Source organism: Staurois parvus, unplaced genomic scaffold (assembly GCF_062004578.1).
Source record: "Staurois parvus isolate SC_StPar_1 unplaced genomic scaffold, SC_StPar_1.0 ptg003360l, whole genome shotgun sequence".
NCBI lineage: Eukaryota > Metazoa > Chordata > Amphibia > Anura > Ranidae > Staurois > Staurois parvus.
Window position 1 is genome coordinate 1 of NW_028321156.1, and position 144,179 is coordinate 144,179.

Consider the following 144,179-nt stretch of genomic DNA (forward strand, 5'->3'; position numbering starts at 1 on the left):
GGGGGTCAGTGTTATGGGGGGAGGGGGTCAGTGTTATGGGGGGAGGGGGTCAGTGTTATGGGGGAAGGGGGGTCAGTGTTATGGGGGGGTAGGGGGTCAGTGTTATGGGGGAAGGGGGTCAGTGTTATGGGGGGGAGGGGGTCAGTGTTATGGGGGGGAGGGGTCAGTGTTATGGGGGAGGGTCTGTGTTATGGGGGGGGTCTGTGTTATGGGGGGGGTCTGTGTTATGGGGGGGGTCTGTGTTATGGGGGGAGAGGGGGTCTGTGTTACGGGGGGGGTCTGTGTTGTGGGGGGGGTCTGTGTTATGGGGGGGGGTCTGTTACGGGGGGGTGTCAGTGTTGTGGGTGGGTCTGTGTTACGGGGGGGTGTCAGTGTTGTGGGGGGGGGTCTGTGTTGTGGGGGGGGTCTGTGTTACGGGGGGGTGTCAGTGTTGTGGGGGGGGGTCAGTGTTATGGGGGAGGGGTCAGTGTTGTGGGGGAGGGGGTCAGTGTTGTGGGGGAGGGGGTCAGTGTTGTGGGGGAGGGGGTCAGTGTTATGGGGGGTAGGGGGTCAGTGTTATGGGGGGAGGGGGTCAGTGTTATGGGGGGAGGGGTCAGTGTTATGGGGGGTAGGGGGTCAGTGTTATGGGGGGAGGGGTCAGTGTTATGGGGGGAGGGGGTCAGTGTTATGGGGGGAGGGGGTCAGTGTTATGGGGGGAAGGGGGTCAGTGTTATGGGGGAAGGGGGTCAGTGTTATGGGGGGAGGGGGTCAGTGTTATGGGGGGGAGGGGGTTAGTGTTATGGGGGGAGGGGTCAGTGTTATGGGGGGAGGGGGTCAGTGTTATGGGGGGGAGGGGGTTAGTGTTATGGGGGGAGGGGGTCAGTGTTATGGGGGGAAGGGGGTCAGTGTTATGGGGGGAGGGGGTCAGTGTTATGGGGGGAGGGGGTCAGTGTTATGGGGGGGAGGGGGTTAGTGTTATGGGGGGAGGGGGTCAGTGTTATGGGGGGGTAGGGGGTCAGTGTTATGGGGGGAGGGGGTCAGTGTTATGGGGGGAGGGGTCAGTGTTATGGGGGGAGGGGGTCAGTGTTATGGGGGGAGGGGTCAGTGTTATGGGGGGAGGGGGTCAGTGTTATGGAGGAAGGGGGTCAGTGTTATGGGGGGAAGGGGGTCAGTGTTATGGGGGGAGGGGTCAGTGTTATGGGGGGAGGGGGTCAGTGTTATGGGGGGGTCTGTGGTATGGGGGGGGTCTGTGGTATGGGGGGGGTCTGTGGTATGGGGGAGGGTCTGTGTTATGGGGGGGGTCTGTGTTATGGGGGGGGTCTGTGTTATGGGGGGGGTCTGTGTTATGGGGGGAGAGGGGGTCTGTGTTACGGGGGGGGTCTGTGTTGTGGGGGGGGGGGTCTGTGTTATGGGGGGGGTCTGTTACGGGGGGGTGTCAGTGTTGTGGGTGGGTCTGTGTTACGGGGGGGTGTCAGTGTTGTGGGGGGGGGGTCTGTGTTGTGGGGGGGGTCTGTGTTACGGGGGGGTGTCAGTGTTGTGGGGGGGGGTCAGTGTTATGGGGGGGAGGGGGGTCAGTGTTATGGGGGGGTCACTGTTATGGGGGGTCTGTGTATTGGGGGGGTCTGTGTTACGGGGGGGGTCTGTGTATTGGGGGGGTCTGTGTATGGGGGGGGTCTGTGTTATGGGGGGGGTCTGTGTTATGGGGGGCGGTCTGTGTTATGGGGGGGGTCAGTGTTGTGGGGGGGGTCTGTGTATTGGGGGGGGTCTGTGTTACGGGGGGGGTCAGTGTTATGGGGGGGTCAGTGTTGTGGGGGGGTCTGTGTTACGGGGGGGGTCAGTGTTATGGGGGGGTCAGTGTTGTGGGGGGGGGTCTGTGTATTGGGGGGGGTCTGTGTATTGGGGGGGGGTCTGTGTATTGGGGGGGGTCTGTGTTACGGGGGGGGGGTCAGTGTTGTGGGGGGGGTCAGTGTTGTGGGGGGGTCAGTGTTGTGGGGGGGTCTGTGTTGTGGGGGGGGTCAGTGTTATGGGGGGGTCAGTGTTGTGGGGGGGGGTCAGTGTTGTGGGGGAGGGTCTGTGTTATGGGGGGGGGTCTGTGTTATGGGGGGGTCAGTGTTGTGGGGGGGGGTCAGTGTTGTGGGGGGGGTCTGTGTTATGGGGGGGTCAGTGTTGTGGGGGGGTCAGTGTTGTGGGGGGGGGTCAGTGTTGTGGGGGGGGGTCTGTGTGTGGGGGGGGGTCTGTGTTGGGGGGGGTCTGTGTTATGGGGGGGGGTCAGTGTTATGGGGGGGGGGTCAGTGTTGTGGGGGGGGTCAGTGTTGTGGGGGGGGGTCTGTGTTATGGGGGGTCTGTGTTATGGGGGGGGGTCTGTGTTGTGGGGGGGGTCAGTGTTGTGGGGGGGTCTGTGTTATGGGGGGGGGGTCTGTGTTATGGGGGGGGTCTGTGTTGTGGGGGGGGGTCTGTGTTGTGGGGGGGGGTCTGTGTTATGGGGGGGGGTCTGTGTTATGGGGGGGGTCTGTGTTATGGGGGGGGGTCTGTGTTATGGGGGGGGTCAGTGTTGTGGGGGGGGGTCTGTGTATTGGGGGGGGTCTGTGTTACGGGGGGGGTCAGTGTTGTGGGGGGGTCTGTGTATTGGGGGGGTCTGTGTATTGGGGGGTCAGTGTTATGGGGGGGTCAGTGTTGTGGGGGGGGGTCTGTGTATTGGGGGGGGTCTGTGTATTGGGGGGGGTCTGTGTATTGGGGGGGTCTGTGTTACGGGGGGGGATCAGTGTTGTGGGGGGGGTCAGTGTTGTGGGGGGGTCTGTGTTGTGGGGGGGGTCAGTGTTATGGGGGGGGCCATCATAGCCGGACTTGTTTCCTAAGAGAAGAGCGGTGAAGCACTCATTTGTTACGGGGGGGGGGGGGTCTGTGTTATGGGGGGGGGTCTGTGTTATGGGGGGGGTCTGTGTTATGGGGGGGGTCAGTGTTGTGGGGGGGGGGTCTGTGTTATGGGGGGGTCAGTGTTGTGGGGGGGGGGTCAGTGTTGTGGGGGGGGTCAGTGTTGTGGGGGGGGGTCTGTGTTGTGGGGGGGGGGTCTGTGTTGGGGGGGGGGGTCTGTGTTATGGGGGGGGTCAGTGTTATGGGGGGGGTCAGTGTTATGGGGGGGGGGTCAGTGTTGTGGGGGGGGTCAGTGTTGTGGGGGGTCTGTGTTATGGGGGGTCTGTGTTATGGGGGGGGGTCTGTGTTGTGGGGGGGTCTGTGTTATGGGGGGGGGGTCTGTGTTATGGGGGGGGGTCTGTGTTATGGGGGGGGTCTGTGTTGTGGGGGGGGGTCTGTGTTGTGGGGGGGGGTCTGTGTTATGGGGGGGGTCAGTGTTATGGGGGGGGGGTCTGTGTTATGGGGGGGGGTCTGTGTTATGGGGGGGGTCAGTGTTATGGGGGGGGTCAGTGTTATGGGGGGGGTCAGTGTTGTGGGGGGGGTCTGTGTTGTGGGGGGGGGTCTGTGTTGTGGGGGGGGTCAGTGTGTGGGGGGGTGAGTGTTATGGGGGGGGTCTGTGTTGTGGGGGGGGTCTGTGTTATGGGGGGGGGTCTGTGTTATGGGGGGGGTCAGTGTTGTGGGGGGGTCAGTGTTATGGGGGGGGTCAGTGTTGTGGGGGGGTCAGTGTTGTGGGGGGGGTCAGTGTTGTGGGGGGGTCAGTGTTATGGGGGGGTCTGTGTTGTGGGGGGGGTCAGTGTTGTGGGGGGGGTCAGTGTTGTGGGGGGGGTCTGTGTTGTGGGGGGGGTCAGTGTTGTGGGGGGGTCAGTGTTGTGGGGGGTCAGTGTTGTGGGGGGGTCAGTGTTATGGGGGGGGTCAGTGTTGTGGGGGGGGTCAGTGTTGTGGGGGGGGTCTGTGTTATGGGGGGGGTCTGTGTTATGGGGGGGTCTGTGTTATGGGGGGGGGTCTGTGTTGTGGGGGGGTCTGTGTTATGGGGGGGGGGTCTGTGTTATGGGGGGGGGGTCTGTGTTATGGGGGGGTCTGTGTTGTGGGGGGGGTCTGTGTTATGGGGGGGGGTCTGTGTTATGGGGGGGGTCAGTGTTATGGGGGGGGGGTCTGTGTTATGGGGGGGGGTCTGTGTTGTGGGGGGGGTCAGTGTTGTGGGGGGGGGTCTGTGTTGTGGGGGGGGGTCTGTGTTGTGGGGGGGGTGAGTGTTGTGGGGGGGTGAGTGTTGTGGGGGGGGTCTGTGTTGTGGGGGGGGGTCTGTGTTATGGGGGGGGTCAGTGTTGTGGGGGGTCAGTGTTATGGGGGGGGTCAGTGTTATGGGGGGGGTCAGTGTTGTGGGGGGGTCAGTGTTGTGGGGGGGGTCAGTGTTGTGGGGGGGGGTCAGTGTTATTTGGGGGGGGTCAGTGTTATGGGGGGGGTCTGTGTTATGGGGGGGCCATCATAGCCGGACTTGTTTCCTGGGAGAAGAGCGGTGAAGCACTCATTTGTCCTTCTCTCCCCTCCAGAGAACACCAAGTCCCGGAGTCACGAGTTTGCGGAGAAGAGCTCCCTAGAGAAGTATGAATACGTCCTCCACCCCAGGACCACCGGCTTCACCTTCATCGTGGACCGCCTGAGGGAAGGTAGGAGGAGCAATCCCCCCCCCCCCCAATGTCCCACCACAGAGATGACATGAAAAGCAACTTTATTATAAATGACAAAGACAGACGAAACCCACAGAGTAAAATCATACCCCCCCAACTTCCCCAACTTCCCCTCCCCCCTCCCCCTCCCCCTCCCCCTCCCCCTCCCCCTCCCCCCTCCCCCTCCCCCTCCCCCTCCCCCCTCCCCCCTCCCCCCAGCTTCCCCCTCCCCCCAGCTTCCCCTCCCCTATGGAGTGTGTGCCTCCAATCCTTGTCTTCTACCTCAATATATTCACCCCGACACCCTGACACCCCGACACCCCGACACCCCATCTCTGCAGTCTGTGTGGGTTTGTCTGTCAGATTTGGTTTTGTTGCATGGTTGTGTCGTTGTTGTGCAGGCGGGGATTGCAGTTCGTTGGGGGGGGGGGTTATAACTATGATATCTTGAAATATGTAATGTGGACATTGTATCTGGTGAATGACAACCCCCGCACTATGTATGGGGGTCACTGATCCAGGTTGGGGCCATCCAGGACTCTACAACACCCCAACCTACAGCTGGCCTGTGCAGCATGGTGCATGTGGAAGGGTGACGCACGTCGCAGACAGATTTCCCAGCTCCTGTAGCAGCCAGCCTGCAGAACGACCCAACTGGCCCTCTAACAATTCAGATTCCAGGCAGAGGGATTTGTTTGCACACTTTTGGGAATATATGTGGAAGCCGCAGTGCTGACGTCATCCCGCACACTCTGAGTTCTCCAATGGATGACGTCATATGGGAAGTAGTAGTCGTGTAGTGCAGGTGATAAGCACCCAGGCGTTGTAGCTCACGTGTAAAACCACAGATTTATTAATCACATGACAGGGAAAAAGAGTGATATCTGTGAACATGGGATTAATATGTGGCTTTACACGTGAGCTACACGGCCTGGGTGCTTGTCACCTGCTCTGGTAGTATGTGCTATGCAACCACTACTCTCTGCTTGGTGTCCCTCCGGTCACACCCACACCTTTGTCATTGGATGAGTCTGTGAGGTTACCCCGCCCCTCTGGTGGCATGCTCTCTCTTTTTGTGTGATGACGTCATATGGGGCTGGTGTGCTGATTCTCTTTGTTGGGGGGGAGTTCTGTATGTGGGGTACATCTGTACAGTGTCATATATACAGTCATGGCCGAAATTGTTGGCACCCTTGATATTTTTCCTGAAAATCAAGTATTTCACACAAAAAAGGTATTGCATTAACACATGTTTTGCTATACACATGTTTATTCCCTTTGTATGTATTGGAACAAATATAAAACAGAGGCAGAAAAGCAAATATGACATAATGTCACACAAAACCCCAAAAATGGGCTGGACAAAAGTATTGGCACCCTTAACTTAATATTTGGTTGCACACCCTTTGGAAAACATAACTGAAATCAGTCGCTTCCTATAACCATCAATAAGCTTCTGACACCTCTCACCCGGAATTTTGGACCACTCTTCCTTTGCAAACAGCTCCAGGTCTCTCTTATTGGAAGGACACCTTTTCCCAACAGCAATTTTAAGATCTCTCCACAGGTGTTCAATGGGATTTAGATCTGGGCTCATTGCTGGCCACTTCAGAACTCTCCAGCGCTTCTTTGCCATCCATTTCTGAGTGCTTTTTGACGTATGTTTGGGGTCATTGTCCTGCTGGAAGACCCAGGATCTTGGACGCAAACCCAGCTTTCTGACACTGGGCCCTACAGTGCGACCCAAAATCCTTTGGTAATCCTCAGATTTCATGATGCCTTGCACACAGTCAAGGCACCCAGTGCCAGAGGCAGCAAAACAACCCCAAAACATCATTGAACCTCCACCATATTTTACCGTAGGTACTGTGTTTTGTTCTTTGTAGGCCTCATTCCGTTTTCGGTAAACAGTAGAATGATGTGCTTTACCGAAAAGCTCTATCTTGGTCTCATCTGTCCACAAGACGTTTTCCCAGAAGGCTTTTGGCTTACTCAAGTACATTTTGGCAAACTGTAGTCTTGCTTTTTTATGTCTCTGTGTCAGCAGTGGGGTCCTCCTGGGTCTCCTGCCATAGCGTTTCATTTCATTTAAATGTCGACGGATAGTTCGCGCTGACACTGATGCTCCCTGAGCCTGCAGGACAGCTTGAATGTCTTTGGAACATGTTTGGGGCTGCTTATCCACCATCCGGACTATTCTGCGTTGCAATCTTTCATCAATTTTCCTCATCCGTCCACGACCAGGGAGATTAGCTACAGTGCCATGGGTTGCAAACTTCTTGATAATGTTGCGCACTGTGGACAAAGGCAAATCTAGTTCTCTGGAGATGGACTTGTAACCTTGAGATTGTTGATATTTTGCCACAATTTTGGTTCTCAGGTCCTCAGACAGTTCTCGTCTCCTCTTTCTGTTGTCCATGCTTAGTGTGGCACAGACAGACACACAATGCAAAGGTTAAGTGAACGTCTCTCCTTTTTATCTGCTTTCAGGTGTGATTTCTATATTGCCCACACCTGTTACTTGCCCCAGGTGAGTTTACAGGAGCATCACATGCTTGTAACATTCTTATTTATCCGCAGTTGTGAAAGGGTGCCAATACTTTTGTCCAGCCCATTTTTGGAGGTTTGTGTGACATTATGTCGAATTTGCTTTCTTTCCTCCCTTTTTTTGTTTTGTCCCAATACACACAAAGGGAATAAACATGTGTATAGCAAAACATGTGTTAATGCAATACGTTTCGTGAGAAATACATGATTTCCTGGAGAAATATCAAGGGTGCCAACAATTTCGGCCATGACTGTATATATATATACTGTGTGTAATGATGTAATGTCTCTATTTCTCGCACGTGCGGTTTGGACTTTTGCTGTATTTTCCCCGCTGGGTTTTGCGCTCTGTTGGGGTCTCCTTGTCTGCTGGTCAGATATTTCATGACGTCTCCAGCATTCTGTTGTCTCTGATGGCGATGTCTGCATTCCATCTCCATAACGGCTCCATGTACGCGGGGCGCTTGGAAACCTCTTCTGAACGATGGAGGCTGACTGCTGGAAAATGTAGGTTAGAAAACGTCAGTTTAGCTGCGTTTACAGACCGCGTTTGTGTGCGTTTTATGTGCGTTTGTGTGCGTTTAGAAGCGTTTTTAAACGATAACCTCAGGAGACCTTCCAGAATGCCCAGAATGCACGGAAAATGAGTAAATAATTAACTATTTCAGACATTTTGAGAGAAGCAGAGAGAGCGGAAGTGGGGAGAGCGGAAGTGGGGAGAGGAGAAACAGAGAGAGGGGAAGTGGGGAGAGGAGAAGCAGAGAGAGCGGAAGCGGGGGAGAGCGGAAGTGGGGAGAGCAGAAGCAGAGAGAGCGGAAGTGGGGAGAGGAGAAGCAGAGAGAGCGGAAGCGGGGGAGAGCGGAAGTGGGGAGAGCAGAAGTGGGGAGAGGAGAAACAGAGAGAGCGGAAGTGGGGAGAGCGGAAGTGGGGAGAGCGGAAGTGGGGAGAGGAGAAACAGAGAGAGGGGAAGTGGGGAGAGGAGAAACAGAGAGAGGGGAAGTGGGGAGAGCGGAAGTGGGGAGAGGAGAAGCAGAGAGAGCGGAAGTGGGGAGAGGAGAAGCAGAGAGAGCGGAAGCGGGGGAGAGCGGAAGTGGGGAGAGCAGAAGTGGGGAGAGGAGAAACAGAGAGAGCGGAAGCGGGGGAGAGCAGAAGTGGGGAGAGGAGAAACAGAGAGAGCGGAAGTGGGGAGAGGGGAAGTGGGGAGAGGGGAAGCGGGGAGAGGGGAAGCGGGGAGAGGAGAAGCGGGGAGAGGGGAAGCGGGGAGAGCGGAAATGGGGAGAGGAGAAGCAGAGAGAGCGGAAGTGGGGGAGAGTGGAAGTGGGGAGAGGAGAAGCAGAGAGAGCGGAAGTGGGGGAGAGTGGAAGTGGGGAGAGGAGAAGCAGAGAGAGCGGAAGTGGGGAGAGCGGAAGTGGGGAGAGCGGAAGTGGGGAGAGCGGAAGTGGGGAGAGCAGAAGCGGGGAGAGCGGAAGCAGGGAGAGCGGAAGTGGGGAGAGCGGAAGTGGGGAGAGGAGAAGCAGAGAGAGCGGAAGCGGGGAGAGGAGAAGCAGAGAGAGCGGAAGTGGGGAGAGGAGAAGCAGAGAGAGCGGAAGTGGGGGAGAGCGGAAGTGGGGAGAGGAGAAGCAGAGAGAGCGGAAGTGGGGAGAGGAGAAGCAGAGAGAGCGGAAGTGGGGAGAGGAGAAGCAGAGAGAGCGGAAGTGGGGGAGAGCGGAAGTGGGGAGAGGAGAAGCAGAGAGAGCGGAAGTGGGGGAGAGCGGAAGTGGGGAGAGGAGAAGCAGAGAGAGCGGAAGTGGGGAGAGTGGAGCATTTTTGGATCAGCGTTTAGCAGCATTTTGCCACGTTTCCTTTTTTTAGCAATTTTTTTTTACCCCAAAAATTTTTTTCAAGTCAAAAAACATCCAAAAGCACCAGTTTGCAGCATTTGACCGCCTTTTGCCGCATTTTTCAGTGTTAGAGCATTTTTACAGCTGAAAAACTCCTCTAGAAGCCCGCTAGTTCTGTTTTTTCTTTTCCAGCCAAACAAATCGTTGATTCCAGTCTGTGTGTGAATGGACACCGAGGAGAACATGCCAGGGGGGGGGGGGGTTTAATGACTGTAGAAAAAACCATCAAACACCCAAAACAGCCGCTGCCAAACCATCAAGTGTGCATGAGGGCTAAAATATCCTACATAAAATTTACTGACACTGACCTTTCACCCCAACACTAACCCTGGCACTGACCTTTCACCCTGGCACTGACCTTTCACCCCGACACTAACCCTGGCACTGACCTTTCACCCCGACACTAACCCTGGCACTGACCTTTCACCCTGACCTGTGGCCCCGACACTAACCCTGGCACTGACCTTTCACCCCAACCTGTGACCCCGACACTAACCCTGGCACTGACCTTTCACCCCGACCTGTGGCCCCGACACTGACTTAGATCACACGGCTCCAGCTTTTGTTTGTCCTGCAAGGAGAGAAGTATAAATGTCTTCTGTGTTGGATCCTCTGTATGTATATGATGTATATTTCCGTTCAGAAGAGACGGGGGGTGGGCTGCACAGTGTCTGATCACTGATAGGGGCCGTCACAGAGACCAGGAAGCGGGAGTCCTGGGGCCCAACCCAAAACCCGGGTCCTCTCGGTGAAGGCCAGGTCTGTGTGCTGGGCCCCTCCCCCCCCTTTTCGTATTGTCATCATGAAGGGGTTAAGTAGATTGTTCAGCTGTTACTGTGAAGTCAAAGAAGAGTGATGGGCGGACCTTTCAGTTGCCTTCTATTTGGAACTAGAAGTTTGGGTTCTTTTGATTGGTTCCCAGAGTGCGGACACCAACAGTATGAAGCCCCCTGATATATGAAATCTGAAGACACGGGTTCAGGGGAGGGGCACAGGTATAGGATAGGGGTGCTCTAACCTATAGGGATCCTAATTTAGTGTCACACTGACATTGGGGGTTCCAGCAAAATCACACCCTGATACCCGGGGTCCCAGTACTGTTGCACATAGAAGGGGTGCCTCACCCCTAAAGGTGGGAGTATCTCTCTGGGTCCCAGACCTGAGAGTTCAGTCAGTGGTTTCAAAAAGGTACAATATAGGGTTCATAATTCTACTGAACTGAAGGTTCTGAACTACCTCCTTGTTTCGGGGAGTTCCTATACCGGAACCTCCACAAGAAAGGTTCAACGGATTGTAGTCCAACCTGTTCACAGTACCAGAGGTACCAGTCCTGTCCCTCAACAAATCCTTCACATTCATATGTTGTATGGAAAACACAATGTCATGTCCATGGACAACCAGGACTCTTCTCTGCATGTTCCCCTTTGCCCACTTCATCACTTCTGTGCCTTCCACTGGTAGACAACCACCTCCAGTCTGTCGCGTTGCCTTCTGGCCTGTCTTCTGCTTCCAGGGTGTTCACCAAAATCTTACCACCTTTCCTCACCCTTCTCAGGACTTCCAGGGGCCAGGCTATCCACGCAGCCTTTTCCTGAAGGATTCACCTCCCGTACAGCTCTCAGAACATCTCCGAATCAGCTGCTCCAGGCCTTTGGGTCATCAAGAACTCTGCTCTCCAACCTTCCACCTCTGTTCCATCCTTCAGTCCCTGGTTTTGGTAGCATGACTGTTGAATTCCAGGTCTTTCAGGATAGAGGGGTTTCTGAGTTCGTGATTCGGAACTTGCTGAAAGAAAAGCCACAGCCAGGAAGCTTTCTCTTCAGACCTGTAAATCTTCCATTGGCTGGTGCAGTAAATTCAGAGATTACTCTGTGCCTCACGTCCTGGCCTTCCTGTGAAGCCCTCAACCAGAATCACCTCATAGCGCCCTTCAGGGGGGCTTTGACCTTCTCCATCATTTCCAAAGGACTTTGGCATCCCTTAATAAAAACCTTTTTTCAAGGTGTTTCTCGCATTGGTCACCCCTTTGCAGCACCCTGCACTTCCCTGGGACCTTCATTTGGTCCTCTCTACCTTGCAGAGACCGTCCTTTGAATCATCAGGGATTTCCCTTAGAAATTCTTGCCAGCAAAATAGCCTTTCCTGTGGCCATCATGTCTCTGACCTGGCGACCCTTTCCTGTAAAGAGCCCTTCCTCTACAATAACAAGGTTGTCTTACCCCATATACCAGGGGGTTCAAACCTTCTAAACAAAGGGCCACTTTACTGTCCTTCAGACTTTAGGGTTGCCGGCCATTGGGAGTAGAAAAGGTCTCGACTTCAGTGGGGAACAAAAGAAGGCCCCATCGTTGGTGTCAGTGGGAGGAACTGTGCCCATTATTGATGTCAGTGGGAGGAATTGTGCCCCATCATTGGTGTCAGTGGGAGGAATTGTGCCCCATCATTGGTGTCAGTGGGAGGAATTGTGCCCCATCATTGGGGGGGGGAATTGTGCCCCCTCGTTGGTGTCATTGGGAGGAATTGTGCCCCATCGTTGCCATTGGGAGGAATTGTGCCCCATTGTTGGTGTCATTGGGGGGAATTGTGCCTCATCGTTGGTGTCATTGGGGGGAATTGTGCCCCATCGTTGGTGTCATTGGGGGGAATTGTGCCCCATCGTTGGTGTCATTGGGGGGAATTGTGCCCCATCGTTGGTGTCATTGGGGGGAATTGTGCCCCATCGTTGGTGTCATTGGGGGGAATTGTGCCCCATTGTTGGTGTCATTGGGGGGAATTGTGCCCCATCGTTGGTGTCATAGGTGGGAATTGTGCCCCATCATTGGGGGTGGAATTGTGCCCCATCGTTGGTGTCATAGGGGGAATTGCGCCCCATCGTTGGTGTCATTGGGGGGAATTGTGCCTCATCGTTGGTGTCATTGGGGGGAATTGTGCCCCATCGTTGGTGTCATTGGGGGGAATTGTGCCCCATCATTGGTGTCATTGGGGGCAATTGTGCCCCATCATTGGTGTCATAAGTGGGAATTGTGCCCCATCATTGGGGGTGGAATTGTGCCCCATCGTTGGTGTCATTGGGTGGAATTGTGCCCCATTGTTGGTGTCATGGGGGGAATTGTGCCCCATCGTTGGTGTCATTGGGTGGAATTGTGCCCCATCGTTGGTGTCATAGGGGGAATTGTGCCCCCTTGTTGGTGTCATTGGGGGGAATTGTGCCCCATCGTTGGTGTCGGTAGGAAGTATTATGCCCATTTTGGTGTCAGTGGGAGGAACTGTGCCGCGTCTTTGGTGTCATTGTTGGTATCAGTGGATGAAATAGTGTCCCAAAGGTCAGATAAAAGCACGCAAAACACCGCAGTTTGGAGACCACGGCCCCAGACCATTCTTTCTTTCACAGGTGGGTTAAGTATTCCTCCTCAGTGAGGACATTGTTCTGCCATCCATGCGTCCTGCTGCTAAGCATTCAAGGGAAGTCTCTGTACATTACCTGGATGTAGTCAGAACCATTAGTACCTAAAGGCTACTGCCTCCATTGGGCAGATTCCCGGTTATTCTTTCCTCGGGTCCTCGCATGACACCCTGGACTTCAGATCCACCATTACTGTTACACACCACCAGATCTGTCGGAGCTTCCTGGGCTTCTAGGCACCAAGCCGTCTCCCAACTCTGTGAGGCCCCCACCTGGTCTTCTGTTTTACCAATTGGATGTCCATTCTTAGCGGTTGCAGCTTTCAGCCTCGAGCTCCTTGGAGCAGCACTCTGACTCTGGGGTTTCCCCTCTTGTTGTTGGGCCTGTTGGAGCACTTTTGTTGCCTTGTTGCTGCCCACTCTTGTGTTCATTGCGTGGGGATGTCCCATGGTGCATGGGAGTATGATTGGGAGTGGAGGAATCGTGACTGGAAATTCCAAGTCTTGAAGTACAGGACACATACCGCCCTCTCCAGACTCTCCTAGATAGAGTGGCATGGAGTTATAGGGGAGGCACCCCGGGGGAATGTGACCTCAAGGGCTTGCCAGTGTCCAGTCACCTGAAGGTGCGGCCTATAACCCAGATCTATTAATATTCAGCCTGTCCTGACCTGTACATTCCATATCTTGGAGTTCAGTAACCTCACAATTCCTGTTTGGGGCTCAGAACATCGACACCCTGAGATGTAAGGTGACAGAAACAACATTTCATGCTCAAAACATTTCCTTATAAAAAGAACTCTACAAGGCCTGAGCCCTCCATTCTCAGCCTGGACTTTGAAATTCATTGTTCCCCACATTGTTCTCCATGACCTCCACGTTGTTCCCCACATTGTTCTCCATGACCTCCATATTCCCCACATTGTTCTCCATGACCTCCACATTGTTCCCCACATTGTTCTCCGTGACCTCCACATTGTTCCCCACATTGTTCTCCATGACCTCCACATTGTTCTCCATGACCTCCACATTGTTCTCCATGACCTCCACATTGTTCTCCATGACCTCCACATTGTTCTCCATGACCTCCACATTGTTCCCCACATTGTTCTCCGTGACCTCCACATTGTTCTCCGTGACCTCCACATTGTGCTCTGTGACCTCCACATTGTTTTCCGTGACCTCCACATTGTTTTCCGTGACCTCCACATTGTTTTCCGTGACCTCCACATTGTTCTCCGTGACCTCCACATTGTTCTCCGTGACCTCCACATTGTTCTCCGTGACCTCCACATTGTTCTTCGTGACCTCCACATTGTTCTCCGTGACCTCCACATGGTTCCCCACATTGTTCTCCATGACCTCCACGTTGTTCCCCACATTGTTCTCCATGACCTCCATATTCCCCACATTGTTCTCCGTGACCTCCACATTGTTCCCCACGTTGTTCTCCGTGACCTCCACATTGTTCCCCACATTGTTCTCCATGACCTCCACATTGTTCTCCATGACCTCCACATTGTTCTCCATGACCTCCACATTGTTCTCCATGACCTCCACATTGTTCCCCACATTGTTCTCCGTGACCTCCACATTGTTCTCTGTGACCTCCACATTGTTCTCTGTGACCTCCACATTGTTCTCTGTGACCTCCACATTGTTCTTCGTGACCTCCACATTGTTCTTCGTGACCTCCACATTGTTCTCCGTGACCTCCACATGGTTCCCCACATTGTTCTCCGTGACCTCCACATGGTTCCCCACATTGTTCTCCGTGACCTCCACATGGTTCCCCACATTGTTCTCCGTGACCTCCACATGGTTCCCCACATTGTTCTCCATGACCTCCACGTTGTTCCCCACATTGTTCTCCATGACCTCCATATTCCCCACATTGTTCTCCATGACCTCCACATTGTTCCCCACATTGTTCTCTGTGACCTCCACATTGTTCTCTGTGACCTCCACATTGTTCTCTGTGACCTCCACATTGTTCTCTGTGACCTCCACATTGTTCTCTGTGACCTCCACATTGTTCTCCGTGACCTCCACATTGTTCTTCGTGACCTCCACATTGTTCTTCGTGACCTCCACATTGTTCTCCGTGACCTCCACATGGTTCCCCACATTGTTCTCCGTGACCTCCACATGGTTCCCCACATTGTTCTCCGTGACCTCCACATGGTTCCCCACATTGTTCTCCGTGACCTCCACATCATTCACCACGTCCTCCACATTGTTCCCCACATCCTTCATATTGTTCCCCACATGGTTCACCACACCCTCCACATCGTTCGTTCTCTACGACCTCCACATCATTAACCACACCCTCCACATCGTTCTCCACGACCTCCACATCGTTCTCCACGACCTCCACATCGTTCTCCACGACCTCCACATCGTTCTCCACGACCTCCACATCGTTCTCCACGACCTCCACATCGTTCTCCACGACCTCCACATCGTTCTCCACGACCTCCACATCGTTCTCCACGACCTCCACATCGTTCTCCACGACCTCCACATCGTTCTCCACGACCTCCACATCGTTCTCCACGACCTCCACATCGTTCTCCACGACCTCCACATCGTTCTCCACGACCTCCACATCGTTCTCCACGACCTCCACATCGTTCTCCACGACCTCCACATCGTTCTCCACGACCTCCACATCGTTCTCCACGACCTCCACATCGTTCTCCACGACCTCCACATCGTTCTCCACGACCTCCACATCGTTCTCCACGACCTCCACATTGTTCACCACACCCTCCACCTCCTTTACCACACCCTCCACCTCGTTCTTCACACCCTCCACCTCCTTTACCACACCCTCCACCTCCTTTACCACACCCTCCACCTCCTTCACCACACCCTCCACCTCGTTCTTCACACCCTCCACCTCGTTCACCACACCCTCCACCTCGTTCACCACACCCTCCACCTCGTTCACCACACCCTCCACCTCGTTCACCACACCCTCCACCTCGTTCACCACACCCTCCACCTCGTTCACCACACCCTCCACATTGTTCACCACACCCTCCACCTCGTTCACCACACCCTCCACCTCGTTCACCACACCCTCCACATTGTTCACCACACCCTCCACCTCGTTCACCACACCCTCCACCTCGTTCACCACACCCTCCACATTGTTCACCACACCCTCCACCTCGTTCACCACACCCTCCACCTCGTTCACTACACCCTCCACCTCGTTCACCACACCCTCCACCTCGTTCACCACACCCTCCACCTCGTTCACCACACCCTCCACCTCGTTCACCACACCCTCCACCTCGTTCACCACACCCTCCACCTCGTTCACCACACCCTCCACCTCGTTCACCACACCCTCCACCTCGTTCATCACACCCTCCACCTCGTTCACCACACCCTCCACCTCGTTCACCACACCCTCCACCTCGTTCACCACACCCTCCACCTCGTTCACCACACCCTCCACCTCGTTCACCACACCCTCCACATTGTTCACCACACCCTCCACCTCGTTCACCACACCCTCCACCTCGTTCACTACACCCTCCACCTCGTTCACCACACCCTCCACCTCGTTCACCACACCCTCCACCTCGTTCACCACACCCTCCACCTCGTTCACCACACCCTCCACCTCGTTCACCACACCCTCCACCTCGTTCACCACACCCTCCACATTGTTCTTCACATCATTCTCCATGACCTCCTCACAACTTTTCTCTGGGGAAAACAGAGCCAGGAGGTCACATTGATGAGCCGTAAATTTCCATCTCAGCTAGAGAAAGGGACACAATGCCGCGGGGTCACTGAGACGCAGAAGACTCATCAATAGTCTCCTCGTCTTCCAAGAACCACCAGAAACCTCTAGAAAGAAGAATTGTCGTGCTTGTGCCCTCACCCCGGGATCGGGTTCACATTGCTCAGCATAATCTGGCCTTCAATGACAACTCTCCTCCCCGGTGGCTGCCGTGTGAATGTGTTTTGGTTGCTGGCAGTCGGAGATCCTGGGGGAGAGCGGCCAGAGAACATCAATTCACTCTAAAAATAGGACGGCGGCTATTCCAGAAAATCACATTCACTTTCTGAGTCTGCTGGAGAAAATGCAGCTGTGAGATCCAGGGACGGGTCCAAACCGATGATCCGGGTGAGAGCCGCGTTCTGCCAACGTATGTGACGGCGGAGTGCACTCACTACACATGGGGTCATGGAGCGCCAAGTCGCTGGGATTGTATGTTTGAGGAGCAACTTCATCCAAAGCAGCAACCTTCATTCCTCAATAGATCCACTCTGTGTGCACCACATGCCTTACAAACCCAGGTATCGCCTTGTAAAAGTAGAAGTGACATCATCACTGTGCTGCAGGGAGCACAGCTGTGGGAGGGGCCCAGCAAGCTCCACCCACTGCAAGCAGAAAAGTATAGGAGGGGCGGAGACCAGACCAGTCACTCTGCACAAGGAGAGAGCAGACCTGTGGGAGGGGCCCAGCAGGCTCCACCCACTGCAAGCAGAAAGTATAGGAGGGGCGGAGACCAGACCAGTCACTCTGCACAAGGAGAGAGCAGACCTGTGGGAGGGGCCCAGCAAGCTCCACCCACTGCAAGCAGAAAAGTATAGGAGGGATGGAGACAAGATCAGTGACTTTGCACAAGGAGAGAGCATAGCTGTGGGAGGGGCCCAGCAAGCTCCACCCACTGCAAGCAGAAAAGTATAGGAGGGGCGGAGACCAGACCAGTCACTCTGCACAAGGAGAGAGCATAGCTGTGGGAGGGGCCCAGCAAGCTCCACCCACTGCAAGCAGAAAAGTATAGGAGGGGCGGACACCAGACCAGTCACTCTGCACAAGGAGAGAGCAGACCTGTGGGAGGGGCCCAGCAAGCTCCACCCACTGCAAGCAGAAAAGTATAGGAGGGATGGAGACAAGATCAGTCACTCTGCACAAGGAGAGAGCAGACCTGTGGGAGGGGCCCAGCAAGCTCCACCCACTGCAAGCAGAAAAGTATAGGAGGGGCAGAGACCAGACCAGTCACTCTGCACAAGGAGAGAGCAGACCTGTGGGAGGGGCCCAGCAGGCTCCACCCACTGCAAGCAGAAAAGTATAGGAGGGGCAGAGACCAGACCAGTCACTCTGCACAAGGAGAGAGCAGAGCTGTGGGAGGGGCCCAGCAAGCTCCACCCACTACAGGAGGGGGCAGAGATCAGAGCAGGAGGGCGAGCAGCAGTAAGCGGGGTTTATGACCGGAATTCCCAGGATAAGGGATGGAGATGTTTCTTGCTGGATGGGGGTAAGTGGGAGTCGTGCCCAACAAAAACATTAAAGTGGAACTCCCCCTTTAACTACCTATAAATGGCCTCCAGTGTTGTTCCTGTTTCTTCTTGCCGGAGGCGGCCATTTTGCAGAAGCCTAGAGCCCCTGAGCAGCAGCAAATCTTTAGGCTGTCATTAGATCGACCTCTACATTTTAAGCACAGTGCCAAAAAACAGACAGCAACTGAGCACGTGCAGAACAGGGTGAGCCCGGGTATTACTGGACTGTACACAGTATAGGCACTTATTTGGAATGTTTTCCATAGCTAGACCTGCAAAAAGGGGCCGGCCTGACATCATCGAGGAGGGTTCTCTGACTAACATTCCACTTTTAGTAGGGGCCTAGGACTACTCAGCAGTATTGCCTGTGGCCCCCCTGCACCTAATATTTTCCCCATTATTGACTTCCGATCTGTTGTCCTGCATTGGGTCTCTGTGTGGTGGTGGCCATCTTGGTGGACATTTCCTCCACATGTCAGAGATGTCTCTGTGATGACTGATGAAGTAATTTTTAAGCAGCAGGAGGGGAGTAGGAGGAAGTGCAGATCCACAGAATGGATGAAGCAGAAGCAGGGAGATCCTTCCATTGCACCTCCTCAGGTATAGCTTACCCTCCAGCAAGGTGAACAGTGGTCATCACAGATCCACAGAATGGGTGAAGCAAAAGCAGGGAGATCCTTCCATTGCACCTCCTCAGCTACAGCTTACCCTCCAGCAAGGAGAACAGTAGTACTCACAGATTCACAGAATGGATGAGGGTGAATCCTTCCATTGCACCTCTTCAGGTATAGCTTCCCCTCCAGCAAGGAAAACAGTGGTCATCACAGATCCACAGAATGTATGAGGCAGAAGTAGGGAGATCGTTCCACTGCAGCTCCTCAGGTACAGCTTCCCCTGTAGCAAGGAGAACAGTAGTCATCACAGATTCACAGAATGGATGAGGGTGAAGCAGGGAGATTCTTCCACTGCAGTTCCTCAGGTACAGCTTCCCCTCTAGCAAGGAGAACAGTAGTCATCACAGATTCACAGAATGGATGAGGCAGAAGTAGGGAGATCGTTCCACTGCAGCTCCTCAGGTACAGCTTCCCCTGTATCAAGGAGAACAGTAGTCATCACAGATTCACAGAATGGATGAGGGTGAAGCAGGGAGATTCTTCCACTGCAGTTCCTCAGGTACAGCTTCCCCTCTAGCAAGGAGAACAGTAGTCATCACAGATTCACAGAATGGATGAGGCAGAAGTAGGGAGATCGTTCCACTGCAGCTCCTCAGGTACAGCTTCCCCTGTATCAAGGAGAACAGTAGTCATCACAGATCCACAGAATGGATGAGGGTGAAGCAGGGAGATCCTTGAACAGTAATTTCAAACATCTCACACTTCAGATATACAACTCTGAGGCTCAAGGCCCAGCATTGCCCCGGCACAGGAAGTGCACTGAATGGCAGGAGTAACTCCAGACAAAGAGGCGGGCTTTTCAGCTCAGGGACCATTAACACTCCTATAAGAAAGCAGATCTTTATTTGTAGAGTTTAGTTACATGGTGGCTTCTTATATCCTCATGAGACTCCAGGGGTCAGAAATTCCCAGCCCCACCCACCTCCTGTGGCTGATGATGTCATTGTTACGTGAGGCGCCTGGACAGTGCAGCGGCGTAACAGTGATGCCTTCGGCCTTGTGTGAGGAAGCCAAAAAAATCCTTCACTGCAAAAAGCTGCTGAGCAATTCAGCCTGCTGCCAGCATAGTCATGGTGCCATTTATACGGCCAAAAAACTTCCTCAGGCCCGCTCCTCTATGGAGGGCTTAGTCGTTCCTCAGGCCCGCTCCTCTATGGAGGGCTTAGTCGTTCCTCAGGCCCGCCCCTCTATGGAGGGCTTAGTCGTTCCTCAGGCCCGCCCCTCTATGGAGGGCTTAGTCGTTCCTCAGGCCCGTCCCTCTATGGAGGGCTTAGTCGTTCCTCAGGCCCGCCCCTCTATGGAGGGCTTAGTCGTTCCTTAGGCCCGCCCCTCTATGGAGGGCTTAGTCGTTCCTCAGGCCCGCCCCTCTATGGAGGGCTTAGTCGTTCCTTAGGCCCGCTCCTCTGTGGAGGGCTTAGTCGTTCCTTAGGCCCGCTCCTCTGTGGAGGGCTTAGTCGTTCCTCAGGCCCAGTCCACTATGGAGGGCTTAGTCGTTCCTCAGGCCCGCTCCTCTACGGAGGGCTTAGTCGTTCTTCAGGCCCGCTCCTCTACGGAGGGCTTAGTCGTTCCTCAGGCCCGCTCCTCTGTGGAGGGCTTAGTCGTTCCTCAGGCCCAGTCCACTATGGAGGGCTTGGTCGTTCCTCAGGCCCGCCCCTCTATGGAGGGCTTAGTCGTTCCTCAGGCCCGCCCCTCTATGGAGGGCTTAGTCGTTCCTCAGGCCCGCCCCTCTATGGAGGGCTTAGTCGTTCCTCAGGCCCGCCCCTCTATGGAGGGCTTAGTCGTTCCTCAGGCCCGCCCCTCTATGGAGGGCTTAGTCGTTCCTCAGGCCCGCTCCTCTATGGAGGGCTTAGTCGTTCCTCAGGCCCGCCCCTCTATGGAGGGCTTAGTCGTTCCTCAGGCCCGCCCCTCTATGGAGGGCTTAGTCGTTCCTCAGGCCCGCCCCTCTATGGAGGGCTTAGTCGTTCCTCAGGCCCGCCCCTCTATGGAGGGCTTAGTCGTTCCTCAGGCCCGCCCCTCTATGGAGGGCTTAGTCATTCCTTAGGCCCGCCCCTCTATGGAGGGCTTAGTCGTTCCTCAGGCCCGCCCCTCTATGGAGGGCTTAGTCGTTCCTTAGGCCCGCTCCTCTGTGGAGGGCTTAGTCGTTCCTCAGGCCCAGTCCACTATGGAGGGCTTGGTCGTTCTTCAAGCCTGCTCCTCTATGGAGGGCTTAGTCGTTTCTCAGGCCCGCCCCTCTATGGAGGGCTTAGTCGTTCCTCAGGCCCGCTCCTCTATGGAGGGCTTAGTCATTTCTCAGGCCCGCCCCTCTATGGAGGGCTTAGTCGTTCCTCAGGCACGCTCCCCTATGGAGGGCTTAGTCGTTCCTCAGGCCGCTCCTCTACGGAGGGCTTAGTCGTTCCTCAGGCCGCTCCTCTACGGAGGGCTTAGTCGTTCGTCAGGCCCGCCGCTCTATGGAGGGCTTAGTCATTCGTCAGGCCCGCTCCTCTATGGAGGGCTTGGTCGTTCTTCAAGCCCGCTCCTCTATGGAGGGCTTAGTTGTTTCTCAGGCCCGCCCCTCTATGGAGGGCTTAGTCGTTCCTCAGGCCCGCTCCTCTATGGAGGGCTTAGTCATTTCTCAGGCCCGCCCCTCTGTGGAGGGCTTAGTCGTTCCTCAGGCACGCTCCCCTATGGAGGGCTTAGTCGTTCCTCAGGCCGCTCCTCTATGGAGGGCTTAGTCGTTCCTCAGGCCGCTCCTCTACGGAGGGCTTAGTCGTTCGTCAGGCCCGCCGCTCTATGGAGGGCTTAGTCGTTCGTCAGGCCCGCCGCTCTATGGAGGGCTTGGTCGTTCCTCAGGCCCGCTCCTCTGTGGAGGGCTTAGTTGTTCCTCAGGCCCGCTCCTCTATGGAGGGCTTAGTCGTTCCTCAGGCCCGCTCCTCTATGGAGGGCTTGGTCGTTCCTCAGGCCCGCCCCTCTGTGGAGGGCTTAGTCGTTCCTCAGGCCCGCTCCTCTGTGGAGGGCTTAGTTGTTTCTCAGGCCCGCCCCTCTATGGAGGGCTTAGTCGTTCCTCAGGCCCGCTCCTCTATGGAGGGCTTAGTCGTTCCTCAGGCCCGCTCCTCTGTGGAGGGCTTGGTCGTTCCTCAGGCCCAGTCCACTATGGAGGGCTTAGTCGTTCCTCAGGCCCGCTCCTCTGTGGAGGGCTAAGTCGTTCCTCAGGCCCGCTCCTCTGTGGAGGGCTTAGTCGTTCCTCAGGCCCGCTCCTCTCGGGCTGATCACAGCCGGCAGTTTAATCTCAGCTGATTGCACCATTTATGTATGAAATGTCCTCCGGCCGTACTTAACTCCAGAATGAGAGGCTGTCCGTTCTCTACCCGCCAATCAGATCTGTCATCTCGAGGCCTTCTCCCCTCCCCCACAATAAAGAGGGATAGGGACAGTCCTTATATACAGTATGGTATATACCCGGTCTTGGGATACGCTCATACCGTCTTGTGTGATGGTGAGAATAGATCCGGCAGGAGACCAGATACAAGATAAAAGGTGATTGGACCGATTCTGCCTTGATTGGTTCCTGCGTTTTCTAAATCATCTTATCTCCAAATTATTAAAAATACCACTAAAGTCACTCAAAACCAGATCAGAATTCAGACGGTTCCCCAGGACCAGTCCAACATTCACTCCATGGCTGATTCAGACCAGTGATTGGGCAGCAAATAGGAACCTCTGAACTCCGGTGATTCACCGATAAACTGATGAAGTGGCAGATGAGCCACAAAACGCGTCTTTTGCTGTAATAAATAAATTGATGGTCATTACTTTACCAACACGATTTTGACCCGTACAGTGAAGGAAATGCGTATTCACCCCCCTGATGATGGTGAATGTTGGCCCCTCACACAAACGATCGGTCTAACAATGGAATGTTCGCCCCTCACACAGAAACGATCGGTCTAACAATGGAACGTTCGCCCCTCACACAGAAACGATCGGTCTAACAATGGAACGTTCGCCCCTCACACAGAAACGATCGGTCTAACAATGGAACGTTCGCCCCTCACACAGAAACGATCGGTCTAACAATGGAATGTTCGGTGTAACACTGAGAGACAGAATACAACAACAAATTCAGCAGAAATGTGTCTAACAAATGATGACGGATCTGCATGTTCATGAGGGAAAGAAGGATTGGATCCCCGATCATTCAGCAGGATTTCTGGCTCCCAGGTGTCTCTCATACAGGTAACAAGCTGAGATTAGAAGCAGTCTCTTAAAGGGAGTGCTGCTAATCTCATTGTGTTACCTGTATAAAAGACACCTGTCCACAGGAGCCATCAAACCATCAGATTCCAAACTCTCCACCATGGCAAAGAGCAAAGAGCTGTCCAAGGATGTCAGGGACAAGATGGTAGACCTACACAAGGCTGGACTGGGCTACCAAACTATGGCCAAGCAGCTTGGTGAGAAGGTGACAACAGTTGGTGCAATCATTCACAAATGGAAGAAACACAAAACAAGTGTCAGTCTCCCTAGGTCTGGTGCACCATGCAAGATCTCACCTCGTGGGGTGTCAATGATCATGAGAACAGTGAGGAACCATCCCAGAACTACACGTGAGGATCTTGTCAATGATCTCCAGGCAGCTGGGACCACAGTCACCAAGAAAACAATTGGTAACACACTACGCCGACAAGGACTGAAATCCTGCAGTGCCCGCACGGTCCCTCTGCTCAAGAAAGCCCATGTCCAGCCCGTCTGAAGTCTGCCACTGAACATCTGAATGATGCCGAGGAGGACTGGTGGGAAGTGTTGTGGTCAGAGGAGACCAAAATCCAGCTCTTTGGCATCAACTCAACTCGCCATGTTTGGAGGAGGAGGAATGCTGCCTATGACCCCAAGAACACCATCCCAACTGTGAAACATGGTGGTGGAAACATTCTGCTTTGGGGGGGTTTTTCTGCTAAGGGGACAGGACAACTGCACCGCATCAAAGGGACGATGGACGGGGCAATGTACCCTCAAATCTTGGGTGAGAACCTTCTTCCCTCAGCCAGGGCATTGAAAATGGGTGGTGGATGGGTGTTCCAGCATGACAAGGACCCAAAACACACGGCCAAGGCAACAAAGGAGCGGCTCAAGAAGAAGCACATTGAGGTCCTGACTTCGACCCATTTGTACCTACCTACAACTACCCATCTATAACCAACAGCACATGAAGACCATGGACATCTCTGCCGAACAAGTATTTGATGTTTTATTTGTGTTGCTCCTGCGTTCTCCAACCATCCTGATACCTCCTGGTAGGATCTAGGACTGTGTTCCTGAGCCATGAAGAACACGCAAAGATCAGTGCTGGCTGTGGATCCCACGGGTGCTCCATGTATGCAATGTAGGATCTGGCAGGGGTCTTGTACAGAAGATATGATGGATCTTTGTTTACAAGGCTCTTCTCGCCTGCTCCTGTGCTGTACAATGTGATCTCCTTGTAATATCAGATCCTCACTAAGCCTCGTAATGTGATTACCAAAGTCATATATTCATCTGATTACAATGGTGCCATCTGCTGGCCACACCCCCTGCGCTCAGCCGAATAATCCGGGAACAAAGAGGCCGGATATGAAGACCACCAATTACCACGTTCTCTATAGAAGGGCTGAGCGGACAAAGTGTTGTGTCCACCTGGGAGTGAGGAGAATCTGCACCCCCAGAGGTCATTGTGCCGGGGATCGTCCGTATACAGACTGGGGACGGAACACCGGAACCTCTACCAACGCAGCTCTTCTATCCTGGAAGACATGATGGCAGCAGATTTGTAACATCGCATTATCTCCAGTGTCCGTGACACCAGCGAGCTCTGCACCCCATGATGTCTACACTATACTGCCCGATGTATTGTCCCCGTCCTCTGTATCATGTGCTTCAGGTGCTCCAATCCCCTCCATATCATGTGATTCAGGTGCTCCAATCCCCTCCATATCATGTGATTCAGGTGTTCCAATCTCCTCCATATCGTGTGATTCAGGTGCTCCAATCCCCTCCATATCATGTGATTCAGGTGTTCCAATCCCCTCCATATCATTTGATTCAGGTGTTCCAATCCCCTCCATATCATTTGATTCAGGTGTTCCAATCCCCTCCATATCATGTGATTCAGGTGCTCCAATCCCCTCCATATCATGTGATTCAGGTGCTCCAATCCCTTCCCAATCATGTGATTCAGGTGCACCAATCCCCTCCATATCATGTGATTCAGGTGCTCCAATCCCCTCCATATCATGTGATTCAGGTGCTCCAATCCCCTCCATATCATGTGATTCAGGTGTTCCAATCCCCTCCATATCATGTGATTCAGGTGTTCCAATCTCCTCCATATCGTGTGATTCAGGTGCTCCAATCCCCTCCATATCGTGTGATTCAGGTGTTCCAATCCCCTCCATATCATGTGATTCAGGTGTTCCAATCCCCTCCATATCATGTGATTCAGGTGTTCCAATCCCCTCCATATCATGTGATTCAGGTGCTCCAATCCCCTCCATATCATGTGATTCAGGTGCTCCAATCCCTTCCCAATCATGTGATTCAGGTGCACCAATCCCCTCCATACCAAGTGTGGTCCCGTGATAGGTGGCCACCTGGGCAATAAGCCCATTCGTGACATTTCCTGGCTACTAAATATTCCACGCTCAACTGTTAGTGGGATTATAACAAAGTGGAAGCAACTGGGAACAACAGCCACTCAGCCACCAAGTGGTAGGCCACGTCACATGACAGGGCGGGGTCAGCGCATGCTGAAGCGCACAGTGCGCAGAAGTCACCAACTGTCTGCAGAGTCAATAGCTAAAGACCTCCAAACTTGGTGTGGCCTTCAGATGAGCCCAACAACAGAGCGTAGAGAGCTTCATGGAATGGGTTTCCATGGCCGAGCAGCTGCATCCAAGCCTTTCATCACCAAGTGCAATGCAAAGCGCCGGATGCCGTGGTGTAAAGCACGCTGCCACTGGACTCTAGAGCAGCGGAGGCGTGTTCTCTGGAGGGACCAATCATGCTTCTCTGTCTTGCAATCCGATGGACGTGTCTGGGTTTGGTGGTGGCCAGGAGAATGATACTTGCCTGACTGCATGGTGCCAAGTGTAAGGTTTGGTGGAGGGAGGATTATGGTGAGGGGTTGGGCTTGGCCCCCTAGTTCCAGTGAAGGGAACTCTTAAGGCAACATTTTGGACAATTTCATGTTCCAACATGACTGCCCCCCAGTGCACAAAGCAAGGTCCATAAAGACATGGAGGAGCCAGTTTGGGGTGGAGGAACTTGACTGTCCTGCACAGAGTCCTGACCTCAACCCCATAGAACACCTTTGGGATGAATTAGAGCGGAGACTGCGAGCCAGGCCCCTCCCCCGACATCAGTGCCTGACCTGACAAATGTGCTTCTGGAAGAATGGTCCAACCTTCCCATAGACACCCTCCTAAACCTTGTGGGGGGCCTTCCCAGAAGACTTGAAGCTGTTATAGGTGGAAAGGGCGGAGCCAACTCAATATTGAACCCTACGGACTAAGACTGGGGGGCCATTAAAGGTCATGTGTGTGGAAAGGGCGGGGCCAACTCAATATTGAACCCTACGGACTAAGACTGGGGGGCCATTAAAGGTCATGTGTGTGGAAAGGGCGGCGGCCCAATACTGCGGGAAATATAGCGTAGCTCCCCACCCCCCCACCCCAGTATCCATGACACCAGTGAGATTATCATTCATACGTCGGTATTACATGCAGGCCCTGATGCCTATTACACAACGTGCTTCATGCAGCTATTACACTTGGAGTATTTCTTAAACCTCTCTATTCTATGCAGTGCCTCATACCTCTCTATTCTATGCAGTGCCTCATACCTCTCTATTCTATGCAGTGCCTCATGCCTCTCTATTCTATGCAGTGCCTCATACCTCTCTATTCTATGCAGTGCCTCATACCTCTCTATTCTATGCAGTGCCTCATGCCTCTCTATTCTATGCAGTGCCTCATACCTCTCTATTCTATGCAGTGCCTCATGCCTCTCTATTCTATGCAGTGCCTCATACCTCTCTATTCTATGCAGTGCCTCATACCTCTCTATTCTATGCAGTGCCTCATACCTCTCTATTCTATGCAGTGCCTCATACCTCTCTATTCTGAGCAGTGCCTCATACCTCTCTATTCTATGCAGTGCCTCATACCGCTCTATTCCGTGCAGTGCCTCATACCTCTCTATTCCGTGCAGTGCCTCATACCTCTCTATTCCGTGCAGTGCCTCATACCTCTCTATTCTATGCAGTGCCTCATGCCTCTCTATTCCGTGCAGTGCCTCATGCCTCTCTATTCCGTGCAGTGCCTCATGCCTCTCTATTCCGTGCAGTGCCTCATGCCTCTGTATTCCGTGCAGTGCCTCATGCCTCTGTATTCCGTGCAGTGCCTCATGCCTCTGTATTCCGTGCAGTGCCTCATGCCTCTGTATTCCGTGCAGTGCCTCATGCCTCTGTATTCCGTGCAGTGCCTCTGTGCTCTTATTACATACTGTTTTTCATGCGATGCCTCATCATTTCTGTTACACAAGGTACCCCATGATTCTTATTAGACGGTGCCTCATGCCTCTATAAGGACTGATACCTCTGTCACACACAGTGCCTCATACCTCTCTTATATACAGAGTACCGCATACCTTTCTATTGCTCACAATGCTGTTCTCCTGTGTTGCTCAGGCTGTGATCACAATCCGGGTGATAAAAATGTGGGAGACTTCAGAAATGTTTACTCCTACATGCAGCAGACTGGTGATGTCATCTCAACCTGAAGGAGGAGAGACTGAGGAAATGCTTCCTCCTGCCTGCAGCAGACTGATGACATCATCTTGGCCTGGGGGGAGGGACGACTGAGGAAATGCTTCCTCCTGCCTGCAGCAGACTGGTGACATTGTCTCGGCCTGAAGGAGGAGAGACTGAGGAAATGCTTCCTCCTGCCTGCAGCAGACTGATGACATCATCTTGGCCTGGGGGAAGGGACGACTGAGGAAATGGTTCCTCCTGCCTGCAGCAGACTGGTGACATTGTCTTGGCCCGGGGGAAGGGACGACTGAGGAAATGCTTCCTCCTGCCTGCAGCAGACTGATGACATCATCTTGGCCTGGGGGAAGGGACGACTGAGGAAATGCTTCCTCCTGCCTGCAGCAGACTGATGACATCATCTTGGCCTGGGGGGAGGGACGACTGAGGAAATGCTTCCTCCTGCCTGCAGCAGACTGATGACATCATCTTGGCCTGGGGGAAGGGACGACTGAGGAAATGCTTCCTCCTGCCTGCAGCAGACTGATGACATCATCTTGGCCTGGGGGGAGGGACGACTGAGGAAATGCTTCCTCCTGTCTGCAGCAGACTGATGAGGTCAGCCTAGGCGCAGTCTCTTTATGAAAGGTGGAGTAAAGCCGCTCTCTCTGTATATTGTGACATGTCGGGAAGATCCTCTGTCCTCCAGGCGCAGCAGATTCCATAGTGCGATGACAGATGGCTGTGACCCCATCCAATGTTCTTCGCTGCAGTTGATTGTCGGGTAATTTGTGTTTGTGGAGGTGGCAGCTGGCCCAGCACGGCCGTCACTAATCATATTGGCATCTCGGAGGTGTCTGCGCTCCAGACGGCTAATTATAGAAAACAATGGCGGACGAGCCGTCTGCATCCTTCAGCTCACATTCTCCTCGTTGTGCGATCCCAAATGTCGATGGATGTTCACCATACATAGGTGGGAGCCGTGTGACCCGCTGAGCTGTCATTCCGTCCAGCCAGTCCTGCCATTTACACAGCTCTGCCCTACAGAACAACCCTGGAGACCTGGCGCAGTTCAGTACGTTGTCAGGTCTTGTCCCTCCCCCAGCCTGTGATTGGACAGGGAAGGAGAAGCAGCACAATGGTGAGTCACTCTGTTCTCTCCTCCTATCAGCATGCTTCTTATGTGCTGCTTCTCCCTGTCCCTGTCTGAGCTCTGCTGTACAGGGAGTGTAAGAGGCTGACACCAAGTCACATTCAGATGTGACAAAAATCCATCTTCACCCGCTCTTCCTTCCGGGGTGCTAAGCCAATCATTGGTCAGATCATCACTGACATGCGGGGGAGGGGACTAGAGCAGACCAATGGGGTCTGGGGTGCGTCCAGGGAGGGGCGTGTGTACGGTGCGCCTTCTGGTGCCATCCTCCAGCATTGGGTAGGACCCACGCCTGTCCCAGAACTGGCTCCACCCCCGGGCTAGGTGATGGCCTCCTCCAGCATTGGGTAGGACCCACGCCTGTCCCAGAACTGGCTCCACCCCCGGGCTAGGTGATGGTCTCCTCCATCATCAGACAGAACCCATGGCTAGTTAATCCTCTGACAGGTTCTCTTTGCAGTCCACAATCTGCCTGCAGCGAGGGAATGTACGAGTCGCAGTAACTTCTGGCCTATATGGGAGCTCTGTACTCTGTGGTTGATGTTCTCGCTGCTCTCGGCATTCATCACTCTATTGGTCTCCAGCTTTGAACCTCCAGATCTGCTGAATATTTGCAGCATAAGCAAAAAAGGAGAGAAAACCTACTGAGCGCACTAAGCAGCCTTGAGAGGAGGTGCGGACGGGCCATTGGTGGAGGCTGCGAGGCGGGCGGGCCATTGGTGGAGGCTGCGAGGCCGGCGTGCCATTGGTGGAGGCTGCGAGGCCGGCGTGCCATTGGTGGAGGCTGCGAGGCCGGCAGGCCATTGGTGGAGGCTGCGAGGCGTGCCATTGGTGGAGGCTGCGAGGCGGACGGGCCATTGGTGGAGGCTGCGAGGCGGACGGGCCATTGGTGGAGGCTGCGAGGCCGGCGGGCCATTGGTGGAGGCTGCGAGGCCGGCGTGCCATTGGTGGAGGCTGCGAGGCGGGCGGGCCATTGGTGGAGGCTGCGAGGCGGGCGGGCCATTGGTGGAGGCTGCGAGGCGGGCGGGCCATTGGTGGAGGCTGCGAGGCGGGCGGGCCATTGGTGGAGGCTGCGAGGCCAGCGGGCCATTGGTGGAGGCTGCGAGGCCAGCGGGCCATTGGTGGAGGCTGCGAGGCGTGCCATTGGTGGAGGCTGCGAGGCCGGCGGGCCATTGGTGGAGGCTGCGAGGCCGGCGTGCCATTGGTGGAGGCTGCGAGGCGGGCGGGCCATTGGTGGAGGCTGCGAGGCCGGCATGCCATTGGTGGAGGCTGCGAGGCCGGCGTGCCATTGGTGGAGGCTGCGAGGCGTGCCATTGGTGGAGGCTGCGAGGCTGGCGTGCCATTGGTGGAGGCTGCGAGGCCGGCGTGCCATTGGTGGAGGCTGCGAGGCGTGCCATTGGTGGAGGCTGCGAGGCCGGCGGGCCATTGGTGGAGGCTGCGAGGCCAGCGTGCCATTGGTGGAGGCTGCGAGGCCGGCGTGCCATTGGTGGAGGCTGCGGGGCCGGCGTGCCATTGGTGGAGGCTGCGAGGCGTGCCATTGGTGGAGGCTGCGAGGCCGGCGTGCCATTGGTGGAGGCTGCGAGGCGTGCCATTGGTGGAGGCTGCGAGGCCGGCGTGCCATTGGTGGAGGCTGCGAGGCCGGCGTGCATTTAATGAGTGGTCACTAAGCTGCTTACAGCTCTAAGGAGTTCTGAGTTCAGCTATTATTAAATGTTCCCTCGAAGAAAAGAAACCGCAGGATGATGATGAGGCGGCCCGGCTGCCATGACAGATGACAGACCATAGAAGGCAGCCCTTCCACCAATGGCATTTCAGTTATAGGTGGGGTGTGGAGGGCACCCCCGGCTCCACAATTACAACACACATTTATACACTGATCAGCCATAACATTATGACCACCCACCTAATACCACGCGGGCCCCTCATTCCTGACCGGTCTCAGCATGGACTCCACTAGACCTCTGGGGGGATGTGGGGGTCTCTGGCACCAAGCCGCCTGTAGCTGATCCTTTAAGTCATGTAAGTTAGGAGGTGGGGCCCATGGATCGGACTTGTTTTTCGAGCACATCCCACAGATGCTCGATTGGATTGAGGTCATGAGAATTTGGAGGCCAAGTCAACACCTCAAACTCGTTTTTGTGTTCCTCAAACCATTCTTGAATGAATAGACCGGGCCCCCTTCTTCCATTGTTCTGTGGTCCAGTTCTGCCCATTGTAAGTTCTTTTGGCTGTAGGCACGGAGCAGCATGGGCACCCTGACCGGTCTGTGGCTCTACAGCCCCCATACACAACAATCTGCGATGCTCTGCGTGTTCTGACACCTTTCCATCACAAACAGTATTCACGTTTTCAGTAGCTCTTTTATTGGATCAGACTACACAGACCAGCCTTCCCTTCCCATCTCCATCAATGAGCTTTCCCTCCCCACCTCCATCAATGAGCCTTCCCTCCCCATCTCCATCAATGAGCCTCGACCCCCTCCACACCTCCATCAATGAGCCTTCCCTCACCACCTCCATCAATGAGCCTTCCCTCACCACCTCCATCAATGAGCCTTCCCTCGCCACCTCCATAAATGAGCCTTCTCTCCCCATCTCCATCAATGAGCCTTCCCTTCCCATCTCCATCAATGAGCTTTCCCTCCCCACCTCCATCAATGAGCCTTCCCTCCCCATCTCCATCAATGAGCCTCGACCCCCTCCACACCTCCATCAATGAGCCTTCCCTCGCCACCTCCATCAATGAGCCTTCCCTCGCCACCTCCATAAATGAGCCTTCCCTCGCCACCTCCATAAATGAGCCTTCTCTCCCCATCTCCATCAATGAGCCTTCCCTCCCCACCTCCATCAATGAGCCTTCCCTCCCCACCTCCATCAATGAGCCTCGACCCCCTCCACACCTCCATCAATGAGCCTTCCCTCACCACCTCCATCAATGAGCCTTCCCTCGCCACCTCCATAAATGAGCCTTCTCTCCCCATCTCCATCAATGAGCCTTCCCTTCCCATCTCCATCAATTAGCTTTCCCTCCACACCTCCATCAATGAGCCTTCCCTCCCCACCTCCATCAATGAGCCTTCCCTCCCCACCTCCATCAATGAGCCTTCCCTCCCCACCTCCATCAATGAGCCTTCCCTCCCACCTCCATCAATGAGCCTTCCCTCCCCACCTCCATCAATGAACCTTTCCTTTCCACTTCCATCAATCAGCCTTTCCTCCCCACCTCCATCAATGAACCTTCCCCTCCCTCACCTCCATCAATGAGCCTTCCCCTCCCTCACCTCCATCAATGAGCCTTCCCCTCCCTCACCTCCATCAATGAGCCTTCCCCTCCCTCACCTCCATCAATGAGCCTTCCCCTCCCTCACCTCCATCAATGAGCCTTCCCCTCCCTCACCTCCATCAATGAGCCTTCCCCTCCCTCACCTCCATCAATGAGCCTTCCCCTCCCTCATCTCCATCAATGAGCCTTCCGCTCCCTCACCTCCATCAATGAGCCTTCCCCTCCCTCACCTCCATCAATGAGCCTTCCGCTCCCTCACCTCCATCAATGAGCCTTCCCCTCCCTCACCTCCATCAATGAGCCTTCCCTCCCCATCTCCATCAATGAGCTTCGACCCCCTCCACACCTCCATCAATGAGCCTTCCCTCACCACCTCCATCAATGAGCCTTCCCTCGCCACCTCCATCAATGAGCCTTCCCTCGCCACCTCCATCAATGAGCCTTCCCTCCACACCTCCATCAATGAGCCTTCCCTCACCACCTCCATCAATGAGCCTTCCCTCACCACCTCCATCAATGAGCCTTCCATCCCCACCTCCATCAATGAGCCTTTCCTCCCCACCTCCATCAATGAGCCTTCCCCTCCCTCACCTCCATCAATGAGCCTTCCCCTCCCTCACCTCCATCAATGAGCCTTCCCCTCCCTCACCTCCATCAATGAGCCTTCCCCTCCCTCACCTCCATCAATGAGCCTTCCCCTCCCTCACCTCCATCAATGAGCCTTCCGCTCCCTCACCTCCATCAATGAGCCTTCCCTCCCCATCTCCATCAATGAGCTTCGACCCCCTCCACACCTCCATCAATGAGCCTTCCCTCACCACCTCCATCAATGAGCCTTCCCTCACCACCTCCATCAATGAGCCTTCCCTCACCACCTCCATCAATGAGCCTTCCCTCACCACCTCCATCAATGAGCCTTCCCTCACCACCTCCATCAATGAGCCTTCCCTCACCACCTCCATCAATGAGCCTTCCCTCACCACCTCCATCAATGAGCCTTCCATCCCCACCTCCATCAATGAGCCTTCCATCCCCACCTCCATCAATGAGCCTTCTCTCCCCATCTCCATCAATGAGCCTTCCCTTCCCATCTCCATCAATGAGCCTTCCCTTCCCATCTCCATCAATGAACCTTGACCCCCTCCACTCCTCCATCAATGAGCCTTCCCCTCCCTCACCTCCATCAATGAGCCTTCCCTCCCCACCTCCAAAAATGAGCCTTTCCTCCCCACCTCCAACAATGAGCCTTCCATCCCCACCTCCATCAATGAGCCTTCCATCCCCACCTCCATCAATGAGCCTTTCCTCCCCACCTCCATCAATGTGCCTTGGCCCCCCCATGATCCTGTCAGCGGTTCTCCGGTTTTCCTTCCTTGGACCACTTTTGGTTGGTCTTGACCACTGCAGGCCAGGGACATCCCACGGGAGCTGCAGGTTTGGAGTTGCGGTGACCGGTCTAGACATTACAATTTGGTCCTTGGCAGAGTCCCTCCAGTCCTTACACTAGTCCATTTTTTTCTGCTCTCACCAACCTCAGGGCCAACATGTTCACTTTCTGCCTAATATATCCCGCCCACTTTCGGGTGCCATTGTCACCAGATAATCGATGGTTTTCTCTTCCCCTGTCAGTGGTCAGAATGTTGTGGCTGGTCGGTGTCTCATCACCCCGGGTGCCCTGAACACATAACAGGGTGGAGTCAGGGATTGTGATTGGCACACGAAACCCCCAGAACACGGCTGAGCAAATATGTCCACCAACAGAAAGTTGTGTTTCTGGAAAGGTTTGTCTGCGTACATTTCCCAGAGAGCATTGCTCAGGTGTGCAGCGCCTCCTGATGGTTGAAGGGGGAGAGGCAGGAAATGCACTCTGAATAACCTACCGCCAGAGTCCATCAGAGACGGAACACAGCCAGCTGGACTGATCCCTACCCCCATCCTCTGTAGTGGTTCCTGGACAGTATAGGGAGTGTCTGAGCTCCTATTGGACAACAAAGGGGCGGGGTGATCGCAACCTCATTGACCTAATACAGTCACATGGCCATGTTAGGTCAGTGGCCATGTTGGGTCAGTGGCCATGTTGGGTCAGTGGCCATGTTGGGTCAGTGGTCATGTTGGGTCAGTGGTCATGTTGGGTCAGTGGCCATGTTGGGTCAGTGGCCATGTTGGGTCAGTGGCCATGTTGGGTCAGTGGCCATGTTGGGTCAGTGGCCATGTTGGGTCAGTGGCCATGTTGGGTCAGTGGCCATGTTGGGTCAGTGGCCATGTTGGGTCAGTGGCCATGTTGGGTCAGTGGCCATGTTGGGTCAGTGGCCATGTTGGGTCAGTGGCCATGTTGGGTCAGTGGCCATGTTGGGTCAGTGGCCATGTTGGGTCAGTGGCCATGTTGGGTCAGTGGCCATGTTGGGTCAGTGGCCATGTTGGGTCAGTGGTCATGTTGGGTCAGTGGCCATGTTGGGTCAGTGGCCATGTTGGGTCAGTGGTCATGTGGCTAGTTTAGGTCCGTGGCATTCGTGTATGTGTAGCTGTGGGGAGCGGGAATATCCTGTCACAGATGATTGAGCTCCAGGGGCAGGAGTGAACGATATCTTGTGGGTTCAATCCAAACCCAAGACCACCCTTACTGGTAACCAATGTCACCGAGAGAGAAAGTGATGGGAAATCCAAAGTGTCTTCAGAACGGGGATAAATCTTCTACCGAGGACACCTCTTCTGGTGACAATCACTTTTATTTAGCCCGTATTAAAAACTGAGGAGATATTCCCGCTGACTTCCTAATGTGCCTTCAGGGCAGGAAGTGAAGGGAAATTTCCTTAACAGGAAGCAGACGGCAAAAAAAGAAATATAAACTCCCCGGCCACTTTATTAGGTCCACCTTGCTACTACCGGGCTGGGCCCCCTTATGCCTTCAGAACGGCCTTCATTCTCCGTGGCAGAGATCCAACAAGGTGTTGGAAACGTTCCTCTTGGATTTTGGTCCATATTGACATGATGGCGTCACGCAGTTGCTGCAGGTTTGTCGGCTGCACATCCATGATGGGAATCTCCCGTTCCAGCACATCCCGAAGGTGTTCTATTGGATGGAGATCTGGTGACTGTGGAGGCCATTGGAGTCCAGTGACCTCATTGTTATGTTCCAGAAACCAGCTGGAGATGATTGGAGCTTTGTGACATGGAGCATTATCCTGCTGGAAGGAGCCATCAGAAGAAGGGGACACTGGAGTCATAGGGATGGACATGGTGAGCAACAATACTCAGGGAGGCCATGGCGTTTAAATGATCCCCAATTGGTACTAAGGGGCCCAAAGTGTGCCAAGAAAATCTCCCCCACACCATGACACCACCACCACCAGCCTGAACCATTGATACAAGGCAGGATGGATGCCCCACACCATGACACCACCACCACCAGCCTGAACCATTGATACAAGGCAGGATGGATCCACCACACCATGACACCACCACCACCAGCCTGAACCATTGATACAAGGCAGGATGGATCCCCCACACCATGACACCACCAGCCTGAACCATTGATACAAGGCAGGATGGATCCCCCACACCATGACACCACCACCACCAGCCTGAACCGTTGATACAAGGCAGGATAGATCCACCACACCATGACACCACCACCAGCCTGAACCATTGATACAAGGCAGGATGGATCCCCCACACCATGACACCACCACCACCAGCCTGAACCATTGATACAAGGCAGGATGGATCCCCCACACCATGACACCACCAGCCTGAACCATTGATACAAGGCAGGATGCTTTTATGTTCTTTACGCCAAATTCTGACCCTACCATTTGAATGTCACAGCAACCAGTCTGCCCATTCTCCTCTGACACCAACAAGGCATTTTCCTCCACTCAACTGCCACTCACTGGATATTTTCTATTTTTTGGACCATTCTCTGTAAACCCCTAGAGATGGTTGTGCAGGAAAATCCCAGGAGATCAGCAGTTTATGAAATACTCAGACCAGCCCATCTGGGACCAACAACCATGCCACATTCAAAGCCCCCTTTCTTCCCCATTCTGATGCTCGGTTTGAACTTTAGCAAGTCGTCTTCACCATGTCTAGATGCCTAAATGCATTGAGCTGCTGCCCTGTGATTGGCTGATTAGCAATTTGTGTTTACTAAGCAATTGAACAGGTGGGCCTAATAAAGAGACCGGTGAGCATATTGACAGTGAAAGGAGTAAGACCTCCACAGACAGACGAATACAGCATGGCTTCTATCTGGGTGAGGAAACATGTCTGCTCTCACTATATGTATACAGGTACACTTTATATATCACTGTATACAGACAGGTACTCTTTATATATCACTGTATATACAGACAGGTACTCTTTATATATCGCTGTATACAGACAGGTACTCTTTATATATCCCTGTATACAGACAGGTACTCTTTATATATCCCTGTATACAGACAGGTACTCTTTATATATCCCTGTATACAGACAGGTACTCTTTATATATCCCTGTATACAGACAGGTACTCTTTATATATCGCTGTATACAGACAGGTACTCTTTATATATCCCTGTATACAGACAGGTACTCTTTATATATCGCTGTATACAGACAGGTACTCTTTATATATCGCTGTATACAGACAGGTACTCTTTATATATCGCTGTATACAGACAGGTACTCTTTATATATCGCTGTATACAGACAGGTACTCTTTATATATCGCTGTATACAGACAGGTACTCTTTATATATCCCTGTATACAGACAGGTACTCTTTGTACATAGACCGGTACTGTGAAGGTATCAGTGAGGTTCTCACAACCTGAAATGATGATTCTGGCGGCTTCTCTGACATTTGTCCAGAAGCGGCTCTCAGACTGGAGCATTACCGGCCCCCATACCAGAGGAGGGGCCCCCATACCAGAGGAGGGACCCCCATACCAGAGGATGGGCTCTCATACCAGAGGAGGGGCCCCCATACCAGAGGAGGGGCCCTCATACCAGAGGAGGGGCCCTCATACCAGAGGAGGGGCCCTCATACCAGAGGAGGGGCCCTCATGGCAGAGTCGGTCTCGGCCGACGTTGGAACCGTAGCACTAATGTGCACTTTAATCCCCTCTTAATGATTCCGTTGATCTCATTGGAGGATATTCCGACCTGCTGCCAATTCATTTAAAAATGGATTTTCTGGAAAGTTCATTAGGAACCGTTCTGAGATAACCCAACCCCCAATCACCGATCTTCGATAACCCAACCCCCAATCACCGATCTTCGATAACCCAACCCCCAATCACCGATCTTCGATAACCCAACCCCCAATCACCGATCTTCGATAACCCAACCCCCAATCACCGATCTTCGATAACCCAACCCCCAATCACCGATCTTCGATAACCCAACCCCCAATCACCGATCTTCGATAACCCAACCCCCAATCACCGATCTTCGATAACCCAACCCCCAATCACCGATCTTCGATAACCCAACCCCCAATCACCGATCTTCGATAACCCAACCCCCAATCACCGTTCTGAGATAACCCAACCCCCAATCACCGTTCTGAGATAACCCAACCCCCAATCACCGTTCTGAGATAACCCAACCCCCAATCACCGTTCTGAGATAACCCAACCCCCAATCACCGTTCTGAGATAACCCAACCCCCAATCACCGATCTTCGATAACCCAACCCCCAATCACCGATCTTCGATAACCCAACCCCCAATCACCGATCTTCGATAACCCAACCCCCAATCACCGATCTTCGATAACCCAACCCGCAATCACCGATCTTCGATAACCCAACCCCCAATCACCGATCTTCGATAACCCAACCCCCAATCACCGATCTTCGATAACCCAACCCCCAATCACCGATCTTCGATAACCCAACCCCCAATCACCGATCTTCGATAACCCAACCCCCAATCACCGATCTTCGATAACCCAACCCCCAATCACCGATCTTCGATAACCCAACCCCCAATCACCGATCTTCGATAACCCAACCCCCAATCACCGATCTTCGATAACCCAACCCCCAATCACCGATCTTCGATAACCCAACCCCCAATCACCGATCTTCGATAACCCAACCCCCAATCACCGATCTTAGATAACCCAACCCCCAATCACCGTTCTGAGATAACCCAACCCCCAATCACCGTTCTGAGATAACCCAACCCCCAATCACCGTTCTGAGATAACCCAACCCCCAATCACCGTTCTGAGATAACCCAACCCCCAATCACCGTTCTGAGATAACCCAACCCCCAATCACCGATCTTCGATAACCCAACCCCCAATCACCGATCTTCGATAACCCAACCCCCAATCACCGATCTTCGATAACCCAACCCCCAATCACCGATCTTCGATAACCCAACCCCCAATCACCGATCTTCGATAACCCAACCCCCAATCACCGATCTTCGATAACCCAACCCCCAATCACCGATCTTCGATAACCCAACCCCCAATCACCGATCTTCGATAACCCAACCCCCAATCACCGATCTTCGATAACCCAACCCCCAATCACCGATCTTAGATAACCCAACCCCAATCACCGTTCTGAGATAACCCAACCCCCAATCACCGATCTTAGATAACCCAACCCCCAATCACCGTTCTGAGATAACCCAACCCCCAATCACCGATCTTCGATAACCCAACCCCCAATCACCGATCTTCGATAACCCAACCCCCAATCACCGATCTTGTCCTTAGCCCGGCTCCTACTGGAGGGGGAATCCATCTTTCAGAGCGGGGAGTCTCATTACTGTCTGGGAAGAACTTACTGGGAGTTCATGACCTACAAGACAACGTTCAGGCGTGGCCATTGGCTGCCCCGGCCCCAGCACTGCATTCTATTATTTTACTTCTGAATAGAGAAGGGAAGGGTTCAATCTCCTGCTGCCTGTGTCCCATTTCAGATTTCCCTTCACTTCCTCTTCTGGAGACACAACAGGTCCTAAGAGGAAATATCTCCGACGTCTCCTCTTAGTTGTCACCACTCGGGTGGAAGATTTCCCCTCTATTCCTGTGACTACTCAGAATTCTGAATTTTCATATTTAAGTAGTTGGTACAGTTGAATAACTGAGCTCCTCCGCCCCCCATAGTCTAGCTCCTCTACACCCCCATAGCCGAGCTCCTCTACACCCCCATAGCCGAGCTCCTCTACACCCCCATAGCCGAGCTTCTCCATCTCCCATAGCCAAGCTCCCCTGTCCCCCATAGCCGAGCTCCTCTACACCCCCATAGCCGAGCTCCTCTACACCCCCATAGCCGAGCTCCTCTACACCCCCATAGCCGAGCTCCTCTACACCCCCATAGCCGAGCTTCTCCATCTCCCATAGCCAAGCTCCCCTGTCCCCCATAGCCGAGCTCCTCTACACCCCCATAGCCAAGCTCCTCTACACCCCCATAGCCGAACTCCTCTACACCCCCATAGCCGAGCTCCCCTGTCCCCCATAGCCGAGCTCCTCTACACCCTCATAGCCGAGCTTCTCCATCTCCCATAGCCAAGCTCTCCTGTCCCCCATAGCCGAGCTCCTCTACACCCCCATAGCCGAGCTTCTCCATCTCCCATAGCCAAGCTCTCCTGTCCCCCTTAGCCAAGCTTCTCCATCTCCCATAGCCAAGCTCCCCTGTCCCCCATAGCCAAGCTTCTCCATCTCCCATATCCAAGCTCCTCTGCCCCCCATAGCCAAGCCTGTCTTGGTGGTGATCAGGACAATTGGAATGAATATCTCCAGCAGGGACACAGCAATGACGAAGGTTCCAACCCTTCCACACTCCATTCCAGAACAAAGTGCATAGACTTTAGAGGTCCCCCTTGCTAACTTCATTATGGGGGGTCGGCTCATTAACCGGCCCATTGAAATGTAGCCATAGCTGCTCACTCCTTACACAGTGGATTAGCCGCAGAGTCAAGAGGCCCCAATGTAAATTTTGGTTTGGCCCTCTCCCCACGTTTCTCGCATAGCTGGATCATACCAGGTCCATTGAGTGAGTAATATTGGGTCAAAGTCATGCAAAGTCACGTAGAAAACCATTGATCTGTATGATCCTTGTTCACACATGTGCAGCTCATTACATATTGGATTGTGATGCAGTCCATGGAGTTGAATGCGGTGTCATTATGTGACGTTTCAATAAAGTTTTAAAAGAAAAATTTCAGCAGTACAACTGGACAGCACTTTATCCTGAGCGCTCTGCAGTAAATATCAGTTATTTCAGGGTAGAAGTCATGGCTGACCTTTACACCTTGAAGGTACTCTGGGGGGGGGGGGCCCACTGGGGGGGGGGGGGTCCTGTGTTCCTACTCGGTTGGGAATATTGGGGGTCCTGTGTTCCTACTCGGTTGGGAATATTGGGGGTCCTGTGTTCCTACTCTGTTGGGAATATTGGGGGTCCTGTGTTCCTACTCTGTTGGGAATATTGAACCGGCAAAGATTCCGCCTTTTGACTAAGATCAGGTGTATTATCTGTTCCCATCAGTGCCCAGTAGGGGCCCTTTGCTGTCATTCTGGCCCTGTGACTGGGATGCCTGCTGGTATGATGGGGTCCTGAGGGATCTTCCCCGTGGGTAAGAATCTGAATAACGCGTCTACTGGATAAGGTGGGAATCGGCAGTATTCCTGTGGGGTGGAGGATTCCATGGGGCCCAGTGGCTCCTGATTCAAGCAGCGCTGCCTGATCTGGCCAGGGGTTGGGGAAGCAGTGAATCTGTGGTGTTAGTCGCCCCCTAGGAGTTGCTCTGAGTATCACTGCGGGTTTAGGAGCTCATTGTGTAAAGGGGCCCTACGCCACAACACCACTTGTTTTTCTGTAAGGCGCCTCATGGGCTAGGCCTTCTGGCCAAGGTCGGGGCAATATTTGCTACCAGGCCACAAGGCCCAACCATTGTATACATACTTTCACTCAGGATGGAGGGTGTGGGTTTCTCGCCTGCCCTGAAGTCTGAGGGGAGGATGTGTGGCCCTTAGGTTCCTTCCTCTCCTGCCTTGGAGGGGGTCTCTGTTTGAGAGAGCCCCCCACCCAGTACGCCTTGATTCGTCTGAGGATTGCGGTCTACTGGGCCCTTTGCCTAGATGGACCTAAGTGTGCATTACCCCTGTCAGCAGTCTTGCACCCTGGGGGACCAGAGAGGGGGTCCTTCCTCTTCAGGAGGGGACTGTGACACACCCTAGTGCACTTTTTTGGTTCACTTTTGGTGTTTTTCTTATGTGCACCACGCCGCATGCTGAGAAAAGCCGGATTGAACAAACAGACGTAGAATTCCATTCCCGGTGCGCTGTGCCGAGAATGCCGACTCGGCTTTATCTGGGATTCATTTTTCATTTTGGTCACAAAGTGGTCATTAGCAGATATGAGTAGCTCTGCTGGCACCGTTCCACTTGAGTCATCAAACCCAGACGTGTCCGGAGTCCCCAGACGGACCAATGTTCACAACAAAGCCTCGAATTCTCTGACCTGAATCTTTCATCGCTCGGTCACACTCGCCTCAGCCGCTAAGCAGCGGGAAACCCGAGAGCGGCTCCATGAAGTATTCTCCTGTTGTTTCCATGTAGACAAAGCCCCCCCCCAATCCAATCCCGGTGAATAAAGCCCGGCTTTGCTGCCATTAACAATTCATGCTCGGCCCATTATTTATTTGTAATATTTTTCCATGTAGCTGCCCATTGAGGGCTAATTAGTTCCCGGAACACTGGCAGCGGCTCCGAGGGTGAAATGGAAGATGATCTTATTTAATGTCGAGGCTCCACTTGACGGCAGATTAAACGGTGCTGTTCAGCAGCTGCAAAATCACCGAAATATGGGGCTTCGGCAAATGTCTGCTAGGCCTGTGGCTACAAGCACCATGTGGGACAAGTCTCAGCCACACATGCCCAGGACATCTCCCCATACAGAACCACTGTCACCATTCCCCTCTGGGGCAAAGTAACCAGCACCTCCTGTGATCCTCTCCCCTCACCCCCGGCTGGTGCCTACAGTGGGGATGGAACGTTTGGGCCCCCCAGCTACAAATGTGTATTAATGTGCATAAAGAAGCCAAGGAAAGATGGAAAAATCTCCAAAAGGCATCAAATTCCAGATTAGACATTCTTATAATATGCCAACAAAAGTTAGATTTTATTTCCATCATTTACACTTTCAAAATAACAGAAAACAAAAAAATGGCGTCTGCAAAAGTTTGGGCCCCCTGCAGAGTTAATATCTTGTACTGCCCCCTTTGGCAAGTATCACGGCTTGTAAACGCTTTTTGTAGCCAGCCAAGAGTCTTTCAGTTCTTGTTTGAGGTATCTTTGCCCATTCTTCCTTACAAAAGTCTTCCAGTTCTTTGAGATTTCTGGGCTGTCTGTCACGCACGGCTCTTTTAAGGTCTATCCATAGATTTTCAATGATGTTGAGGTCAGGAGATTGTGAAGGCCATGGCAAAACCTTCAGTTTACGCCTCTTGATGTAATCCCCCGTGGATTTCGAGGTGTGTTTAGGATCATTATCCATTTGTAGAAGCCATCCTCTCTTTAACTTCAGCTTTTTCACAGATGGCATCAAGTTACCATCCAAAATTTGCTGAAATGTTATTGAATCCATTTTTCCTTCTACTGGTGAGATGTTCCCTGTGCCACTGGCTGCAACACAACCCCAAAGTATGATTGATCCAACCCCATGCTTCACAGTTGGACAGAGGTTCTTTTCATTAAATTCTGTGCCCCTTCTTCTCCAAACGTACCTTTGCTCATTCCGGCCAAAAAGTTCAATTTTAACCTCATCGGTCCACAGAACTTGTTTCCAAAATGCATCAGGCTTGTCTATATGTTCATTTGCAAAGTTCAAACGATGATTTTTGTGGTGAGGACGTAGAAGAGGTTTTCTTCTGATGACTCTTCCATGAAGACCATATTTGTACAAGTATCTCTTTATAGTGGAATAGTGACCACAACTCCAGTGTCTGCCAGATCTTTCTGGAGGGATCGTGCCGTCAAACATGGGTTTTGGATTGTTTTTCTCACAATCCTGCGAGCTGTTCTGTCTGATATTTTTCTTGGTCTTCCAGATCTTGCTTTAACTTCCACTGTTCCTGATGACTGCCATTTCTTAATGACATTCCGAACAGAGGATATTGACATCTGAAAACGCTTTGCTATCTTCTTATAGCCTTCTCCAGCTTTGTGAGCGTCAACTATTTTCAGTTTCAGTTTTCTAGACAACTGCTTAGAAGAACCCATGGTGCTGATTGTTGGGGTCAGATGAGTCGGGGCATTTAAAACCTTTGAGATTGACATCACCTGGTCTTCCCAGACGATGAATGAGAACAATCCATGACACTGGCAGGTCTCAGCTTGGCAAAGGGGGCGGTGCATGCTATAAATTCTGCAGGGGGCCCAAACTTTTGCAGACGGCATTTTTTGGTTTTCTGTTATCTTGAAAGTGTAAATGATGGAAATAAAATCTAACTTTTGTTGACATATTATAAGAATGTCTAATCTGGAATTTGATGCCTTTTGGAGATTTTTCCATCTTTCCTTGGCTTCTTTATGCACATTAATACACATTTTTAGCTGGGGGGCCCAAACTTTCCATCCCCACTGTACATCTTCACCCGTTCTTCTCGGTTCAGGGGTTTCTGCCATCTGATTGGCCAGGCTGGGATGATGTAACTCCCATGTATGACCATTGGACTTCATTCTGGCACTGAGGTGTCTGTCTACAGAGCTGGGTAGGTGCAGAAAACAGGCAGGTAGGTTGATTCTAGACTAGACCTAGCACACCTCTTCTGCAGCAGAGAGCCTTCCTGCCCGCAGGTTTTGCCGTTATGAGGCTTTCATTGGGCACACGGTTTGAATAAAACCAAAGAAGATAACATTTCTTCTACTATTCTTGGGTCAGATAATTGCAGTATTAGACTCCTCGCCATTTACGGCCCGCAGTGCCGGACTATAATCCCTTTCCTCAAAATCATCTTCCTGTGCATTTCCAGTGCAAGACTCCGACTGCCGGAACCCTGAGACTGCCATGAAATAATCATTCTGTTCCAAATGGTTACCCGGATGCCAGCCTTACCCTGGGGCTCTGCCTGATTTATGACAAGCAGTCATTGAAGACCCAGCTTTCTGTCCCCATTGGTACTCTAACCCTTCTTGGGTCTCCTCCCCTTCCCCTCAAGTCATGCAGCCCCCCCAACCCAAAGCTTCACATTGTTCTTCAAGCTTCACTTGTATTTTCTTTTGTACTTCTTTAGGGGCTACAGAACCAATACTGGGGAAGAGATGATGCAGCATAGCAGAGCCCCTACTGAGGGGGAGATGATATAACATAGCAGAGCTCATACTGAAGAAGGGAGGATGTAGCATAGCAGAGCTCATACTGAGGAAGGGAGGATGTAGCATAGCAGAGCCCCTACTGAGGGAGAGATGATATAGCATATCAGAGCTCATACTGAGGAAGGGAGGATGCAGCATAGCAGAGCTCATACTGAGGAAGGGAGGATGTAGCATAGCAGAGCCCCTACTGAGGGAGAGATGATATAACATAGCAGAGCTCATATTGAGGAAGGGAGGATGTAGCATAGCAGAGCTCATACTGAGGAAGGGAGGATGTAGCATAGCAGAGCTCATACTGAGGAAGGGAGGATGTAGCATAGCAGAACCCATACTGAGGAAAGGAGGATGTAGCATAGCAGAACCCATACTGAGGGAGAGATGATATAGCATATCAGAGCTCATACTGAGGAAGAGAGGATGTAGCATAGCAGAACCCCTACTGAGGAAGGGAGGATGTAGCATAGCAGAGCTCATACTAAGGAAGGGAGGATGTAGCATAGCAGAGCCTATACTGAGGGAGAGATGATTTAGCATAGCAAAGCTCATACTGAGGAAGGGAGGATGTAGCATAGCAAAGCTCATACTGAGGAAGGGAGGATGTAGCATAGCAGAGCTCATACTAAGGAAGAGAGGATGTAGCATAGCAGAACCCCTACTGAAGAAGGGAGGATGTAGCATAGCAGAGCTCATACTGAGGAAGGGAGGATGTAGCATAGCAGCGCTCATACTGAGGGAGAGACAATGTAGCATAGCAGAGCTCATACTGAGGAAGGGAGGATGTAGCATAACAGAACCTATACTGAGGGAGAGACAATGTAGCATAGCAGAACCCCTACTGAGGGGGAGATGATATAGCATAGTAGAGCCCATACTGAGGAAGGGAGGATGTAGCATATCAGAGCTCATACTGAGGAAGGGAGGATTTAGCATAGCAAAGCTCATACTGAGGAAGGGAAGATGTAGCACAGCAGTGCTCATACTGAGGAAGGGAGGATGTAGCATAGCAGAGCTCATACTGAGGAAGGGAGGATGTAGCATAGCAGAGCTCATACTGAGGAAGGGAGGATGTAGCATAGCAGAACCCATACTGAGGAAAGGAGGATGTAGCATAGCAGAATCCATACTGAGGAAAAGAGGATGTAGCATAGCAGAGCTCATACTGAGGAAGAGAGGATTTAGCATAGCAGAACCCATACTGAGGAAGAGACTGTAGCATAGCAGAGCTCATACTGAGGAAGGGAGGATGTAGCATTGCAGAGCTTATACTGAGGAAGGGAGGATGTAGCATAGCAGAGCTTATACTGAGGAAGGGAGGATGTAGCATAGCAGAGCCTATACTGAGGAAGGGAGGATGTAGCATGGCAGAACCCGTACTGAAGAAGGAGGATGTAACATGGCAGAGCCCATACTGAGGAAGGGAGGATGTAGCATAGCAGAACCCATACTGAGGAAGGGAGGATGTAGCATAGCAGAACCCATACTGAGGAAGGGAGGATGTAGCATAGCAGAACCCATACTGAGGAAGGGAGGATGTAGCATAGCAGAGGTCATACTGTGGAAGGGAGGATGTAGCATAGCAGAACTTATACTGAGGAAGAGACGATGTAGCATAGCAGAACCTCTATTGATGGAGAGATGATATAGTATAGCAGAGCCTATACTGAGGAAGGGAGGATGTAGCATAGCAGAGCCTATACTGAGGAACGGAGGATGTAGCATAGCAGAACCCATACTGAGGAGGGGAGGATGTAGCATAGCAGAACCCATACTGAGGAAGGGAGGATGTAGCATAGCAGAACCCATACTGAGGAAGGGAGGATGTAGCATAGCAGAACCCATACTCACGGAGAGATGATATAGCATAGCAGAACCCATATTGAGGAAGGGAGGATGTAGCATAGCAGAGCTCATACTGTGGAAGGGAGGATGTAGCATAGCAGAACCTCTACTGACGGAGAGACGATATAGCATAGCAGAGCTTATACTGAGGAAGGGAGGCTGTAGCATAGCAGAGCCCATACTGAGGAAGGGAGGCTGTAGCATAGCAGAGCCCATACTGAGGAAGGGAGGATGTAGCATAGCAGAGCTTATACTGAGAAAGGGAGAATGTAGAATAGCAGAGCCCATACTGAGGTCTCAGTCTATGAGGACAGGTTTTGGTAGAGATCTTGGTCTATAAGGACAGGTTGCGATGGAGGCCTTGGTCTGTGAGGGCAGGTTGTGGTGGAGGTCTTGGTTTGTGAGCAGAGGTTGTAGTGGAGGTCTTGGTCTGTGAGCAGAGGTTGTGGTGGAGGTCTTGGTCTGTGAGCAGAGGTTGTGGTGGAGGTCTTGGTCTGTGAGGGCAGGTTGTGGTGGAGGTCTCGGTCTGTGAGTACAGGTTGTGGTGGAGGTCTTGGTCTGTGAGGGCAGTTTGTGGTGGAGGTCTTGGTCTGTGAGGGCAGTTTGTGGTGGAGGTCTTGTTCTGTGAGGGCAGGTTGTGGTGGAGGTCTCGGTCTGTGAGCAGAGGTTGTGGTGGAGGTCTTGGTCTGTGAGCAGAGGTTGTGGTGGAGGTCTTGGTCTGTGAGGGCAGGTTGCGGTGGAGGTCTTAGTCTGTGAGTACAGGTTGTGGTGGAGGTCTCGGTCTGTGAGGCAGGTTGTGGTGGAGGTCTCGGTCTGTGAGGCAGGTTGTGGTGGAGGTCTCGGTCTGTGAGGCAGGTTGTGGTGGAGGTCTCGGTCTGTGAGGACAGGTTGTGGTGGAGGTCTCGGTCTGTGAGGACAGGTTGCGGTGGAGGTCTTAGTCTGTGAGGACAGGTTGTGGTGGAGGTCTTGGTCTTTGATGGCAGGTTGTGGTGGAGGTCTTGGTCTGTGAGGGCAGGTTGCGGTGGAGGTCTTGGTCTGTGAGCAGAGGTTGTGGTGGAGGTCTTGGTCTGTGAGGGCAGGTTGTGGTGGAGGTCTCGGTCTGTGAGGACAGGTTGTGGTGGAGGTCTCGGTCTGTGGGGACAGGTTGCGGTGGAGGTCTTGGTCTGTGAGGGCAGGTTGCGGTGGAGGTCTTGGTCTGTGAGCAGAGGTTGTGGTGGAGGTCTTGGTCTGTGAGGGCAGGTTGTGGTGGAGGTCCTGGTCTGTGAGGACAGGTTGTGGTGGAGGTCTCGGTCTGTGGGGACAGGTTGTGGTGGAGGTCTTGGTCTTTGATGGCAGGTTGTGGTGGAGGTCTTGGTCTGTGAGGGCAGGTTGCGGTGGAGGTCTTGGTCTGTGAGCAGAGGTTGTGGTGGAGGTCTTGGTCTGTGAGGGCAGGTTGTGGTGGAGGTCTCGGTCTGTGAGGACAGGTTGTGGTGGAGGTCTTGGTCTGTGGGGACAGGTTGTGGTGGAGGTCTCGGTCTGTGAGGACAGGTTGTGGTGGAGGTCTCGGTCTGTGGGGACAGGTTGTGGTGGAGGTCTCCCCTGTACACTGGATAATCTTCGCACTCCTATCCCGGCTCTGATCCTGTATTTCGGGTCTCGTGTCGGTATCTGTCGGCGATATCTGCACACACTTCACATGTAATGTATTTTTCCGGCGCTTACTTTTATTTGCAGAAAATGATCCAATTACCGGCTTTCTGCACTCAGCAATTTTCATGATATTAGTGTAGAATTGGTGATTTGGATGGAAGTCGGGAGTTTCAGCCCATCTCATGTTTATGCCTCATTAAATCTCATTGAATCTCGTCATTTTCCCTGAACCTCTCTGAGCGCGCCCGGCCGCTGAGTCATGTGATACGACAACGCATGTCCCATTAAACACATTATGCTAATGGCCCAGATACACCTCATACATTTTCATCACTGCAGAGTTCTGAGACCCCACTAAACCCTGGGCCGCCATTGCTGACGGGAACCTGTAGAGTGATACCTACAGCCAGAACTTTGGTCTTTTGGATGGAGTGGGGGAGGTTGGGGGGGTTATAGTCTCATTCACAGGAGCGGATGATGGTGGACAGGCTGAACGTTGCCGCTGGACTCCGCAGCACTCTGTACTATGGCTTTATACATTGTCTGATTGGCTGCAGCCACAAATGTTGTCCCTGCGTGTCCCAACCCAGAGCTGGTCAGAGACCCTTATCACATGTAACCGCTCAGCACCGCCAGCCATTCATACAGGTGGCCTCACCACAGTTGTCCCCATCAGACCAAGTCACCTTCCATTGCTCCGTGGTCCAGTTCTGATGCCCACATACCCATCATAGGCACTTCTGGCTGAGGACACGGGTCACCATGGGCACCATGACCAGTCTGCAGCTACGTAGCTCCATACACAGCAAACTGCGATGCTCTACGTGTTCTGACACCTTCCTATCAGAACCAGCATTCACTTTCTCAGTAACTTGAGTTCCAGTAGCTCTTCTTCTGGATCGGACTACACGGGTGAGCCTTCCCTCTTCAGCTTCATCAATGAGCCTTCCCTCCCCACCTCCATCAATGAGCCTTCCCTCCCCACCTCCATCAATGAGCCTTCCCTCCCCACCTCCATCAATGAGCCTTCCCTCCCCACCTCCATCAATGAGCCTTCCCTTCCCACCTCCAGTAATGAGCCTTCCCTCTTCAGCTTCATCAATGAGCCTTCCCTCCCCACCTCCATCAATGAGCCTTCCCTCCCCACCTCCATCAATGAGCCTTCCCTTCCCACCTCCAGTAATGAGCCTTCCCTCTTCAGCTTCATCAATGAGCCTTCCCTCCCCACCTCCATCAATGAGCCTTCCCTCCCACCTCCATCAATGAGCCTTCCCTCCCCACCTCCATCAATGAGCCTTCCCTCCCCACCTCCATCAATGAGCCTTCCCTCCCCACCTCCATCAATGAGCCTTCCCTCCCCACCTCCATCAATGAGCCTTCCCTCCCCACCTCCATCAATGAGCCTTCCCTCCTCACCTCCATCAATGAGCCTTCCTCCTCCATCAATGAGCCTCCCCCCACCTCCATCAATGAGCCTTCCCTCCCCACCTCCATCAATGAGCCTTCCCTCCCCACCTCCATCAATGAGCCTTCCCTCCCCACCTCCATCAATGAGCCTTCCCTCCCCACCTCCAGTAATGAGCCTTCCCTCTTCAGCTTCATCAATGAGCCTTCCCTCCCCACCTCCATCAATGAGCCTTCCCTCCCACCTCCATCAATGAGCCTTCCCTCCCCACCTCCATCAATGAGCCTTCCCTCCCCACCTCCATCAATGAGCCTTCCCTTCCCACCTCCATCAATGAGCCTTCCCTCCCCACCTCCATCAATGAGCCTTCCCTCCCACCTCCATCATTGAGCCTTCCCTCCCCGCCTCCATCAATGAGCCTTGCCCCCCCCCATGTCCCTTTCACTGCTTGGCTGGTTCTCCTTCGTTGGACCACTTTTGGTTGGTCCTGACCACTGCAGGCCAGGAACATCCCATGTGAGCGGCAGGTTTGGAGTTGCTCTGACCCATCCAGACACTACAATTTGGTCCTTGGTCCCTCCAGTCCTTACAATTGTCCTTTTTTCTGCTTTCACCAACCTCAGGGCCAACATGTTCGCTTGCTGCCATCTATCCCGCCCACTTCCAGATGCCATTGTCACCATTGATCGATGTTCATGTCCCGTCTGATGGAGGAGAAGACGCGTGTTCATCTTCCATGTGAGATCTGGTGCCTCGTTCAGGGACTCGGTCACTCAGCGTCTCTATGATCTCACGTCTCAGATTCGTCTCAATCACAATAGACACATTGTAATAATAATTGTCATAATTAAGACATCAGACGGGGAGTGGTAATAACTCGGCACATTTCCCGGAAATGATTCCACTTCCTCTGGAGGATGAATGAGGTGATGTATATAGTTGGGGTATATCTTCTGTGATCGAAGAACATGATATATCATACAGAACACCTCATTCTGGGGTCCCCTTCTGGTGCCGTGTGCTCCTCCCCTCCTGGGGTCCCCTTCTGGTGCCGTGTGCTCCTCCTCTCCTGGGGTCCCCTTCTGGTGCCGTGTGCTCCTCCCCTCCTGGGGTCCCCTTCTGGTGCCGTGTGCTCCTCCCCTCCTGGGGTCCCCTTCTGGTGCCGTGTGCTCCTCCCCTCCTGGGGTCCCCTTCTGGTGCCGTGTGCTCCTCCCCTCCTGGGGTCCCCTTCTGGTGCCGTGTGCTCCTCCTCTCCTGGGGTCCCCTTCTGGTGCCGTGTGCTCCTCCTCTCCTGGGGTCCCCTTCTGGTGCCGTGTGCTCCTCCCCTCCTGGGGTCCCCTTCTGGTGCCGTGTGCTCCTCCCCTCCTGGGGTCCCCTTCTGGTGCCGTGTGCTCCTCCCCTCCTGGGGTCCCCTTCTGGTGCCGTGTGCTCCTCCCCTCCTGGGGTCCCCTTCTGGTGCCGTGTGCTCCTCCTCTCCTGGGGTCCCCTTCTGGTGCCGTGTGCTCCTCCCCTCCTGGGGTCCCCTTCTGGTGCCGTGTGCTCCTCCCCTCCTGGGGTCCCCTTCTGGTGCCGTGTGCTCCTCCTCTCCTGGGGTCCCCTTCTGGTGCCGTGTGCTCCTCCCCTCCTGGGGTCCCCTTCTGGTGCCGTGTGCTCCTCCCCTCCTGGGGTCCCCTTCTGGTGCCGTGTGCTCCTCCTCTCCTGGGGTCCCCTTCTGGTGGCGTCTGCTCCTCCCCTCCTGGGGTCCCCTTCTGGTGCCGTGTGCTCCTCCCCTCCTGGGGTCCCCTTCTGGTGCCGTGTGCTCCTCCTCTCCTGGGGTCCCCTTCTGGTGCCGTGTGCTCCTCCCCTCCTGGGGTCCCCTTCTGGTGCCGTGTGCTCCTCCCCTCCTGGGGTCCCCTTCTGGTGCCGTGTGCTCCTCCCCTCCTGGGGTCCCCTTCTGGTGCCGTGTGCTCCTCCCCTCCTGGGGTCCACCATTGGCACTCTGTGTTCCTCCTTTATCTGAGGCTGAGACAAGGGATTCTATGGGTGACGTCACCTCTCCAGGCATTGCCAGCCGTTGTCGGAGCGTCAGAGGGATGGCAGAGTGAAGGTTGTAATGGCGGGGGAGCGGGGTGACGTCAGAGGGATGGCAGAGCGAAGGTTGTAATGGCGGGGGAGCGGGGTGACGTCAGAGGGATGGCAGAGCGAAGGTTGTAATGGCGGGGGGAGCGGGGTGACGTCAGAGGGATGGCAGAGCGAAGGTTGTAATGGCGGGGGAGCGGGGTGACGTCAGAGGGATGGCAGAGCGAAGGTTGTAATGGCGGGGGAGCGGGGTGACGTCAGAGGGATGGCAGAGCGAAGGTTGTAATGGCGGGGGAGCGGGGTGACGTCAGAGGGATGGCAGAGCGAAGGTTGTAATGGCGGGGGAGCGGGGTGACGTCAGAGGGATGGCAGAGCGAAGGTTGTAATGGCGGGGGAGCGGGGTGACGTCAGAGGGATGGCAGAGCGAAGGTTGTAATGGCGGGGGAGCGGGGTGACGTCAGAGGGATGGCAGAGCGAAGGTTGTAATGGCGGGGGAGCGGGGTGACGTCAGAGGGATGGCAGAGCGAAGGTTGTAATGGCGGGGGAGCGGGGTGACGTCAGAGGGATGGCAGAGCGAAGGTTGTAATGGCGGGGGAGCGGGGTGACGTCAGAGGGATGGCAGAGCGAAGGTTGTAATGGCGGGGGAGCGGGGTGACGTCAGAGGGATGGCAGAGCGAAGGTTGTAATGGCGGGGGAGCGGGGTGACGTCAGAGGGATGGCAGAGCGAAGGTTGTAATGGCGGGGGAGCGGGGTGACGTCAGAGGGATGGCAGAGCGAAGGTTGTAATGGCGGGGGAGCGGGGTGACGTCAGAGGGATGGCAGAGTGAAGGTTGTAATGGTGGGGGAGCGGGGTGACGTCAGAGGGATGGCAGAGCGAAGGTTGTAATGGCGGGGGAGCGGGGTGACGTCAGAGGGATGGCAGAGTGAAGGTTGTAATGGTGGGGGAGCGGGGTGACGTCAGAGGGATGGCAGATGGCCCCTTCCAGGTGATGAAGTTTCTGCCCTCGGAGATTGGAAGCCCCGGATTGGTTGCTGTCAGTGATTGGATGTTAATGAGTGGACTCTGCTGTGTGCCGACATGTCCGGACTGGCAGATCGATCGTTAGTGCCGATGATTCACCTCCAGCGCCGGCTGTACATCCATCTTCTGGCTGATAATAGAGAGATGCTATTTATAGTTCCCGCAGAACGCCGCTATCTATAGAACCGCCGCCGCCGCTCACATCAGACCTCCTGCGCTGTGTCTTCTCCCACCACGTAGGAGGAACACTCGCTGCTCCGCGCCCCAAACCCACTGTTATCTGTGGAGAGCAGAGCGGGCGATCGCTTCCCATCCCAATCCTCCGACAAACTTCCATCTACACAGAATAATATATAATGCAACAAAAACCATCCGAACCAATCAGATGTCACCGAAACAGCCCATCCCCCACCCGGACACAGCCCATCCCCCACCCGAACACAGCCCATCCCCCACCCGGACACAGCCCATCCCCCCCACCTGACAGCCCATCCCCCACCCGGACACAGCCCATCCCCCCCACTCGGACACAACCCATCCCCCACCCGGACACAGCCCATCCCCCCCACCCGGACACAGCCCATCCCCCACCCGGACACAGCCCACCCCCCACCCGAACACAGCCCATCCCCCACCCGGACACAGCCCATCCCCCACTCGAACACAGCCCATCCCCCACTCGGACACAGCCCATCCCCCACTCGGACACAGCCCATCCCCCCCACCTGACACAGCCCATCCCCCACCCGGACACAGCCCATCCCCCACCCGAACACAGCCCATCCCCCACCCGGACACAGCCCATCCCCCCCACCTGACACAGCCCATCCCCCACTCGGACACAGCCCATCCCCCACCCGGACACAGCCCATCCCCCACCCGGACACAGCCCATCCCCCCCACCTGACACAGCCCATCCCCCCCACCTGACACAGCCCATCCCCCACCCGGACACAGCCCATCCCCCACCCGGACACAGCCCATCCCCCCCACCTGACACAGCCCACCCCCCACCCGAACACAGCCCATCCCCCACCCGGACACAGCCCATCCCCCACCCGGACACAGCCCATCCCCCCCACCTGACAGCCCATCCCCCACCCGGACACAGCCCATCCCCCCACCTGACAGCCCATCGGGGAGAGACATAAAATGTTGGATTTCCTGTCATGTTCTCTCACAGTAACAGTGATCTTCAGGACACATCGATGACAAATCTCCCCGGGATCTGCTGGAGGCCCGGGTTCTAGTGTAGTTCCGGGTCATCTATCCAGTGAGTAGTGTGGAAGGTTTACAACCATGAATGTCATCTTCAGCCCATCCCCCACTGACTGACTGTCCCTGGATTAGATGGTACTTTCCTACACCTTGGACAAGCCTGACACATGTGGGTATTTCCATAGTTCTTCAGGTAGTGAGGATCCTTTGGTGGTGGACCTTTGCTGGATTAGGAGGATCTCCTAGGGATAGACCTTTGCTGGATTAGGAGGATCTCCTAGGGATAGACCTTTGCTGGATTAGGAGGATCTCCTAGGGATAGACCTTTGCTGGATTAGGAGGATCTCCTAGGGATAGACCTTTGCTGGATTAGGAGGATCTCCTAGGGATAGACCTTTGCTGGATTAGGAGGATCTCCTAGGGATAGACCTTTGCTGGATTAGGAAGATCTCTTGATGATGGACCTTTGCTGGATTAGGAGGATCTCCTAGGGGTGGACCTTTGCTGGATTAGGAGGATCTCCTAGGGATAGACCTTTGCTGGATTAGGAGGATCTCCTAGGGATAGACCTTTGCTGGATTAGGAGGATCTCCTAGGGATAGACCTTTGCTGGATTAGGAGGATCTCCTAGGGATAGACCTTTGCTGGATTAGGAGGATCTCCTAGGGATAGACCTTTGCTGGATTAGGAGGATCTCCTAGGGATAGACCTTTGCTGGATTAGGAGGATCTCCTAGGGATAGACCTTTGCTGGATTAGGAAGATCTCTTGATGATGGACCTTTGCTGGATTAGGAGGATTTTTTGGTGGTGGACCTTTGCTGGATTAGGAGGATCTTTTTATGGTGGATATTTGCTGGATTAGGAGGATCTTTTAGTGGTGGACCTTTGTTGGATAAGGTGGACTTTTGTTGGATAAGGTTGATCTCTTGGTGGTGGACCTTTTTGTTGGTTAAGGTGGATCTCTTGGTGGTGGACCTGTGCTGGATTAGGAGGATCTTTTGGTGGACTTTTGTTGGATAAGGTGGATCTCTTGGTGGTGGACCTTTGCTGGATTTGGAGGATCTTTTTATGGTGGATATTTGCTGGATTTGGAGGATCTTTTTATGGTGGATATTTGCTGGATCAGGAGGATCTTTTAGTGGTGGACCTTTGTTGGATAAGGTGGACCTTTGTTGAATAAGGTGGATCTCTTGGTGGTGGACCTTTGCTGGATTAGGAGGATCTTTTGGTGGTGGACCTTTGTTGGATAAGGTGGATCTCTTGGTGGTGGACTTTTGTTGGATAATGTGGATCTCTTGGTGGTGGACCTTTGCTGGATTAGGAGGATCTTTTGGTGGACCTTTGCTGGATTAGGAGGATCTCTTGGTGGTGTCTTTTAAATCTTTTGCATCCCAGCAAGACTGAAGATGAAATTAGTTGGGGCCTCCATGTGGTCTCGGGTTATAGGATTTATTTTTCTTCCTCCACCACATTGTGTAAATGTCTCTTTGAAGACGAATTCCAGCTTCTTCAGAACATATATTTGCATGACTGTGTAAACATGTTTGTTGATTTTGTACCTGCTGAGGTCTTCTCCAATTGTGTGGATAGGATTCTCTGGTAAACCCAACAGTCCAATTAGGACAATAGTCAGAGAGCCGCATCAGGGGGTGCCCCCATCCCTGCACAATGCTCCCAGATTGTGGCTTTGCACCCCGGCAGAGACGGCCTTTCTTGGAATGAACCTTAGAAGGACAATCGGGTGGTCTGCATGTTTCCGGCACACGTTCTGCAGCCTCTGTATAGCGGAGGATTGTCTGTATGAAGGGTTGTGTAGTAGAAAAGTATAAATATTCTCAAGGACAGAGGAATTCATGCTCGGCGGAAGCTGTAGGCTCACAATATTCTGACATCTTTTGATGTCTCCACAATGGAGATTCCTGCTACAAAGGAAACTGTACATGGCGGGGAAATCACACAATTCTCTGACGTGGTGTGGTCGGTGATCGGGACGTGATGACGTGCTGGAAGAGCAGATGTCAGCCCTGACTGTGCTGGTCTAGGAGTGGTCACTTTGGCAGCATTGGGGTCCGGGGTTCAGTTCTCACCAGGGGCACCAACAATTAGAAGTTTCTGTGATCTCTGTTTGTTGTTTTTTTTATATTTTCAGCATTTTGTAGTTAGAGAAGACTCCGTATTGGTAGTGCAGTCAGCATCATTGCTGAAGGACTGCTGAGATAAAACAAGTCAAGCAGAGAGTATATTGGATCCAGTCTGCTTCAGTAGACCGATAGAGATGGCTAGAGAAGTCCAATCCAAACTCCGTTCCCCTGAAGGTTTAAACTAGGGGTCTCCAAACTTTCCAAAGGGACAGTTTATTGTCCTTTGGGGGGGTCAGACTGGGGCCAGTGGAAGTAGAAAATGCCCCGGTATCAGTGCCCCATCATTGATATCAATGAGAAGAATTGTGCCCCATTCATTGTATTAGTAAGGGGAATGGTGCCGCGTCATTGATGGCCCCAAGGGCTAGGTGAAAGCAAGAAAAGGGCCACATCTGACCCCCAGAGCCCCAGTTTGGGGACCACTGGTTTAAACCAATCACTGACCCCTCTTCTCTACTTCAAGAGGTCTTCAGTCTTCTGGGGGTGAATGACACAATAGTGAGGTCATGCTGTAAGTTCAGAATGTCATGGACCCGCCCCTTTTGGGGGTGTTACCACAGCGCCCTGCACCCTCAGTGTATTGATGCAGAATGTCATGACATCAGTGCTGCTCTCTACATCATGGAGGACTGTCCAACCTAGGGAAGAGGACCTGGCGTGTCACGTGACCTGCCTGAAGACGTCCAGACGGGGGAAGTATAATGTAAAGTAAATAATACACACGGGGTATCGGAGGGGGGGGGGGGTCCTCCGGAGGGAGGAGAACAGAATCTGAAGTGGTTGTCAAGGCTCATTCAATGCAAGAAGCTAAAAATAAAAAGCCTTCTGTGTGCAGCAGCCCCCCTAATACTTACCTGAGCCCAAAGCTCCACCCAGCGATGTGCATGAGAGCCTCGGCTCTCCAGGTACTCTCCCTCCTCACTGGCTGAGAAAGCAGTGGGAGCCATTGTCAATCACAGCCAGTGAGCCAATGAGGAGAGAGAGGTGGGGTTGAGACACGGCTCTGGGTGTGAATGGACATGCAGAGCAGTAGCACGGGAGTGAGTCTGCTTGGGTGCCCCCATAGCCAGCTGCTTGCTGTGGGGGTACTTGGCAGGAGGGAGGGGCCAGGAGTGCCAGTGGAGGACCTGAGACGAGGAGGATTACAGAGCCGGGAAGTAGAGACATGTTTACTAGGTAATAAAAAGCAGAATTACTGTACGACCGTAGGAAGTACAACATGTACATGTGAGCAGCAAATATACTCAGGACTACCAATAGGAACACGTTCTACAAACCATCATGAAAATAGATTATTGGTGAGCGAATCTCCAGAAATGTGTAACCTAGGTTTGGGTGAGAAGGGTTGGGACCCGTGTCATATGACTACACCGGTCACAGGAGCCCCCGTGTACCAGTCATGATCATCCAAATACATCATCTTACAGAGTATTCTATGAAAGCCGTCCCTCGTATTGTGATCTGAAGGATGTCCCTGAGGCGTCATATCCCGGCAAGCATGAAATACTTCCCTGGAGGATTCTCGAAAAGATCGAAATATTCAAAAGTGCACTAAAGCCGCATAGAGTCGGTTCCGGCATGGAATTCCTCAGCAGAAGGCAAGGTGCCATGTTCCTGTGCAGGCCGCATCAATAGTGGATGGTCAGAGTTCATCATAGAAAGGATAGGAATGTTACAAATGAAAATCTCAGCTTTGAGTTTCTTCTGGAGGATAACGTGAGAGGACATCCCAGGGAAGGTTGTCTATCTTTCCTATTGTAGATCTAGATCTGTGACCATCGGTGCTGAACTGGCCATCCATGATTGATGCGTCCTGTATGGGGGGTGAAGAGCGTGCCTTGCCTTCTGCTGAAAGGTGCATTTCTGGATATTATCTATACCAGCCATTCTCACCCAAGCTCCTCCCAGAGGGTGCTGCTTGACCCCACTTCTGATGGTGGCTGCATAGATTTGGGGCCAAGGCCACTTGAAAGAGCCAACAGCATGTCACTAATGATATTTTTATCTGTCTATAGGGGGGTGTTCTGACCACCTCTGTTTGGTGGTTGGTGGGAAGAATGCTCCCCAATGTAAGGGACGCCCTTCCCACCAAAGTAAAGGTCATCCTTCCCACCAAACACCAATGTAAAGGTCATCCTTCCCACTGACCCCCAATGTAAGGGTCATCCTTCCCACCAACCACCAATGTAAGGGACATCCTTCCCACTGACCCCCAATGTAAGGGTCATCCTTCCCACCAACCACCAATGTAAGGAACATTCTTCCCACCAATGTAAAGGTCATCCTTCCCACTGACCCCCAATGTAAGGGACATTCTTCCCACTGACCCCCAATGTAAGGGACATTCTTCCCACTGACCCCCAATGTAAGGGACATTCTTCCCACTGACCCCCAATGTAAGGGACATTCTTCCCACTGACCCCCAATGTAAGGGACATTCTTCCCCCTGACCCCCAATGTAAGGGACATTCTTCCCACTGACCCCCAATGTAAGGGACATTCTTCCCACTGACCCCCAATGTAAGGAACATTCTTCCCACTGACCCTCAATGTAAGGGACATTCTTCCCACTGACCCCCAATGTAAGGGACATTCTTCCCACTGACCCCCAATGTAAGGGACATTCTTCCCACTGACCCCCAATGTAAGGGACATTCTTCCCACTGATCCCCAATGTAAGGGACATTCTTCCCACTGACCCCCCAATGTAAGGGACATTCTTCCCACTGACCCCCAATGTAAGGGACATTCCTCTTACTGACCCCCCCAATGTAAGGGACATTCTTCCCACTGACCCCCAATGTAAGGGACATTCTTCCCACTGACCCCCAATGTAAGGGACATTCTTCCCACTGACCCCCCAATGTAAGGGACATTCTTCCCACTGACCACCAATGTAAGGGACATTCTTCCCACTGACCCCCAATGTAAGGCACATTCTTCCCACTGACCCCCAATGTAAGGGGCATCCTTCCCACTGATCACCAATGTAAGGCACATTCTTCCCACTGACCCCCAATGTAAGGGGCATTCTTCCCACCGACCTCCAATGTAAGGGACATTCTTCCCACTGACCCCCAATGTAAGGGACATTCTTCCCACTGACCCCCAATGTAAGGGACATTCTTCCCACTGACCCCCAATGTAAGGGACATTCTTCCCACTGATCCCCAATGTAAGGGACATTCTTCCCACTGACCCCCAATGTAAGGGACATTCTTCCCACTGACCCCCAATGTAAGGGACATTCTTCCCACTGACCCCCAATGTAAGGGACATTCTTCCCACTGACCCCCAATGTAAGGGACATTCTTCCCACTGACCCCCAATGTAAGGGACATTCTTCCCACTGACCCGCAATGTAAGGGACATTCTTCCCACTGACCCCCAATGTAAGGGACATTCTTCCCACTGACCCCCAATGTAAGGAACATTCTTCCCACTGACCCCCAATGTAAGGGACATTCTTCCCACTGACCCCCCAATGTGAACAGCATTCTTCCCACCAAGCTCATCTACTCAGTGGAGCCCTTCTTCTCATTGTAGCCTGTCTCCTCGTTGGAACCCATTTCCTCACTGTAGCACATCTGATTGTAACCCATCTCAACAGAAGAGAGGCTACAACAAGGAGAGGGGCTACAACAAGGAGAGGGGCTACAACAAGGAGAGGGGCTCTGTCTTCTCGTAGTAGCCGTCTCCTCTCTGTAGCCCAAATCCTCATTGAAGGCCGTTTCCTCTTAGTGGTCTCATCCTTGTATCCCGTCTCATCCTTGTATCCCGTCTCATCCTTGTATCCCGTCTCATCCTTGTATCCCGTCTCATCCTTGTATCCCGTCTCATCCTTGTATCCCGTCTCATCCTTGTATCCCGTCTCATCCTTGTATCCCGTCTCATCCTTGTATCCCGTCTCATCCTTGTATCCCGTCTCATCCTTGTATCCCGTCTCCTCCTAGCTTTGTGTCTTCCATGGGACTTGTCCTCTTTGCCTCCCAGGCTGATGTTCTCTCTGCTGATTCCTCCTTCTTAGTAACCCTGAACTGACAGAGGATCTCAGCACCCGCTCTTCACCCGCTCTTCACCCGCTCTTCACCCGCTCTTCACCCCTCATTAAATCAAACTGACCCCATCGGGAATTCCTCCCCAGGCTGTCACCAGCGGCTTCAGGTGTTCATCATCTTCTCACTGGGGGGGGGGGGGATTGTTTATTCCATCATATCATTGTAATCTGTATTGATCCTGGTCTTCTATCGCTGTATTCTGTAATATATTCCTGGCAGAATCCTCGCAGGATATGAGACACAGAGGCGAAATGGCTTCATAATGAAGACATAACCCTGCAGCCAAGAAGAGTGCATGTATAGCCAAAGCCTATCCCTTCCCGACTCCACCCAAAACTAAGAGGCTTTATATACAGGTAAAGGGCCAGTTGACAGTATGCGGTGCGTTCTTGTACTAAGAGTGCATCTGTAGCCCGTGTCTGTGTTCTGCCATGCGGGGGATCGCCAGCTCCTGGACCAGTGCGCTGCAGTTTATCGGATTATCGTACATTGCTGCGAGGCCAGAGAAGTGAAGAACAGGACTGGGCTTCTGGAAGAAGCTGAATATTTGGCCTCAGATTATTCTACAAACGTATCTTTGCTCCTTTTTAAGCTTTTCTTACATCTTGACTCCAATATCAGTACCTGGCCTCACAAATTCCAACACCATCCAAAATCTTGTGGAAAGCCTTCCTAGGAGAGTGGAGAATGTAATAGCCCCGCATAATAGAGATTTATGTTTTTGGTTGTAACATGGCAAAATGTGGGAGGGTGCAAGGGGTATGAATACTTTTGAACGGCTCTGTGTCGGTATGCTGGTCAGGATTCACAAACCTTTGGCCTTCTAGTTGGGTGTCTGTGATTTGTGATTTTTTTGTTCTTCATTTTTATGGTGTCAGGCTTACATTGCCAATATAAATGCAAATCTTGCACAGCGGGTCTCTAAATCGACAGTTGACAGCCCTCATCTGAGGCCTCTGCAATGGTGAGTACATACCTGGAACACCTGATACACAGAAATATGTCTTCCTGAAGATCTGCTGCCTCAGCAAAATCCCTTGAAAGATCATCATGGAGGCTGCAAACGTTGGAGGCTTCATTGCCGCACTGCCACCAGGCAGCATTAATCAAGGTGCTCATCTTCAGCTGACGCAAGTCCTCCACGGCCTACGTGACTGGAATTGTGAAGGCGCTCTACTGATGTCAATGCTGCGAGGGTCCGCTTCTCCCCTCGGAGACCATCGCTGGGAAGAAGAGTCGGGCTGTAATGGAATTTCTGTTAAACAGCAAAAAAAGAAAAAAAAAAAACCTGTAATTTTCAGCCTGCAGTTTGTAGACGGTGAGACCTTCTGGCCCACCGACGCTGAAGGAAATTACAGGCGAATCTTCAAAGCAGCAACTCAGCGGATCTGAAGGTAAAAAAAAAGAAAAATTGGCTTTGTTAAGTCGTTTGGCAATTGATGTAAATGGAGTCTATAAGTGCCAAGAGTGGCCGGGGCCCCAACCATTTGTGTTTTCTATAAATAGCCCGGGAGCCAGGGACCTGCAGAGAAAGCAGATTGTCTCAAGGAGAAATCTAATCTGTGATTGGCTCCTGTGCTGATGCTATTCTGCATATACAATGCCTGTGTGTCCCCCGAGAGCCCGGGGCCATTTCTGCAACAGAACGAGAAATAAAGTGCCTGTGCTGGAGAAACCTGCGGGGTACCTGGACCCTTCCGTTAAAGCAGAACTAGGGTCCGCCATGCTGACCTTTCCCTCAACGTTTTGACATCCCTCACCGACATCTTCTACCCAGCTTCCTCCAGATGTCCCATCCCCAAACCAGGAGCATTTATTGGGGGTTGACCCCTCATCTGTGACTATCCCATCCTCTACTCTTTTGGGAATTCTTTCCACAAGATTTTGAAGGCCACCAGACCCGTGATTGCTGTATCAGTGGCCAGCTGTAAACAGATCGTCGGGTTACCTCCAATCCATCACGTTTAGGTCTGGAAAATGGAGGAGAACAGCCGTTTTCTGTTTGTTTTCTGAATCTGAACAGTCTGAGTGGTAGGAGGATGGAAATGGATATACGTTCGTTTACATTCAGCTGCCCACCCATAGAGCTGCCTGGAGCTTCCAATCAGGTCCACCTAAAGATCTGACAACCCACGTGAAAGTCCGTTTACATTCAGCTGCCCACCCATAGAGCTGCCTGGAGCTTCCAATCAGATCCACCTGAAGAACTGACAACCCACGTGAAAGTCCGTTTACATTCAGCTGCCCACCCATGGAGCTGCCTGAAGCTTCCAATCAGGTCCACCTGTAGAACTGACAACCCACGTGAAAGTCCGTTTACATTCAGCTGCCCACCCATGGAGCTGCCTGAAGCTTCCAATCAGATCCACCTGTAGAACTGACAACCCACGTGAAAGTCCGTTTACATTCAGCTGCCCACCCATAGAGCTGCCTGGAGCTTCCAATCAGATCCACCTGAAGATCTGACAACCCACGTGAAAGTCAGTTTACATTCAGCTGCCCACCCATGGAGCTGCCTGGAGCTTCCAATCAGGTCCACCTAAAGATCTGACAACCCACGTGAAAGTCCGTTTACATTCAGCTGCCCACCCATAGAGCTGCCTGAAGCTTCCAATCAGGTCCACCTGTAGAACTGACAACCCACGTGAAAGTCCGTTTACATTCAGCTGCCCACCCATGGAGCTGCCTGAAGCTTCCAATCAGGTCCACCTGTAGAACTGACAACCCACGTGAAAGTCCGTTTACATTCAGCTGCCCACCCATAGAGCTGCCTGGAGCTTCCAATCAGATCCACCTGAAGATCTGACAACCCACGTGAAAGTCCGTTTACATTCAGTTGCCCACCCATAGAGCTGCCTGGAGCTTCCAATCAGATCCACCTGAAGAACTGACAACCCACGTGAAAGTCCGTTTACATTCAGCTGCCCACCCATAGAGCTGCCTGAAGCTTCCAATCAGGTCCACCTGTAGAACTGACAACCCACGTGAAAGTCCGTTTACATTCAGCTGCCCACCCATGGAGCTGCCTGAAGCTTCCAATCAGGTCCACCTGTAGAACTGACAACCCACGTGAAAGTCCGTTTACATTCAGCTGCCCACCCATAGAGCTGCCTGAAGCTTCCAATCAGGTCCACCTGAAGAACTGACAACCCACGTGAAAGTCCGTTTACATTCAGCTGCCCACCCATAGAGCTGCCTGGAGCTTCCAATCAGATCCACCTGAAGATCTGACAACCCACGTGAAAGTCCGTTTACATTCAGCTGCCCACCCATAGAGCTGCCTGGAGCTTCCAATCAGATCCACCTGAAGAACTGACAACCCACGTGAAAGTCCGTTTACATTCAGCTGCCCACCCATAGAGCTGCCTGGAGCTTCCAATCAGGTCCACCTAAAGATCTGACAACTCACGTGAAAGTCTGTCTTTCCTTAATTCTTGACCCATCTACAGCACATAATAGGCTCTCCTCTTCCTATTCACTGTGAGGAGCAAAGAAAAGTTCCCGGTACTTCCAGTATGGTGAATCATGTGACTATAGTTTCTGCTCACATTGGTGGTTACCTGCAAAGCATCATCTGGGCCGGGCTCAAGGCTACCATACACAGCGTGAATTTCGGCTGATTCCTACGGGAGCCGCTGACATTGCCAGCCATGGTTGCCACCATCAGTACCACCTGTTTAGTAAAAAGTAGATTTTTCAGCAGACTTGTCAAAGGATCTGGGTGGAAAATTGTCAGCTGAACAGTGATTCCGTCCAATCACATGCAGTCATGGTTGCGGTAGTCTGACAACAGTGATTCCGTCCAATCACATGCAGCCATGGTTCCGGTAGTCTGACAACAGTGATTCCGTCCAATCACATGCAGCCATGGTTCCGGTAGTCTGACAACAGTGATTCCATCCAATCACATGCAGCCATGGTTCCGGTAGTCTGACAACAGTGATTCCATCCAATCACATGCAGCCATGGTTCCGGTAGTCTGACAACAGTGATTCCATCCAATCACATGCAGCCATGGTTGCGGTAGTCTGACAACAGTGATTCCGTCCAATCACATGCAGTCATGGTTGCGGTAGTCTGACAACAGTGATTCCATCCAATCACATGCAGCCATGGTTCCGGTAGTCTGACAACAGTGATTCCGTCCAATCACATGCAGTCATGGTTCCGGTAGTCTGACAACAGTGATTCCATCCAATCACATGCAGTCATGGTTCCGGTAGTCTGACAACAGTGATTCCGTCCAATCACATGCAGTCATGGTTCCGGTAGTCTGACAACAGTGATTCCGTCCAATCACATGCAGTCATGGTTCCGGTAGTCTGACAACAGTGATTCCATCCAATCACATGCAGCCATGGTTGCGGTAGTCTGACAGCCGCAGATGAAGCTGTCGGAATACTTTAGGGCACATTTAGTGTGGAGGATCCTGTTAGATTTCTTTCTTTCTGCCCTCAGGAAACCTATAGGGACTTGTTTACACTGGCAGCAGACCTTGGCGAGTCCTCTGCAGTGGATTGCTTTTCAGAGGGAGGTTGACAGGTGACTGGGAGGTGATATGTCACCTCTTTACCTTCTGTTTTAATCCTGAAAAGACGGCTCCGCAACTGGCTGCATTGCATGCGGATGTGGCACGTCTATTCACTTGAATGGGTTGCATTCGGCAGTACTGGCCACCAAATGCATCAGGGCGACGTTGGTGTGCCCTCAAGGTGGGCGCTCAAGGCGGAGTCAAACTGCCTTTCAACTGCCTATTGTTACCGCCTCCCTGGCTGCATATGTGAAGGAGCCCTAAAAGATAAAATAAAACCAACGTTTGCTGCAAAATTCACCTTCAATCCAGAGGATTCCCCCGCGGTGCTTCGTTCTATCGCTGCGTGTCCTGCCTAGGATATCACAGATGTGGGGGGGAGGCGTAACGTTCAGAGAGAAGGTCGGCATCTTCCCCTTGCAGAGCTACATAGCAGGAGAGAACTTTACTTACAGCTTTGCCGTCACGAACATTCCAAACGACATGACATTTATTTCTAAAAAACAAAACGGGTCACTAATAGAATCAGCCAGAAATAGATCACTAATGGAATCAGCCGGAAATAGATCATTGATGGAATCAGCCGGAAATAGATCATTGATAGAATCAGCCGGAAATAGATCATTGATGGAATCAGCCGGAAATAGATCACTGATAGAATCAGCCAGAAATAGATCACTAATAGAATCAGCCAGAAATAGATCACTAATAGAATCAGCCAGAAATAGATCACTAATAGAATCAGCCAGAAATAGATCACTAATAGAATCAGCCAGAAATAGATCACTGATAGAATCAGCCGGAAATAGATCACTAATAGAATCAGCCAGAAATAGATCACTAATAGAATCAGCCGGAAATAGATCACTAATAGAATCAGCCGGAAATAGATCACTGATAGAATCAGCCGGAAATAGATCATTGATAGAATCAGCCGGAAATAGATCATTGATGGAATCAGCCGGAAATAGATCATTGATGGAATCAGCCGGAAATAGATCACTGATGGAATCAGCCAGAAATAGATCACTAATGGAATCAGCCAGAAATAGATCACTAATAGAATCAGCCGGAAATAGATCACTGATGGAATCAGCCGGAAATAGATCACTAATGGAATCAGCCAGAAATAGATCACTAATGGAATCAGCCAGAAATAGATCACTGATGGAATCAGCCAGAAATAGATCATTGATGGAATCAGCCGGAAATAGATCACTGATGGAATCATCCAGAAATAGATCACTGATGGAATCAGCCAGAAATAGATCATTGATGGAATCAGCCGGAAATAGATCACTGATGGAATCAGCCGGAAATAGATCATTGATGGAATCAGCCGGAAATAGATCACTGATAGAATCAGCCAGAAATAGATCACTAATAGAATCAGCCAGAAATAGATCACGAAGTGTATGGCCGGCTACATTCGGGTCGTCTTATGTTTGCTCTCAATGCTGAATGCGGCAGCCAGAGGTTCCATAGAACAATACTCCAGTCTCTTCCTCCTCCTCTGTGCCCAGCATCCTCCGGTCTCCTCCTCTGTGCCCAGCATCCTCCGGTCTCCTCCTCTGTGCCCAGCGTCCTCCGGTCTCCTCCTCTGTGCCCAGCGTCCTCCGGTCTCCTTCTCTGTGCCCAGTGTCCTCCGGTCTCCTCCTCTGTGCCCAGCGTCTTCCAGTCTCCTCCTCTGTGCCCAGCGTCCTCCAGTCTCCTTCTCTGTGCCCAGCGTCTTCCAGTCTTCTCCTCTGTGCCCAGCGTCCTCCAGTCTCCTCCTCTGTGCCCAGCGTCCTCCAGTCTCCTCCTCTGTGCCCAGCGTCCTCCAGTCTCCTCCTCTGTGCCCAGCGTCCTTCAGTCTCCTCCTCTGTGCCCAGCGTCCTCCAGTCTCCTCCTCTGTGCCCAGCGTCCTCCGGTCTTCTCCTCTGTGCCCAGCGTCCTTCGGTCTCCTCCTCTGTGCCCAGCGTCCTCCGGTCTTCTCCTCTGTGCCCAGCATCCTTCGGTCTCCTCCTCTGTGCCCAGCGTCCTTTGGTCTCCTCCTCTGTGCCTAGCATCCTCCGGTCTCCTCCTCTGTGCCCAGCGTCCTCCGGTCTCCTTCTCTGTGCCCAGCGTCCTCCGGTCTCCTTCTCTGTGCCCAGTGTCCTCCGGTCTCCTTCTCTGTGCCCAGTGTCCTCCGGTCTCCTTCTCTGTGCCCAGTGTCCTCTGGTCTCCTCCTCTGTGCCCAGCGTCCTCTGGTCTCCTCCTCTGTGCCCAGCGTCCTTCGGTCTCCTCCTCTGTGCCCAGCGTCCTCCAGTCTCCTCCTCTGGGCCCAGCGTCCTCCGGCCTCCTCCTCTGTGCCCAGCGTCCTCCGGCCTCCTCCTCTGTGCCCAGCGTCCTCCGGTCTCCTCCTCTGTGCCCAGCGTCCTTCGGTCTCCTCCTCTGTGCCCAGCGTCCTCCGGTCTCCTCCTCTGTGCCCAGCGTCCTTCGGTCTCCTCCTCTGTGCCCAGCGTCCTTCGGTCTCCTCCTCTGTGCCCAGCGTCCTTCGGTCTCCTCCTCTGTGCCCAGCGTCCTCCAGTCTCCTCCTCTGTGCCCAGCGTCCTCCTCCTCTGTGCCCAGCGTCCTCCGGTCTCCTCCTCTGTGCCCAGCGTCCTTCGGTCTCCTCCTCTGTGCCCATTGTCCTCCGGTCTCCTTCTCTGTGCCCAGTGTCCTCCGGTCTCCTCCTCTGTGCCCAGCGTCCTCCGGTCTCCTTCTCTGTGCCCAGCGTCCTCCGGTCTCCTTCTCTGTGCCCAGCGTCCTCCGGTCTCCTCCTCTGTGCCCTGCGTCCTCCGGTCTCCTCCTCTGTGCCCTGCGTCCTCCGGTCTCCTCCTCTGTGCCCAGCGTCCTCCAGTCTCCTCCTCTGTGCCCAGTGTCCTCCAGTCCTGTTGTGACTTCTTCCCTCTCTGCACTCAGTATCTTCTCTTCTCACGCTGCCCCTGTACAGTTCTCTGTTGCCCTCCTCCCTATAGTTTACCTCTCGTTTCCTGACTGCATGGGGTGTGTTTGTACAGCAATCATAGTGACATGGCTCCTGGCATGGAACCATTAGATCAGGAAGCTCTGTTGAGCGATATGACGTGTCCTCTTTATTTTTGTCACTTGTCCTCTGATCGGTGACACCCGGCTGTTCGGTGACAGTAATGGGGTTATTAATGGGCATCATTGGATATAATGGCAGAAGCTCGGTCCCACGAATCCACGTTTGCGGCTTTCATGGAACACATGGCGGTAAGTACAATTGAAGGATATATTATGCCTCTCAGCAGCGATTATATAGCCGGCTAATGATGGCCTTGTGTGCGTCCTGACTGTATATGGTGGAAGGAGAGGAGAATTATCGGGACGAATATTTACGATGGCTCCAGGCTGTTTGATGACACTAAACGCTTGTGATGGCGGCTTTCATTCGTTGCGGGTTTTTATTATCCGCCACAGAACAATGGAGCTGGTTGGATGGTGCTGGGTTGTCTGATACTTACACAGATCCCGCCCGGGGAAGCGAGAAACACGGAGAATATATCACTGAAAGACCTCTAAAGAGGAACTCTGACCAGAAATAAGAGGAGGATTCCCCCGCGGTGCTTCGTTCTATCGCTGCCTGTCCTGACTAGGATATCACAGATGTGGGGGGAAGGGGTAACGTTCAGAGAGAAGGTCGGCAGCTTCCCCTTGCAGAGCTACATAGCAGGAGAGAACTTTACTTACAGCTTTGCCGTCACTAACATGACGTTTATTTCTGCTTTGTTCCCTCCATGGGAGGTCCGGATGTGATCGGTGGAGACCTGGTCTGGACCTTCAATGCAGCTGAGCAGAAACAGATCACTTCTTTAGAAATCAGCCAGCAATAGATCACTAATAGAATCAGCCAGCAATAGATCACTGATAGAATCAGCCAGCAATAGATCACTAATAGAGTCAGCCAGCAATAGATCACTGATAGAATCAGCCAGCAATAGATCACTAATAGAGTCAGCCAGCAATAGATCACTGATAGAATCAGCCAGCAATAGATCACTAATAGAGTCAGCCAGCAATAGATCACTGATAGAATCAGTCGGAAATAGATCACTGATGGAATCAGCCGGCAATAGATCACTAATAGAGTCAGCCAGCAATAGATCACTGATAGAATCAGCCGGCAATAGATCACTGATAGAGTCAGCCGGCAATAGATCACTAATAGAGTCAGCCAGCAATAGATCACTGATAGAATCAGCCGGCAATAGATCACTGATAGAATCAGCCGGCAATAGATCACTGATAGAGTCAGCCGGCAATAGATCACTGATAGAGTCAGCCGGCAATAGATCACTGATAGAGTCAGCCGGCAATAGATCACTGATGGAATCAGCCGGCAATAGATCACTGATGGAATCAGCCGGCAATAGATCACTGATGGAATCAGCCGGCAATAGATCACTGATGGAATCAGCCGGCAATAGATCACTGATGGAATCAGCCGGCAATAGATCACTGATGGAATCAGCCGATAAATAGATCACTGATGGAATCAGCCGGCAATAGATCATAGAATCAGCCAGCAATAGATCACTGATGGAATCAGCCAGCAATAGATCATTGATGGAATCAGCCGGCAATAGATCACTGATAGATTCAGCCGGCAATAGATCACTGATGGAATCAGCCGGCAATAGATCACTGATGGAATCAGCCGGCAATAGATCACTGATGGAATCAGCCGGCAATAGATCACTGATGGAATCAGCCGGCAATAGATCACTGATGGAATCAGCCGGCAATAGATCACTGATGGAATCCGCCGGCAATAGATCACTAGTAGAATCATCCAGCAATAGATCACTAGTAGAATCAGCCAGCAATAGATCATTGATAGAATCAGCCAGCAATAGATCATTGATAGAATCAGCCAGCAATAGATCATTGATAGAATCAGCCAGCAATAGATCACTAGTAGAATCAGCCAGCAATAGATCATTGATAGAATCAGCCAGCAATAGATCACTAGTAGAATCAGCCGGCAATAGATCACTAGTAGAATCAGCCGGCAATAGATCGCTAGTAGAATCAGCCGGCAATAGATCGCTAGTAGAATCAGCCAGCAATAGATCACTGATAGAATCAGCCAGCAATAGATCACTAGTAGAATCAGCCGGCAATAGATCACTAGTAGAATCAGCCAGCAATAGATCGCTAGTAGAATCAGCCAGCAATAGATCGCTAGTAGAATCAGCCAGCAATAGATCACTAGTAGAATCATCCAGCAATAGATCGCTAGTAGAATCAGCCAGCAATAGATCACTAGTAGAATCAGCCAGCAATAGATCATTGATAGAATCAGCCAGCAATAGATCACTAATAGAGTCATCCAGCAATAGATCACTAGTAGAATCATCCAGCAATAGATCACTAGTAGAATCATCCAGCAATAGATCATTGATAGAATCAGCCAGCAATAGATCATTGATAGAATCAGCCGGCAATAGATCACTGATAGAATCAGCCAGCAATAGATCGCTAGTAGAATCAGCCAGCAATAGATCATTGATAGAATCACCCAGCAATAGATCGCTAGTAGAATCACCCAGCAATAGATCACTCTTGCAGTGATCTGGTGCTCCAGGAAGATGGAGGTGGAGTTTATTCTGCTGGATCCTCCCTACAAGGAGTAAATGATGTCATTTTGCTTTAGATGTACATAACGAGGAATCTTGTGATCTACTACCAGAGCTCCTATTGGAAGCCTAAGATCTGAGTGTCCTAGGAGCCATTGACTCCCAATGCCATTTTTTCACTGCTCCCTGGGGCCCCTCGCTGACTGTCCATGGTTTTCTTTGCTCTCTTGGCCCCCTACTGACTGTCGGTTTTCACTGCCCCCTGGGGCCCTCGATGTCTGTTGGTGGTTTTCACTGTTTCTTAGGGCCCCCACTGACTTGTTGGTGGTTTTCACTACTCCCTGGGGCCCCTCACTGACTGTCGGTGATTTTCACTGCCCCCTGGGGCCCCTTGCTGACTGGTTTTCACTACTCCCTGGGGCCCCTCGCTGACTGTTGGTGGTTTTTACTGCCCACTGGGGCCCTCGATGTCTGTTGGTGGTTTTCACTGCTCCTTAGGGCGCCCACTGACTGTTGGTGGTTTTCACTGCTCCCTGGGGCCCCTGGCTGACTGTCTGTGGTTTTCACTGCTTCCTGGGGCCCCTCGCTGACTGTGGTTTTCACTGCTTCCTGGGGCCCTCGCTGATTGTCGGTGGTTTTCACTGCCCCCTGGGGCCCCTTGCTGACTGTCGGTGGTTTTCACTGACCCCTGGGGCCCCTCATGATCTACTATGGTTCATTCTCCTTCCTGGCAGATGATGGACATGGCGGTCCATAGACTGACCCTCTCTGATAAATGTGAGAGGGCAGAGCACCGGCAGAGCATTGGCAGAGAACCGGCAGACAGCAGAGCACCGGCAGACGGCAGAGCACCGGCAGACGGCAGAGCACCGGCAGATGGCAGAGCATTGTCAGACCACTGGCAGAGCATTGTCAGAGCACCGGCAGACAGCAGAGCATTGGCAGAGCACCGGCAGACAGCAGAGCATTGGCAGAGCACCGGCAGACAGCAGAGCATTGGCAGAGCACCGGCAGACGGCAGAGCACCGGCAGACGGCAGAGCACCGGCAGACGGCAGAACACCGGCAGAGCACCGGCAGACGGCAGAGCATTGGCAGACAGCAGAGCATTGACAGAGCACCGGCAGACTGCAGAGCACCGGCAGACAGCAGAGCATTGACAGAGCACCGGCAGACTGCAGAGCACCGGCAGACAGCAGAGCATTGGCAGAGCACCGGCAGACGGCAGAGCATTGTCAGAGCACCGGCAGACAGCAGAGCATTGTCAGAGCACCGGCAGACAGCAGAGCACCGGCAGACGGCAGAGCATTGGCAGAGCAGACAGCAGAGCACCAGCAGAGCATTGGCAGAGCACCGGCAGACGGCAGAGCATTGTCAGAGCACCGGCAGAGAATCGCAGAGCACCGGCAGATGGCAGAGCACCGGCAGACAGCAGAGCATTGGCAGAGCACCGGCAGATGGCAGAGCACCGGCAGACAGCAGAGCATTGGCAGAGCACCGGCAGAGCGAAGCATTTCATGGAACAAGTTCCTGGAACGTTGGATAATGACCGTGTATATTGGAGACTGTTGAGGCCGGAATTATCCGTCTCCACTCATCTATAACAGAGATTTCAGGTGGTCACCGGTCGCCCTGCACAGCGGCAATAATGCCCCACACTTCCACGTCGCTCTCATTCCCAGATGCTGGCTTTTTGGGGCCCTTCTCTGTGATGAGCGGAGCCCAGTAACATGAAATCTAATTTGGTGGCACTAACGCTCAGATGTGGTCCAGCTGAGGTGACCAAATCAGTTCAGAGCCGAGCGCCTGGACTACAGAACTCAAATGAAGTGGCTGGAACTGAAATGAACGTCTTGTCTGGGCCAAGGCTGCCATCTTCCTCTCGGCTTTGATGTATGTAGAATGAATGTGTTGGGGAGAAGGTCTCAGCTGGTGATTACGGTGCCAGATACCGAGGCTGAGCTCCAGTCAAACGTGAAAATTGTTCATTCAGAATCAGTCAGTGGACACAGGCGTCCTGCCGGGTGTTTGGTCTTCTTCATGGCATTGTCCATGAGCAGCTGGTTGTCCTGCTTACTGCATCCCTGCGGGTGTCAGCGCTATGGCCGTTGTTTTGGGTGTGAGAAGAGCTGGAGCAAAAATGTCATCACCTGGAAATGTGGCCGATCACTTGTGTTGTGTAAGCGAATATTGTCGTTGTCAATGAGTATTTTACGGTGAAGCATTCGGTCACAATGTATCACACAATTCAGATACCTTCACCTCAACCCAACCCCAACTCCTAAAATGTTCCCAGCCCTCAACCCAACCCCAGCTCCTAAAATGTTCCCGGCCCTCAGCCCAACCCCAACTCCTAAAATGTTCCCGACCCTCAACATAACCCCAACTCCTAAAATGTTCCCAGCCCTCAACCCAACCCCAACTCCTAAAATGTTCCCAGCCCTCAACCCAACCCCAACTCCTAAAATGTTCCCAGCCCTCAACCCAACCCCAACTCCTAAAATGTTCCCAGCCCTCAACCCAACCCCAACTCCTAAAATGTTCCCAGCCCTCAACCCAACCCCAACTCATAAAATGTTCCCAGCCCTCAACCCAACCCCAACTCATAAAATGTTCCCGACCCTCAGCCCAACCCCAACTTATAAAATGTTCCCAGACCTCAACCCAACCCCAACTCCTAAAATGTTCCCAGCCCTCAACCCAACCCCAACTCCTAAAATGTTCCCGGCCCTCAACATAACCCCAACTCCTAAAATGTTCCCGGCCCTCAACCCAACTCCTAAAATGTTCCCGGCCCTCAACCCAACCCCAACTCATAAAATGTTCCCGGCCCTCAACCCAACCCCAACTCATAAAATGTTCCCTGCCCTCAGCCTAACCTCTAGCTCAGTTACTAAGCCTGACCCTAAACCTCAGTGTACCCCAATGTACCCCTTTCTCTTAAACTTAAGGTTCAGTCCTTTTCCTTGCTTCAGATTTGGCGAGTCTTTTATGTGGAAAAGGTTTTCAGTCAGTTAATTCAAAATTGTAAAACTGATAAATTATATTCAGAAACTTTCCGAAGAATGGAGAATGACCACTTAACCAGGACTTGTAAGTCCTGTCCTCGATGTGACCAGCTGTGACCCTAAACTGCACATATTCCAATGTCTCCCCCACTTCTGATAAACTTCTTCTGACCTGGGCTCTGATAATAGGACTGTGCTCGGGTAGATCTGTCTGGGGGTCCAACCTGGGCTCTGATAATTTGACTGTACTCGGGTATATCTGTCTGGGGGTCCAACCTGGGCTCTGATAATTGGACTGTACTCAGGTATGTCTATCTGGGGGTCCAACCTGGGCTCTGATAATAGGACTGTGCTCGGGTATATCTGTCTGGGGGTCCAACCTGGGCTCTGATAATAGGACTGTACTCGGGTATGTCTGTCTGGGGGTCCAACCTGGGCTCTGATAATAGGACTGTACTCTGGTATGTCTGTCTGGGGGTCCAACCTGAGCCCTGATAATAGGACTGTACTCGGGTATGTCTGTCTGGGGGTCCAACCTGGGCTCTGATAATAGGACTGTACTCTGGTATGTCTGTCTGGGGGTCCAACCTGAGCCCTGATAATAGGACTGTACTCTGGTATGTCTGTCTGGGGGTCCAACCTGAGCCCTGATAATTGGACTGTACTCGGGTATGTCTGTCTGGTGTCCAACCTGGGCTCTGATAATAGGACTGTACTCGGGTATGTCTGTCTGTCGGTCCAACCTGGGCTCTGATAATTGGTCTGTGCTCGGGTATGTCTATCTGGGGGTCCAACCTGGGCTCTGATAATTGGACTGTACTCGGGTATGTCTGTCTGGTGTCCAACCTGGGCTCTGATAATAGGACTGTACTCGGGTATGTCTGTCTGTCGGTCCAACCTGGGCTCTGATAATTGGTCTGTGCTCGGGTATGTCTATCTGGGGGTCCAACCTGGGCTCTGATAATTGGACTGTACTCGGGTATGTCTGTCCGGGGGTCCAACCTGGGCTCTGATAATAGGACTGTACTCGGGTAAGTCTGTCTGGTGTCCAACCTGGGCTCTGATAATTGGACTGTACTCGGGTATGTCTGTCTGGGGGTCCAGCCTGGGCTCTGATAATAGGACTGTACTCTGGTAGGTCTATCTGGGGGTCCAACCTGGGCTCTGATAATAGGACTGTACTCTGGTATGTCTGTCTGGGGGTCCAACCTGGGCTCTGATAATAGGACTGTACTCTGGTATGTCTGTCTGGGGGTCCAACCTGGGCTCTGATAATAGGACTGTACTCGGGTATGTCTGTCTGGGGGTCCAACCTGGGCCTGGTAATTGGTCTGTACTCTGGTATGTCTGTCTGGGGGTCCAACCTGGGCTCTGATAATAGGACTGTACTCGGGTATGTCTGTCTGGGGGTCCAACCTGGGCTCTGATAATTGGTCTGTACTCGGGTAGGTCTATCTGGGGGTCCAACCTGGGCTCTGATAATAGGACTGTACTCTGGTATGTCTGTCTGGGGGTCCAACCTGGGCCTGGTAATTGGTCTGTACTCTGGTATGTCTGTCTGGGGGTCCAACCTGGGCTCTGATAATAGGACTGTACTCAGGTATGTCTATCTGGGGGTCCAACCTGGGCTCTGATAATTGGTCTGTAATCGGGTAGGTCTATCTGGGGGTCCAATCTGGGCTCTGATAATTGGTCTGTACTCGGGTAGGTCTATCTGGGGGTCCAACCTGGCAAGAAAACGCCATGCAATATTTTCCAGCCGAGCTCGTGTTCTTCAGCTCCACCAGCTGATCCTGGCACGGCTCTCAACTTCCTAATGTATCTAATTCTCCGACCAATATTGTGTTCAGAGCTCATTTCTCATGAACAAAACATTCTATTTATCCCCTTCGAACACTAATCTAGAAGAACGATCGTTGTTGGAGCGATCACAGAGCAGCAATGAGTTCCAGCGTCTCCGGAATGCGTCGTACGCAAGGCCTTCTGTTTATAACCCCCCAGCAGCAGCTGTACAATTTCATTTTTCCAGGAAATTAGTTTTGCCTCTGAAATGTGGCTTTTGTTGCGCTCTTGGAACGTTCCTCTGATCGGTGGAGCTCGATGGCGGGTTATTCGCTTTATTACGGCTCCCTGATTTCGAATCTGCTCTCATTCCTGTCCTGGGAAGCTGCGTGCGTGTGGAAATGCTGCTGCGATGGCGCGGCGTGTGCTGCATATTCATCGACTCTGCGGAACGGAACGCGGCTGACTGTAATAATCTAGAGATGATGCCTCTGGCTTGGCTTCTGATCCGGAGCCGTGTCGGCTTTCTTTACTGAGTTCTGATATCCGTGAGTTAAGGCGGTCCCCGGGAATGTCCCAGTGTTTCTATCGCCCCCCCACCCCCTATATCGATCCAGCACTGTGCCCGCCTGGAGCAGCTCTCTCCTCTCTCTCTACTCACAGAGGCAGCAATGGGAGCCATTGGTTTCAGCTGCTGTCAATCACATACTGTGAGCAGAGTGGTGGGTTGGGCTGAGCCAACTGTGTGTGTCTATAGATGCACACAGCCCAGCTCAGGATCGAGCCCGCAGGTTCACCCCCATAGGAAGCAGCTTCCTATGGTAGCACACAGAGAAGAGGAGGAGCTTGGAGCACCTGCATGGGGACCCCAGAAGAAGAGGATTGGGGCCACTCTGTGCAAAACCATTACAGAGCAGGCAAGTATAAAATGTTTGTTATTAAAAAAAAAAAAAAACCTTCACAAACACTTGGATGATACCCAACACTTTTGGTTTACCAGTGAATGGAGCCGTGTCCATATTCAGCACCAGGAGCCAATCAGGCTGCAGATGAGGGTCATGCTGAGGGTGAGAAGAAATATGACCTCATCAGTCTGCTGCTTCTTTACTGTCCAGTCAACAGGCTGGGGGCAAGGAGGTGACAGTCCTGCATTTCGTAAGTCGGGTCCCCTGGCTGGCTTTCAGGCATTCCTTGGTCTCTCCAACCACCATCCACTTCAGTGCAGGGCCACCACTTGCAGCACATGTATTAGGACCCTTTTCCCTGATCCACTTCATGGGAGTGCATTACTGCCTGTGCATCCTGCCGAGACAGGCCTTTCACTTTGATATTAGGCACCAACACACAACAGGGACTTCCACTGTTCTTGTGAGTATGCCAGGAGTGGTGAAACGCGTCGGGAAAGGCTGCTTCCCAGGTGGAGGCATTGCCGTCATTTTGGAATAAATACAGCCAGAGGGGATGGGGAGTGGAGATGGACTGCAGTGCCGGCACCCAGGTTCTCCATACAAAGGAGGGGCGAGTCTTGAGGTGGACTTTTCTGCACCATTTTTGTAATACAGTGTACCCAGCACATGGCATGTGCCTCATGGCGTGCTGCAGCATTGGGGTGCCATTCTAAATGAGTGCGGGGACAGCAATGGGACACATTTTGTTACAATTGCTGATTTCTTTTTTTATTTAAATTTTGAAGGACAGCAAATATTTTGTTTAGTATTCCTAAACCCAACTACGAACTCCGGGCTGGTCCCCATACTTGTCCCCATCCTTCTCCCCATACTTGTCCCCATCCTTCTCCCCATACTTGTCCCCATCCTTCTCCCCATACTTGTCCCCATACTTGTCCCCATCCTTCTCCCCTTACTTGTCCCCATCCTTCTCCCCTTATTTGTCCCCATCCTTCTCCCCATACTTGTCCCCATCCTTCTCCCCATACTTGTCCCCATCCTTCTCCCCATACTTGTCCCCATCCTTCTCCCCATACTTGTCCCCATCCTTCTCCCCTTACTTGTCCCCATCCTTCTCCCCATCCTTCTCCCCTTACTTGTCCCCATCGTTCTCCCCATACTTGTCCCCATATACTTGTCTCCATACTTGTCCCCATCCTTCTCCCCATCCTTCTCCCCATCCTTCTCCCCTTACTTGTCCCCATACTTGTCCCCATACTTGTTCCCGTACTTGTCCCCGTACTTGTCCCCATCCTTCTCCCCATCCTTCTCTCCATACTTCTCCCCATACTTGTCCCCTTACTTGTCCCCATCCTTGTCCCCGTACTTCTCCCCTTACTTGTCCCCATCCTTCTCCCCTTACTTGTCCTCATCCTTCTCCCCTTAATTGTCCCCTTATTTGTCCCCATCCTTCTCCCCTTATTTGTCCCCATCCTTCTCCCCTTACTTGTCCCCATCCTTCTCCCCTTACTTGTCCCCATCCTTCTCCCCTTACTTGTCCCCATCCTTCTCCCCATTCTTGTCCCCATCCTTCTCCCCATTCTTGTCCCCATCCTTCTCTCCATACTTGTCCCCATCCTTCTCCCCATACTTGTCCCCATCCTTCTCTCCATACTTGTCCCCATCCTTCTCCCCTTACTTGTCCCCATCCTTCTCCCCTTACTTGTCCCCATCCTTCTCCCCTTACTTGTCCCCATCTTTCTCCCCATACTTGTCCCCATCCTTCTCCCCATACTTGTCCCCATCCTTCTCCCCTTACTTGTCCCCATCCTTCTCCCCTTACTTGTCCCCATACTTGTCCCCACCCTTCTTCCCTTACTTGTCTCCATCCTTCTCCCCTTACTTGTCCCCATCCTTCTTCCCTTACTTGTCACCATCCTTCTCCCCTTACTTGTCCCTATACTTGTCCCCATCCTTCTCCCCTTACTTGTCTCCATCCTTCTCCCCTTACTTGTCCCCATCCTTCTCCCCATTCTTCTCCCCATACTTGTCCCCATTCTTCTTCCCTTACTTGTCCCCATCCTTCTCCCCTTACTTGTCCCTATACTTGTCCCCATCCTTCTCCCCTTACTTGTCCCCATACTTGTCCCCATCCTTCTCCCCTTACTTGTCCCCATACTTGTCCCCATCCTTCTCCCCTTACTTGTCCCCATACTTGTCTCCATCCTTCTCCCCTTACTTGTCCCCATATACTTGTCCCCATCCTTCTCCCCTTACTTGTCCCCATACTTGTCCCCATCCTTCTCCCCTTACTTGTCCCCATACTTGTCTCCATCCTTCTCCCCTTACTTGTCCCCATATACTTGTCCCCATCCTTCTCCCCATTCTTCTCCCCATCCTTCTCCCCATACTTGTCCCCATCCTTCTCCCCTTACTTGTCCCCATACTTCTCCCCATACTTGTCTTCAGGCTGATTGTATGTTACACAATCCTTCTTCTCTTCTGATCTTCTCCGGCATTGGCTGGTCCTAAATTAGAGAGGTTCTGATTTGAAGTCAGCACCTTTCTCTGCAGGATACTGTGGTGATGCCCCCTCAGGGGTGGGTCCATGACACCCTGCGCCCCCAGGATTTTCTCATTTTTCTGGCTTGAATTATGCCAGGTGTCATCTAACCCAAGGCTGAGGATATCAATCAGCGGAATGCTCTGGAGAGGAGGTGAGTATTGCAGCTAGAGCTTACTTTTAGTTTTAAACACTTGATGGGGCCCCGATAAAAATGCCCAAAGTTTGGCTTTAACGGTAAAGTCGGAAGTAATTTCCAATTCATTTGGAGACAGCTAAAGTTATGAGCTCACCTCAACCCTTCCTGTGAAAGCCAGGCTTGAGTCTAACCCTTCCCGTGAAAGCCAGGCTTTAGTCTAACCCTTCCCGTGAAAGCCAGGCTTGAGTCTAACCCTTCCCGTGAAAGCCAGGCTTGAATCTAACCCTTCCCGTGAAAGCCAGGCTTGAGTCTAACCCTTCCCGTGAAAGCCAGGCTTGAGTCTAACCCTTCCCGTGAAAGCCAGGCTTGAGTCTAACCCTTCCCGTGAAAGCCAGGCTTGAGTCTAACCCTTCCCGTGAAAGCCAGGCTTGAGTCTAACCCTTCCCGTGAAAGCCAGGCTTGAGTCTAACCCTTCCCGTGAGAGCCAGGCTTGGGTCTAACCCTTCCCGTGAGAGCCAGGCTTGGGTCTAACCCTTCCCGTGAGAGCCAGGCTTGGGTCTAACCCTTCCCGTGAGAGCCAGGCTTGGGTCTAACCCTTCCCGTGAGAGCCAGGCTTGGGTCTAACCCTTCCCGTGAAAGCCAGGCTTGGGTCTAACCCTTCCCGTGAAAGCCAGGCTTGAGTCTAACCCTTCCCGTGAAAGCCAGGCTTGAGTCTAACCCTTCCTGCCTCTCCAGCCATCCTGCTGATCAGCACACAGTTAGTCCAATGGGGAAGCTTAGGAAGATAAGCAGGGGCGGGGCCTACTGGAGAAGTCTGCTTAGCTGCCCATATCTCTGGTTGCGATGATCATTGTGAAATGTGTTTGTGACGGTAACATTATGTCCCGGGGGGGGGGGGGGGGTTGTGGAATTCCCCGGATTGTACACGTTGTCCCCACACTCTGGAATTGGCCGTGTCTGGGACACATTTATTTAGGAGGAACCTTATGTCTTATTTCTCTCTCGCTGCCATATGTACAGTCATGGCCAACAATCTTGCCCCCCCTCCCCCAGCATTTCTGTCCGATAACACCCTTCACCCAGAAAATCGTTGCAGTGACAAATGTTTCGGCATTGTCAGGTTTATTTCTTTGGTTTGTATCGGCGACACGAAAAAGTGGAGAAACAAAAATCCAAATCTGACCCATTCCACGCCAAACCCCAAACATGGACCGGACAAAATTATTGGCACCTTCTCAAAATTGTAAGAAATAATTGCATTCCAAGTTTGTGACGCTCCTGAAATCTGTCATTAAACTCCCCCGTATCAATTAACAGATCTTAATGTTCCTGTGGCCACTGTGTGCAACATTGTCAAGAAGTTTCCAGCCCATGACACTATAGCTGATCTCCCTGAACGTGGACGAAAGAGGAGAACTGATCAAAGATTGCTAAGTGATTGTTGGAATGGTGGCCAAAGAACCTCGCTCAGCAAATCCAAGCCAACCTTCAGGCCCCGGGTACAACTGTGTCACCTCCCACTATACGTCACCATCTGAATGAAAAGGGGCACTATGGGAGGAGACCCAGGAGGACCCCACCGCTGACACAGAAATATGGGAGGAGACCCAGGAGGACCCCACTGCTGACACAGAAATATGGGAGGAGACCCAGGAGGACCCCACCGCTGACACAGAAATATGGGAGGAGACCCAGGAGGACCCCACCGCTGACACAGAAATATGGGAGGAGACCCAGGAGGACCCCACCGCTGACACAGAAATATGGGAGGAGACCCAGGAGGACCCCACCGCTGACACAGAAATATGGGAGGAGACCCAGGAGGACCCCACCGCTGACACAGAAATATGGGAGGAGACCCAGGAGGACCCCACCTCTGACACAGAAATATGGGAGGAGACCCAGGAGGACCCCACCGCTGACACAGAAATATGGGAGGAGACCCAGGAGGACCCCACCGCTGACACAGAAATATGGGAGGAGACCCAGGAGGACCCCACCGCTGACACAGAAATATGGGAGGAGACCCAGGAGGACCCCACCGCTGACACAGAAATATGGGAGGAGACCCAGGAGGACCCCACCGCTGACACAGAAATATGGGAGGAGACCCAGGAGGACCCCACCGCTGACACAGAAATATGGGAGGAGACCCAGGAGGACCCCACCGCTGACACAGAAATATGGGAGGAGACCCAGGAGGACCCCACCGCTGACACAGAAATATGGGAGGAGACCCAGGAGGACCCCACCGCTGACACAGAAATATGGGAGGAGACCCAGGAGGACCCCACCGCTGACACAGAAATATGGGAGGAGACCCAGGAGGACCCCACCGCTGACACAGAAATATGGGAGGAGACCCAGGAGGACCCCACCGCTGACTCAGAAATATGGGAGGAGACCCAGGAGGACCCCACCGCTGACACAGAAATATGGGAGGAGACCCAGGAGGACCCCACCGCTGACACAGAAATATGGGAGGAGACCCAGGAGGACCCCACCGCTGACACAGAAATATGGGAGGAGACCCAGGAGGACCCCACCGCTGATACAGAAATATGGGAGGAGACCCAGGAGGACCCCACCGCTGATACAGAAATATGGGAGGAGACCCAGGAGGACCCCACCGCTGACACAGAAATATGGGAGAAGACCCAGGAGGACCCCACCGCTGATACAGAAATATGGGAGGAGACCCAGGAGGACCCCACTGTTGATATAGAAACAGATTGGAAGCCAGATTGGAGTTTGCCAAAATCCTTCTGGGAGATGTTCTGGGGACAGACAGAACAAAATGGCAGCTTTTTGGTAATTCCATCATTCTACTGTTTTCAGAAAAAGCAATGAGACCTTTACAGAGAAGAATCCACGCTCTCCAGTCACACATGGTGGGGGGGGGGGGGGGAGTCACAGTCCCTCCAGGCACACATGGTGGGGGGGTCACAGTCCCTCCAGGCACACATGGTGGGGGGTCACAGTCCCTCCAGTCACACATGGTGGGGGGTCACAGTCCCTCCAGTCACACATGGTGGGGGGGGGGGTCACAGTCCCTCCAGTCACACATGGTGGGGGGTCACTGATGGTTTGGGGTTGCTTTGCTGCTTCAGGCACTGGATGTCTTGGCCGTGTACATTGTATTATGAAATCTGAAGACTACCAAAAAATTCTGGGGTGCAATGTAGGACCCGGTGTCAGAAAGTTGGGTCTCCATCAGAGGTCATGGATCTTCCAGCAGGACAATGACCCAAAGCACACGTCACAAAGCCCCCAGAGATGGTGTCAGACAAAGCGCTGGAGAGGACTGAACTGGCCAGCAATGAGTCCAGATCTCCATCCCATAGAGCTCCTGTGGAGAGATCTCAGACCAGCAGTCGGGGAAATGAACCCTTCCAATCTGAGTACCCGGAGCAGTTGGGAAAGGAACCTTCCAATCTCAGAGAGCCGGAGCAGTTGGGAAACGGAACCTTCCAATCTGAGAGACCCGGAGCAGTTGGGAAACAGAACCTTCCAATCTGAGAGACCCGGAGCAGTTGGGAAACGGAACCTTCCAATCTGAGGGACCCAGAGCAGTTGGGAAAAGGAACCTTCCAATCTGAGGGACCCGGAGCAGTTGGTGGAAGAAGAGCGTTCCACAATTCCAGGACAGAGGTGGAGGAAACTCATTGATGGTTCCAGGAAGACATTGATTTCAGTTATTTTTTCCAAGGGGCGTGCTACCAAATATTACATGGAGGGTGCCAATAATTCTGTCCAGGCCGTTTTTTGGGTTTTGCATTAAATGTGTCATATTTGGCTAAGAGGTGCGTTACCTGACAGAAATGCTGGGGGGGGGCAATGATTTTTGGCCATGACTGTAACTTCTGATACATGACACCGGTGACCCCAATCATTAATTCTTCTTTTTTTTTCCTTCTGTTTTTTAGGCAACAACCTTGACGCCATCCATGACATCACCGTGGCCTACCCTCGCAACATTCCTCAAACAGAGAAACACATTCTCAGTGGCAACTTTCCTCGGGAAATCCATTTCCACGTCCGCAGATACCCCATCGATAGCCTGCCCGTTCACAAAGAGGATCTCCAGCGCTGGTGCCAGGAGCGCTGGAAGGAGAAGGAGGAGCGGCTGCGTGCCTTCTACCAAGGGGAGAGATACTTTGACCTCACTGGACGCAGTAAAATTCCTCCCTGCAAATCGGAATTGCGGGTTCATTTAATTAAGTTTGCGTCCCTGCTGTACTGGACCGCCTTCACCGCGGCGTCCTTCTTCTCCATCTACATGTACAGCTTTGCCCGATGGTATGCACTAACCATGATTGTCTTCTATGTCCTCCAGGAGAAGATATCTGGGGGACTTGAGCTGATGGAGCTGGCGTGTCATCAATATCACGCCAAGAGGCAAAGTTCAGCCAGTAAAAGGGCATAGTGCAGGGCTGGAGTCTTTAAGGGGCTCTCCGGTTCTAACAATCATACCTGCCACACACTGCAGCAGATACTCAATGACGTCTTTATCTCCTAATCCCAGTCAAGGTCAGAGCTGCTGTGGGCAGACAATCCTCCAATCAGGAGCCTTTTGGTGCAGTGGGGGTGACCTCCCCTTAAGGATTACAGTGCCCATCTATGAATTGCAGTAGCATCTGACTTAAGTTGTCTCTTGAAACCGGTATATTTGAAAGACCTCCTTACTGTATTGCGATTGGCAGTCAGCCAGCAAGCAGCGAAACCACCCAATTACAGTACAGTCTCTCAGAGATGGTCGGTAATCTGGAAATGGTCATCAAGAGACCTCGATACACTATAAAGCAGTTTCAGGAGACATCTTGATGCAAGTTGCAGCTGAAAGAGTGAAACTTGTATGCAAGTTTATAACCAGTGAGACATTTTGCATGTAAAGCAAGCTTAGTCCCTCTCATGTACACGAGTCCCACCATGATGGGACCAGCACAGCTTCCGGAAGTGAAGGTCTATTGTCCTCCTATATTTCACCGTTTTATTTTCTATCGAACGATTTGCACTCTTCTGAAGAGAAGTTCGCACCAATTTCACATATAGACGTCAGACATATCATTGAATGTATGCTGTACATAGGAGCAAGTTAAAGGGGATGTCTAACTTTGTACACAAAGTCCGGGGTGTTGTGGGTCTTTGTGGCCTCATCTGTTCAATAACCAGGGTAGTCGTAGAGGATGGACCAATCATATATTCCATCCTAGTCCAAGGACTATCCTTAGCAGTGTACCTCAGCCTGCCCGAGGACATGGCGGACCTCAACCTGCCCAAGGACATGGCATACCAGGCACTGTGTAGTGGAGGTGATGGTTATAAAGGGACAGGTCCTCTTTTTTTGCACGCAGAGCCTGGGGTGTTGTGGGTCTTTGTGGCCTCATCTGTTCAAAACCCAGGATAGCCATAGAGGATGGTCCAATCATATATTTTATCCAGAGTACAGGGACTATCCTTGCCAGTGTACCTCAGCCTGCCCGAGGACATGGCGGACCTCAGCCTGCCCGAGGACATGGCATACCAGGCACTGTGTGTACTGGACGTGATGGTAATAAAGGGACAGGTCCTCTTTTTTTGTACACAGAACCTGGGGTGTTGTGGTCTTTGAGGTCTCCTCAGTTCTGGAGGCTTTCCAGGATTGATGATAGTCCAATCTTGTATTTCATCCAGGTCCTGAATCCAGGAACTATCCTTAGTGATGTACCTCAGCCTGCCCGAGGACATGGCGTACCAGGCACTGTGTGTACTGGAGGTGATGGTAATAAAGGGACAGGTCCTCTTTTTTTGTACACAGAACCTGGGGTTTGTGTCTTGGTGGTCTCCTCGGTTCTGGAGGCTTTCCAGGATTGATGATAGTCCAATCTTATATTTCATCCAGGTCCTGAATCCAGGAACTATCCTTAGTGATGTACCTCAGCCTGCCCGAGGACATGGCATACCAGGCACTGTGTGTACTGGAGGTGATGGTAATAAAGGGACAGGTCCTCTTTTTTTTGTACACAGAACCTGGGGTTTGTGTCTTGGTGGTCTCCTCAGTTCTGGAGGCTTTTCAATTATCGGCATTGATGATAGTCCAATCTTATATTCCATCCAGGTCCTGAATCCAGGGACTATCCTTGGTAATGTACCTCAGCCTGCCCGAGGACATGGCGGACCTCAACCTGCCCGAGGACATGGCAGACCAGGCACTGTGTACTGGAGGTGATGGTTATAAAGGGACAGGTCCTCTTTACCACAGGACACCTCTTACTGGATAACTCTGAGTGATCTTGTCATGTTCTAGGTGTAGACGTTCTCTTTTTATAGAATATTGGAAGTTGAGTCTTTCCTGGTCTGCAGACAATCAGGACCTCTCTATGGTCACTTCTGTGTTCTTCGTTCGTTATTTCACATTTCTTTTTCGTTTTTTTAATGTCGGTATTTTATTTTCCATGAAGAGAAGCTGATCCGTCCATTCTGAGTGTTCACCATAGAGATGACGCTGGGTATGCTCACTGAGGATCTGCTGACCAGTCACCGGTCACATGATCACATGACCTGTGCTTCAGCGTTGTTCATGTGACCTGCCCCGTGGTGTCAGTAGAGGAGCTCTGTGAATGGTGCAGAGTTATCACATGACCTGTGCTGCAGCGTTGTTCATGTGACCTGCCCCGTGGTGTCAGTAGAGGAGCTCTGTGAATGGTGCAGAGTTATGTGATCACATGACCTGTGCCGCAGCGTTGTTCATGTGACCTGCCCCGTGGTGTCAGTAGAGGAGCTCTGTGAATGGTGCAGAGTTATCACATGACCTGTGCCGCAGCGTTGTTCATGTGACCTGCCCCGTGGTGTCAGTAGAGGAGCTCTGTGAATGGTGCAGAGTTATCACATGACCTGTGCTGCAGCGTTGTTCATGTGACCTGCCCCGTGGTGTCAGTAGAGGAGCTCTGTGAATGGTGCAGAGTTATCACATGACCTGTGCCGCAGCGTTGTTCATGTGACCTGCCCCGTGGTGTCAGTAGAGGAGCTCTGTGAATGGTGCAGAGTTATCATGTGATCACATGACCTGTGCCGCAGCGTTGTTCATGTGACCTGCCCCGTGGTGTCAGTAGAGGAGCTCTGTGAATGGTGCAGAGTTATCATGTGATCATAATGGAGGAATGAAGAACGTTGTACATAGAATAATGGCGGCAGAAAAAAATACGAAGCGGTCCATCAAGTCTGACCTTTTTTTGTCTTTTATTTTTTGGGTTTTTTTGTATTTTTTTGGGGGTGGTGGTGTTTTTTTTTTCATTTATTTTTTTTTGTCTGATTTTAGATCCATGTTTGTCCCAGGCGTGCTTGAAGCCACTTACAGTTGAGAGGTAGTGAGTCAGTCGGCAGTAAATGGCTTCAGACGCGCCTGGGACAAACATGGATCTACAAGAAATACAAATGGCGGACTCCATGGACCTCTTGTTGGTTTCTTCTGTCATTTTCCTGCGTGTCACATTGGTCTCCTGACATTATATATATATATTGTTACCTCATCTGATGGCAGAATCTGAATTCTGAGCTCGGCGGGTTCTATAGAACACCCATCAGGATGGCCACATTTTTTTAGAGTATCTGCACCGCCATATTTCTTTTCATGTTATTTAATTATTAATATTTCCTGTATGTTCTGCACTACTTTGTGTTTTCAGGAAATTGCAGTGCTGGTGACGGTGCGCTGGTGGTGGTGCGCTGGTGACGGTGCGCTGGTGACGGTGCGCTGGTGGCGGTGCGCTGGTGGCGGTGCGCTGGTGGCGGTGCGCTGGTGACGGTGCGCTGGTGACGGTGTGCTGGTGACGGTGTGCTGGTGGCTGGTGGCAGTGTGCTGGTGGCGGTGCGCTGGTGACGGTGCGCTGGTGGCGGTGCGCTGGTGGCGGTGCGCTGGTGACGGTGCGCTGGTGACGGTGTGCTGGTGACGGTGTGCTGGTGGCTGGTGGCAGTGTGCTGGTGGCGGTGCGCTGGTGACGGTGCGCTGGTGGCGGTGCGCTGGTGCCGGTGCGCTGGTGGCGGTGTGCTGGTGGCTGGTGGCGGTGCGCTGGTGGCGGTGTGCTGGTGGCTGGTGCCGGTGCGCTGGTGGCGGTGCGCTGGTGGCTGGTGGCGGTGTGCTGGTGGCGGTGTGCTGGTGGCGGTGTGCTGGTGGCTGGTGGCGGTGCGCTGGTGGCGGTGCGCTGGTGGCGGTGCGCTGGTGGCGGTGCGCTGGTGGCGGTGCGCTGGTGGCGGTGCGCTGGTCATCATTCAGGACCGGCACCCGGATGTGCACCTTTCCTCCTTTGGATTGGGTCATGTGCTACGTGTCAATCATCCTCCTGGGTCACCTGACCCTTGAGCGGGTAAAAAGGGCAAAATGACAGCAGAGAGTCACGGGATTGGATCTTTGTCACGCCTAGTGACCTTAGTAGGAATGTACTAGAATGGGCGGAGCTGAGAACATCCCTCCAGAGTGGACAGAATAGGGTTCCCAGATCACCCCAATACAGGTGATAGTGATGGCGGGGAGACGGCTCCATACATGTCCCAGCCAGTTATTTTCATGGCATTGATGGTAGAATTCTCATTTGTTCTGTTTTGATCTTCTCATCGGGAGTATTGTCTGTGGACGTCACCTATCACAGGACATCTATGGGCCGCATGTTCATCCTTTGTTTTCTCTGTGATCAGACACCTTCCTCTCTGTTCTCCTCTTTATGATGGGCTCCGTCCGCCGGGGCCGTCTGATGTCTCCTCTCCTTCATCTCTCTATTCCTGACGGGATCAAATGAGTCGGCACAGCTTTGAAAATAGATTTCTATTCGACTTCATTGCAGAGCTGCTGGAGAGCTAAATAGAGGATTGAAGTGTATATATGGGATGTCTAGGAGTAGTCGGATTCATGTATCCGGGTCACAGTAGATCTAGTAGTAGTCGGATTCATGTATCCGGGTCACCGTAGATCTAGGAGTAGTCGGATTCATGTATCCGGGTCACAGTAGATCTAGTAGTAGTCGGATTCATGTATCCGGGTCACCGTAGATCTAATAGTAGTCGGATTCATGTGTCCGGGTCACCGTAGATCTAATAGTAGTCGGATTCATGTATCCGGGTCCCGTAGATCTAGTAGTAGTCGGATTCATGTATCCGGGTCACCGTAGATCTAGTAGTAGTCGGATTCATGTGTCCGGGTCACAGTAGATCTAGTAGTAGTCGGATTCATGTATCCGGGTCACCGTAGATCTAGTAGTAGTCGGATTCATGTATCCGGGTCACCGTAGATCTAGTAGTAGTCGGATTCATGTGTCCGGGTCACAGTAGATCTAGTAGTAGTCGGATTCATGTATCCGGGTCACCGTAGATCTAGTAGTAGTCTGATTCATGTATCCGGGTCACAGTAGATCTAGTAGTAGTCGGATTCATGTATCCGGGTCACCGTAGATCTAGGAGTAGTCGGATTCGTGTATCCGGGTCACCGTAGATCTAATAGTAGTCGGATTCATGTATCCGGGTCACAGTAGATCTAATAGTAGTCGGATTCATGTATCCGGGTCACCGTAGATCTAGTAGTAGTCGGATTCATGTATCCGGGTCACCGTAGATCTAGGAGTAGTCGGATTCATGTATCCGGGTCACCGTAGATCTAGTAGTAGTCGGATTCATGTATCCGGGTCACCGTAGATCTAGGAGTAGTCGGATTCATGTATCCGGGTCACCGTAGATCTAGTAGTAGTCGGATTCATGTATCCGGGTCACCGTAGATCTAATAGTAGTCGGATTCATGTATCCGGGTCACCGTAGATCTAGTAGTAGTCGGATTCATGTATCCGGGTCACAGTAGATCTAGTAGTAGTCGGATTCATGTGTCCGGGTCACCGTAGATCTAGTAGTAGTCGGATTCATGTATCCGGGTCACCGTAGATCTAGGAGTAGTCGGATTCATGTATCCGGGTCACCGTAGATCTAGTAGTAGTCGGATTCATGTATCCGGGTCACAGTAGATCTAGTAGTAGTCGGATTCATGTATCCGGGTCACCGTAGATCTAGGAGTAGTCGGATTCATGTATCCGGGTCACCGTAGATCTAGTAGTAGTCGGATTCATGTGTCCGGGTCACAGTAGATCTAGTAGTAGTCGGATTCATGTGTCCGGGTCACCGTAGATCTAGTAGTAGTCGGATTCATGTGTCCGGGTCACCGTAGATCTAGTAGTAGTCGGATTCATGTATCCGGGTCACCGTATATCTAGGAGTAGTTGGATTCATGTATCCGGGTCACCGTAGATCTAGTAGTAGTCGGATTCATGTATCCGGGTCACCGTAGATCTAGTAGTAGTCGGATTCATGTATCCGGGTCACAGTAGATCTAGTAGTAGTCGGATTCATGTATCCGGGTCACCGTAGATCTAGGAGTAGTCGGATTCATGTATCCGGGTCGCCGTAGATCTAGGAGTAGTCGGATTCATGTATCCGGGTCGCCGTAGATCTAGTAGTAGTCGGATTCATGTATCCGGGTCACCGTAGATCTAATAGTAGTCGGATTCATGTATCCGGGTCACCGTAGATCTAGTAGTAGTCGGATTCATGTGTCCGGGTCACCGTAGATCTAGTAGTAGTCGGATTCATGTGTCCGGGTCACAGTAGATCTAGTAGTAGTCGGATTCATGTATCCGGGTCACCGTAGATCTAGTAGTAGTCGGATTCATGTATCCGGGTCACCGTAGATCTAGTAGTAGTCGGATTCATGTATCCGGGTCACCGTAGATCTAGTAGTAGTCGGATTCATGTATCCGGGTCACCGTAGATCTAGTAGTAGTCGGATTCATGTATCCGGGTCACCGTAGATCTAATAGTAGTCGGATTCATGTATCCGGGTCACCGTAGATCTAGGAGTAGTCGGATTCATGTATCCGGGTCGCCGTAGATCTAGTAGTAGTCGGATTCATGTATCCGGGTCCCGTAGATCTAGTAGTAGTCGGATTCATGTATCCGGGTCCCGTAGATCTAGTAGTAGTCTGATTCATGTGTCCGGGTCACCGTAGATCTAGTAGTAGTCGGATTCATGTGTCCGGGTCACCGTAGATCTACTAGTAGTCGGATTCATGTATCCGGGTCACAGTAGATCTAGTAGTAGTCGGATTCATGTATCCGGGTCACAGTAGATCTAGGAGTAGTCGGATTCATGTATCCGGGTCACAGTAGATCTAGTAGTAGTCGGATTCATGTATCCGGGTCACAGTAGATCTAGGAGTAGTCGGATTCATGTATCCGGGTCACCGTAGATCTAGTAGTAGTCGGATTCATGTATCCGGGTCACAGTAGATCTAGGATAGTCGGATTCATGTATCCGGGTCACAGTAGATCTAGTAGTAGTCGGATTCATGTATCCGGGTCACAGTAGATCTAGGAGTAGTCGGATTCATGTATCCGGGTCACAGTAGATCTAGTAGTAGTCGGATTCATGTATCCGGGTCACAGTAGATCTAGTAGTAGTCGGATTCATGTATCCGGGTCACAGTAGATCTAGTAGTAGTCTGATTCATGTATCCGGGTCACAGTAGATCTAGTAGTAGTCGGATTCATGTATCCGGGTCACCGTAGATCTAGTAGTAGTCGGATTCATGTGTCCGGGTCACAGTAGATCTAGTAGTAGTCGGATTCATGTATCCGGGTCACCGTAGATCTAGTAGTAGTCTGATTCATGTATCCGGGTCACAGTAGATCTAGTAGTAGTCGGATTCATGTATCCGGGTCACCGTAGATCTAGTAGTAGTCTGATTCATGTATCCGGGTCACCGTAGATCTAGGAGTAGTCGGATTCATGTATCCGGGTCGCCGTAGATCTAGTAGTAGTCGGATTCATGTATCCGGGTCACCGTAGATCTAGGAGTAGTCGGATTCATGTATCCGGGTCACAGTAGATCTAGTAGTAGTCGGATTCATGTATCCGGGTCACCGTAGATCTAGTAGTAGTCGGATTCATGTATCCGGGTCACCGTAGATCTAGGAGTAGTCGGATTCATGTATCCGGGTCACCGTAGATCTAGTAGTAGTCGGATTCATGTATCCGGGTCACCGTAGATCTAGTAGTAGTCGGATTCATGTATCCGGGTCACCGTAGATCTAGGAGTAGTCGGATTCATGTATCCGGGTCACCGTAGATCTAGTAGTAGTCGGATTCATGTATCCGGGTCACCGTAGATCTAGTAGTAGTCGGATTCATGTATCCGGGTCACAGTAGATCTAGTAGTAGTCGGATTCATGTATCCGGGTCACCGTAGATCTAGTAGTAGTCGGATTCATGTATCCGGGTCACCGTAGATCTAGTAGTAGTCGGTCACATTCAGCTGAACTTGCTCTATAAGGTTGAAAACGTTTTGTAACTTCTTCAAGACACATCAGAAACTGAAGAATCTATGAAACGTTATCAACATTGCCAACAAGTTCAGCTGAATATGACCAACTACTACTAGATCTAGCATGACCTGGATCCATGAGACCCCCTACTACTAGATCTACCATGATCTTTATCCATGAGACCCTATACTATTAGATCTACCATGACCTGGATCCATGAGACCACCTACTACTAGATCTACCATGACCTGGATCCATGAGACCCCCTACTATTAGATCTACCATGACCTGGATCCATGAGACCCCCTACTATTAGATCTACCATGACCTGGATCCATGAGACCCCATACTATTAGATCTACAATGACCTGGATCCATGAAACCACCTACTACTCGATCTTCCATGACCTGGATATATGAGACCACCTACTACTAGATCTACAATGACCAGGATCCATGAGACCACCTACTACTAGATCTAGCATGACCTGGATCCATGAGACCCCATACTATTAGATCTACAATGACCAGGATCCATGAGACCAACTCCTACTAGATCTACCATGACCTGGATATATGAAACCACCTACTTCTAGATCTACCATGACCGGGATCCATGAGACCAACTACTACTAGATCTACCATGACCTGGATCCATGAGACCACCTACTATTAGATACACCATGACCTGGATCCATGAGACCACCTACTATTAGATCTACAATGACCAGGATCCATGAGACCAACTCCTACTAGATCTACCATGACCTGGATATATGAAACCACCTACTTCTAGATCTACCATGACCGGGATCCATGAGACCACCTACTATTAGATACACCATGACCTGGATCCATAAGACCACCTACTACTAGATACACCATGACTTGGATCCATGAGACCACCTACTACTAGATCTACCATGACCTAGATCCATGAGACCACCTTCTACTAGATACACCATGACCTGGATCTATGAGACCATCTACTACTAGATCTACCATGACCTGGATATATGAAACCACCTACTACTAGATCTACCATGACCTGGATCCATGAGACCACCTACTATTAGATACACCATGACCGGGATACATGAGACCACCTACTATTAGATACACCATGACCGGGATACACAAGACCACCTACTACTAGATACACCATCACCAGGATACACGAGACCACCTTCTACTAGATCTACTATGACCTGGATCCATGAGACCACCTACTATTAGATACACCATGACCTGGATCCATAAGACCACCTACTGCTATATTTACCATGACCTGGATCCATGAGACCAACTACTACTAGATACACCATCACCAGGATACACAAGACCACCTTCTACTAGATACACCATGACCTGGATCCATAAGACCACCTACTGCTATATTTACCATGACCGGGATCCATGTGACCAACTACTACTAGATCTACAAGGTGGTATCAAAAAGTTTGGAGACTAGATTTGTAACATGCCAAGAGATGGCAGCACAAGGCTGCATGCACAGTCACAGGGAGCACCAACCTTTAGTGTTGCAAAAGACATCGTCTTGTGTACATCGGGAGCTGTGCAACTGGGGCTATTCTGACCACGTGCATTACCATGTACATCTGCTCTTTCATCATGGACAGCAAGTTAGAACAAAGAGCAAAGGTGAAATTCTGTCTGAAATTGGGCAAAATGCTGGATCTCCGCAGTGATGTCAAAACGGCGGCCTTTGAACTTGATCTTCGAGAAGAGGGCATTTTCAGGGGTTAAGCTTGTTGATGGTCTTCCTGATATCTTGTTGTCTTCCAGTGATGTTGTTCTGCTCTTGAAGCGCACGTGCGTGAGCATGACTCTTTGCAGCATCACCGTAAACTTGCAGAATCACGTCAAACGTCTCTTTGCCCAGTTTCACACAGAATTTCACACTTGCTGTTTGTTCTAACATGCTGTCCATGAAGAAATAGCAGCCATGGTAAAGCACGTGGTTAGAATAGCACCAGTTGTACAGCTTCTGATATACACAGGACAGTGTCTTTTGGCACAGTGACTTGTGAAGGTCAGTGCTCCCTGTGACTGTGTGTGCAGCCCTGTTCTGCCTTGTGTTGGCTTGGTACAAAACTAGTCTTGAAACTTTTTGATATCTCCTTATACATGACCTGGATCCATGTGTCCAACTACTACTAGATCTGCCATGACCGGGAAACATGGGACTACTACTAGATCTACCATGACCTGGATCCATGAGACCACCTACTACTAGATCTACCATGACCTGGATCCATGAGACCACCTACTACTAGATCTACCATGACCTGGATCCATGATACCACCCACTACTAGATCTACCATGACCGGGATACATGGGACTACCTACTACTATATCTACCATGACCTGGATCCATGAGACTACTACTAGATCTACCATGACCTGGATCCATGAGACCACCTACTACTAGATCTATCATGACCTGGATCCATGATACCACCTACTACTAGATCTACCATGACCTAGATTCATGAGACTACTACTAGTTCTACCATGACCTCGATCCATGAGACTACTACTCGATCTAACATGACCTGGATCCATGAGACCACCCACTACTAGATCTACCATGACCGGGATACATGGGACTACCTACTACTATATCTACCATGACCTGGATCGGATCCATGAGACCCCATACTACTAGATCTACCATGACCTGGATCCATGAGACCCTATACTACTAGATCTATCATGATCTGGATCCATGAGACCACCTACTACTAGATCTACCATGACCTGGATCCATGAGACCCTATACTACTAGATCTATCATGATCTGGATCCATGATACCACCTACTACTCGATGTACCATGACCTAGACCCATGAGACTACTACTAGATCTACCATGACCTGGATCCATGAGACTACTACTAGATCTACCATGACCTGGATCCATGAGACCACCTACTACTAGATATACCGTGATCCAGGATCTATGAGATCCTTCATAGCCAGACACTCAGTAGGACTGAAGAAGTGATTTGGAGAAGATAAGAGAAGTCTTAAACATTACATAAAAAGGTCCAGCTGAATGTGACCGACTACTACTAGATCCAACAGGATCTAGCAAGACATCTATAGGCCTGTTCAGTCAGCCTTGTGATCCAGATACCCCTGCCAGACAGCACAGCATTGATTGACTGCAGTAAAGCAATCCACCATAGCGGCCTGCTGATTGGTAACTGAAGGAGCAACACTTCACCTTACTTTTCTCCAATTCATCCCAGTCAACCTCCCCTGGGGCAGGAAGCATCAGCCATAGACATGCCAGTGCCCATGTATCGGGTGAACCTTCTTAGTACATATCATGGAAATATTACATTTTCATCTTTTGGATCCGTTATATTCTAAAGGTCAGATTTGTTTTTCAGACAGTGTGGTGGTTCATTGGTTGAGTCACTCTCAGCAAGACTCCCAGTTTGTACATCTTAGTCTGGATTCACACCTCTCCATGTGTATTGCGTTTCATCTCCAATGGGCCACCAACACTCATCAATGAAGTAAAAAACACACCAAACCCTTCTAGGCATAGATGTGAGGACACGGGTGCTGTGGTGCTCTGAGTTGGCACGTGTGTTGGTATGTTGAAGCTTGTGAGGGGCCCCTTAGAAATAAATGCAACAAAAAGATAAAGAAACTCATCAACGCAGATGGAGTGGTTATGACAGGCCCTTAGATGGAGCAGTGTGACCGGCCCTTAGATGGAAAGGCATCCGGCCCTTAGATGGAAAGGCGTCCGGCCCCTAGATGGAGGAGTGTGACCGGCCCTTAGATGGAAAGGCGTCTGGCCCTTAGATGGAGCAGTGTGACCGGCCCTTAGATGGAAAGGCGTCCGGCCCTTAGATGGAGCAGCATGACCAGCCCTTGGATGGAGTGGTGTGACCAGCCCTTAGATGGAGTGGTGTGACCAGCCCTTGGATGGAGTGGTGTGACCAGCCCTTAGATGGAGCAGTGTGACCGGCCCTTAGATGGAGCAGTGTGACCGGCCCTTAGATGGAGCAGCATGACCAGCCCTTGGATGGAGCAGTGTGACCGGCCCTTAGATGGAGCGTTGTGACCGGCCCTTAGATGGAGCGGTGTGACCGGCCCTTAGATGGAGCGGTGTGACCGGCCCTTAGATGAATCGGTGTGACCGGCCCCTAGATGGACAGTTGTGTCTGGCCCTTGGATGGAGCGGTGTGACCGGCCCTTGGATGGAGCGGTGTGTCCGGCCCTTGGATGGAGCGGTGTGACCAGCCCTTGGATGGAGCAGTGTGACCGGCCCTTAGATGGAAAGGTGTCCGGCCCTTAGATGGAGCAGTGTGACCGGCCCTTAGATGGAAAGGTGTCCGGCCCTTAGATGGAGCAGTGTGACCGGCCCTTAGATGGAGAGGTGTGACCGGCCCTTAGATGGAGAGGTGTGACCGGCCCTTAGATGGAGAGGTGTGACCGGCCCTTAGATGGAGAGGTGTGACTGGCCCTTAGATGGAGAGGTGTGACCGGCCCTTAGATGGAGAGGTGTGACCGGCCCCTAGATGGACAGTTGTGTCTAGCCCTTGGATGGAGCGTTGTGACCGGCCCTTAGATGGAGCGTTGTGACCGGCCCTTAGATGGAGCGGTGTGACCGGCCCTTGGATGGAGAGGTGTGACCGGCCCTTGGATGGAGAGGTGTGACCGGCCCTTAGAAGAATCAGTGTGACCGGCTCTTAGATGGAGCGATGCGCTGGCCCTTAGATGAATCGTTGTGACCGGCCCCTAGATGGACAGTTGTGTCCGGCCCTTAGATGGAGCGGTGTGACCGGCCCTTAGATGGAGCGGTGTGACCGGCCCTTAGATGGAGCGGTGTGACCGGCCCTTAGATGGAGCGGTGTGACCGGCCCTTAGATGGAGCGTTGTGACCGGCCCTTAGATGGAGCGTTGTGACCGGCCCTTAGATGGAGCGTTGTGACCGGCCCTTAGATGGAGCGTTGTGACCGGCCCTTAGATGGAGCGGTGTGACCGGCCTTTAGATGGAGAGGTGTGACCGGCCCTTAGATGAATCGGTGTGACCGGCTCTTAGATGGACAGTTGTGTCCAGCCCTTAGATGGAGTGGTGTGTCCGGCCCTTGGATGGAGCGGTGTGTCCGGCCCTTGGATGGAGCGGTGTGTCCGGCCCTTGGATGGAGCGGTGTGTCCGGCCCTTGGATGGAGCGGTGTGTCCGGCCCTTGGATGGAGCGGTGTGACCGGCCCTTAGATGGAGAGGTGTGACCGGCCCTTAGATGGAGAGGTGTGACCGGCCCTTAGATGGAGAGGTGTGACCGGCCCCTGGATGGAGCGGTGTGACCGGCCCTTGGATGGAGCGGTGTGACCGGCCCTTGGTCGGAGCGGTGTGACCGGCCCTTGGATGGAGCGGTGTGACCGGCCCTTGGATGGAGCGATGCGCTGGCCCTTGGAAGGAATCTTGGTGGAGAATGTGTCCATCTGACCGTATTGTAGGATTTCTGTATAATCCCGAATACATTTCTGCTGTCTTTCTACTTTGGATTCCATCCAGTGCTAGTCATGTGATTAGTGCTCAGGCATTGGTCATGTGATGTCTGCCTTGGTGCTTTTCTGTTCATGCCCAGCTGGCAAATCAGTGACCACCAGACCACTGACTCCCCTTGTTGGCAGAGGTCATGTGACCAATGCAGAGACAGTGATTGTACGACTGACTATGACGTGTAGAAGGAGGATATTAAAAGGGAACTCTAGTTAGTTATATTTAGATGCTGTATGACATTTATGTGGATGTCCTCAATAAATCCAATCCAACGCCGTACAAAGCAAGAACCCGTGGAAGGAATGTTCCACCATTCAGGAACCAATAGAAGGAAGGTTCCACCGTTCAGGGGTCAGGAACCCATAGAGGGAAGGTCCACCGTTCAGGGGTCAGGAACCCATAGAGGGAAGGTCCACCGTTCAGGGGTCAGGAACCCATAGAAGGAAGGTTCCACCATTAAGGGGTCAGGAACCCATAGAAGGAAGGTCCACCGTTCAGGGGTCAAGAACCCATAGAAGGAAGGTCCACCGTTCAGGAGTCAGGAACCCGTGGATGGCAGGTTCCACCGTTCAGGAATCCATAGAAGGAAGGTTCCACCGTTCAGGAGTCAGGAACCTGTGGATGGAAGGTTCCACCGTTCAGGGGTCAGGAACCCGTGGATGGAAGGTTCCACCATTCAGGAATCCATAGAAGGAAGGTCCACCATTAAGGGGTCAGGAACCTGTGGATGGCAGGTTCCACCGTTCAGGAATCCATAGAAGGAAGGTTCCACCGTTCAGGGGTCAGGAACCCATGGATGGAAGGTTCCACCATGCAGGAGTTGGGTTTTATTTCCCTTTTTCCTTTTAGAACTACATGTACATCTTAGACTCCCCCATCCACAGGGTGACAACGCTGTTGTGCCATTTCACTGCAGAACAGGAAGTATTGTTACTAGAAGTGGAAAAATCACTCATCTACTGGCAGGATTAAAAGGTAGAAGTGTGGGGGGAGGGGCGTCTCTGGTTATACTCTGGAAGGACTGTCTCACGTATGTCATCGTTGGCTATGCTCAGAGTTCTACTTTCAGTTGATCACAATCATATCGAACGTCACTCGTTCTCCTCGTGTATGCTGTGATTCGGTTGAATTCTGCTCTGTATACTGTTTGTTGTTTTTTATTCTTCTGTTTTAAATCTTATGTTATTCTAAGTTGTTAGTTGGGGGAGTTTCTCACTGTAAAGTGTTGTATGAATAAAAGGACGACCGTCCGCAATGTCTGCTGGGTATTCTGTCTGTACAGGTAACGTGGACCCAACCTGGTCCCTGGGCTTCTCTGGAGTCCGTGGGGTGCAGGAGATTCACATTAGTTAGTGTATTCGATGATCTAGGGGGGAATATGATTGGCTGGTCTATTGGATCCAGATCTATGATTAGATGATCCATGATTGGCTGATCTATTGGAGATCTATGACTGGATGGTCCATGGAGGATCCATGATTGGCTGATCTATTGAAGATCTATGACTGGATGGTCCGTGGAGGATCCATGATTGGCTGATCTATTGGAGATCTATGATTAGATGATCCTTGATTGGCTGATCTATTGGAGATCTATGACTGGAGGATCCATGATTGGCTGATCTATTGAAGATCTATGACTGGATGGTCCGTGGAGGATCCATGATTGGCTGATCTATTGGAGATCTATGATTAGATGATCCTTGATCTTGATTGGCTGATCTATTGGAGATCTATGACTGGAGGATCCATGATTGGCTGATCTATTGAAGATCTATGACTGGATGGTCCGTGGAGGATCCGTGATTGGCTGATCTATTGGAGATCTATGATTAGATGATCCTTGATTGGCTGATCTATTGGAGATCTATGACTGGAGGATCCATGGAGGATCCATGATTGGCTGATCTATTGGAGATCTATGATTAGATGATCCTTGATTGGCTGATCTATTGGAGATCTATGACTGGATGATCCATGGAGGATCCATGATTGGCTGATCTATTGGAGATCTATGACTGGAGGATCCATGATTGGCTGATCTATTGGAGATCTATGACTCAATAGTCTATGGAGGATCCATGATTAGATGCTACTATGGGCATCACGGTTTTTTGACCTAAGGCTAGGTTCACACCTGTGCAGCCGTGTGGGCCTCGATTTGCATGGGCACGAGAGTGCATTTATTTGAATGGAAAGAAGTCTCTGCACTACTTTTAAGTTGCAGCTTACACAGGAACCAAGGTTCCCAGTGCTGTCGGCATGCCATTACTATGAATGGCACCTGCCCGCAAGTCCCGCATTTCTCTGTGAGGGTGGCTGAGGCTGCCGGTATTTGTGCAAGTTTTGCAGCGGCACCACACGCACAGATGTGAACCGAGCCTAATGTGGCACTGGGCAAATAATGGGGGCCCCTATGATGCACAGGATTATATCTGCCTTTATACTGCTGAATGGGGCCCTGGGCAATTGCCTAGTTGGAACCTCCCACCCAGTGCCGGTCCAAGTTTGCTATTCGGAATAAACATTATTGAACTTTATACAATAAATAGCTAAATGATGATGATCAGGTGTCTCCAGTGACGGGTCCCGGAGATCCTCCATCATACAAAGACATTGGAGACAATTGTGCTCTTCCAGCCTTGTGGTAAGTTTGGTGAAGACCCTTTTCTGTCCCCCATGACTGTCCCCTGTGTACAAAGCCAGCTCCATAAAGACATGGATGACCAGTTTGGTGAAGACCCTTTTCTGTCCCCCCATGACTGTCCCCTGTGTACAAAGCCAGCTCCATAAAGACATGGATGACCAGTTTGGTGAAGACCCTTTTCTGTTCCCCCATGACTGTCCCCTGTGTACAAAGCCGGCTCCATAGGACATGGATGACCAGTTTGGTGAAGACCCTTTTCTGTTACCCCATGACTGTCCCCCGTGTACAAAGCCAGCTCCATAAAGACATGGATGACCAGTTTGGTGAAGACCCTTTTCTGTTCCCCCCATGACTGTCCCCTGTGTACAAAGCCAGCTCCATAAAGACATGGATGACCAGTTTGGTGAAGACCCTTTTCTGTTCCCCCCATGACTGTCCCCCGTGTACAAAGCCAGCTCCATAAAGACATGGATGACCAGTTTGGTGAAGACCCTTTTCTGTTCCCCCCATGACTGTCCCCCGTGTACAAAGCCAGCTCCATAAAGACATGGATGACCAGTTTGGTGAAGACCCTTTTCTGTTCCCCCATGACTGTCCCCCGTGTACAAAGCCAGCTCCATAGGACATGGATGACCAGTTTGGTGAAGACCCTTTTCTGTCCCCCATGACTGTCCCCCGTGTACAACACCAGCTCCATAAAGACATGGATGACCAGTTTGGTGTGGAGGTACTCTGGTGTCCTGGCCCTGGCCTCAACCCTACAGAACACCCTTGGGATGAATTGATATGCTGATGATGATCCAGGCCTTCTCACCCAACATCTCATCAGTACCTGACCTCATAAATGGTACAAATACCCACAGACACTCCAAAATCTTGTGGATAGTCTTCCCAGAAGAGTGGAGAATGTTATAGTCACAAAGCAGGCAATTCCATATTTCACCTTGGTATGGGAATGGGATGTCCAACAAGCTCATATTGTTGTGATGTGTGGAGGAACCCAAGTGTCCTACACCAAGACCTGACCTCAGCCTACTGATCACCATTGGGATGAATTGGAACTTCCCAGAAGAGTGGAAGGTATTATAGCCATAAAGCGGGGCAACGGCATATTAATGACCATGGGGGGAGCGGATGACTCCATATTAATGACCATGGGGGGAGCGGATGACTCCATATTAATGACCATGGGGGGAGCGGATGACTCCATATTAATGACCATGGGGGGAGCGGATGACTCCATATTAATGACCATGGGGGGAGCGGATGACTCCATATTAATGACCATGGGGGGAGCGGATGACTCCATATTAATGACCATGGGGGGAGCGGATGACTCCATATTAATGACCATGATTTTAGGATGGCTTGTCTAAGTGTCCTGTACAGAGCCCTGACCTCAACCCTAATGAACACCATTGGGATGGATTGGAACGCCGACTGTAAGCCACTTTTTTATTTTTGGTACCCAACGTGAACCAGGTCTTCTCAACCAGTATCAGTACCTGACCTCACAAATTCCCAGACACCCTCCAAGATTTTGTGGAAAGTCTTCCCAGAGGGGTGGAGTATATTAAAATCTGCAAAGGGGCAATACAAACACAATATAAATTGCCCATGGGGGTGAGGGGGGAGAACAACTCCATATTAATGGCCCCAAGGGTGACTTTCCACCTACACTATAGGACTGATTTAGAGTCTATGTATACATTCTGAGTTATGGTCTAGATCACGTGTGGCCGAATGCAGCCCGTGAGGCCATTTCATGTAGAGGGGAAGACAGAACTCTTCAGCCAGATCCTGTGCTTCTCCATGCAGCCACAGAGAGGCTCATCTCTGCCCCCCTCATCTCAGCAGAGAGGAGGAAACAACTACAGATCCTGTGCCTCCCTGTGCAGCTGCAGCACCCCTCGTCTCAGCATTCAGCAGACTCTGGCAGCTGACTCCAGGCCTCCTCCAGACCTCCTCTGGTCCTCCTTTAGCCCTCCTCTGGTCCTCCAGATCCTACACTTTCTGCTTCTCAGCTTCTTCCAGGCAGCAGCACAAGGTAAAGGGGGTGCACTGTGATGAAAGGTAAGGTGGGGGGCTCTTGACTCCTGATGTAAAGGGGGGTGGGGTGCTCTGGACATCTAGTCTTACAGATATAACCGGCCCTTGGAGGACAACCATAATGTTGATGTGGCCCACGATTAAATTGAGTTTGTCACCCCTGGTCTAGATCCTTCCTGGAGAAGTGCAATTCCAGTCTATAAGTCCCCTTCCCACACCTCTCAGTAAATGTGTTCTGAAATGCGTTCCTATTGGCTGTAAATGGTACCGGGACACGCGCGGTATACAGATTGTCACTCGCCGGTCGGCACACCGCATTGCACAGATGGGAATTCTCTGCTTTGTGTGGCCAGAAAATACATTCGAAGTGAATTGGCTGCCTGGACACGAGAAATGCTCACTATTCCACACGAGGGTACAAATGGAGCGCTGGAATTTATTTTAGTGACCAATTATTCTATCCTCGAGGAAAATGAAACAAAGAATCCGATTTGTCACATTGGAAACACTTCACCTTCATTCCGATTTTCTTTTTTTAGAAATATCTCCCACAGTGCTCTATAAATGGAAAGTCTGAGAACTGCCATTGTCCGCAGTGTAGACAGAAATCTGGAATGATCCGATTTCGGGAGGGAAGACGGTGAAAGCTTGGATGAAAAATGAAGTGCTGGAGACAACATGGAGTCACCCGCACTGTCCTCCACCCTGCGTACCCAACATGTGGATGTACTTAGGACACGGAAGAATCCCCAGAGATTTCATATTGAACATTGCTGGAATTCTTCATGGAGTGTTCACATTAATACCGGGCTCTGCAGGTCACTCCATGTTCAGCTACGTGACTGTCCATCCTGTGAAGGTTCCACAGAGGTAGGGAGTCTCTGCACATAGATAGTCCAACCACAACCAGGAAAGTGTTACGAATCTGCATCCTCCAGACCCTGAACCCAGAGCAGATCCAGAGGAAGGTGAAAATCCCTCATGAAGTGCCATGTAATTCATTCCAATAGGTAAAACATCTTCCTGATCCCCTTAGACCACCAAATACTCTGGTCCATCAGTCTATGGTGGGAATGCCAGCAAATATCAGCCGGTTCTGTTCTGTACACTAAGAAACCCATCTGGACATTTTTAAAGCAATAGTCAAAGTTGGTAGGAATCCGCTACCAAGGAGCCTATGACACATTTTCACAGCTCTTACTGCGAAGAAGCCTTTCCATATGAGGAGGGAAAACCTCTTTTGTGAACTGGAACCTCAAATTGAACTGCTTATTCCGGATGAGGTGTGACCATGTTTTGTAGGGGGGCAAATGATGTGTGAATGGGGCAGATTACATCTCCCTGGAACCTATACCTCCTGTAATACAAGGAAGGATGAAGTCAGATGAGATCGGCCCAATGCTTTGTAGGGGGGCAAATGATGTGTGTATGGGGCAGATTGTCTTTCTCCAGAGCCTATACCTCCTGTAATACAAGGAATGATGATGTCAGATGAGATCAGCCCAATGCTTTGTAGGGGGGCAAATGATGTGTGAATGGGGCAGATTACATCTTTCTGGAACCTAGTCCTCATACAAGGATGATGACAGAGAAGGTCCGCCCAAAACTGGAGAGTGCAAAATCTGGTGCAGCTCTGCATAGAAACCAATCAGCTTCCAGGTTTTATTGTCAAAGCTACATGGAACAAGCTGAAGGAAGAAGCTGATTGGCTGCCATGCAGAGCGGCACCAGATTCTGAGTGCTCCAGTTTTAGTAAATCCCCCCAATGTGCTGCACTAGTCAGGTGCATTGAGGTCATTTCTGGAGGGACAGCACATATGTGCCCTAGAAATTATTTGTGCTTGTTGCTAGGTGTAACAGAACCGGCCCCAGACTGAGCTTGGGTACTTCCGTTAGACTCCCGCTTCCCCGTCCGAACACCGACCACTGACACCACCGCTGACTATACAGGACTAGACGACACCAATCTGTCCGAACACCGACCACTGACACCACAGAGACCATACAGGACTAGACACCAATCTGTCCGAACACCGACCACTGACACCACAGAGACCATACAAGACTAGACAACACCAATCTGTCCGAACACCGACCACTGACACCACAGAGACCATACAGGACTAGACAACACCAATCTGTCCGAACACCGACCACTGACACCACTGCTGACCATACAGGACTAGACAACACCAATCGGTCCGAACATGGAACTCTTTATTTGAACACAGATACAAGATATATACACTTAGGGGACAATCCCCCCTCCCTGCATAATGACACAGGGCGGGGCAATCCCCCCTCCCTGCATAATGACACAGGGCGGGGCAATCCCCCCTCCCTGCATAATGACACAGGGTGGGGCAATCTACATTTAGTAACAAGACACACACCAGCAGACAGTCCTATAAGGAGGGAGGGCTGCTGGAGACATCCCCCACCAAGCCAATACACAAACACATACATCCCATAATAGTTTGCTCCCAACCCAGACACACAATAGAACAATGGGATGCACCACATGATACCAAACAATCCACACACCCCTCCCCCCACCTATCTCCTAAACATGTCTACAAAGTCTGAGACAAAGCCCCCCAATATGACGACAGATCACCCTCTACCCCTAACAGGCACAGGGTGACTTACACATAAGAGGGATATGGGGAGCTGGGATGGGTCTCCCCACCTCTCCAAAGTGATCTGTGTTCCATGGGCCCCTCACCCAAAGTGAGCTGTGTTCCATGGGCCCCCCACCCAAAGTGAGCTGTGTTCCATGGGCCCCCCACCCAAAGTGACTCTCACACAGCCCCCCCTCCCCGCTCTCACTCCAGAGATGACAATGTTAGGGATAGCCTATCAGCAATACATTTGTGACGTATTTTTAACAAGCAGTAAAAGTGCTTTTAAAAAAAAGATCTCACTCGCCTCTGCAACTGCTTGTACTGTGAAGTAATTGGTTCTCAAAAATCATAACAAAGACTCTAAAGTCAGATTCATGTGTAGAATCACCCGCTGTGTGCTTACATTGGAGTGCCGACAGTCTGCCATGATCCTGCTCTCAGAGAAAACGCAGGGCCTGGGGGGGGGGTGAACTTTGACAACATATTTCTTCAAAACACTTGGGATACGGAGGTGAATGAGGGTTTGTTTGAAGCATCTTCTTGTTCAGAATCTGTAAATATTCTAGTTTGCGTAATCTGAGGACAAGTTTAACCTCATTGAACCCCTGAGCAGAGTCTCCCCAATTTACTCGTCTCCGGCCAGAACTCCGATCTGCATGTTTGTTCCGGGTCAGAGGCTCAACGTTCTCAAGGAGGTCACAAATGGCGGCTCTCGTATTTTCTCCCAAAGCTTAATGTAATGTTGAACTAAGAGTTCTTATAGAACGAAGGTAAGTTGTGATTGGACGAGGGTAAGTCTTTATGATCAGTCGTCATCTTCCTTCTATAAGACGGCTAAATATTGCAACAATACTCCACCCAACCATGAACAGGAAAATATGGAGCCAATTGTGGCCACCCATTGCTAGACGCAATGCAGGTCAGGCAAGTTCCCCGGCGCTGAGGTCGAACTTAAACCTTCCTTTACAAAGTACACCGTCATTCACAGCAGACTCCAGCATGAGATTTCCACGTTCCACTCCTCTTCACAGTCATGTGCTGAACAAATGCGTGGCGCGGCACAGAGAGGCCTCATTAGGCCGGTTCCCCTCGCTGAGCTCTGGAGGTAATTAACGTCTGAGCCGCGTGCTCTCACCGCTGAGAATCACTGCTCACAATATGGATTTATAGCTCACGATGAGCCAAGATTTCTTAACACCCAAATGAGGAATTCTGGTTGCTTAGATCCCTATTAACACATTTTTTTTCTCAATATATGAAGAAGGGAGAGCAGATGAGGTGCAAGAAACCCGATCTTCAGACAACTGGTGTGATGTATCCTTTTGGCTGCCTGGCTTTAAAGTGACCCTGTCACAGTCTTAACTACAGAAGCCTCTGTCAGGGCTCCGGGTATGACCAGAGATGTGTGGACTGACACAGGGAAACGCAGGCTTCAGAAATGATTAAATAATAATAATATATATTATGAGCTGCACAAAATAAACAAACGCAGTGCAAAACAAACCCAAACTAATAGGTCCAGGTGCAGTCAGGAGAGGGGGGGTGGTCAGGCAGGCCGGGTCAGGAACAATCAGGCAGAAGAATGGTCAGCAATAGCCGGGGTCAGTGCAGGCGGAGTTCTGTCAGAGTCAAGCAGGCAGGAGACAGGATACCAGGTACAGGGGCTCATGGGAAACAAACACCAAGGCACTGACTGCAGGTCTGCCCATTCCTTAAATACACCTCCTGCAATCAACCTCAGGTGATGGCTGATTGCAGGAGTGAGCTTCTGGTTGCTGAGAGCACCCGCTGGCCAGCCCTGGTACTGCAGCCCACAAGGCAGGTGAGTCCCACCACCATTGCCGAGTCCATTCCTGACAGCCTCATTATTGGCCAAAAGTATGTGGGAACCCTTCCAAATATTTGAGTTCAGGTGTCAGAAAGCCAGCTCCATAAAGACATAGATGACCAGTTTGGTGAAGACCCTTTTCTGTCCCCCATGACTGTCCCCTGTGTACAAAGCCAGCTCCATAAAGACATGGATGACCAGTTTGGTGAAGACCCTTTTCTGTTCCCCCCATGACTGTCCCCCGTGTACCAAGCCGGCTCCATAAAGACATGGATGACCAGTTTGGTGAAGACCCTTTTCTGTTCCCCCATGACTGTCCCCCGTGTACAAAGCCGGCTCCATAAAGACATGGATGACCAGTTTGGTGTGGAGGAACTCAAGTGTCCTGTACAGAGCCCCGACCTCAACCTATTGAACACCATTGTGAGTCGGGACTTCTCGGCCACCATCAGTACCTGACCTCAGCATTCCATTGGACCTAAATACGTTTTGCTACTCAACCGCATACAAATATTTGTGGCCACCTATTACATTTATAGAAGCTTGTTGACCATGGCTTTGGAATGGGATGTCTATCAATAAGGAGTTGCCCCCCTTTGTGGCTATAACATCCTCCACTCTCCTGGGAAGCCTTTCCACAAGATTTTGGAGGGTGTCTGTGGGAATTTTTACCCTTTGTGAGGTCAGGTACTGATGTTGGATGAGAAGACCCGGCTCACCATCGGTGTTTTAATTCACCCCAAAGGTGTTCAGTAAGGTTGAGATTGTGGAGGTAGGTGAGGAGCATCTATGAATAGAAAGTCTTGGAATATTCAGCCTGTTGGAAAAAAATGATCACTTTATTGATGAATGACATAAAGCATTCCCAACTCATTTCAAGGGATTGGGACTCCTCCTTCTTCAGGGCTTTGGTAGTATTAGATCTGTTGGTTGTGGGAACAGCAGTCTGTTATAATATGAGATCAGTGTTCTGAAGTGGCTACACCTGCAGCTATACCAGCCTCAACTCTCCTGGGAAGGCTTTCCAGAAGATTTTGGAGGGTGTCTGTGGAAATTTGTGCCCGTTTGTGAGGTCAGGTACTGATGTTGGGTGAGAAGACCTGGCTCACCATCAACGTTCCAACTCATCCTAAAGGTCTTCAGTAGAAATGAGGTCAGGACTCTGCAGGACACTGGAGTTTCCCCACCCCTCACACCTATATGACCTTGTTGGACCTCGATTCCAAAACCACGGCCATTAATATGGAGTTGCTCACATATGCGTTCCTCCACACCAAACTGGTCAAACCATATCTTTATGAAGTTGCACTCCTCCTGCCACGGCCGTTAATATGGAGTTGTCCTCTTTGTGGGCATAACATCCTCCACTCTTCTGGGAAGGCTTTAGACAAGAGGGTGTATGGGAATTTGTACCATTTTTGAGGTCAGGTACTGATGTTGGATGAGGAGGCCTGAATCACCATCGGTGTTCCAATCCATCCCAGAGGTGTTCAGTAGGGTTGAGGTCAGGGCTCTGTACAGGACACTGGAGTTCCTCCACACCCAGCAGGTCATCTATATCTCTATGGAGCTGGTTCAATTATTTTGGGAAGCTTCCTGCAATATTTTCAAGTGTCTTTGGGAATTTGTGCCCATTGGTAAGATCAGGTAGTGATGGACGAGAAGACCTGGCTTACCATTGGCATTCCAATCCATCCCAAAGGTGTTCAGTAGGATGAGGTTGGGGCTTTGTGCAGGTCACTCTTGTTCCTCCACAACAAACTGGTCATCCATATCTTTATGGAGCTAGGTTTGTACACGGGACAGTCATGGGGGAACAGAAAAGAGTCTTCACCAAACTGGTCATCCATGTCTTTATGGAGCTGGCTTTGTACACAGGGGACAGTCGTGGAGGAACAGAAAAGGGTCTTCACCAAACTGGTCATCCATGTCTTTATGGAGCTGGCTTTGTACACGGGGGACAGTCATGGGGGACAGAAAAGAGTCTTCACCAAACTGGTCATCCATGTCTTTATGGAGATGGGTTTGTACACAGGGGACAGTCATGGGGGGGAACAGAAAAGGGTCTTCACCAAACTGGTCATCCATATCTTTATGGAGCTAGGTTTGTACACGGGGGACAGTCATGGGGGAACAGAAAAAGGTCTTCACCAAACTGGTCATCCATGTCTTTATGGAGCTGGGTTTGTACACGGGGGACAGTCATGGGGGAACAGAAAAAGGTCTTCACCAAACTGGTCATCCATGTCTTTATGGAGCTGGCTTTGTACACGGGGGACAGTCATGGGGGAACAGAAAAAGGTCTTCACCAAACTGATCATCCATGTCTTTATGGAGCTGGCTTTGTACACGGGGGACAGTCATGGGGGAACAGAAAAAGGTCTTCACCAAACTGATCATCCATGTCTTTATGGAGCTGGCTTTGTACACGGGGGACAGTCATGGGGGAACAGAAGGAGATACTTGAACGCAGTCATTGGGGTGGAGGTTCACATACTTTTGGCAATAACAAGTTGACTCTCATACTACGCGTGTTCAGATGTCTACCCAGAGTTGGGCTTTAATGCCCTCATCCATGGAATCCACGCCGCTCGTTGCTGGTGGGTAATGTGATTTTCAGATGGCAGTCTCTCTTCTTCACATCGCTTTAATCCCTCACTGACGACTAATCAAGAATTTTCATAACACCGATAATCTGTTTATCTTAATCCGGTGGAATTTGGCTTTGGCCGCAGTCTCCCACCGGCCTAATTAATAACGTGTGAGCGACGCGATCTGGGGGATGACTTTTCTGGCACTTTGCTGAGATTATGGAAATAGTTCTCGCTCCAAAAATAGTAAAAGGAAAATCTTTTACATGACTTTTTGTGTGAGATCCAAAACACGGCGTCTGGCTGATCCCATTTCCAGCGCCGAGATAGAAGAGTGAGACGGAACATTCGCTGGGATTCTTGTGCGAACTTCAATGTTTTCTCAGCAGACGGGAAGGAGGACGACTTATGAGAAGCTGACGACTCCAAATGTTATTTCTTGTTTTCACAGATAACCGATTCGTCCTTCAACGTCGACAACACATTTCCTTCCAACATTTCTGAACTGCCAGAGCCAGATTGAAGGATCAGAGACAGATTGAAGGATCAGAGACAGATTGAAGGATCAGAGACAGATTGAAGGATCAGATCCAGATTGAAGGATCAGAGCCAGATTGAAGGATCAGAGACAGATTGAAGGATCAGAGACAGATTGAAGGATCAGAGCCAGATTGAAGGATCAGATCCAGATTGAAGGATCAGATCCAGATTGAAAGATCAGAGCCAGATTGAAGGATCAGAGACAGATTGAAGGATCAGATCCAGATTGAAGGATCAGATCCAGATTGAAGGATCAGATCCAGATTGAAAGATCAGAGCCAGATTGAAGGATCAGAGCCAGATTGAAGGATCAGAGACAGATTGAAGGATCAGAGACAGATTGAAGGATCAGAGACAGATTGAAGGATCAGAGACAGATTGAAGGATCAGATCCAGATTGAAGGATCAGAGCCAGATTGAAGGATCAGATCCAGATTGAAGGATCAGATCCAGATTGAAGGATCAGATCCAGATTGAAAGATCAGAGCCAGATTGAAGGATCAGAGCCAGATTGAAGGATCAGATCCAGATTGAAGGATCAGCGTCAGATTGAAGGATCAGAGCCAGATTGAAGGATCAGTATCCAGACTGAAGGATCAGAGCCAGATTGAAGGATCAGAGCCAGATTAAAGGATCAGAGCCAGATTGAAGGATCAGAGCCAGATTGAAGGATCAGATCCAGATTGAAGGATCAGATCCAGATTGAAGGATCAGAGCCAGATTGAAGGATCAGAGCCAGATTGAAGGATCAGTATCCAGACTGAAGGATCAGAGCCAGATTGAAGGATCAGAGCCAGATTGAAGGATCAGAGCCAGATTGAAGGATCAGAGGCAGATTGAAGGATCAGAGCCAGATTGAAGGATCAGATCCAGATTGAAGGATCAGAGCCAGATTGAAGGATCAGATCCAGATTGAAGGATCAGAGCCAGATTGAAGGATCAGAGCCAGATTGAAGGATCAGATCCAGATTGAAGGATCAGAGCCAGATTGAAAGATCAGAGCCAGATTGAAGGATCAGAGCCAGATTGAAGGATCAGAGCCAGATTGAAGGATCAGATCCAGATTGAAGGATCAGAGCCAGATTGAAGGATCAGAGCCAGATTGAAGGATCAGAGGCAGATTGAAGGATCAGATCCAGATTGAAGGATCAGAGCCAGATTGAAGGATCAGAGCCAGATTGAAGGATCAGAGCCAGATTGAAGGATCAGATCCAGATTGAAGGATCAGAGCCAGATTGAAAGATCAGAGCCAGATTGAAGGATTTCATTTTTTTATAGTATTTATTCACTCGTCAACCATCCGCCCACATGGTGGTGGGTGGGCGGCTCCTACAGGCACATCACGTATCTGCACATCAGTACCTGGTTCCTGGTTCAGGGTATTCCCCCCCCAGCAGCCTACTCCTGCTGTGATGGTTGAGGCCTGAGACCTGCTGATCGGCGGTGTCCAATCACAGCCCAGAGCCCTGTGTTGACAAACACACAGAGCTCTGTACAGAGGGAGTGATCTGTGTCTTCTCCCTGTAAAGAGAGGGAAGGAACAGATTTTTAGTAGAAATCAGCACACATTAACCCTTGTTAGGCCCATACGTCACCCCTTGATTCCCCCCCCAGATGTGTCCCCACACACACTGATTGTAGAAGGACGGACCGTCTGACCCCCAATGCGTATAAAAATGGTTCAGGCACAAGACAGAGAGATATAAAGGATTACTATTGGATCTCGACTGAGTATCTCCGCCAAGAAGCTGCTTCCCAGGCTCTGGAACACGAGGCCGGTGACTATAGCTGGAGCTGCCCCCAGACAACGAGACACCCCCAGTTTTTGGGGTAAACAAGAAGAGTGCTTTATTAGAGGAACACACAGGATTTATACCGAAAAACCACGGCTTCTTTCACCGGGGGGGGGGGTGCAGTCCCGGCACCTCCAGCACTGAATGTATGTAATGGCTGGGGGTGGTGGGGTGTACTGGAGGGTCTATGGATGCTGACTGCTGGGGGATCTATTGTCACTGGAGGGGATCTATGTTTGCGTGGTGGTCTATTGTTGCTGGAAGAGATCTAATTTTGGGGGAGGGGTCTATTGCTTGCTGATGGGAGATCTGTTGTTGCTGCTTGGGGTCTATTGTTGCTGGGGTAGTATTTTGCTGTGAGGGTCGATGGTTGCTGGGGGGGGGGCTGCAGGGGATCTATTATCATTAACAGATTCCATACACAATGATCCTTGGCTCTGTATTCTCCAAAGGGAGCAGTACCGGGAGGTGGGAAGGGGGTGCGGGCCGGTACTAGACTATTTTGCACCCTCGGCAAGACCAGCTGCTTACGCCCCCCCCAAAACAAGAACAAATGTAAAAATGTTTAAAAACAGTGGAAATTATTAAATCAACAAAACATGAAACTAGTAAGTTTTCTTATACGTGCCATAAGATGCCACCAGCACCAATATTACAGAGAGGCGCAGCTCCGCCTCCGCTAATGAATGGGAAGAGAAGGGCTGGAACTCCGCAGTGATCAGCAGCTGCCAGCTGGCATGCAGCAAGGGACTTGGTCTGAGAGGAACACTGGATGGAGCGGCAGCTCAGCTGGAAGAGAAGAGCTGGAACTCCACAGTGATCAGCAGCCGCCTGCCGGCTTGCAGTAAAAGACTGAGTCTGAGAGGAATACTGGATTGAGCGGCAGCTCAGCTGGAAGGGAGGAGAAGGGCTGGAACTCCACAGTGATCAGCAGCCACCAGCCAGCTTGCAGTAAAAGACTGAGTCTGAGAGGAACACTGGATGGAGCTGCAGCTCAGCTGGAAGAGAAGGGCTGGAACTCCACAGTGATCAGCAGCCACCAGCCGGCTTGCAGTAAAAGACTGAGTCTGAGAGGAACACTGGATGGAGGGGCAGCTCAGCTGGAAGAGAAGGGCTGGAACTCCACAGTGATCAGCAGCCACCAGTCGGCTTGCAGTAAGAGACGGTGTCTGAGAGGAACACTGGATGGAGCTGCAGCTCAGCTGCTACACTGGGCCCAGACACCCGGCATCTTCCTCTGTCCTTTCTTCTTTCCCTCTGATGCCCCTCCTCCTCAGCTGAAGGATCATTCATGACGTGGCGACATCCCACACAGAGAGAGTGGCGGCCCGTGCTTGGCCCAGGCACCCCTAGGTGGCAGTGTGTGCTGTAGGCAGCCACCTAGTTTACCTGGTGGAAGCATTGGCCCTGAGGGGGTGGAGCCAAAGGATGGTGCTTGGAAGCGGGTAGGGGGGCTGAAACAAGGGGTGACTCAGAAGTGGGGGTGGGGGGTCCTGTGCCTGTTCCCCGAGAAAAAAAGCCATACAGAGGACCATCAGATAAGAGCCAATCACATTATCCCAGACAATGCCCGCCCCCGACAGTCCGGCCCCCACATAGGAATACCACGTACATGGGAAGCCATTACAATGGAGGTTCTTTCTGGACGCCTGAAGACACAGATCTCCGGCCATGGTTCTCCTGGAGCCCCAAATCGGTGACAACTCTCAGCAAATGTTGTCACGGACAGCAACCTGACCAGAAAAACAATGTTAAGGCTCGGTCCACACCTGTGCAGGTTGCGTTCGACTCGTTTCTGCATTGCGTTCTGCATTTTTGCACCCGCGTTTTTGATGCTTTTTGTGGTTTTTTTTTTCATTTTTAAAAATGTTTCTGCATTTTGCCAGGCAGATTTAAGAAGCAAAATGCATCAAAAATGCGGCATAAATGCACTCCATGCTTTTCTGCAGCATTTGTATTGAAGCCTATAGAACCAAAAACGTTCAAAAAAGTCCCCGCCCCTTTCCAAAAAAAAACGCAGCGGGTGAAAACGCGAAGATGTGAACCTGTCCCATAGGAAATCATGTTCAATGGACTGCTGCGCGTTTCTGCAAAACGCAACGGAAAACGCGTCGGTGTGACCCGAGGGGAACATTCATTTCAGATGAACCCCTTATTGTCCCTCATAATCCGCCGAATTACCTCCTTCCTCCCCTCCTCCCCTCCTCCTTCCTCCCCTCCTCCTTCCTCCCCTCCTCCCCTCCTCCCTCCTCCCCTCCTCCTTCCTCCCCTCCTCCCTCCTCCTTCCTCCTCCTCTCCTCCTTCCTCCCCTCCTCCCTCCTCCCCTCCTCCTTCCTCCCTCCTCCCCACCTCCTTCCTCCCTTCCTCCCCTCCTCTTTCCTCCCCTCCTCCCTCCTCCCTCCTCCCCTCCTCCCTCCTCCTTCCTCCCCTCCTCCCCTTAACTACCCTTCTCCTGATGAGTTGTTTTATTTCTATTTTTTCTCTGTTTTGTTCATTAATATCCCACATGGAAGAAAAATATATTGGAAATGCTACAAATTTGGCCGTATTCAATATATTTCAATAAATATTTATATACTTTATGTCTTTAAAAATACAAATCTACATTTTTGGAACGCATTTACAAATATATGTAAAATATGTTAAAATTACTTTTTTATATGTTAAAATAAATCTGAAGAATATATTTTTAAAAATATATTTTTTTTAAATATATTCTTCAGATTTTTTTTAACATATAAAAAAGTAACTTTAACATATTGTACATATATCTGTAAATGAATTCCAAGAATGTAGATTTGTATTTTTAAAGACATAAAGTATATTTGAAATGTATTTTTAAAAATATTTTTCATATATTTTGTAATAAAAACGCATCTCAACACGCAGTATATAAATATTTATTGGAATATATTTTGAAATGTACTGAATACGGCCAGAATTGTAGCATTTCATGTATCTGTCAATCTATTCGGGAAGAATATTTTTAAAATCTATTTTTCTTCCATGCGGGATTATTAGTACAAAATGAACAGAAAACCTTCATTTCCGCCGTTGCCGCGCTTTGTGCCGCAATCACAGTTTTAGCGCCATTACCGGACTAATTAAAGATGAACATTTCGATTTTTTTGATCTACGGTAATATTTTTTTTTAACGAATCCAAGAAAAAAAATGTTCTTGCCTGTGGGTGGCATGAAAATGAAAATCCTTTTTTGCGAGCCGATTTCCCCCAAAGGAAGTCTCTGACATCTGAAGACAATGAGAAGTATTTATATTCGGGGAATCTCTGGGCGGTGAAGGCCTGGCAGAGGTTCTAGTCCTCCCGGCCTCCATCCAGAACTGGAAGTTCCTCCATGACACAGGATCTGACTTTTGCGCTCAGCTTGTCAGACACAATGAAGCCGTTTTGGAAATAATCATTTACCGCACAAAGCGCGTTTTTAGTGGCGGCGGAGCTTGCAGGCGGCGGAGCTTTCATCAGATTAATTCCGGATTATTGGACGTCTCGGGCGATTTTTAAGCTGAATGTTGAATCAGATTTGACTGAACACAAAGTAAGAATTTGCATCGACTTAGTGAAGTCTGAAAGGTTCGTCCTGAGGGGGGGGGTCGTGGCTGTGGTGAGATGATGGAGACGGGATAATGGCGGCAGATGAAGACTCGCGGCTCTGCCACGGCAAACAATCACCCGTCGTTGATGGATCGCCCGCAGCGGAATCTTTTGTTTTTCCCAGAATTTAATCCATAATCGCCATTGTACGCTCCGCCCACAAATAGAACCAAGCCCATTGGACGCTTTTATGTCCATTGCCGAGAGCTGACTTCATTCTAGATGTCGGAAGTTGGCGGCTGATCCAGAACATGTTCTCTGATTGGACGCGTTCCGAGTGTCTCCAACAATTCATTGAAGTTGTAGTTCATTCCGAGAAATCCTCATGTATGGGCGCCGGAATCGTCCCGTTATTGGCTCTTCTGCGACTCTGTACACCAGGAGTATAAAAACAACAACAACCAGCGTATTGCAGCGTACACCCGAGCGAGGACCGTGTTCACCCGCACGGGGAGGGCGTGTTCACCCGCACAGCAAGGGCCGTGTTCACCCGCATGGGGAGGGTGTGTTCACCCGCACAGCAAGGGCCGTGTTCACACACATGGGAAGGGCGTGTTCACCCGCACGGGGAGGGCGTGTTCACCCACACAGCGAGGGCGTGTTCACCTGCACAGGGAGGGCGTGTTCACCCGCACAGGTAGAGTCATGTTCACCCGCATGGGGAGGGCGTGTTCACCCGCACAGGGAGGGCGTGTTCACCTGCACAGCAAGGGCCGTGTTCACCCGCACGGGGAGGGCGTGTTCACCCGCACGGGGAGGGCGTGTTCACCCACACGGGGAGGGCGTGTTCACCCACACGGGGAGGGCGTGTTCACCCGCATGGGGAGGGCATGTTCACCCTCACAGCAAGGGCCGTGTTCACCCACACGGGGAGGGCGTGTTCACCCGCACAGCAAGGGCCGTGTTCACACACATGGGGAGGGCGTGTTCACCCACACGGGGAGGGCGTGTTCACCCACACGGGGAGGGCGTGTTCACCCGCACAGCAAGGGCCGTGTTCACACACATGGGGAGGGCATGTTCACCCGCACGGGGAGGGCGTGTTCACCCACACAGGGAGGGCGTGTTCACCCACACGGGGAGGGCGTGTTCACCCGCATGGGGAGGGCATGTTCACCCTCACAGCAAGGGCCATGTTCACCCGCACGGGGAGGGCGTGTTCACCCACACAGCAAGGGCCGTGTTCACCCACACAGGGAGGGTCATGTTCACCCACACAGGGAGGGCGTGTTCAACCGCACAGGGAGGGCCGTGTTCAACCGCACAGGGAGGGCGTGTTCAACCGCACAGGGAGGGCCGTGTTCAACCGCACAGGGAGGGCGTGTTCAACCGCACAGGGAGGGCCGTGTTCACCCACACAGGGAGGGCATGTTCACCCGCTCAGGGATGGACATGTAAGGGTCCCCTATTGGGTGGTTGCTCACGCCATGCTGACTCTGGACCTGCCCCCCCCCCCCTTCTTCTTGGATGGGATAGTCACCTACCTGTTATAAGAAGATATTCCGCTATATTGTGGCCCCATTTTCCTGGCCGGTGGCCCTCCTCCTCCATATCACTGACCTCAGGACTTCTCCTGAAATAAACGCGTCCCGTCCGTCTACATCTAAACTGCTTCACAATTCTTACAGAGGTCCCTCTACTGCAGAACACCTTCCCTCCTTCTCAGGACTTCCCAGAGGTCCCTACATCTTCCCTCCTTCTCAGGACTTCCCAGAGGTCCCTCTACTGCAGAACACCTTCCCTCCTTCTCAGGACTTCCCAGAGGTCCCTCTACTGCAGAACACCTTCCCTCCTTCTCAGGACTTCCCAGAGGTCCCTACATCTTCCCTCCTTCTCAGGACTTCCCAGAGGTCCCTCTACTGCAGAACACCTTCCCTCCTTCTCAGGACTTCCCAGAGGTCCCTACATCTTCCCTCCTTCTCAGGACTTCCCAGAGGTCCCTCTACTCCAGAACACCTTCCCTCCTTCTCAGGACTTCCCAGAGGTCCCTCTACTGCAAAACACCTTCCCTCCTTCTCAGGACGTCCCATACAGAGGTCCCTCTACTGCAGAACACCTTCCCTCCTTCTCAGGACTTCCCAGAGGTCCCTCTACTGCAAAACACCTTCCCTCCTTCTCAGGACGTCCCATACAGAGGTCCCTCTACTGCAGAACACCTTCCCTCCTTCTCAGGACTTCCCAGAGGTCCCTCTACTGCAAAACACCTTCCCTCCTTCTCAGGACGTCCCATACAGAGGTCCCTCTACTGCAGAACACCTTCCCTCCTTCTCAGGACTTCCCATACAGAGGTCCCTCTACTGCAGAACACCTTCCCTCCTTCTCAGGACTTCCCAGAGGTCCCTCTACTGCAAAACACCTTCCCTCCTTCTCAGGACGTCCCATACAGAGGTCCCTCTACTGCAGAACACCTTCCCTCCTTCTCAGGACTTCCCAGAGGTCCCTATACTGCAAAACACCTTCCCTCCTTCTCAGGACTTCCCAGAGGTCCCTCTACTGCAGAACACCTTCCCTCCTTCTCAGGACTTCCCAGAGGTCCCTATACTGCAAAACATCTTCCCTCCTTCTCAGGACTTCCCATACAGAGGTCCCTCTACTGCAGAACACCTTCCCTCCTTCTCAGGACTTCCCAGAGGTCCCTCTACTGCAAAACACCTTCCCTCCTTCTCAGGACTTCCCAGAGGTCCCTATACTGCAGAACACCTTCCCTCCTTCTCAGGACTTTCCAGAGGTCCCTATACTGCAGAACACCTTCCCTCCTTCTCAGGACTTTCCAGAGGTCCCTCTACTGCAGAACACCTTCCCTCCTTCTCAGGACTTCCCATACAGAGGTCCCTCTACTGCAGAACACCTTCCCTCCTTCTCAGGACTTCCCAGAGGTCCCTCTACTGCAAAACACCTTCCCTCCTTCTCAGGACGTCCCATACAGAGGTCCCTCTACTGCAGAACACCTTCCCTCCTTCTCAGGACTTCCCAGAGGTCCCTCTACTGCAAAACACCTTCCCTCCTTCTCAGGACGTCCCATACAGAGGTCCCTCTACTGCAAAACACCTTCCCTCCTTCTCAGGACTTCCCATACAGAGGTCCCTCTACTGCAGAACACCTTCCCTCCTTCTCAGGACTTCCCAGAGGTCCCTCTACTGCAAAACACCTTCCCTCCTTCTCAGGACGTCCCATACAGAGGTCCCTCTACTGCAGAACACCTTCCCTCCTTCTCAGGACTTCCCAGAGGTCCCTATACTGCAAAACACCTTCCCTCCTTCTCAGGACTTCCCAGAGGTCCCTCTACTGCAGAACACCTTCCCTCCTTCTCAGGACTTCCCAGAGGTCCCTATACTGCAAAACATCTTCCCTCCTTCTCAGGACTTCCCATACAGAGGTCCCTCTACTGCAGAACACCTTCCCTCCTTCTCAGGACTTCCCAGAGGTCCCTCTACTGCAAAACACCTTCCCTCCTTCTCAGGACTTCCCAGAGGTCCCTATACTGCAGAACACCTTCCCTCCTTCTCAGGACTTTCCAGAGGTCCCTCTACTGCAAAACACCTTCCCTCCTTCTCAGGACTTTCCAGAGGTCCCTATACTGCAGAACACCTTCCCTCCTTCTCAGGACGTCCCATACAGAGATCCCTATACTGCAGAACACCTTCCCTCCTTCTCAGGACTTTCCAGAGGTCCCTATACTGCAGAACACCTTCCCTCCTTCTCAGGACTTTCCAGAGGTCCCTCTACTGCAGAACACCTTCCCTCCTTCTCAGGACTTCCCATACAGAGGTCCCTCTACTGCAGAAGACCTTCCCTCCTTCTCCAGACTTCCCATACAGAGGTCCCTCTACTGCAGAACACCTTCCCTCCTTCTCAGGACGTCCCAGAGGTCCCTCTACTGCAGAACACCTTCCCTCCTTCTCAGGACTTTCCAGAGGTCCCTCTACTGCAGAACGCCTTCCCTCCTTCTCAGGACTTTCCAGAGGTCCCTCTACTGCAGAACGCCTTCCCTCCTTCTCAGGACTTCCCAGAGTTCCCTCTACTGCAGAACACCTTCCTTCCTTCTCAGGACTTCCCATACAGAGGTCCCTCTACTGCAGAACACCTTCCCTCCTTCTCAGGACTTTCCAGAGGTCCCTCTACTGCAGAACACCTTCCTTCCTTCTCAGGACTTCCCATACAGAGGTCCCTCTACTGCAGAACACCTTCCCTCCTTCTCAGGACTTTCCAGAGGTCCCTCTACTGCAGAACATCTTCCCTCCTTCTCAGGACTTCCCAGAGGTCCCTCTACTGCAGAACACCTTCCCTCCAGAATTCCCAGAGGTCCCTCTACTGCAGAACACCTTCCCTCCTTCTCAGGACTTCCCAGAGGTCCCTCTACTGCAGAACACCTTCCCTCCTTCTCAGGACTTCCCAGAGGTCCCTCTACTGCAGAACATCTTCCCTCCTTCTCAGGACTTCCCATACAGAGGTCCCTATACTGCAGAACACCTTCCCTCCTTCTCAGGACTTTCCAGAGGTCCCTCTACTGCAGAACACCTTCCCTCCTTCTCAGGACTTTCCAGAGGTCCCTATACCGCAGAACACCTTCCCTCCTTCTCAGGACTTTCCATACAGAGTCCCTCTACTGCAGAACACCTTCCTTCCTTCTCCAGAATTCCCAGAGGTCCCTCTACTGCAGAACACCTTCCCTCCTTCTCAGGACTTTCCAGAGGTCCCTCTACTGCAGAACACCTTCCCTCCTTATCCAGACTTCCCATACAGAGGTCCCTCTACTGCAGAACACCTTCCCTCCTTCTCAGGACTTTCCAGAGGTCCCTATACTGCAGAACACCTTCCCTCCTTCTCAGGATGTCCCATACAGAGGTCCCTCTACTGCAGAACACCTTCCCTCCTTCTCAGGACTTCCCAGAGGTCCCTACATCTTCCCTCCTTCTCAGGACTTCCCAGAGGTCCCTCTACTGCAGAACACCTTCCCTCCTTCTCAGGACTTCCCAGAGGTCCCTCTACTGCAGAACACCTTCCCTCCTTCTCAGGACTTCCCAGAGGTCCCTACATCTTCCCTCCTTCTCAGGACTTCCCAGAGGTCCCTCTACTGCAGAACACCTTCCCTCCTTCTCAGGACTTCCCAGAGGTCCCTACATCTTCCCTCCTTCTCAGGACTTCCCAGAGGTCCCTCTACTCCAGAACACCTTCCCTCCTTCTCAGGACTTCCCAGAGGTCCCTCTACTGCAAAACACCTTCCCTCCTTCTCAGGACGTCCCATACAGAGGTCCCTCTACTGCAGAACACCTTCCCTCCTTCTCAGGACTTCCCAGAGGTCCCTCTACTGCAAAACACCTTCCCTCCTTCTCAGGACGTCCCATACAGAGGTCCCTCTACTGCAGAACACCTTCCCTCCTTCTCAGGACTTCCCAGAGGTCCCTCTACTGCAAAACACCTTCCCTCCTTCTCAGGACGTCCCATACAGAGGTCCCTCTACTGCAAAACACCTTCCCTCCTTCTCAGGACTTCCCATACAGAGGTCCCTCTACTGCAGAACACCTTCCCTCCTTCTCAGGACTTCCCAGAGGTCCCTCTACTGCAAAACACCTTCCCTCCTTCTCAGGACGTCCCATACAGAGGTCCCTCTACTGCAGAACACCTTCCCTCCTTCTCAGGACTTCCCAGAGGTCCCTATACTGCAAAACACCTTCCCTCCTTCTCAGGACTTCCCAGAGGTCCCTCTACTGCAGAACACCTTCCCTCCTTCTCAGGACTTCCCAGAGGTCCCTATACTGCAAAACATCTTCCCTCCTTCTCAGGACTTCCCATACAGAGGTCCCTCTACTGCAGAACACCTTCCCTCCTTCTCAGGACTTCCCAGAGGTCCCTCTACTGCAAAACACCTTCCCTCCTTCTCAGGACTTCCCAGAGGTCCCTATACTGCAGAACACCTTCCCTCCTTCTCAGGACTTTCCAGAGGTCCCTCTACTGCAAAACACCTTCCCTCCTTCTCAGGACTTTCCAGAGGTCCCTATACTGCAGAACACCTTCCCTCCTTCTCAGGACGTCCCATACAGAGATCCCTATACTGCAGAACACCTTCCCTCCTTCTCAGGACTTTCCAGAGGTCCCTATACTGCAGAACACCTTCCCTCCTTCTCAGGACTTTCCAGAGGTCCCTCTACTGCAGAACACCTTCCCTCCTTCTCAGGACTTCCCATACAGAGGTCCCTCTACTGCAGAACACCTTCCCTCCTTCTCAGGACTTCCCAGAGGTCCCTCTACTGCAAAACACCTTCCCTCCTTCTCAGGACGTCCCATACAGAGGTCCCTCTACTGCAGAACACCTTCCCTCCTTCTCAGGACTTCTCAGAGGTCCCTCTACTGCAAAACACCTTCCCTCCTTCTCAGGACGTCCCATACAGAGGTCCCTCTACTGCAAAACACCTTCCCTCCTTCTCAGGACTTCCCAGAGGTCCCTCTACTGCAAAACACCTTCCCTCCTTCTCAGGACGTCCCATACAGAGGTCCCTCTACTGCAGAACACCTTCCCTCCTTCTCAGGACTTCCCAGAGGTCCCTATACTGCAAAACACCTTCCCTCCTTCTCAGGACTTCCCAGAGGTCCCTCTACTGCAGAACACCTTCCCTCCTTCTCAGGACTTCCCAGAGGTCCCTATACTGCAAAACATCTTCCCTCCTTCTCAGGACTTCCCATACAGAGGTCCCTCTACTGCAGAACACCTTCCCTCCTTCTCAGGACTTCCCAGAGGTCCCTCTACTGCAAAACACCTTCCCTCCTTCTCAGGACTTCCCAGAGGTCCCTATACTGCAGAACACCTTCCCTCCTTCTCAGGACTTTCCAGAGGTCCCTCTACTGCAAAACACCTTCCCTCCTTCTCAGGACTTTCCAGAGGTCCCTATACTGCAGAACACCTTCCCTCCTTCTCAGGACGTCCCATACAGAGATCCCTATACTGCAGAACACCTTCCCTCCTTCTCAGGACTTTCCAGAGGTCCCTATACTGCAGAACACCTTCCCTCCTTCTCAGGACTTTCCAGAGGTCCCTCTACTGCAGAACACCTTCCCTCCTTCTCAGGACTTCCCATACAGAGGTCCCTCTACTGCAGAAGACCTTCCCTCCTTCTCCAGACTTCCCATACAGAGGTCCCTCTACTGCAGAACACCTTCCCTCCTTCTCAGGACGTCCCAGAGGTCCCTCTACTGCAGAACACCTTCCCTCCTTCTCAGGACTTTCCAGAGGTCCCTCTACTGCAGAACGCCTTCCCTCCTTCTCAGGACTTTCCAGAGGTCCCTCTACTGCAGAACGCCTTCCCTCCTTCTCAGGACTTCCCAGAGTTCCCTCTACTGCAGAACACCTTCCTTCCTTCTCAGGACTTCCCATACAGAGGTCCCTCTACTGCAGAACACCTTCCCTCCTTCTCAGGACTTTCCAGAGGTCCCTCTACTGCAGAACACCTTCCTTCCTTCTCAGGACTTCCCATACAGAGGTCCCTCTACTGCAGAACACCTTCCCTCCTTCTCAGGACTTTCCAGAGGTCCCTCTACTGCAGAACATCTTCCCTCCTTCTCAGGACTTCCCAGAGGTCCCTCTACTGCAGAACACCTTCCCTCCAGAATTCCCAGAGGTCCCTCTACTGCAGAACACCTTCCCTCCTTCTCAGGACTTCCCAGAGGTCCCTCTACTGCAGAACACCTTCCCTCCTTCTCAGGACTTCCCAGAGGTCCCTCTACTGCAGAACATCTTCCCTCCTTCTCAGGACTTCCCATACAGAGGTCCCTATACTGCAGAACACCTTCCCTCCTTCTCAGGACTTTCCAGAGGTCCCTCTACTGCAGAACACCTTCCCTCCTTCTCAGGACTTTCCAGAGGTCCCTATACCGCAGAACACCTTCCCTCCTTCTCAGGACTTTCCATACAGAGGTCCCTCTACTGCAGAACACCTTCCTTCCTTCTCCAGAATTCCCAGAGGTCCCTCTACTGCAGAACACCTTCCCTCCTTCTCAGGACTTTCCAGAGGTCCCTCTACTGCAGAACACCTTCCCTCCTTATCCAGACTTCCCATACAGAGGTCCCTCTACTGCAGAACACCTTCCCTCCTTCTCAGGACTTTCCAGAGGTCCCTATACTGCAGAACACCTTCCCTCCTTCTCAGGATGTCCCATACAGAGGTCCCTCTACTGCAGAACACCTTCCCTCCTTCTCAGGACGTCCCATTCAGAGGTCCCTCTACTGCAGAACACCTTCCCTCCTTCTCAGGACGTCCCATACAGAGGTCCCTCTACTGCAGAACACCTTCTCTCCTTCTCAGGACGTCCCATTCAGAGGTCCCTCTACTGCAGAACACCTTCCCTCCTTCTCAGGACGTCCCATTCAGAGGTCCCTCTACTGCAGAACACCTTCCCTCCTTCTCAGGACGTCCCATACAGAGGTCCCTCTACTGCAGAACACCTTCCCTCCTTCTCAGGACGTCCCATACAGAGGTCCCTCTACTGCAGAACACTCCAACACTTCACAGAACTATGGCAGCCACCTTCCCCGTTCATATAGTCTACTATCTCAGATGTTCCCCACACGGGGTGCACCTTCCTCTCATATAGAAGGTTTTCCTCACATAGGTCCTCAGTGCTTCAAAAGCAAGCGACGAGACCCACCAGACGAGGATCAGGGACATTGAGGTTTCTCCTTCTGTCCCCAGCAGGTCCCCACAAACCACCCTCTCTCTCAGCACAGGTTGATCAGGGATGTCCTCCAATACCAAAACTCCCCTAGGCCTCACCCACAGCTGGCCTGTAAAGGGGCACTAACTCCACCCACTACATCACCAAAGGAGGGCCAACAACTAAAAGGCACTGACACTTTCCAACAGACAAGTGTTCCCTGTAGGCAGTGCCTTTCATGCCATTGGGATGCAGCAGCTGCATGGACACCACCCCTAGTCTGACATCAGTGTGGGTACATAGGGGTGCGTGTCACCAAATGCAGAAGGCGAAGGTATGAGTTCAGGGACACAAACCCACAAGGATGTCAAATTGGGAGCAGCAGCAGTGTCTGTGCCACCAGTGCACCCCAGTTGACTTGAATGGAGCTGTCTACATGGAACATGTGATCCCATGTAGGCAAACATGGCCCTCACAAGGGTGTACAGGGGATTTAGACATGCTTTATGTGTACAAGAAGAGTTCTCTGCAGAGCATTTCACCCAGACATTGCTGCGGGGCCCTGTCCACCCCACCCCCCTCTATAGTCTGGGGATCCAGGAACACATCTGCTGGGGATCCTGGAACACATCTCCTGGGGATTCTGGAACACATCTGCTGGGGATTCTGGAACACATCTGCTGGGGATCCTGGAACACATGTGCTGGGCATCCTGGAACACATCTGCTGGTGATCCTGGAACACATTTGCTGGGGATCCTGGAACACATGTGTTGGGCATCCTGGAACACATCTGCTGGGCATCCTGGAACACATCTGGGGATTTTGGAACACATCTGGGTATCCTGGAACACATCTGGGGATTTTGGAACACATCTGGGTATCCTGGAACACATCTGCTGGAGATCCTGGAAAACATCTGCTGGGCATCCTGGAACACATCTGCTGGAGATCCTTGAAAACATCTGCTAGGCATCCTGGAACACATCTGCTGGGCATCCTGGAACACATCTGGGATTCTGGAACACATCTGCTGGGGATCCTGGAACACATCTGCTGGGGATTCTGGAATGCATCTGCTGGGCATCCTGGAACACATCTACTGGGCATCCTGGAACACATCTGCTGGGGATTCTGGAATGCATCTGCTGGGCATCCTGGAACACAACTGCTGGGGATTCTGGAATGCATCTGCAGGGCATCCTGGAACACATCTGCTGGAGATCCTTGAAAATATCTGCTGGGGATCCTGGAACACATCTACTGGGGATTCTGGAACACATCTGTTGGGCATCCTGGAACACATCTGGGGATTCTGGAACACATCTGGGTACCCTGGAACACATCTGCTGGGGATCCTGGAACACATCTGCTGGGGATTCTGGAACACATCTGCTGGGCATCCTGGAACACATCTGGGGATTCTGGAACACATCTGGGGATTCTGGAACACATCTGGGGATCCTGGAACACATCTGCTGGGGATCCTGGAACACATCTGCTGGGGATTCTGGAGCTTCCTCCTTGCCTCCTCTCACCAAGTCTGAATGTGATTGGTTGGTGCAGGATCTGAAGAAAATGTCCCCTTCTGATGACAGACGACTCAACAGCCAGCGTTAGTCTTTAGAGTGGACCTCCCGGATTTCCTCCCCCTCCCGGAATTTTTTTAACCCCCCTCCTAGGATTTCCTCCCCCTCCCGGAATTTTTTTAACCCCTCTCCTGGGATTTCCTCCCCTTCCCGGGACTTCCTCCCCCCTCCCGGGATTTCCTCCCCCTCCCGAGATTCCCCCCCGGGATTTTCTCTCCCTCCCGAGATTTCCTCCCCCTCCCGGGATTTCCTCCCCCTCCCGGGATTTCCTCCCCCTCCCGAGATTTCCCCCCCCCCGGGATTTTCTCCCCTTCCCGGGATTTCCTGCCCCCCCCCAGGATTTACTCCCCCTCCCGGGATTTCCTCCCCCTCCCGGGACTTCCTCCCCTCCCGGGATTTCCTGCCCCTCCCGGGATTTCCTCCCCCTCCCGGGATTTCCTGCCCCTCCCGGGATGTCCTCCCCCTCCCGGGATTTCCTGCCCCTCCCGGGATGTCCTCCCCCTCCCGGGATTTCCTCCCCCTCCCGGGATGTCCTCCCCCTCCCGGGATTTTCTGCCCCTCCCAGGATGTCCTCCCCCTTCCGGGATTTTTTTATACTCCCCTATACACACCTTTTTCCATAAAGTCTCCTCCCCTTCCTGTGAGGTCATCTCCGGCTTCTCCTCTTCCTCCAGCAGGGGGCGGGTATTCATCCAGGACTGAGTGGCCCTCCTGCAGTGCTGTGAGCCCAGTCTGTGATGTCGCCCTCTAAAGGAAATGGGCAGAATGACAGCGTGTCCCGACCTGGAGGTTAGGTGAAGCTCCGGAGTGGAGTTACCCTTTAACCTCATCACAGATTCCCCTTGTCAGTGCCGATCGTTCTCCGAGTCCTCGGGGGAATTGGGGTCACTCTACAAAGAAGGCCAAACAAGACGTCGGAGCAAGTCGCCGGCCGCGTCAAACACGTTTTATTTTTACTCGTTCTGTTATTGGTTCTCTGTGATAATTGTGGTGTTAATGGCAGATCGCGTCACGGAAGAATGAGGGTCGTTCAATGGCGGTTGTCATCGGTTGTCAGGGAAGGGGAGAATCTTGTATGTCAGGACTGAGTCAGGATTTGAAGGCGGCTGTTAGACGGCATTTATGAGTTTATTTATAACCAACCAGAGAAACAGCAAATCAGAAATAGCAAGAACATCCTTAAAGGGGACGATCCGGTCTCCTCCCACCGTCCACCTGTCCGCTCCACGAAGCCCACATCTCATTTCATCATTGTTATAGAATAACGTTCGGTCATTTCCTTATATTGGTGAAGGATCTCATGGATCCCGGTCATGGTAGATCTAGTAGTAGGTGGTCTCATGGATCCAGGTCATGGTAGATTGAGTAGTAGGTGGTCTCATGGATCCAGGTCATGGTAGATCTAGTAGTAGGTGGTCTCATGGATCCCGGTCATGGTAGATCTAGTAGTAGGTGGACTCATGGATCCAGGTCATGGTAGATCTAGTAGTAGGTGGTCTCATGGATCCCGGTCATGGTAGATCTAGTAGTAGGTGGTCTCATGGATCCAGGTCATGGTAGATTGAGTAGTAGGTGGTCTCATGGATCCCGGTCATGGTAGATCTAGTAGTAGGTGGTCTCATAGATCCAGGTCATGGTAGATTGAGTAGTAGGTGGTCCCATGGATCCCGGTCATGGTAGATCTAGTAGTAGGTGGTCTCATGGATCCAGGTCATGGTAGATTGAGTAGTAGGTGGTCCCATGGATCCCGGTCATGGTAGATCTAGTAGTAGGTGGTCTCATGGATCCAGGTCATGGTAGATTGAGTAGTAGGTGGTCTCATGGATCCAGGTCATGGTAGATTGAGTAGTAGGTGGTCTCATGGATCCCGGTCATGGTAGATCTAGTAGTAGGTGGTCTCATGGATCCCAGTCATGGTAGATCTAGTAGTAGGTGGTCTCATGGATCCCGGTCATGGTAGATCTAGTAGTAGGTGGTCTCATGGATCCAGGTCATGGTAGATTGAGTAGTAGGTGGTCTCATGGATCCCGGTCATGGTAGATCTAGTAGTAGGTGGTCTCATAGATCCAGGTCATGGTAGATTGAGTAGTAGGTGGTCCCATGGATCCCGGTCATGGTAGATCTAGTAGTAGGTGGTCTCATGGATCCAGGTCATGGTAGATTGAGTAGTAGGTGGTCCCATGGATCCCGGTCATGGTAGATCTAGTAGTAGGTGGTCTCATGGATCCAGGTCATGGTAGATTGAGTAGTAGGTGGTCTCATGGATCCAGGTCATGGTAGATTGAGTAGTAGGTGGTCTCATGGATCCCGGTCATGGTAGATCTAGTAGTAGGTGGTCTCATGGATCCCAGTCATGGTAGATCTAGTAGTAGGTGGTCTCATGTATCCCGATCATGGTAGATCTAGTAGTAGGGGGTCTCATGGATCCCGGTCATGGTAGATCTAGTAGTAGGTGGTCTCATGGATCCCGGTCATGATAGATCTAGTAGTAGGTGGTCTCATGGATCCCGGTCATGGTAGATCTAGTAGTAGGTGGTCTCATGTATCCCGATCATGGTAGATCTAGTAGTAGGGGGTCTCATGGATCCCGGTCATGGTAGATCTAGTAGTAGGTGGTCTCATGGATCCCGGTCATGGTAGATCTAGTAGTAGGTGGTCTCATGGATCCCGGTCATGGTAGATCTAGTAGTAGGTGGTCTCATGGATCCCGGTCATGGTAGATCTAGTAGTAGGTGGTCTCATGGATCCCGGTCATGGTAGATCTAGTAGTAGGTGGACTCATGGATCCCGGTCATGGTAGATCTAGTAGTAGGTGGTCCCATGGATCCCGGTCATGGTAGATTGAGTAGTAGGTGGTCTCATGGATCCAGGTCATGGTAGATTGAGTAGTAGGTGGTCTCATGGATCCCGGTCATGGTAGATTGAGTAGTAGGTGGTCTCATGGATCCCGGTCATGGTAGATCTAGTAGTAGGTGGTCTCATGGATCCAGGTCATGGTAGATCTAGTAGTAGGTGGTCTCATGGATCCCGGTCATGGTAGATCTAGTAGTAGGTGGTCCCATGTATCCCGATCATGGTAGATCTAGTAGTAGGTGGTCTCATGGATCCCGGTCATGGTAGATCTAGTAGTAGGTGGTCTCATGGATCCCGGTCATGGTAGATTGAGTAGTAGGTGGTCTCATGTATCCCGGTCATGGTAGATCTAGTAGTAGGTGGTCTCATGGATCCCGATCATGGTAGATCTAGTAGTAGGGGGTCTCATGGATCCCGGTCATGGTAGATCTAGTAGTAGGTGGTCTAATGGATCCCGGTCATGGTAGATCTAGTAGTAGGTGGCCTCATGGATCCAGGTCATGGTAGATCTAGTAGTAGGTGGTCTTATGGATCCAGGTCATAGTAGATCTAGTAGTAGGTGGTCTTATGGATCCAGGTCATGGTAGATCTAGTAGTAGGTGGACTCATGGATCCCGGTCATGGTAGATCTAGTAGTAGGTGGTCTCATTATTATTATACAGTATTTATAAAGCGCCGATAGTTGGCTCAGCGCTGTACATTACAGAGGGGGACAGAACTTGTGACAGAACAATACCAATACAATGTGATACATGAGGGGATCGAGGGCCCTGCTCCTTGGAGCTTACAATCTAGGAGGGAGGGGATGGTGGCACAGGAGGAGATAGCTGTGGGGGATGGAGTGGTAGGAAGAGTGGGGGAGGTCGGCAAGTTAGCAGGGGGGCGGGGTAGGCTTCCCTGAAGAGATGGGTTTTCAGGGTGCGCCTAAAGGAGAGGAGAGTAGGTGATAATCTGATGGGTTGGGGCAGGGAGTTCCAGAGGATGGGTGACACCCTGGAGAAGTCCTGGAGGCGGGCATGGGAGGAGGAGACCATGGAACTAGAGAGAAGGAGGTCTTATGAGGAGCGGAGTGTGCGTGTTGGGTGGTACTTGGATATTAGGTCAGTGATGTAGTTCGGGGCAGTATGGTGGACGGCTTTGTACGTCAGTGTTAGGATTTTGAATTTGATCCGTTGCGCAATCGGAAGCCAGTGGAGGGATTGGCAGAGGGGGGTGGAGGCCAGTGGAGGGATTGGCAGAGGAGGGTGGAGGAAACGGAGCGGTTGGAAAGGTGAATGAGTCTGGCAGCCGTATTCAGGATGGACTGAAGAGGGGATAGCCAGCGGTGAGGCAGGCCAGTGAGGAGGGAGTTGCAGTAGTCGAGTCGTGATATGATGAGGGAGTGGAGGAGCTGTTTAGTGGTTTCTGGAGTTAGGAACGTGCGGATTTTGGCGATGTTGCGGAGGTGGAGTCTGCATGTTGCGGAGGCGGAGTCTGCACGAGTTTGTTAAAGAGTGGACTTGGGGCTGGAAGGATAGGTTGGAGTCCAAAATGACACCAAGTACTCTGGCCTGCGGGGCGGGTTTGATGGTGGTGTTGTTGGACATGATGGAGAAGTCAATGGGGGGTGGTTGTCCGGACTGGAGGGAAGACAAGAAACTCGGTTTTGGAGAGGTTCAGTTTAAGGAAGTGGAGCGACATCCATTCTGATATGTCGCTCAGTAGGTGTGTGATTCAGGCGGAGACCGAGGGGGTGAGGTGGGGGGTTGAGAGATAGATTTGTGTGTCTTCGGCATAGAGGTGGTAGTTGAAGCCGTGAGAGTGTATGAGTTGGCCAAGGGAGGAGGTGTAGATGGAGAAGAGAAGGGGCCCGAGGACAGAGCCTTGAGGGACCCCAACAGAGAGGGGGAGTGAGGGGGAGGTGGTAGCATTATAGGTAACGCTGAAGGAGCGCTGTGATAGGTAGGATGAGAGCCAGGAGAGAGCAGAATCTCTGAGGCCGAGGGAGTGAAGTTTTTTGAGGAGGAGGGGGTGGTCGACTGTGTCGAAGGCCGCAGAGAGGTCAAGGAGTAGGAGCACTGAATAGTGGCCATTAGCTTTGGCGTTTAGCAGGTCGTTGGAGAGTTTGAGTAAGGCGGTTTCGGTGGAGTGTAGGGGACGGAAGCCGGACTGTAGGGGATCGAGGAGGTTGTTGTCGTTGAGGTGAGAGCATAGGCGGGTGTAGACTAGGCGCTCGAGGAGTTTAGATGTAAATGGGAGCAGGGAGCTGGGTCTGAGGTTGTTCGGGTCATTGGGGTCCAGGGAGGGCTTTTTAAGTATGGGGGTGATGTGTGCATGTTTCAGAGGGGAAGGGAAAGTGCCGGAGGAGAGGGAGAGATTGAAGATGTGAGTGAGGGAGCGTAGGATGGAGGGGGAGGGAGGTTGTAGGAGTTGTGAGGGGATAGGGTCGAGGGGGCAGGTGGTGAGGCGGGCATCAGAGAGGATCTTGGAGACTTCCTCGATGGTAGTAAGGTCAAAGGTGCGGAGTGTTGGGGGAGCTTCAGTATGAGGAATGTAGGGTGGGGTGGGAGAGGAGGTCAGAGCAGTGGTGGGGCCGTGGGAGAGGGGTGATGATGGGGTAGCTGTGTGAGAGGGGACGGGTTGAGAGGGCGTGTGAGTTGCGGCAATGTCCTTGTGAATTGTGTCAATCTTGTTTTTGAAGTGATTGGCAATGTCAAGGTCGGTGAGTGAGGTGCTGGGTGGAGGTGGGGGTGGAGAGAGTAGAGAGTTGAAGGTGGAGAAGAGTCGGCGAGGATTGGAGGAGAGGGCCTTGATGAGGGTCAAGAAGTAGGCCTGTTTGGCAGTATGGAGGGAGGAGGTGTAGGTGTGGAAGGCAGATTTGTAGCGGGTGAAGGCTTGTTGGGATTTGGTTTTGCACCATAGTCTCTCCAGGGCACGACTGTGTCGTTTGAGGGTTTTGGTTTGATCAGTCTGCCAGGGCTGGAGCGGTCGGGGTCTGATGTTGCGTGTGGTTAAAGGCGCTAGTGAGTCAAGGGCTGCTGACAGCGCGTTGTTGTAGGCGGTCATAGCCAAGTCGGGGCAGGACAGGGGGAGGATGCGGTCATGGAGTTGATCAGCTGCAGAGTGGAGGGGGGCAGGGTTAAGGTTGCGGAGGTTACGGCTGGTAGTAGTGTGACATTTGGAGGGATAGGCATTGGAGGACGAGGAGATAGAGAAGGTGATCAGGTTGTGGTCAGAGAGAGGGAAGGGGGTGTTAGTGAGGTTGTGGGGAGCGCAGCGGTTGGAGAAGACAAGATCAAGGATGTTCCCGTTGGAGTGGGTGGTGGATTGTATGCACTGTGCAAGTGCAAAGGAGGAGGTTAAGTGGAGGAGATGGGATGTGTCCGGGTTGTCGAGGTTGACAGGGATGTTGAAATCCCCAAGGATGATGGTGGGGAGCTCAGAGGAGAGGAAGAAGGGTAGCCAGGAGGAGAAGTCATCCAGGAAGCGGGGTATGGATCCAGGAGGGGAAATCATCCAGGAGGGGGGTATGGATCCAGGAGGAGAAGTCATCCAGGAAGCGGGGTATGGATCCAGGAGGGGAAATCATCCAGGAGGGGGGTATGGATCCAGGAGGAGAAGTCATCCAGGAAGCGGGGTATGGATCCAGGAGGAGGAGTCATCCAGGAAGCGGGGTATGGATCCAGGAGGCCGATAGATTACTGCAATCCTCAGGGGGGTTGGGGAGAATAGTCGGACGCAGTGGGCCTCGAAGGAGGAGAAGGATAGGGAGGGGGGGTTTGGGGGGACTCGGAAGGTGCTCTGCGGTGATAGGAGCAGACCAACCCCACCACCTTTACGACCGTTGGGTCTGGGTGAGTGGGTCCAGGTGAGACCTCTGTAGGAGAGTGTAGCAGGGGAGGTGGAGTCAGTGGGCTGGATCCAGGTTTCGGTGATCACTAGGAGGTTGAGGGAGCGGGAAACAAAGAGGTCGTGGATGGCGGTGAGCTTGTTGCACACCGATCGGGTGTTCAGGAGTGCACATGAAAACGGGGGGGAGATTTTAGGGAGCAGGGGGACAGATACTAAGTTGCGGGGGTTGCGGCAGGACGTGGAGGCGGGAGGGTTTTGGACGGGTGAGGGAGGTGGTGGAGGGCCAGGATTCGGGGAGATGTCCCCCGCGGTTATGAGGAGGAGAAGGGTGAGAAAGGTGGCATGGGAGCGGGATGTGCAGGAGCGTGAGAAACTACTAGTGGAGGTGTTGGGGTCAGTGGGAGAGGAGTAATAGGAGGAGGTGGGGGGTGCCGTAGAGGGGTGAGGGAAGCAGTGAGGACTCAATATACAAATGTTTGGGAGGGGCAGAGGGATATAGTGAATGGATTTTGGGAATGGAGGAGAGGAAAATGAGAAGGAGGAGTGGAAGAGGCATTTTGGGGAGGTGATGAGAGCAATAGTAGGGAGATGATAGCAATGAGGGGGAGATGTACAAGTTTTGGGGTGAAGCAGAGGGGTAAGGAAATGAGATTTGGGAACAGAGGATAGTAATATGAAGAGGAGAAGAGGGGCGTATTATATAAAGGTACACGGAGTGGGACTCAGGTATGTCAAAGATATTTCCCGGGGGGATTGCTTGCAGTCTGTCCAGCGTGCAGGAGAGTTTCTTGCTGTTGTTGTGTCTTCCTGCTGCTTAAGTTCTCCTGCTTTAGTTCAACTGCTGTGTTTAACTGCATTGCACTCCTTCAACGCAGCACTCAATCAGAAGCAGCACCCCCATCAGAGACTGTGCCCCCCACCCGTCTCATGGATCCAGGTCATGATAGATCTAGTAGGAGTTGGTTTCATGGATCCAGGTCATGATAGATCTAGTAGTAGTTGGTCTCATGGATCCAGGTCATTGTAGATCTAGTAGTAGGTGGTCTCATGGATCCAAGTCATTGTAGATCTAGTAGTAGGTGGTCTCATGGATCCAAGTCATTGTAGATCTAGTAGGAGTTGGTCTCATGGATCCAGGTCATGATAGATCTAGTAGGAGTTGGTTTCATGGATCCAGGTCATGATAGATCTAGTAGGAGTTGGTCTCATGGATCCCGGTCATTGTAGATCTAGTAGGAGTTGGTCTCATGGATCCAAGTCATTGTAGATCTAGTAGTAGGTGGTCTCATGGATCCAGGTCATGATAGATCTAGTAGGAGTTGGTCTCATGGATCCAGGTCATGATAGATCTAGTAGTAGTGGGTTAAATAAGATTTCCTGGTTCCTCCGCCATGTGCTGTGGTTCCTCCCAGGGGCACCCATGTCATTAGAGGATACATGTGGGCTGACGGACTTCACCACACGCCGATAATTGCTGGATGAGCACTCACTGAGTTCCTTGTTCTGGATTGACGGCATCAATAAAGAGGTCAGAAGCCCTCAATGGTCCCTTAAGAAAGAATGAAACCCTCCGAAAGTCTAAAGTCGTCATTCTGGGATATGATACTCCTGATATAGACCATTAGAGGGACAAATGACCGAATCTACCAGCTTGGCTCTGCCGAGTTGGTCTTTTTCTTCTCTTCTAGTCACCCTACACTGGTGGTTGACTCTTCCTGATGGGAACTGTAGATGTGGAGGCAACTATGGTTGGCTCCTCTGGACTACTTCACTCCTTGGGCTATAGAGACCCCAATCCTCCCTGGCTGTAACTCAGCTGATGAAAAGGACAATTAAAGCTCAGTTGGTAATAGTTACATGGTGACGTACTCCTGGGACCTGGTCCCCTAACAGCCCTCTCTGGGACAACCCTCGGCTCCCCCACCTAACTACTCTTCTAGATCCAGAGGTTGGCAGAAGTGTGGACAGCCAAACTCTTAATCACGTCTTTCTGACGGGAGATCTCCATATCTACACGAAAGAGAAATATGACTTCTAGTGGCATTCCTTCAGATATGTCCAACTGAGACAGGCCATTCGGGTCCAATTCCCCCAAACACCGACCCATCCACAGTATCCATTAGAACCTACATGGAGAGCCCCAAATCTGACCGAACCCCTCTCCTCGGTCTACACTCCCCCATGACATCACGGCCATACAACCTCTTCGTTGTTCCAGAAGTGGAGGACCTTTCAGAGGAGACGTGGGAGGATGAGATATCTCAATATACTCAACTCATCAGCTCTTCTAAGAGAAATGTGAAATGTTTACATATTACGCACCTCAGGGGCCACATCACATCAGCCCGACTCTCCTCACCTCAGGGTGGCCCTGGTGCCTTCTACCACATGGCGGGGAGTTGTCCCCCAGCTTTCTGATCACCGGGATCAAATCATGAGCAGACTGTCCAACACTCCTAATCTACCCTTCACCCCAGATCCTCTGGTGCTATTGCCGGGTATTTATGACATTCTCCCCACCCACAAACATGTGTAATTACCGCCCCCCCCCCCCCATGCACCTTATGACTCTAGAAGAGAAATTCATCTTCAATGGAAACTCTCCTCACCACCGTCCTACAATGACCGATGCCTGGCTGCAGATCTGTCCTTCCTATGTACCAGATGACATAGGTGAGCACAGGGCAAGTATGACCACATCTGGTATATGACATCATGGGGGGGTCATGTGGTATATGACATCATGAGGGGGGTATGACATCATGGGGGGGTCATGTGGTATATGACATCATGGGGGGGTCATGTGATATATGACATCATGGGGGGGTCATGTGGTATATGACATCATGGGGGGGTAAATTACATCATGAGGTGGGTATGACATCATGGGGGGGTCATGTGGTATATGACATCATGGGGGGGTATATGACATCATGAGGGGGGTATGACATCATGGGGGGGGGTCATGTGGTATATGACATCATGGGGGGGTCATGTGATATATGACATCATGGGGGGGTCATGTGGTATATGACATCATGGGGGGGTCATGTGATATATGACATCATGAGGGGTCATGTGGTATATGACATCATGGGGGGTAAATGACATCATGAGGGGGGTATGACATCATGGGGGGGTCATGTGGTATATGACATCATGGGGGGGTATATGACATCATGAGGGGGTTATGACATCATGGGGGGGTCATGTGGTATATGACATCATGGGGGGGTATATGACATCATCATGGAGGGGGTATATGACATCATCGGGGGTATATGACATCATGGGGGGTGTATGACATCATCATGGGGGGATATGACATCATGGGTGGTATATGACATCATCATGGGGGGTGTATGACATCTTCAGGAGGGGTATATGACATCATCATGGGGGGTGTATGACATCATGGGTGTATGACATCATCATGGGGGGTGTATGACATCATCATGAGGGGTGTATGACATCATGGGGGGAGTATGACATCATGGGGGGTGTATGACATCATGGGGGGTGTATGACATCATGGGGGGAGTATGACATCATGGGGGGTGTATGACATCATGGGGGGTGTATGACATCATCATGGGGGGTGTATGACATCATCATGGGGGGGTGTCTCGCTGGAAGGACACATTTCGATGGCGGAGTCGCGTCGTTGGTCGATGAACACAGAATTTTCTCGGCTGATTTCTCTATAAAGGTCAGAGATGGAAGAGAGAAATGTCAGCGCCGGGGGGAGGGGGGGGAGGGGAGGGGGTCCCACGCCGATCACCCCGCCGTCCTTTTCACCGAGATCCCGCCCACTGCGCTGCTGAACGTTTCCTGCTCCCCCGCGCCATGCTATACATACATTATTCATGGAGAATGGCGGCACCCCGCCGTGACATCATCTTCCCTGACTGTCCCAAATCCGGTCCCGGCTGCGGAGAATCCTGGGGGGGGGGGGAGGCTAATCATCCGGAATGTGAGCTCATCCCACCATTGGCCATGTGTGGGGGGGACACGGCGGAGACATGCACCCCCTCCTATGTACGGAAACATTTACCCCCCCCCCCGTACGGAAGCACACACTTGAGAGGAGTACTGAGGCACGGGGCTGGGATGTTTTCAGGAATGTATGTACAGCATCCCTCTCAATAGCCGCAATCTGCCTACATTGCTTAGAGAAGCACAGAGACCCAGTGATGACATCACAGAGGTAAAACGACAATAAGAAGATGTGATTGATGAGGGGGAGGGGCAGATCATTGTTTCTTCATATCTCTGGGAGGAGATCAGGCGAGAAATCACGACCTTCGTCTACAGGACGCCAACCAGCGGGAGGAAATGGATTCTGTGTATGAAGCACAATCTATGGAGGAGGGCTACTTACCCTGGAGAGCGACCCACCCACCCACACAGACCTCCCCTAGTGGTGGAACCAATCGAGGAACTCCAGCGGGAGGGGAATAGATGTGGGGCGCCCATAGAGGAACTCGTCACATGAGAGCGCCCCCAACAAGGGACAGGAATGATGTGGGGCGCCCATAGAGGAACTCCCATCACATGAGAGCGCCCCCAACAAGGGACAGGAACGATGTGTGGGCGCCCCTAGAGGAACTCCGTCACATGAGAGCACCCCCAACAAGGGACAGGAATGATGTGTGGGCGCCCCTAGAGGAACTCCGTCACATGAGAGCGCCCCCAACAAGGGACAGGAACGATGTGGGGCGCCCATAGAGGAACTCGTCACATGAGAGCGCCCCCAACAAGGGACAGGAATGATGTGTGGGCGCCCCTAGAGGAACTCCCATCACATGAGAGCGCCCCCAACAAGGGACAGGAACGATGTGTGGGCGCCCCTAGAGGAACTCGTCACATGAGAGCGCCCCCAACAAGGGACAGGAACGATGTGGGGCGCCCATAGAGGAACTCGTCACATGAGAGCGCCCCCAACAAGGGACAGGAACGATGTGTGGGCGCCCCTAGAGGAACTCCCATCACATGAGAGCGCCCCCAACAAGGGACAGGAACGATGTGTGGGCGCCCATAGAGGAACTCGTCATATGAGAGCGCCCCCAACAAGGGACAGGAACGATGTGTGGGCACCCCTAGAGGAACTCCGTCACATGAGAGCGCCCCCAACAAGGGACAGGAATGATGTGTGGGCGCCCATAGAGGAACTCCGTCACATGAGAGCGCCCCCCTCTGGCTGCACACTTTGGGATCAATAGATGACACCTTCATGGTAGGACTGTGATCGTCTCCTAGGACTGTCAGCGACTTCTATAATATATTCTTAAATCAGGAAAACAAATGCACCTCATGGCCAGTAGTTGGCGCTCATAATCACAGATCATTCTAGTACACATGCAGCGCCCTGCTGGGCAGATAGGGGGCGCTAGCAGCCCGGGTGATAGTCAGAGGGGGTCAGATTGGGGTCAGGGCTGAGGCTCTGCAGATCAGCCCATTGATACTTCCTCCGATCTAGAGACTTGGAGAAGTTTCTAGAAGTCAGTGGGCGCAGGTGAGGAGGGGCCGGCCTACATGCTTAAAGGATTCAGACCAATCCCCAGGCAGGAGGCGTGGCATGGGGTTGGGACAGCCTTTAAGTAGGTTTGAGCATGCTCAGCAGCAGGAAGATGGAGTGAGAGGCTGAGATGCAGGGTGGGGAGGGGCCTACCTCCAGGCTGGGACATGGACAGGAGGATCAGCCAGTGTTACCAGTCCCTGGAGGGAGGACTACCTGGGGAGCCAGGAAAGGAGCCAGCCCAGCAGAAGGCTTGAAGGCAGCCACCTACCTACACCACCTCCCAGGACAGAAACTGAGTGGTCCTACACCCCCTGGGCCGGCTACGGGGACAAGAACATTCTGAGGGGAACCTACCTACACCACCTCCCAGGACAGAGACTGAGTGGTCCTACACCCCCTGGGCCAGCTACGGGGACAAGAGCATTCTGAGGGGAACCTACCTACATTACCTCCCAGGACAGAGACTGAGTGGTCCTACACCCCCTGGGCCGGCTACAGGGACAAGAGCATTCTGAGGGGAACCTACCTACACCACCTCCCAGGACAGAGACTGAGTGGTCCTACACCCCCTGGGCCGGCTACGGGGACAAGAACATTCTGAGGGGAACCTACCTACACCACCTCCCAGGACAGAGACTGAGTGGTCCTACACCCCCTGGGCCGGCTACGGGGACAAGAACATTCTGAGGGGAACCTACCTACACCACCTCCCAGGACAGAGACTGAGTGGTCCTACACCCCCTGGGCCGGCTACGGGGACAAGAACATTCTGAGGGGAACCTACCTACACCACCTCCCAGGACAGAGACTGAGTGGTCCTACACCCCCTGGGCCGGCTACGGGGACAAGAACATTCTGAGGGGAACCTACCTACACCACCTCCCAGGACAGAGACTGAGTGGTCCTACACCCCCTGGGCCGGCTACGGGGACAAGAGCATTCTGGGGGGAACCTGACCAGCTCCTCACCCGGGACTGTTCATCTGAAAGTGTCAGGCCCAGGGATTCCTCCAGACAGCGGGACAGGAGAGGCCTATCGGGGGTCCGGGGTGGTGCACCAGGAGAGGTCCTCCAGAGGAGAAGTTCCTATCTAGAGACTTGTCCTCAGTTGACCGTTCCTCGGGCATCCCATGTATCCCTCAAGCCCACCCAAGTTCCATTCCCCCGATAACATTTTTCAAGGACTGGTCACTGGCTGTGCAGGACTATAGGGGGACCCAAACCTTTCACGGCTCCTATGGGGGTAGCGCTACACACAGAATACGGCGAGTTGTGATGTCACCGTGACGTTTCTATACACCGACCCCATCCACGCCTCGCTCTGTTCCTATTGGATGAGTCGGCCTCACAGAGGACCAATCAACTCCCAGACCACGGGGTCCTGTCCCTTTAAGAGCGCCCCCCCCGCAGAGTTTCAGCGCTTGTTTGTAAGTCTGCAATCATATTCCCCATAAATAATAACAGCCCCTCCCCCCCCCCGTTATTCCATACGTCACCATTAATATTCCGCCATTAATACGCCAACAATTATCCGCCGCGGTCGGAGCGAAGCGCCCCCTCCCCCTCCCGTAATTACAGATCAGAGCGGGATGCGCGGACAATGGGAAATAATCAGGTTGTGATTTGTGCTCCCGGGATAATTACCGGAGAGCGGGGCCCCAGACAATGGCGCGATGGGAGGGGCCGCGGCACAGACGCCGTGATTGCGAGATTCTTCCTCGGCCCGCGGATTAGAGTCGTTCTGATTGAAGACAAATGCAATTATAGAGCCGAGTTCAACAATTCAAATTCCGAATCAAAGGCGGGATTAGGAGGAGAAATCAATTCCAGAGATTACAATGTACAGCATGGGGGGGGGGGGTCACTTAAAGGGGAAGCACCCCCCGTATTGTCAGACATTCTCTGCTATTCACATCAAACCTGCGCAGCGGCTGGGTGGTCAGCACCGGGGTCATCCAATCCCAAGCACAGCACCACCTGCATGGAGTTTGCATGTTCTCCCTGTGCCTGCCTGGAGTTTGCATGTTCTCCCCGTGCCTGCGTGGAGTTTGCATGTTCTCCCCGTGCCTGTGTGAAGTTTGCATGTTCTCCCTGTGCCTGCCTGAAGTTTGCATGTTCTTCCCGTGCCTGCCTGAAGTTTGCATGTTCTCCCTGTGCCTGCCTGAAGTTTGCATGTTCTTCCCGTGCCTGCCTGAAGTTTGCATGTTCTCCCCGTGCCTGCCTGGAGTTTACACGTTTTCCCCGTGCCTGCCTGGAGTTTGCACGTTCTCCCCGTGCCTGTGTGAAGTTTGTATGTTCTCCCCGTGCCTGCGTGAAGTTTGCACGTTCTCCCCGTGCCTGCCTGGAGTTCGCCTGTTCTCCCCGTGCCTGCCTGAAGTTTGCACATTCTCCCTGTGCCTGCATGTAGTTTGCACGTTCTCCCCGTGCCTGCGTGTAGTTTGCCTGTTCTCCCCGTGCCTGCCTGAAGTTTGCACGTTCTCCCCGTGCCTGCGTGGAGTTTGCATGTTCTCCCCGTGCCTGTGTGAAGTTTGTATGTTCTCCCCGTGCCTGCGTGAAGTTTGCACGTTCTCCCCGTGCCTGTGTGAAGTTTGTACGTTCTCCCCGTGCCTGCGTGAAGTTTGCACGTTCTCCCCGTGCCTGCGTGAAGTTTGCACGTTCTCCCCGTGCCTGCCTGGAGTTTGCATGTTCTCCCCGTGCCTGCCTGGAGTTTGCATGTTCTCCCCGTGCCTGCCTGGAGTTTGCATGTTCTCCCCGTGCCTGCCTGGAGTTTGCATGTTCTCCCCGTGCCTGCCTGGAGTTTGCATGTTCTCCCCGTGCCTGCCTGGAGTTTGCATGTTCTCCCCGTGCCTGCGTGAAGTTTGCACGTTCTCCCCGTGCCTGCCTGGAGTTTGCACGTTCTCCCCGTGCCTGCCTGGAGTTTGAATGTTCTCCCCGTGCCTGCCTGGAGTTTGCACGTTCTCCCCGTGCCTGCCTGGAGTTTGCATGTTCTCCCCGTGCCTGCCTTGAGTTTGCATGTTCTCCCCGTGTCTGCCTGGAGTTTGCATGTTCTCCCCGTGCCTGCCTGGAGTTTGCATGTTCTCCCCGTGTCTGCGTGAAGTTTTCACGTTCTCCCCGTGCCTGCGTGAAGTTTGCACGTTCTCCCCGTGCCTGCCTGGAGTTTGCATGTTCTCCCCATGCCTGCCTGGAGTTTGAATGTTCTCCCCGTGCCTGCCTGAAGTTTGCATGTTCTCCCCGTGCCTGCCTGGAGTTTGCATGTTCTCCCCGTGCCTGCCTGGAGTTTGCATGTTCTCCCCGTGCCTGCCTGGAGTTTGCATGTTCTCCCTGTGCCTGTGTTGGTTTCCTCCCACACTCCACAGACATGCTGGGAGGTGAATTGGCTCCTGTCTATATTGTCCCTAGTATATGTATGAATGTGAGTTAGGGACCTGTGCGCTCCTCGGGGGCGGGGCCTGAGGTGAATGTACAATATATATGTACAGCGCTGCGTACATTGATGGTGATATAGACGTTCCTGTAATAAATGATGCGTTTACTGTTCCGTATTTAGATTTGTAGATTCTTTGTCTGTAGATCAGTGAGGGGCCCATAGTGGCCCCAGCATCACATTGATCTGTTCACCGGCGGCTCTATGGACACTGTGGGCTCTATGTGTACTAAGCACAGCCATTGCTCCCATCAATCAGCCTCTTCATCCGTTCGATGCGAATCGGTAAACAAACGTTCATTGGTCCATTGTCTGTTGTGAACGATTGTTCATTCATTATGGGAAATACCACATTATGGCCACTAGGGGGGGCTGGGGAGCAGAGGAAACATATCTGAGATACAATGTAACAAATGAGGACGCAGGAGGGAATCCACGCACCAATGGAACGGATGGAGCTCATTCCCTCCAGTGTTCTCTGAATCGTTACATTGTATCTCAGGATTTCCTGCGCTCCTCAGCGCCATCTACTGGCCTGTGGCCCACAAGACATTCGTTCAGGAGAGGAAGTCGCCCGAAGGATGTTCGTTTTTGCCCAGAATGGATGAAGAGGCAGATTTTCTTGGCTTCCCCTCAGTGTTCCCCTTCCAGGTATTTATATCCTCCCCCCAGAGATCACAGGACTCCCCCCGACAATGCCGTCATCTATTGTTACCCAGGAAAGTCGTTGGGAAGGATTCGACCTCAAGATAGATTTCCAAAATGTTGCAGTTGTCACCAGAACAGGAAGTGGCAGCAGATCCTCCGATGGGGACACCTACAGTCCGCTCCATAAATATTGGGACATGGACACCATTCTAACATTTTTGGCTCTATACTCCACAATGGATTTGAAATGAAACAAACAAGATGTGCTTTAACTGCAGACTGTCAGCTTTCATTTGAGGGTATTTACATCCAAATCAGGTGAACGGTGTAGGAATGACAACAGTTTGCATAGGTGCCTCCCACTTGTTAAGGGATCAAAAGTAATGGGACAATTGGCTTCTCAGCTGTTCCATGGCCAGGTGTGTGTTATTCCCTCATTATCCCAATTACAATGAGCAGATAAAAGGTCCAGAGTTCATGTCAAGTGTGCTATTTGCATTTGGAATCTGTTGCTGTCAACTCTCAAGATGAGATCCAAAGAGCTGTCACTATCAGTGAAGCCATCATTAGGCTGAAAAAACAAAACAAACCCATCAGAGAGATAGCAAAAACATGAGGCGTGGCCAAAACAACTGCTTGGAACATTCTTAAAAAGAAGGAACGCATCGGTGAGCTCAGCAACACCAAAAGACCCGGAAGACCACGGAAAACAACTGTGGTGGATGAGCGAAGAATTCTTTCCCTGGTGAAGAAAACACCCTTCACAACAGTTGGCCAGATCAAGAACACTCTCCAGGAGGTAGGTGTATGTGTGTCAAAGTCACCAATCAAGAGAAGACTTCACCAGAGTGAATACAGAGGGTTCACCACAAGATGGAAACCATTGGTGAGCCTCAAACACAGGAAGGCCAGATTAGAGTTTGCCAAACGACATGTAAAAAAGCCTTCACAGTTCTGGAACAACATCCTATGGACAGATGAGACCGACATCAACTTGTACCAGAGTGATGGGAAGAGAAGAGTATGGAGAAGGAACTGCTCATGGTCCTCAGCATACCACCTCATCAGTGATCATGGTGGTGGTAGTGTCATGGCGTGGGCATGTATGGCTGCCAATGGAACTGCTTCTCTTGTATTTATTGATGATGTGACTGCTGACAGAAGCAGCCGGATGAATTGTGAAGTGTTTCGGGAATATTATCGGCTCATATTCAGCCAAATGCTTCACAACTCATTGGACGCTTCACAGTGCAGATGGACAATGACCCAAAGCAGACTGCAAAAGCAACCAAAGAAGTGGAATGTTCTGCAATGGCCAATCACCTGACCTGAATCCGATGGAGCATTTCACTTGCTGAAGACAAAACTGAAGGGAAAATGCCCCAAGAACAAGCAGGAACTGAAGACAGTTGCAGTAAAGGCCTGGCAGAGCATCACCAGGGATGACACCCAGCGTCTGGGGATGTCTATGCGTTCCACACTTCAGGCTGTCATTGACTGCAAAGGATTTGTAACCAAGTATTAAAAAGTGAAAGTTTGGTTTATGATTATTATTCTGTCCCGTTACTTTTGGTCCCTTAACAAGTGGGAGGCACCTATGCAAACTGTTGTCATTCCTACACCGTTCACCTGATTTGGATGTAAATACCCTCAAATTAAAGCTGACAGTCTGCAGTTAAAGCACATCTTGTTTGTTTCATTTCACATCCATTGTGGTGTATAGAGCCAAAAATGTTAGAATTGTGTCCATGTCCCAATATTTATGGACCTGACTGTATTTCAGGGACAAGTTTCTAGCTTCTTCCTTCTTTTGGGGGATTTCATATTGTGTTTCCAGAACAGGAAGTGAAGGAAATCTTCCCAGGGGGGGGCGCAGGAACATCAAAGAACCCCAAAAATTCGGCCTAAAGCTACTTTTATTTTTTGGATCAGATTTCTTTTATGCTGTCTGTGCGCGGGGAGATTTCTCATTTCCTGTCCGAGTGACAATGGCCACCGGGAAGATTTCTCTTCATTTCCTGTCCGAGTGACAATGGCCACCGGGAAGATTTCTCTTCATTTCCTGTCCGAGTGACAATGGCCACCGGGAAGATTTCTCTTCATTTCCTGTCCGAGTGATAATGGCCGCTGGGGAGATTTCTCTTCATTTCCTGTCTGAGTGATAATGGCCACCGGGGAGATTTCTCATTTCCTGTCCGAGTGATAATGGCTACCAGGGAGATTTCTCTTCATTTCCTGTCCGAGTGATAATGGCCGCTGGGGAGATTTCTCTTCATTTCCTGTCCGAGTGACAATGGCCGCCGGGGAGATTTCTCTTCATTTCCTGTCCGAGTGACAATGGCCGCCGGGAAGATTTCTCTTCATTTTCAGAACATATGGCGGGGGGGGGGATATAAAAGTGCAACAAAAACTGAATAAATACGCCCAAAAATCCACCGATATCGCCGGCAGAACCCAAATAACAATGAGGACAATGCTGACCCCGGGGGGGGGGGGGGGCCCTGGATGGATGGGTGATGTGGGGCCCCACGTATACTGCGGTCTCTGCCTCGTTTTCAGGGTCTCATTCTTGGGGTGCAGACATTTAGGGGTACACGCTCCCCGTCTGGCAGAGGTTCTCCCCTCCCCCGCTTCATCCAGTGACAGTATGTGGATCCATCCTCCTCTGTTGGCGGAGAAGAAATATGGCAGCCAATCGTTCATTAGCAGATGGATGGGCGTTCCCGCCAACCCCACCGACCAATTGTAACGTGTCGCCGTGATAACGAGCATTCTGATGAACAGACGCCACCATGGGAGCGCCGCGACCTTCCGAATCCCCATCCCCCACCCAGAAGAACAAATCACTTGTTGGCCCGAGGGGTGGATCTCAGTCAGCCGATACCACGTCCACCATTACTCCGCGTCCACCATTACACCACGTCCACCGTTACCCCGCGTCCACCGTTACCCCGCGTCCACCGTTACCCCGCGTCCACCGTTACCCCGCGTCCACCGTTACCCCGCGTCCACCGTTACCCCGAGTCCACCGTTACCCCGAGTCCACCGTTACCCCGAGTCCACCGTTACCCCGCGTCCACCGTTACCCCGAGTCCACCGTTACCCCGCGTCCACCGTTACCCCGAGTCCACCGTTACCCCGCGTCCACCGTTACCCCGAGTCCACCGTTACCCCGAGTCCACCGTTACCCCGAGTCCACCGTTACCCCGCGTCCACCGTTACACCGCGTCCACCGTTACTCTGCGTCCCCCGTTACACCGCGTCCACCGTTACCCCGCGTCCACCGTTACACCGCGTCCACCGTTACTCCGCGTCCACCGTTACTCCGCGTCCACCGTTACCCCGCGTCCACCGTTACACCGCGTCCACCGTTACTCCGCGTCCACCGTTACCCCGCGTCCACCGTTACCCCGAGACCACCGTTACCCCGAGTCCACCGTTACACCGCGTCCACCGTTACCCCGAGTCCACCGTTACACCGCGTCCACCGTTACTCTACGTCCACCGTTACCCGCGTCCACCGTTACTCTACGTCCACCGTTACCCCGCGTCCACCGTTACACCACGTCCACCAGTATATCCTCAGACAGGACAACAGCCGGGATTGTACAGATCCAAATCTTCCATCAATCACAACACACAGAAATCAACCGAATGTCGCTGATATTTAATGATGGAGGAGATTTGTGGAGGGGGGGAGGGGGGGCTGGTATCTGCTGATCTCCTCTTTGCTGCCATTCCTCACTTCTATAAATCTGAAAATACAACAAAATCTTCAGACGGGAAATTCTGAGCCCATCGACTTCGATATTTCCGTGCTGTAAATTGGTGGCGAAATGTCAGTGTGAGAGCGGAGCGACCCCTGCTGGGGGGAAATCGTCATTACAACCGGAGACCCTCCGAAACCCGAATTCATCATCATCATAATCCTCTATAATAATCATTTACCCCAAAATACACCCCTCTGTATACCTCTACACCCCTCTGTATACTCTACACCCCCCTATACACCTCTACACCCCCCTATATACCTCTACACCCCCCTATATACCTCTACACCCCCCTATACACCTCTACACCCCCCTATACACCTCTACACCCCTCTGTATACTCTACACCCCTCTATACACCTCTACACCCCGCTATATACCTCTACACCCCTCTATATACCTCTACACCCCCCTATACACCTCTACACCCCGCTATACACCTCTACACCCCCCTATATACCTCTACACCCCCCTATACACCTCTACACCCCCCTATATACCTCTACACCCCTCTATATACCTCTACACCCCCCTATATACCTCTACACCCCCCTATACACCTCTACACCCCGCTAT

General features: G+C 52.0%; 1 protein-coding gene and 1 long non-coding RNA gene across 2 annotated transcripts; both read left to right on the forward strand.

The window, feature by feature from the left end:
• Positions 1–4,398: 4,398 nt before the first annotated feature.
• LOC149428281 (lysocardiolipin acyltransferase 1-like) lies at positions 4,399–83,348 on the forward strand (the record flags this gene model as incomplete). The annotated part of the gene is made up of 2 exons (XM_089667548.1): positions 4,399–4,553; positions 81,686–83,348. Coding segments are annotated over 2 exons (655 nt in total), but the record flags the coding sequence as incomplete, so codon positions are not given.
• Positions 83,349–92,094: 8,746 nt separating this feature from the next.
• On the forward strand, positions 92,095–96,891 carry LOC149428282 (uncharacterized). Its single transcript, XR_016310797.1, has 2 exons — positions 92,095–94,093; positions 94,417–96,891. It is a non-coding gene; the product is annotated as an uncharacterized LOC149428282 (long non-coding RNA).
• The last annotated feature ends 47,288 nt before the right edge of the window (positions 96,892–144,179 follow it).